Source organism: Electrophorus electricus, chromosome 14, assembly GCF_013358815.1.
Source record: "Electrophorus electricus isolate fEleEle1 chromosome 14, fEleEle1.pri, whole genome shotgun sequence".
Lineage (NCBI taxonomy): Eukaryota > Metazoa > Chordata > Actinopteri > Gymnotiformes > Gymnotidae > Electrophorus > Electrophorus electricus.
Genome location: NC_049548.1, coordinates 6880973 through 7002500, shown reverse-complemented (window position 1 = coordinate 7002500; position 121528 = coordinate 6880973). Strand labels below are relative to the sequence as shown.

Here is a 121528-nt window from a genome sequence, read left to right as displayed (position 1 = left end):
GAGGGGACCGTAAATAAGGTGAGAGAGGAGAAAGCTCTCCATTGAACATAATCAACTAGATCCTTTAGACTCACATCCATCACTCTTGTCTGTACAGGAACAGTGAGGGGTCCAAGGTCAGGTCAAAGTAGTTCCCTTTAACCCTGCTCTAACACAGCCTATGCCTGGCCCACTTTAACAGTGTGCTATTGGGGAGAGTGGGATAAACAGAATAAATTAATAAAATAAAAAGAAATAAATAAACTTCATGCCTGCATCACATAATTGCCTACAGTACTTAGAGATGATGAGTGGTGCTTTAACTATACTTACGAGTGCCAACTGCTTCCCAATGGGCCCCAATGATAAATTAGCATTACGGTAATTTTAACATTATCTATTGGTGCATGTAAACAATATGCATATGTGTCAAATCAAATACAGTTTTGGGTGGTGTCTTTGTAAAGGGAAGGTACAAACAATTAATATTAGCTTACAAGTGCAGTTTAACAAAAGCGTTCTTTAATGTGCAATCTGAAGCCTACATGATCTGATACAGTTCCTTGAGACCTGGTTCCTGCAGTTTTTACTTTGCCCTTACCTTGAATCAGAACTAATCTTCTAGTGATTATGACAATGTGAGCCAGGTTTGGATTCAAGGGCCAAGATTTAATATCAGGGGCCATTTGACACAGGTCTTTAAATGTGAACAGGGTGCTTCAGAATCCAATCAGCAGACTGTTCTCTGTTATGTTCAGCCACACCTGCTGTCAATAAATAATACCAAAGCCAAGGCAACAGAGAAGTTATTAAACAATATCATTTCAATTAAGTAAAAAAAAAAAGAAAATGTGCATGTGGGGGGTTGGCTTCTCCACAAAGTCCTAAAGTAGTTTTAATGGTCAGCAGCTCCAGTACTTAATATTTTCTTTTCATGCCAAAAACTAGCCCAGTTCATTTTACATAAAATTACAAAAATCTTTTTTTTTTCCTCCTGGTTAAACATGACTGCAAGTTACTGAGCTTGATTACTTTAAGGGCACTTGCCATTTTAAACCATGCTCAAATTCTCCTAGCCTATTACAGTCAGAGGCTCTCAAGAGGTCTCTTCTGCTGAGGGATCAGAAAGTGAACAATGAGAATGACTGGCACATTTGTGAATGATTAAATGATGCCTAAATCTGGGCTTATTGGCTCTTCAATTATTCACTCTTTTCCCATTACATTTCATTTCTTACCATCAAAGCATTTCATTACCATTCCGAAACATTATAAACTGTATAAACCTTTTTTTTTTCTTTTTTTTTTCTGTGCGGAAAGAATTACAGGACTTTGACTTTTGATGCAAAAAGGTGCTACATACTTCTAAATTAGCTACAAAAGAACTAGAAAGGGACTTAGATAAAGACCCATTATTTGAATAGCACATTATTATAAAATAAATTATCACAAACTGATAAATATCATCAACTTAAGAGACTATTGTAATACTGTCCACTAATAGGGATGCACAATTAGCAGTATTAATTAGCATCAAAATTTTGGTTAAGCGGAAATCCAGCTAATACCTCCTTTGTAAATGCAATCTGCACCAAAATGCTAAAAGCTACCAACTATGCCCCTAACAAAAAAACTAAAAAACTCTCTTTGCTGTGCTGAAAATATCATCAACTACACTGCTCAGTCTAGATATTTCAGTTCATCATTCTGGAAGTAGGCTTAAGAGGTCTGATTAAACCGCAGACATTTCCACATAGTAAGCTCTGACAGCAAATGGAAATGTCCCTGTTCATCACATCTGACAACCGCAACCACATTATCACCCAATCACAATTAAGACATCCCTTCTTCCCACTGTTAGTAAGTTGCCTCAGACAGACTCTCCTCTTCTGGTAACATTGCTATATTTTTTGCATAGTATGCTTTTGAGGTAAAACACTTTTCTTTGTCATTTTTGACCATTTTCTCCATAACATATGGATGTGTCATGCAGAATTAATGTTTTCTTACAATATATATAAATAATCCTGGGCTATATTATATTTGCCATGTGCATTATAGCTGGATACTGTCATTACATTGAGAAATAGCAATATCTCTAATCAGAGGATTGTAATAACAACATAATACATAATACTCCAAGCAAAAAACAAAACAAAACAAAACAAAACAAAACAAAAGAAAAACAAAAACAAAAACAAAAACAAAAACAGAGGCACATCACTCGGGTAAAATGATGAGGCGTTCACTCTGTGAAAGCGTGCCAGTGTGTAGTATATACAGCAGCCTGCTGCCTTGCTTCATGTTTACTTTGTTTCTACCCATTTATTTTTCATACATCTAAAACTGAGATCTCATGAATGCCACAATAATGTATGGAGTCAATAACATAACACACCTGCAAAAAATCCAGTTCTCTAGACATCACTTAAGCCCAAGCCTTTTATAAATTACACTGTCAGCGGAAATTTTACTGGAAACTTCTGCCTATGATTAGACTTCATCTATAATACTACTTGGCCCTAAGAGTTCCCAGCAATTACACACTACAGCACCAGGCTACTTGGTTTGAGTTTATCAAAATTAAATAAATAAAGTAGCAACAGAGAATAATAACAGGTTTCATATCTCCACTGGCTGTTACTGAATGTAGGCCTATGTACAAAGGACACTTCACAGAGATACATATTAAAACACCCCATACATGTTGGGGAGGACAAGCGTTTCCTCAGATATTTCACTGAAATGTTTTGTTTGTTTGAAAGCATGCAGTTTGGCATCTGTCTTTTGACAGACTGAGGATAGTGTCATGCTCCTGGTTTGTTGTCATGCATGCTTCGGTGCTTCAGTCACAAGCAAGCAGAAAGTGAAGGGGCTCTCTCCATCTCGCTCGCTGCGACTCTTTCTTTCTGTCCGGACACGAGGAGAGGAGCTGAACACATCCCCCTCCTGCTGGGCCAACATTTGCAATCACTGTGGTCCATACACAGGCTGCACATGAGTCTATATACCAGTGTTCTAGCTGCATACTTACGCTGAAGGTATCTTTCTCACAGCGTTGAGTCTAACAGTCATTCTATAGGGAAATGTAACATTTACAAAAACCAAATACGGGAAAAAGCTCTACACCAACTCTTAGAGTAAAAGCCAGAATACACTTTTGCTTTTTCAAGATGAGGCACCTCTAGCCTACTGTAGCCTACTGAGTGCACACAGCTTTTCACACTTGCACTCTAAACTAAAACACAGGGCTAATAAACCTTGAAATGGAGATGTGATTGTGTTCTATTTCAGATTTTCCCTTTCTCTCACAGTGTTCCTCACAGCGTACATGTGGGGAGCTTGGGAACAGAGCTGACAGCATGACAGATAAATGCACTGTTTTAGGGAGAGAAGAGAGCTAGGCATACTTCTGAATCCCAAACAAGAAAAGATATGACAGGGAATCTCCCTACTTCCGAAGCAGGTGACTGCAACTTGGAATTGTTGCATCGTTTGCAAAATCAACTCGTAGCCAGCGGATATTTGTTTCAACAAACATAAATACCATGCTGTCTGCATGAGAGAGAAAGTGATACTTAATCACAGATTTTACATTCAACCTGCTTTTATAGGCATAATAATACATGCAGGAAAAAATGACAATACTTAAAAGAATTTCATAAAAGATTCAAATAAGAAAATAACATTAACATCTCCGTCCTACCGCAACTATGAGTGGTTGTGTATTTGTGTATGACATGAGATGTGTTTGTGCGCACATGCACGTGTGTGTAGAAGATGACAGAGAGAGACTTGTATACTCACAGTTAGAGCTGTCAGGTCACTCAGGTCCGGAGCTGTATCAGGGACTCATCCTCTCACTGCTTATCCCACCGCAGGACACAAAGACAGAGCAAAAGAGAAAGGGGGGAGGGGAGAGAGAGGGAGAGAGGGAGAGAGGGAGAGAGAGACAGAGAGAGAGAGAGAGAGAGAGAGAGAGAGAGAGAGAGACAGAAACAGGAAGAGGGTCTTCCCTCCTCTCCAGCTCCACACGCTTGTACAAGTAAGCCGAAGGGAGAGAGCGCGAGACACAGATAGAAACAGCAGGAGAGAGAGAGTGTGGTGGATCGGAGGGAGAGTGGGATGGGTGTACGATGCAGTCTGCTCGCCGGTCCTGGAAGAAAGCGAACATCAGAATCAGAGCTGCTGCTTCTTTGCCGCGCTGTGCGTGTCTTCACACATAGCTGGGAGCCCAGTGCGGTCAACCACACGCGTCTGCAGTGTGTGTATACACACAGGCACACGCACGCGTGCACATACACATACGCACGCACGCACGCACGCAGGGGGTGGGGGTGTGTAGTGCCTAGGCATTCACTCACTGGCTGTGCCTTACACTGTGAGAAACATCAGAGAGAAGGAGTGTGTGTGTGTGTGTGTGTGTGTGTGTGTGTGTATGTGTGTGTGTGAGTGAGTGGGAGAAGCAGGGAGAGAAGGAGGGACAGAAAAAGCGGGGGAAGGAGGAGGAGGAGAAGACGCGCTGACAGTTTCAGGCGAGCTTCTCGCTTGTTCTGAGCACTAACGCAGGCTGACAGGCACTGAACGACAGAGGCTTCGCTCCCCTAGCCTGCCTTGCCTCTCCCTCTCCCTCAAAATCACACTCACCATAAACATACACACACTCTCTCCTTTAACGTCACACACACATGCGCACGCACACTTAGCAGTCATGTGTTCAGCTGTCTTGGAGTTACATTGAGAGAGATGCCATGTGTGAGAGCACCCGTTGAACACTCTCTGATGCTGCACTCTCTCTAAAGTGTGTGCATTTTCTCCTGAGACAATTTGTAAATCGTGCATTTTTAAGGGGTAGAGAGAAAGAAGCATTTTTGTTTTAATGCTCTGAAGGTATGACATGGATGTGGCTCAGTGATGGTTTAGATTTTAAATGTAAAGTGCTGTAACTCCCATGCCCCCCTGCACATCTGTTTTAAATCGTCACGGCAGACTCCACTCCACTGATTTCCATTAAAAGACAAATTGGCAGCATGAACCCTGATTTTAACAGGGTTATTTCATTTTATCTACACTCTCAGAAAATGTCTCATCACCTGATTAAACATCACCATTACATCTGTATCATCGCTATCACAATAGCATTTACTGTTAATTGTCATTATCATCACGTTAAGTACACATTTCCGTCTGTGATGTACAAAATATGTCCCCATTCCAAAAATACTTTGTGGACTTTTAGCATGTATTTCTGTATCCTGGTCCAGCTCTGAGACTCAGCTGAGAGCAAGAGGAGTCCATCTCAGACTGTGAACAGGCAGTGAAATCCCACAGGACTCGTCTCACTCCCTCCCTAATTAAATTCTACCTCGTTAGCCTGCAGTGGAGGCAGGAAAAGACACAGCACATCTAAATCAAATCACATCAAATCACATCTTTTTTATTCTTTATTTTTGGTCTCAGCACACTTTTTTTTAGTAATACCTTTCTGTTTACAGGAAATAAGAGGCCTTAAAGGCTCCTGAGTGTGGTGTCTTGCAAAACACAACTACACTTTACATTACCAACAGTCAGACCACTCCCCACACACATTAACAGAAAAATGCTCTTTAACCTGGTGCTTTTTAAGCACTTGAATTTTCAGACTCACACACACACACACACACACACACACACACACACACACACACACACACACACACACACACACACATACACACCCACACCCACACAAACACATATCCACACACCCTTCAGCCAGTCAGTTAGCACATCTGCTCTGTGAATCCCTTACAGTGAGCCATCATATCCAGTTAGCAGTGTAGCCCTGAAGTGAGACCCAGAGCAGAAGCTTGTCTGGTGGGCCTGGTGCTCAGGGGTGTGCCTTCCACTGGACCTGCCACTAGCACTGCGGCCCCCTATTAACGGGGCCACGCAGGTGCCCTCGGCCCCTAGCGCACCACTCCACAAAGAATAGCAATAGCTACCATAATAGAGCGAATAATGGCAATAATAGCAGGCTGCAACTCCTCTGTCTGCTAATTGGCTTGTCTGCTCACAGCCTCCACTCTAAGGGTCATGGGATTTTGTGGGTGGCATCTGTAAATAGCTAATCAGCTCCCCAGGCACCTGCTTCACTTCAGAAACTATTTCTCTTGAATTCGTAAATAATGGGTGGGGGTTTGGGGTGTGTGTATGGGGGGGGGGGGGGGGCATAACGGTGGATGGCTACGATAACTGCCAGAGACAACAGAGGCAGAAATAAATAATGAAGCAGTGATTGTTATTCCTGCGCAGCCAACAGAAGCCGTTTGAAGTGCAGACTCGCCTTCATCTTGTCGCGCCTGAAGAAAATAAGTATCGCGAGGCCAGACGCAATAAAGACACTTTTGGAGAATGACTAAGAAGCCAGTGGGCGGGGGCAGGAGAATAGGTATGACAGCTGAGGCTGTCAGGCTGGCCGAGATGCCCATGGCTAGGAGGACCAGGGCAATGAATGCATACTGTGTCCAGCCGGGGCTGAGTGTGATTAGACGCCCTCTCAGCCCTAACTGGTAACCTCTGTGAGCCAGAAGACCAGTTACTTCGCTCAGATGCATCACACCAGAGAACAGTCAGCAACATAGGAGAGAGAAGACAACAAGTGCGCGTCTGATTCATAGGAGCAATCACTTGTGCGTGTGGGGCTGACTGTATATTATATTGGAACAGGATATTGAAGTAGATACTCATAGGACTATCATATGATCTTATTTTTAATTAAAGTACATAATACAGGATGAGTGTCATCTTTCAAGGCTAGTAGTGTCTTCACCAGTCACATGTTGAACCTGATCTCATCGCTGCTCCACCACGCCAAGCTCTCACCATGCTACCACATTATACTGCTCCATCGGCCACCCAATCACAGAGACTCGGACTGAGCAGATCACACCACGCCTCTGAAGCTGATGGAGCCTGACCAGAGAAACCACACTAGTGCTTCAACAGACATTACATCAACTCTCTTATAATCCCTCCCACAGAACACTTACAAAACACCTTCAAATTCAGTGTGGACTGGCACTGTACTGACCACAGATGAAATGCAAAAATCTTTGCAGGGAAAAAACATTTCTCTGTGACCGATATAAATGCAATTTTAAAAAAAGAAGCAAAAGCATTACCACATCTTCACTACACTGCACTATATGGACTACCAAATTAAAATGCTTTGGTCATCGTGTCTTTCTGAACTGGTAGCTGTACTTTGGCACAACAAGCTTTTAGAGTGTTCGTGTGTGTGTGTGTGTCTGCATGTGCATGTCTTTGCATGCCATAGCCTGCTCTTCATGCCTGCGTTTAGCAAGTTCCTCTTCTCCTAATTCAGAGAGAGACTTTGCAGTGAGGAGACCCTGATTGTATCAGGATAACAAGAGCTAATTAAATTTTGCGCGATCTCTGGAGAGGGAATTATTTAGAGAGAGAGGCTAAATTTCCATTAGATTGTGGACATTCAGTTTCATTTCTCCTTTTGTTCAAACTAAACCTGACTCTCATAGTGAAGGGCAGGCTTGTCTTCAGCTTCATTCATATACAACTGTGTTTCTCCTCTCTAACTGTTTGTTAATTACGTACTAGAGTGTATAAATGATCGCCTTATTAACTGTACTAGCAACAGTTTATGTGAGTAAACATTTGTGCAATGTGGGGTAATAATCCACTGAATCAATAAATTCATTTGCATACCAGTCAATACAAGTGCATCAGTCTCCAACTATCAATATCAGCTTGCAGCACATTTGCAATGGTTCTCTGAGAATCACATTTTCTATAATAAATGGTTGAGGATAAACATTTTTTGTTGTTGTTTTGTTTTTGGAAATATCGGCAAAGTGCTCTGAACAAAATAGAATGTGATATCACTGAGCCAAACTAAAGCAGAAATTGCATGCAGTCAACACACGAACACAAGCTGTTTCAGACAGCATGGTCTCATGAGAGGCCGTTACTACTCTTGGCTAAGATAGCAAAAACATACCTCTTTATTCTGAGCACAAGCACGCCAGGAGAGTTGCAGCACTGCCATGAAAACCTCACAGGGCCTTCAAAATGTACAGTGCAAATAAACCAATTAGAGCCTTAAAAATGCTTCTGCACTTTTTCAGGTAATAACTATTGATTATTGCATGCAGAACCCATTCTATGAATTTGGGGGGGGGGGGGGGGGGGGGGGATAGACTTCCAGTGCTTTCCTTTAGTTTTACAGCAAATCAATTTGAGGGTAAAAACTACTGTATAATTAAAGCCAGGCTCACAAAATGTAAAGTATTTAAAGTATATTTAAAGTAAATGGTTAATATAATCAAATTTCGCCTGAATCGCTATTATGATTAACAGCACTAGTACATTTCTATCTGCTGTATATTAGGAAATGGTTCATCATTGGTATTAATGATAATTCTACATTGAAAACTACAGTGCCTTGCAGAAATCTGATCAGATTTGTCACACCTAACCAACAGTACATTTTTAAGGTCATAAATCATTATTTATGAGCAATTTGTTTAAGTATCCAGACCTTCCAGATTATTATTTGGCTAATAGCAGCTTCACACATGTTTAGGAATTGTTTGCCCAATCTTTGATTGATTAGATGACACTTGTCTACCAGAATTTTCAAATAGTGTCATTGATTATCAATTAGATTGCGATCTGGCAATTGTAGAACATTAACCTTTTTGCTGTCCAACCACTCCTGTGTTGCTTTTTCCTTGTGCTTGGATCACCGTCCTGCTAAAAGGTGACATCGTTCCCAAGCTATAGTGTTTTAGACGAATGAAGTAGGTTGTATTGCTGTATCTCCATATATTTTCCACCACCCATCATTTATTTCTCACAGATTCCAAGTTCCTTTTGAAGATAAGCTTCCCCACAACATGAGGCTTCCTCCCCCATGCTTCACTGCTGGTATGGTGTTTGTTGGAGAATAGCTGGTGTTAGGCTTGCAACACACAATATTTTGTCTCACCTGACTACAAAACCTTATCACACATTTTAGCATTCTGGTAAACTTTATGGTGTTTTTTTTTAGTAATGGCTTCTTTCTAGACATTTACATTTTAGGCATTTAGCTGACACTTTTATACAAATCCACTTACAATTATGACTTAATACGACTTGGGCAATCAGGGGGTGGCAAGAGTGGAAATGGGATTTCCTGTTACTAGTCAAGTACCTGAGCCACGGAGCTACCACGGCCCCGCCCATACATGCCAGGTGTATCAGGGGGTTGTGGACTGGTGCACCTTCACTTCAGTCTAAGCCACTGAACTTTGTCGCTCCTTCAGCATGATTATTGGCCTCTCTGTGGCTTCCCTCACAAGTCCTCTTCTTGATCTGGCGCTGGGTTTTGAGGGACAGCCTTGTCCTCACAGGGTCCAGGTGGCATGCTGAAGTTTCCATTCCAATGCTTTTCATCTGTGTGAACTTTCATAAGCACAGGTGTTAAACACTTTTTTTAGTTAAGTAATTTTTGTCAGTTTTTCATTTTGTCCAGAATATTTTTTGGATAAACTAATATCACTTTAATTTAATTTTGAAGGTCAGTTTTTTTGTTTTGTTTTGTTTTGTTTTTTTGTTTTTTTGAAGTGTCAATTGTAATTCAGGCAAATTTAAGGCCTTTTAATGGGTCTGAATAGTTTTGCAACACTGTATGCAATCATTTGTTTAAAAAATGTAAAATAGGTTATCTGTAATACATTAGCAATTGCATTCATACTGCAGTAACGCAGTGAAGCCTCCAACGCTGATGATCAGCCATTATCAGAAAATATTCTTTCATTATTTTGCAAGGTAACATAGCGAATAAGAGTAAGAAAAAGCACATATCAGTTTTATTTGATGATAATTATTTTGGATCACAAAGGCATTTTACCATGCATTTTGACTGGCTATACTCAGTGGTTTACTTTATTTTATTGGTAGATGCAAATAATATCCTTGCCCTAAAGAGTAAGAACATCATTCTGCCAAGGACAATGAAAGCCTTTATTACATCCATAATGCATCCATAATTGTATTCAGTGGATAATCTCCTTGCTGACCTGTGCAGGTTATTGATGAATCAAGGTAATCTAAATCCCTATAAGCACATTTCAGGCACACTGATGAAAACGTTGGCCTTGGTAGCGGTTCAGGAATACCCCTCATTCGCCATAATCTCACAGTATGCACCGCTAATGAATACAAAGTGAACAGCACATGGATTGGGGTAACTGCTGTACTGTTGAGATGAATGAAATCTATTTTACACAAAGGGCCATTGAAATTTTGTGGGGAGGAGGAGTCCTTATTTTAGGAGGTATTAGATGAACACTATTAAACACTAAGTGAAAGTGTTATTATCTTTTTCTCATTCAAACTGCTACAAAGCAAGGACATAGCTCATGTCTAACCCAGTCATTATATTGTACAGTATGTACAAAATTCTTAACAATAATTCCTAACAATTCCTAATAAATTCCTAACAAGGGCAATATGCATGGAGTACATACATATGTTTATGTACTGAAATTCTTTAGACAGTGCTTACATTTTTTTAGGAAAACACAACACTAGACTTAATTCAACTTTGAAAGAGTAGGCCTAAGCTTTTTTACTAAAATAATACAAAGACACTACAGTTACTTTTTGACTAGGTTAAGGCCTTATAATGAATATATATATATATATATATATATATATATATATATATATATGTTTATGTAATACATAAAACATACAATTCAATACAATTCAACAATTCAAAGGCAAGTACCAAAGCTTTGCTCCAAGCAAACTGTCATGACCCATTGCAGCCACAGGAGGGGAATCCTCTACATCCAAATCACAGGACTAGATACTGCCAACAACAGAAAAAAATTAACATTTTTGGTGCAGACCAAAACTGTGATACTATAACTAAACCAATTTATGATGAGTAACACAGTCCTTACCTTTGAAAATGACGTCAAAAATATTAAATGAACAGTAATGTGCTGTCATAAAAACATCTTTTTTATTCCTATAATGGCTAAAAGTAAAAGGTAACGATTAAAGAGAACCCTATCTCTGTGAGGAGCCTGTGCCTGTAATAATTTATCACATGACTGAAGGGACAAGAATCCAGTTTAAGTCTTTTCCTGTATGAGTGTTGCTATCTCAGCATGTTTTCAAATAGCAGGTTTTAATGTCTCTTCTTTGCAGAAACAGCCATTCCATCCCTGCAACCACTTGCTTAATCACATTAATGCCACATATTATTGAGCAAGCTAAAGGCCATGTGGCTGCCTGTGTAATTAAACATGACACAAAATAAAACATGCTTGTTCAATTTATTTGCTCTAAATGTGGGATAAAGGAAGGGGTTATGTGCAGCACGAGCTCACTGTACAAGTGCTTCCTAGTTCAACCTAATCAAGCTGTATTTATTAAGAACAACTTCATATGTCAGATCCTGACATCACACCAGCTAGACAAACTGCTCAGCAGGGCAGAGATATGTCCTTATATTAGCATTCAGGTGGAACTTGATATCAACAGTGCTGGCCATATTCTCAGAGAGGAAAGAAGAAACCTACCACTATGCAATGTATGAACTAGGCCGAGCCCTACTTGGTCAAGTGGCAGCAACATTCTCTGAGCATGCCGATGAGACCTACTGATAAGGCTGTGTCCCTGATACTTTGAGCAGATATGGAGGTAGGCTTCATACTGTGTGCAGTTTAAAGAGATTGCCCTTTGCCCTACCAAACTATTAGACCATGTCAGACCAAAAGGCCCAATTCTATTTATTAATAATAATAATAATAATAATAATAATAATAATGTAAATGTAGAGGGAGAAAAATGACCAAATAATTTAAAAAAAACACAATAACACCACCACTAAAATAACCAGCATGAAAGGATCAATTACAATCATTACCCATTCCTCCTCATGCATTACTGCAGGAGTTTTCCATTGTATCTATTGCAAGAGATGTAATTAGCTGTATAGTGGAGAAACCAAGAGAAGGCTTGCTGATCATTTCACTGAAGACCTTTGGATCATCAGAATTAATGATTTGTTGTTTCCAGGAGCAATGCATTTTAATGGACAATAGACACGGCATTAATGACGTATCTGTTTGTATTGTAGACGGTCTATGGTTTGCATTGTCAGTGGTTGCTATGGCAGCAATGAAGTTAGTAAACTCAAGGTAAAAGAGCCAATCTACACTCTTGGAACTTTAGAACCCCACAGAATTAGAATTAAGACTTAAACATTACAGTTTTGAATAGGGGCACTTTGCCTGCACAGCTTATGAAGTATCTTTATCCAAAATGTCCTATCCAAGAATCTCTAACCAAAATGCCATACTCCCTGTATATACACACACACACACACACACACACACACACACACACACACACACACACACACACACACACACACACACATATACATACACACATAGACATACATATACAAAATAATTTTTGTATTTAAAAAATGTGTTTAAAAATGTGAGTAAAGCTCAAAATCCTTATAATAATTTTTATAACCATGCATTGGGAACACTGCACATTATATTCTAAATCAAAACATGAAGAAAAATGTATCAATTTTTTAATTACTTTACAGAAAATGAAGAAAAATGAATATTGGGCTGTTCAAAAAAATAGCAGTGTCTGCATTTTTCTTCACAAACTCAAATATTTACTGTTTAAACTGAAAAATCTTTAGGATTTAGCATTGCGTTTAATCACTAGACTAATGTTTATTTGTATAACCACTGTTTCTGAGAACTGCTTCACATCTGTGTTGCATGGAGTCGACCAACTTCTGGCACCCGTGAACAGGTATTCCAGCCCAGGATGATTTGACAACTTTCCACAATTCCTCTGCATTTCTTGGTTTTGCCTCAGAAACAGCATTTTTGATGTCCCCCCACAGGTTTTCTATCGGATTAAGGTCCGGGGATTGGGCTGGCCACTCCATAACTTTAATTTTGTTGGTCTGGAACCAAGATGCTGCTCGCTTACTGGTGTGTTTGGGGTCATTGTCTTGTTGAAACACTCATTTCAAGGGCATTTCCTCTTCAGCATAAGGCAACATGACCTCTTCAAGTATTTTAATATATGCAAACTGATCTATGATCCCTGGTATAAGATAAATAGGCCCGACACCATAGTAAGAGAAACATCCCCATATCATGATGCCTGCACCACCATGCTTCACTGTCTTCAGAGTGTACTGCGGCTTGAATTCAGGGGTCGTCTGACAAATGGTTCGTGGCCCTTGGATCCAAAAAGAACAATCTTATTTTCATCAGTCCACAAAATGTTTCTCTATTTCTCTTTAGGCCAGTCCATGTGTTCTTTGGCAAATTGTAACCTCTTCAATCTTTTTTTAACAATGGGACTTTGTGTGGGCTTCTTGCCGATAGATTAGCTTCACACAGGCATCTTCTAATTGTCACAGTACTCACAGGTAACTTCAAACTGTCTTTGATCACCCTGTAGCTGATCATTGGCTGAGTCTTTGTCATTCTGGCCATTCTTTGAATGGTAGTCTTCCGTTTTCTTCCACGTTTTTCTGGTTTTGCTTTCCATTTTAAAGCATTGGAGATCATTTTAGTCGAGCTTCATTTTTTGCACTTCTTTATATGTTTTCCCCTCTCCAATCAATGTTTTAATCAAAGTACGCTGTTCTTCTGGACAGTGTCTGGAACGACCCATTTTTCTCAGGTTTTCAGAGAGAAATACACGTACAACATGTGTTGGCGTCATCCTTAAATAAGGGCCACCTAATTGACATCTGTTTTTTCACAGAATGAATGACCTCACCAATTGAACCCCACACTGCTATTATTTTGAAGACGTCTGTTTCAATTAATTATTCAATTACACAAATCCAGGAGTATGCATATCATGAATGTTGGGTCTGATGGTTTTCTATGACTCTACTACACCTACTGGTAAGTTATTTGCCATGTAGTAATATAATTTATACCAAAAACAGTGATTGATCTGGTTAGTCATGTTGGACTGCTATTATTTTGAACACAACTGTATACACACACACATGGAATCAAATTAAACTGAATCCTTAAACTGTAAACCATTAGCCAGTTATGCTAAGCTTCACACAAGCACGATGGGGTCTTACTGAATCAGTAATACTATGGCTAATGCAAATGACACACAGTGACAAGAAGACCTACGTGCTTCTTTTAAATCTGCTGTGTGGGAAAATTTGATTGAAAATTTGAACAATTGATTGGTGGAAAGGAAAGTGTCAGCATTGTAGGATCTGCATGCCAAAACACATGAACATACAACAGCATCTCCCAGATGTGCCAATCATTTACATTTTACATTTATGCATTTGGCAGACTATCTTATCCAGAGCGACTTACAATTTCAATCATGTTACACAAAGGTAGGCAACTGTTGTGTTAGGAGTCTTGCCTAAGGATTTTTATCCGTATAGTGTGATGCATTTGGCCAGATGAGGGATTGAGCACTTTTAAGAAATACGCTACCAACCAAGCATCTATATTTAAAAGCAGACAGGGCCAAACACATTACCAAAGCAAGTTTCATTTACATTTCATCAGGTTAAGCTTAAGCTTGAAATGTTGAAATATAGCCTAAGTGGAACAAATTGCATTTTCTTAATTATTCTTTTATTCTTTTTTCAAGACAATTTTCAGTGTTATAGGTGACTGTGACCTAATGCTTTTGGGTTTTTTTTATTAGCCTTACATAAAAAATATGACCTATGTGAGAGTGTATGTTCACTGTTAACATTTGTATATTTTACTGTTTAATACACTACAAACTGTACCGATGACCTCAGAGGGAACTACATAACACTAGGTGGAATACATCTCGCAGGACCTGTCCTGGTCCCGCTATACCAACTCCCTGGCAAAGAAGGCTCGTCAGCGTCTTTACCACCTCAGACGGCTAAGAGACTTCAAACTGCCTTCCAAGGTACTGCGGAACTTCTACACCTGCACTATCGAGAGCATCCTCACGGGGAACATCACAGTCTGGTTTGGGAACCTGCAACAAGCAGGACAGACAAACACTCCAAAGGGTGGTGCGTTCAGCAGAGCACATCACTCATACGGAACTTCCTGACCTGCAGACCATCTATTACAAGCGGTGCCAGACCAAGGCCAGGAGGATTGTGAAGGACCCCACCCATCCCAACAATAGGCTCTTCTCTCTGTTGAGGTCAGGGAAGCGCTTTCGCTCTCTGAAGGCCAAGACAGAGAGACTGAAGAGGAGCTTCTTCCCACAGGCCATTCGGGCCCTGAATCAGGGAAACTGCTAAACTGTGGGGACCACCACCACCATGTAACATGTAACTGTAAATATGTTCAATTGCAAGATGGAACTGTACATTGTGTACATACATATATACATATCCATATATCCATTGTACATTGTGTATATAAACATAATATACATATATTGTACATACATTGTTAATATATTTTGTATATATATAGATATATATTTCTCTATTCACCCCTGTTTTTGTTTTTTTTCCTCAGTTTGGACAGAGCACTCTCAAACTATTTCACTGCGAGTTATACTGTGTATGACTATGTATGTGACAAATAAACCAAACTTGAAACTTGAAACTTGAACAAACTGCAACTTGCACTACTGTCTGTTCTAAACAAATGAAAAGAACACTAGCCTTATGCATTTGGGAGTTTTTGTTGCTTTTTTTCTATTGTATCAATCTCTACGGAACCGTGACTTCTGTTACGCAGCTGATGAAGGTATAATATATATATATATATATATATATATAATTTTATTTTATCCACCCCCCCCCCCCCCCCCCCCCCCGAATAATGATAAGGTTCCTTTTAGTACTAAGCTTAGATCCATTAAGAAAGGATGGGGAAACACAAGGGGAATAACACGCATATGCACATCAAAACCTGAAAGCTTGCAGGCACTATAATAGTGCCTTTGACTAATGATCTACTGGTCCAGTTTTTGCTGCGGAACTTTAGCACAAAACAAACAAAAAAAAAGCCAACGAATATGTGAAGCAGATTTGCGTGACATTCTATCATGACATTCTTTGTGTGTGTGTGTGTGTGTGTGTGTGTGTGTGTGTGTGCATGTTTTGTTCTGGCCTAGACACATCCCTGGACTGCCAGAGGCATCCTGCCATAAATACTGATAAGCCTGAACTTTGTATTGCTTTTTTATACTTGCCTGTTCAATATCAGCAAAAGCAATTCATACTAACAAGTCTCCGGAATGCACAGAACTTGCACAGTAATTTTCTAAAACCCCAACTATAATGCTGTTTGCACAAATAAACCACATTAGTGCATTCCCTTACAAAAAAACCCCCAAACTTCAAGAATAGTAAGACAGTGGCTTTGCACAGGTTGCATAAGTTTTATACACAGTTCTTGAGCATATTATAGCATCTGCATGGAAGAAGAACCAAGAAATACCATTTTCTGCTAAAGACTGCTATGCTTTTTAAACATGGCAGTCTTTAGAAAGTCTCCCACACAGAACAAGCCAAAAAGGAAACTGTAAAATGGGGTAAATGGGAGACAGGTCACATAAATACAAGTACAACATAAGAAGGGTGGAACAACACACTAGGTAAACAAAAAAGAATGTAATTAAACTAAACCATACCAAACCATATACACCATTTGACTGATAACAAATGTAAAACTTTAATTTTAAACTAAATAAGCCTGCAGACATGGGCCCTCACCTTACCCTTCTTCACTCTCTCACTGGCCTGATACATTACTTTACGTAGCTGCTCCTTTATGACACAGGGACCCTCCTATGGCAATGAAAGCTTGGGGCAGCATCCCTTCATGCAGCATGGGTTGTATAGCCACACTTGCATCAATGGCCAGAGCAGCTGTCCCTGGTAGCACGAGTTGTATGCTCATTTTTGGCTAGCGCTGGCATCACCCTGGTGATTGATGAGCTGGTGCGCAGCATGGGGATGGTGGGGGAGTTCCTCAGCATAACCCAATCCTCTGACCCTGACGGACAGCTGAACATAAGCTCTGTGGGCGTCCTGAGCTCGTGGCTGAACATCAGAAGATCTGGAGTAAAATGCCAGTGCTTTCAACCTGACTGTGTTCCACCACGGATCCACCAACTGCTTCTGATGCAATGTGTTCAGTCATTTCCTGCATGGTGGAGTGGTATAAAGCCAAAACCAAGGGCAGGTGACCATCCCAGCTGTGCGGGCGTGCTGTAGTGACTATAGCGAGCTAAGTGGAGAGTGTCACCCATGGTTGCAGAATTAAAATTATGTCCTGTCACTGATGATCTCTTCTGGCACCATAAACCTGCAGAAGAACTCCTCAACTACTATCAACTCCAGCGTTGTAAGCACACTTTGGTCTGGGACCATGCATGCCTTGGGCCAGGATGCCGATGGCAACCCTCTCCATTTCTAGAAAAAATGCTGGTAATAAGAAGTCAAACCCAGAAAGCTCCACAGCTGTTATATTGCATGGGCCTCTGGTGCACAGTGTTCACCTTTCCTGGGTCTGTTTCCACTCCAACTCCACTGAAGCAGTGCTAAAGGAGACCACATGCAGATGCAGCAAGAGGTTTGTGGACTTGATAACCTGGAATACCTGCTCTTGCTGATAGTCTGGACTACCTGCTCACTGAGTCATTGATAGTCTACAGAGAAGTGCCAACTGTTATCCTTTTCTTGGCCAGGACCATCAGCACTGCACAGGGGCTGTTTGATGGTTCACTGCTTCCTACTCTGTTGTCTCTTTTTATCCAACTGGAGATAGTGAGGATGAAGCCACATCAGTGCAGCCTCACTGGTGTGGCTGCTGTGCTGTACTAAGTTGGTCTCTACATAGTCATAATGATGTCACTATAATGGCACAGAAGGTTTCTGCTCCCCTGTTAAGCGTGACCTATTCTGCTACAACAGATCACGCACATCCTACAGTGTCATGCAAACCTCCTCTTTACCTGTGGCTGTTACCGTCCATGCTTTCAGCTTTCTCCATCATCTAATTCATTGTTGATGCTGATGATGGTGCTGCTGAGGTGCGCTACACACAGCCTCAAAGATCCATCAACCAGCACTGATGCTGTATGTTCAGCTTTTCCTGCACTGGTGGCTTCACCCATGAAAAGCCGTGGTGCCTTCGAACTGATGCCCCGCCACTGGAGATCAACCAACCAGTTATGAGGCTGCGTGTTCAGCTCCTCCAGAGCCAGCGGCTTCCCCCATGTAAAACAAAGGTCACACTGCCAGGAAACCCTGACTCTTTACCTCTGCTGCTAGCTGCCATTGACAGCTTTACTTGTCTCCTCTTTAAGCCCAGCATTTGCTTATTGAGAACAAGCAGTCACTGGGAGAAAAACCAAACAGAGTAAATATGAATACTGTATAGACACGAGCCAGAACTGTTGCACTTGGATTGGATCCCCCACGATGACCAGAAGCTGCTTTCTTCATCCCTCTCATGTCCAGTGAGTGGCCAGTGAAGGAAGCGATTTGGACATTCATTGCATCCCAGTCATCATGTGTGCCAGACCTCATCAGGAAGCTGCTTGGCACATTGTCTTTTTCTCGATTTCCACCTCTGCATAGTACTGTGTTGTTAGCCCTGGCACCTTCACAACAAGTATGAATTCTGCCCTCTATGCCTCGGCAGCAGCCACTTTTAAGCTTGCTTCCTCAGCTCTGGCAGCAGCATGTCCAGGAAGTCTTCCAGAACCAGCTCTTCCAGCACAGCCTTCTGGAACGTCGGGCATGCCTGCCGAACCATTGTGCATAGTTCTGCTGCCAGCAGACAAATCTGCTCTCCCTTCATTCCCTAGCAATCCAGGATCAGCTGCCTGACTGATAATGCCACTGGCACCTGCCCAAAACATCATTGGAGGGCCATGGTCAACAGATAGATTATTGTGTTGTTGTAGTAGTCCACAAGCATAAGTAATTATTTTCCCCTCCATGTTAAGCATAGGTGTACTATTCTGTTGACCCCCATCCAGTCACAATACCAGACAACCTTTTGCAGTTGTGCTGAGAATGGTTCCCAGGCAACCTCACCAGCACAGCATGGAAGATGGATATGTGCTATCTCCGTCATCGCTGTGCTCCCTGTCAGTACTGAAATCATGCACCTTGCTGACATCATCACTGTCACTTTGCTCCAGCCAGGTTCAGCTACTGAGCCCCATTGTCCTGCTCTCTTCACCATCTTCCCCAGCCTGCCGACTCACTCTCGACAGGGTGAACCTGGCAGGGGGCAAGTGTAATGCTTGGTACCCTGGGGACATCTTCTTTGCCACCTACTTTCAAGTTTGTTGATGCGCCACTCAATTTCTTCCAGCTTGGCAGCAGCATGCAACTTCTGACACATGTGTAGTGCTGCCATGGAAGACAAACCAAGGAATATAATTTTCTGCTATGAAAATGCTCTTTATTCAACACTGTAGTCATCAGACAAACTCACACACACAAAACAAGCAGAGAAGGAAACTGTAGAATGGGGAAATTGGAGCTATAACCAAGTATAACCAAGAGGGTATAACATTTAGAAAATGCTGGTTAAACTAAACCAAACCATATACACCATTTGACTATTTAATAACAAATGTAAAACAATAATTTGAAACTAAATAAGCTTGCACATATGGGCATAGAATTCTGGGTGTCCTCATCTTGCTCTTCTTCACTCTCTCACTGGCTTGATATGCTACTTCACATAGATGCTCCTTCATGACACAGGGACCCTCAAATGGCAACGAAAGCTTGAGGCAGCACCCTTTTGTGCAGCATGGCTTGGATGCTCAGCCATAGGGGTTGTCCCTGGCAACATGGGTTGTATGCTCATTTTTGGCTAGCGCTGGCATCAACATGGTGATTCCTGATGAGCTGGTGCATGGCATGGAGAAGGTGGTATCTATTAGAATACATGGAGACTGGGCTAGCTGTGGCATGAGGTAGCTATGGCATGAGACCAAAACCACTGATGTAAACTGCCTACTCAAACTAAACTTTTCAGCCACAAGTGCAATTAGATAAATAAAGCAAGAGTACACAACAGAAAACCATTACCAAAACCTTTAATCATTGTCACAATCCAAAATTAATTTTAGCAGTCCATTTTAGAATTAGTGGCAAAAATACCTTAGATTTTTTGTAGAGGAAGAAAATGTTAATACTACAACTGAATGTATGTCTGGAAAGCAGGCCTCAAAATAAATGGGTTGTTCATATTACATTACTAATGCAGGAGACCAATTCTATCATTGGTTAGCCTCTGAAAAGATCTCTGTAAAGGAAGTGTCAGGGAGTGTGTAGGGGTGTTAAATATTCATTAATACATAAACCCCAGGCACTACACTGGCTCAAAATTACTTTGAAAATAATGTTTGGTGTGAAGGATAACTTTAGCAAGGTTGAGTCTCTAATTGACAAAAAAGCCTTCATGAGTAAAAAGTCTGTGGGCAATCATCAGACCATTGGTTCTTTAGAGGAAGACATTAAGATTCACCCTCCATTTGCATAATGCCTTTAGGTCCAGTATAGACATTAATTATATTGATAATGCATTAATTTTTCACTTTGCATACTACTCCAGTCGTTAAGCACTCCCCTGTTTTACTCAAAGGTCAGTTTTAATCATTGACTATGCTAAAGCAGATGTTTTATTACAACCCCTCATTATGCTTCACTCAAATTAAAGGAAATGATCACTAAGAACTCATCGAACTCTGCCATGGAAATCCTAGAGCTTGGACCTAATAATTATCTTACCTGTCAACAGAGCTATTTAAGGCTGAACATAGCAATGGAAATCTGACCGGAACATTAGCCTTTTTCTGCATTATTATTTGAATTATTTTATCTATTAATTAGAAAGTTGAATATTATCAGGATTAATATTTCTGGAAATATCAATCACAAATTGTATTAAATTGTTAATATTTTAATGTTGGTGAATCAAAGGTAATATCACAAATAATTACTGATAGCTGTGAGCATTCTGACGATACTTAGATTTTCCAGGGTAATGTTTTGTCATTCATGTAATTCAGCACAAAGAAATTTAGGTCAAAATAATGCAGACCAGTCTTAACCACATTACATCAAGAACACACCAATGCATTTAATACATTACAAGGTAAACCACAATCATTTCACTTAGTAATATAACCAAATATATTGTCAAATGTCTATATTTTGCTATTGTAATAGAATGATACTAAAGTAGTCCTTTTTTTTTTTCAAAAGCAACACAGGTCACAATTTGTGCAATTATTTTGTGATTATAATATTTAGCATCCTTTTGCTTAATTCTATGCATAACTGATTCAAATTACTTTAATGAATATTTCTTATTCCCATTGCAAATCAAACTTTATGAACTGATAGAGTGAAACTGTTAATTCCAACTACTCATTTACCTTCTCTAACCACTTCAAAAGTACAGCACTCAGTTGGGGACTTCGTATAATGGCCATTCCACATGAGAATGTCGTGACAGAAAAAGCCGGCCCCAAATTTCACCACCAGTCATTTTCATTAACAACCACGTTTTAATTAAACATTGATTACCTGCTAATTAGTCTAATGATTGTCCCCAGATGAGGGGGACCAGGTACAGAAAGTGACAGAGGAGAAAAATGAAGGATCTGAGGCAAATGGAAATTGCGTTTGAGATCCCTGAGGGCTGACTGTTTTGTGATTATTTTTGCTTTTATAAATGAGGCCTTCACCATGCATTTCTCTAATTTATGTTTGTCTGATGGCTCCCATATGACTGATGCATAAAAGATTGAGTATGTGCACATTTTCATCAAATTTGGGCAATTTTCTGCCACTGGAAAGCAATAAATACATTTTAAAAAATTGAGACAGCAACTGGGACACAAATTAATCTCCATTGTGATAATAAAAAAAATGCAGTTGTTGATGCAAAGCTACTTCACAGTCAGTAACAGCACTGCTTACAAAATCCTTTAGCAAAAAAAAAGAGGGCAGACTGGTGCAGTTAGCCATCACAGGATCCCCCATTTCAACATTCCTTATTCATTTGAATTTCCAAACTATATACAACAGAAAAATAATATGAATCTATGAAAGAAACCCAAATAACACCCAAATTTTGTCAGTCAAATAACACAAAAAAAGAACTGTTTTAATGCTTATAATTAGACCTTGTGATTCAATCTCTCTAAACAATAAATGAGTAAATCGAAAAATAAATGTATCGCAAAATCCTCATCATGAATAATGAATGTGTCATTCCCTGCTCCATTATTCTTGTTTGCTTTGATTCAGGCATTCTTGTTTCTCAGTCACAGGAATATTTCATCCACATCAAATACCCCTCCAGCACTCACTGTCAGCATCAATACACAAGTGTGTGTTTTAATTTTTTTCCCCACCCTGCCTTTGTTCTTCACTATGGTTTGGTTTCATTAAAAGGCTTACTATTGACAGAATATGAAAGAGAACTCAAACAAAACACATATAGCCCCACTAACTGGTGGACATAGCACATTAATTTGTCTTAGTCACAGTGAATTAATATACAGTGCTCACCAGTAACTTATTTGTTGCAACATACTGCAACAGACATGAATAGAACTCTTTTTAGTATTTCATGCTGCATGCTATATTTTTCTACCCACCCTCAACTGCTTTCAGTGGCTATTAAATTCAATTCCTGAAAATGAATTGGTAGTATGCACTACTGAAAGGCCAATAATCTGTGAATGCACATTTAGCTAGTATTATATGAAAGTGGCAGCATGAGTGATGGAGAGGGACACATCCTACCACGATGTGGGAAAAGCTTTCTGTCTGGACCAGTGCCTTGGCTTGATCAGAGATGATGATGAGTTCAGTGGTGCGAAAAGCAGTATCAAGATGGCCAAAAGAAAGATCGATTTCTTTTTTAATGGAGTTAATTCAATATGGACTATTTAAGATGGCAGAATGGGGAAAGGAATAGGATTGTATTAGCTAGTTATGGAGTTTTGCCATGTAAAATCTGTGGGTACCCAAGGGATAGTTAATTCTTGACTTCACACATATAATTCTATTCATTGTAAATGACAATCAGACAATGTTTTCAAAGATCAGGTTGCTTTCATGCCAGTAAAAAGTCTTAACCTGTTACTTTTGCTACATGGGGGCAAAGGGACATATCACAGTCATGTTACTACTACAGCTTGTGAGCGTAATACAGCTTCACATGATATCTATAAATACATTTGATAAATTGAACAATAAAGAATATCAAAACAAGAATATTGGGAATTATGGTAAGGATTCACAGGCCACACAAACAGAACATTTATGAACACCAGGCACAGATAATGAAGTTAATGTCCTTTGTGATGGTTCAATGGTGCTGGTTTTAATTAGAATCTGTCATATCTTCATACATTCCATGCTGCTAGATGACCAATTCTCTCCATCATTTAACTTGCTCTGCTTTTTAATGCAAGGAGTATGGAATAAGCAAAATGTCTAGAACGAGAGGGCCAGAGTCCATTGGCAGTTTCATTATTCTAATACCTGTAAACCAGGTAAATAACTGAGTCTAGTCCAGTTTGGAGTTCTCCTTGCCTATTAGATTTTCAGAAGCAATGAGAACTAGACTCAGTCCCACTCAATTATATAAAATTATTTTTTTAAATCATTAGAATACAAGTACTTGCTACACATACAGGCACAACGGGTTATGATCAGGTTATGATTTCTTTATAAATTGGAAATCACCAAATTACTTCCTTCATTCCTAATGTAAAACAATAAGTTAAAAATGTTCCTTTCACAGGACAAACAGGGCAGAAAGGTACAGCAGTCATCTTGATACCATCAGGCAAAGTCTCATCCATTTGTATTCATATTATGCAGATTAGTGCTCTGTAGTCCTTCAACTACTGCCAAGGAAAAGAATCACTTACCAAAGATTCTTAACCTTACATGCTTGTCTCTGACCCAAACAATTCAATTGGCTGCATATTCCAAATATGAACAGTCACTTAGCCCAGCAGCGAATGCTCGGTCACTTTATGAAGGTGCTTTGATTCATGACCATTTGTCTTATTGAGAGCTGCTGCTTTTCAAACAGAGCTCTGTGAAGCCTGATAGTCAAGCACATGCAGCACATCTGTCATTGTCACAATGACAGGGATCTGTATTGAGCAGCACCATAGTGCAACAAAGGAGAGAGAACTCAACACTACTGGCAGGCCACAGGCTGGCCAATCCCAGACTGGCACAACCAATCCTTCAATCCAGAGGAGACAATCCTGAGCCACGTTTCCAGAATATGTGACATTGGCTGTGGTAATGTGTCCCTCCATTATAGGGTGATGTCATGCTCTTCCATTAACTAATTGCCTTTCTCCGGAAGCAAATGTTCCAGCACCAGGTGACAAACACCGGAAGGCCTCTTCTGGCACTTTGCCACAGTCATGCAAAATGGCATATACATTTCTCTTACCATTTATAAATGAGAGAGGGAAATATTTTTTGGCATTTCTTGGTAGCTCCTTGCAGAACATGCCCCAGTATTGTGATATAAAATAACCTACCCATGTGTTGCTGCTAATAGCTGTAACACAGCATGATTGAAAGGTGGACACAAATGTGGAGAAAAGCAAGAGTTATTAATGGCAAATCCAAAATCATGGTCAATAGAGTGGTCCAGGGTCAGACAACCAAAATGAACAATCGGAATTACATGATGAACAAACAGAAAGCAAAACACAATAACGGGCTACAAAGAAACACAAAAAATACAGAAACCGAAACAATAAATGAACAGAACAAAGACAGAGGCTAAATACAAACTGAGGCTAAATAAAAATGAAAAGGCTGTGTGAACAAATGGAAGCTAGAATAAACAGAATCTATGCGAATATGACATGTGCTAGGGCAAATGACCAACAACTTACTGAGGAAAACATAGGGTTCAAATACACAAGCTAACAAGGAAGAAAGAAGAAACAGTTGAAACGAATAAATGTAGAAGACCAAATGAGGGGGTGAATCAGAAAAAAAACAAACAAAGCACACAGAAACAAAAAACAGGAAATAAAGCAAAACAAAGACATGAGGGGAGGAGCAGGAACAGGAGCAGAAACTGAGGTAGACCAAACAGAACCAAATAGAACTGAAGCAAATGGACCAAGATAAGAGCCAAAATATGAGGCAGGACACAGAACAGGACCAGGTAAAACATGAACAGGAACAGGAAGCGACACAGGAGTAGAACCAGTAGCAGAACATGGGGAGAGATATGGATCCGGTACAGGAACAGAAGATGAGGCAGAACCAGTGGCAAAAAGAGGAGAGGAAAAGGAACAGACACCAAACGAGGAACAGAAATGGGCACAAAAAGTGAAACAGGAACAGAACAAGAAGTGGACACAGGAACCGGGGCAACAACAGGAGAACGAACAGACAGAGCAAGCACAGAAGCAGACGCTGTAGCAGGAACAGGAGAAACACAAATGGACCAAGGACAAAAAACAGACAGGGAGAACAAGGAGACAACAGGAAACAATGCTGAATGAGGGACAACAGGGCAGAGGAACAGAAACAGAAGCAGTCATGGCAACAAAGACAGGCAGAGGCAAAAACAACAGGGCATGCAAAACAGGAGACACCAGCCACTCACAGGGACCACCAGACACAGATGGGGGTGGGATTAGCAGGAACCACTAGGTGGCAACAGGAGGTTAGTCTGAAGGTGCGAAGACCACTGGAGCCACAGGCTTGCTGCAGGGCATGGCCACAGGAACAGACTTATGGGCTGGAGAGACCAGTGGATCTGAAGGCAGGGTTGCTGCTGGCAGTGGGCCCCATGGGTCTGAAGGCACAAGGCGCCGGAACAGGCTGGCTGGCGTCCACAACACCGAGGACAGGAACAGGCTGGCTGTTGTCCACATTGCTGTGGATGGGAACAGGCTGGGAAGCCAGCAGGATAGCCATGAAAATGGGTGACTAGAAGAACACACAGAAACAGAACCATCACTGCAGCTCTCAAGGCTCACCATAGAGTGCCATAGAATGGGTTTTTGGTACATTCTTCTGACTGTCCACGTCATGCGCTACAGGTTGCACCTCCCTGTAGCGTTGATGAAGGCAGGAAGGCCCATAGTGCTCACCTGGGGTCTTGTCACAAAAACCAGCTGAAACAGTAACTTTCTGCGAACTTTTAGGAGAATGACAATGTGCCCTCATACCCGCAGTACCAGGGGATTTGCTGTCTCTGGCTTGGTAGCGTTGGAATGTAGCTAACTCAGACTGCTTAGAAACAGTCAGAGTTTCATTCCAACAGAACAAACACATACCAGAGCCTCGCTCTCTCGCTGCGTCCTTGGTAGGCTGGTCATTATGTAAAGATTGTAGCAATTATGAGGCAGACACAAATGCCTAGAAGAGCAAGATTTATTAATGGCAAATCCAAAATTGAGGTCAATAGAACTGTCCCGGGTCAGACAATCAACACAAACAGATCCAAAATACATGAAGAACAAACAGAAAGCAAAACACGATAACAGGCTACAAGGAAACGAACAAAATATGAAAACAGAGACAATAAATGAACAAGACACAGACAAAATACAAAAGGCTAAATACAAATGACAAGGCTAGCTGAACAAACAGAGTCTGCATGAACATGACAGGCTATGACAAATGACCAATGACATACTGAGGAAAACACAGGGATTAAATACATGAGCTAACAAGGAAGAAAAAAGAAACAGCTGAAACAAGTAAATGTAGAAGACCGAATGAGAGGGTGGATCAGAAAAACCAAAACAAAGCACACAGAAACGAAAACCAAGAAGTAAAGCAAAACAAAGATACGAGACAGGGCTGCTAGGGAGATTGCAATGCTAGCAGCGGGGAATCATGACAATAGCAACTTAGTATTTGGATGCTTGCACATGATTTGGATAATTCCTTGTTTTCTAAAGTGGCTCAAGTGACCTCAATTGTGGCTCAATTTGACTTATGATGTCTTAATGAAAGCAACATGCTAGTTATCTAATCGCTAATATATGATGGGTAATATATGGTAAACAATCATGGGTGGTTCCATTATTGTTTTCCATACTGAACATATGTTACATGTATTGATTACTGATTCTTAAATAAAGAGGTGATTTAGATTTCTACATACTTGCAGCAAATGTAGCGGTAAATATAAGCATCATAAGCAGAAGACTAATAAACCTCAAATAGCTCCCTCTTTTTATGCTCCAAAATGCACACCTACACAATACCCATTTTAATTAATAGATAATATTTATATTGTGTACTTAAAAGATATGTATTATTAATAGATAATATAAATAAAACTTGTTTTATTGTTTTATAGTATGTTTAAGCTTACTCATTTCTTTTACATTTAGAAACCTATCTTGTGTTAAGAAAATTTCTGTACATACACAACACAAAAAAAAAAAAATCAGAACCGAATGCCAACTACTCATTAGGAATCTGATGAGTCATTCAGCAAATCAGTTACAATGAAACAGTGAGGTGTAGGCCACACTCCTTTTATGGTTATGGAAGCTGAAACATACACTGCAATTTCTAACTGCAGAAAGCCTTGACGAAACCTGAAGACAATATTCAGCAGGACACAAAGATCACTGCTGTCTTGCGAATCTGCTCCTTGCATTCGGCCAGGAGAAAAAGCTATCAGCTTTGCTTCAAAGCCATACAAAAGAAAATCAATCACAGGTGCCAGGAGCGCTTCAACTTGAGCTGAACAAATGTCTCTTGAGTGTATACATGAAGGATGCATAATGCCCCAAACTGAAGCTCATTTATTTGAAGGCCAGACGTTTGGAAAACAGAAACAGCATGATAGCTGTCAGTTTCTATTGACTGAGCCATTTTATCAGGAGTAAAAAAATAAAGAAAAAAGAATGGCCCTAAGCAAGTTTATTAGGACTGTAATAAAAATAAATACATAAAACTACATCAATAAAATATCTGGTAAGGTGTTGTTCTTTTGTAAAAATTCTAGGAAACATCAGAAACACAGTGCCAAGTACAAAAAAACATTTAAAAGCTATCTAAATTTTAGACCTTGATGTAAGCTTGTTCTGTTGAGCACTACATAAATGCACTGTAACAGACATGTAAGCAAAGTCGGTTGTCAGAAAGGCCCTTCTCCCCAACTGAATCCAATCAATCAATAGTTTGGATGGAAAATGTTAGAAAAGGCAAATTAATGTCCCATCCTATCGAAAAATGAGTGACCCTGGAAGGTCACAGGACAACCATGAATGAGACAAAGCAGGGACTCCCACTGGAGGTTTCCGAAGGCTTTTCAAATTGGAGCCCAGCACAGCTTTGACATGCTGCTTCATCCCAATGACGCCCAGAGTGTCCATTATTGGTGGCCTGGCCGCTAAATGAGCAGGGGGTGGATGACCTCTGTGATCTAATGAGCTGGTGTCACCGTTAAAAAGTCTAGTGTGGCCCTGTTCAGGGCCAGACACCTCCCTGAAGGACAGTTACACAGTAATTTGATGCATCGTCTGCCTCTCTGCCTGGTCAATAAGACACAGACTGGGGCTGCAGCCTGAACCTTGTGGAGGATTGAAAGAAAAAAAAATAAAAAGAGGGATTTCTTGCAACCTGACACTAGTAAGCTTTAAAAGTGTTTTCTTTGTCCAATCAAACTGGTAAAATGATACCTTTAAAAAGATGTTGTGTAGGAAGAATAACTTTAAAGTACCATATCCCATTTATCAGCAGGCTTTTTCACCATACTTCTTGAAACAAGCATTATACAGAGACAATATACTCAGTTTCATGAAAAAATAAGAGTTTATTACTTATTTGTGTATCCACAAACAACAAAAATAGCCTACAAGTGAAATCATATTAATTTCAAGGCCCCTAAGAATGCACATAGGATACAAGACAATATCAATGTTATGTAATAGTGTCAGGTAACTGCTCCTTGCTAGTATTTGACCAGAATTTATATTGTCAGAGCTTAAGTAATTTGTTGTGCATGGATTATGTAAACATTATGGCAGCAAAGCAGTGTTCATACTATTCATACAGCAGTGTTAGCATGTCTTCTCATGGCCTTTACTACACAACAACAAAACAAGTCCCAGGAAGCCCACTCCAACAGACTGACTCCCAAATTTTTGCTTACACCAAGCTTCACAGAATGGAGTCACAGAACCATACTAAAGCAAAAGTTTTTGAACTAATGCACTTACACAGCAATGGCTTTTGGTGTCTTGCCTATGAGTGTGGCAAAAGGTGCCAATATCTTACAGTATAGCACAACCTCGAGTGGATTATTATAATTGCAATACAGTTTTATTATTGATATTTGTTATTAGCTTTTGCAACAAGGGTGACAGAATATAATAATAATAACAATAATAATAAGTTATTTATATAGCGCCTTTCACATACCCAAGATCACGTTACAATTTCAAAGAAATACAAAGACTACAAAAAACTGATTAACAAGAAAGTTCACTTTTGTTCTGCAAAGAAAATAGCCCCATTAAACAGTCTGTGCTAGTATTGCTGCTAAGCAACACTATTTAATCAAAAGAATAGGCTTCACTACATTTAGGATGGACTGGCTATCTTAACTGTACAGTATATGGTAATAGTGAGGATCTGCCACATTGGAAGAGATGTACCCTAAGGTCTTAGCATTTGTAATGCCCTCAACCTCAACTAGAGTACAGAGGACACACTCCAACACTATGTTCTCTAAGGATGACATTTTTTGGCAGTTTTGATATAGACATAACTGCCTACCCCCAGTGTCCAACACCAAAGTACCAAACAAATAATATTTATACTCTTTACACAATCTATATATATGTATAATATACACAGCTACCAAAGCAGAAGTGGTGAAGCCAAAGACGAAGTCCAAAAATGGGGAAAAACAAGAACATGCACAAAACGTCATACAAATTTTCAATCACAGCCAAACAAACTCCAAACTAACAAGCAGTCTCCTCTCTCTCTCTCTCTCTCTCTCTCTCTCTCTCTCTCTCTCTCTCTCTCTCTCTCTCTCTCTCTCTCTCTCTCTCTCTCTCTCTCTCTCTCTCTCTCTCTCTCTCTCTCTCTCTCTCTCTTCTTGGAGGAGCCTTAAATAGCCCACACAGTTGGCTTGAAAACCCGGCGAGGAATGGGGCGGAGTCTCAAGCTGGGTGGAGATCCTGGCAGTGGACCTGAACACATACACCAAATGAACACAGCACATAACAATGGGAACAATTTCTTCTGCTTGGAGAAGTTTGGTTACTATAGCCCCAATGAGTGCTGCACTTAGCTCAAGTTGAAGCATTGGCATCTGTGTTACTCTGAATCATGCCAGCACAAAATAAATAAATACTTGTTAGTATTCATCTATGGTCCACATAATCAGCACATAATTTGACAGACCTTTGGCCCTGTGGACCTTCTCAGGAATGTGAACACCTGCAACTCCAAAGAAAGCAGAGATATGCATTGGGCAAACATACACAATCTGAACACAGCTAGAGACACAAAACAGCCAAGTATTGAAATTGGAACACTTGAGGCAGATGTTAATACCATGAACATGAACAGGTTCTTAATGACATATGAGACACCAGTTTATACAATCTAAAGTCTGAGAGGCAACAAAACACAAATATATAACAGAAATCTGAACCTTAAGATAAGGGACTGTGTTTTCTGTAGACATTTGTTTTGTATAACTATCCAGTGTATAACTGGACAGATGTTCAAGAACAATATTGCCATTTGTTAAATTATCAATTAAAAAAAAATACAACTCTCAAAAAGCAAAAGTAAACTATTCACTCCAATATGAGCCACATGAAGGTGTAGAATGGGTTCCTCCCCAAAAGACGTCAATGCTAGCTATATCTCTACACATGCAATACACCACTACCTATAAGCCCATCTTCAAAATCTGTCACGTTGCACCACAGCAATATCATGAAATTTGTATCACTGTGAGGCCAAAGGTTTGTATTCTTACTATTCAGAAACAATACCTCACTGTATCTTCAGTTTCCAACTATACATACATTTCAATTATATAAGATAAGAACACAGTCAAATGCCAAGGATGTTCTGCAGCAGAAACTTTTCAATAACTTTCTTTTAATGAAAAACACAATGACAAGCTCAAGGAGAAGCAGTTACTGAAAAACAATTTATGACTCAAAAAGTACAAAAAAAAACAGTGGTGGAAAATCAAAGAGAGAAAACATGAGAAAATGTTGCAAAGGACATTGACAGGACCTAAAAATCACTTGAAATGGTTGGTGATGGACGTGTTTGTGGCAGCTCTCACCTTGGAGAGGCCTCATATAGATTGTGTAGAGATGTAAGGCTCAGAGTCACATATTTTACTCAACCATCCCATTCCATGACCACTCAGGGAGGTTTTAACCCTGAGATTATGTTTCAGTTTAGCCGAGTCACCATTAATACTGGCCGCTTTAACACCATAACCTTTGCAGTGCCCATCTCAAGGGTGTTTTTAAAAAGAAAAAAAAACAAAACTCAGCTTTGGAACAATTGCTTGGGGCGATTTCAAAGTGACCTCCAGCCAAAGTCTGGGGGGGGGGGGGGTTTATTCATTTTTTTTATCTTCTTTTTCTCTGGTACTCTGCCATTCACTCTTACTTCCATTATCCCTACTATCATATTTTTTTGCTGCCATATACAACAGAGTGAAACATCACAGAGCTGTTTAAAATGAAGGGAAAAGCTGAAGAGCAATAATTATTGTATAAAACTCCCTCATTTATGTACTTACTTACTATATTAGGATTGCTACATGACTCCAATTATTCACATAAAGACACTGGCAGGAGTTTCTGCTAGCAAATTTTACAGTATAAGATATATGTAAAATCTGTACCTACCACTCTGCAATCAAAGTGAAATGTCATGGAAAAGATGAAAAGAATTTACTCTGAGACATTACCAATAAAATAAAATAAAATAGATCTCTTTGTTGGCCAGACCAGATAATATTCCTAAGAAGCATATGCTATGATGAAAAATGACAAACTCAGAAATATGAGGTTATCTGGTATGTTTAAGTATTTTTGTAAAAAAAACAAAAACAATCTCAGACTGTAGTCATGACAAAGGTATTCACACTACCGAGAAACAATTATCTTTAATAATTCCCAGCTAAGAACACCTTTAAATGCCAAATATGTCCTTATATTTATAGTGCTGCATTTTATGTGCAGTGTGCCATGTGACACAGCCAAGCCCAAGAATTAGTAGTCATGTCCTAGTACATTTCAAGAAGAGACTTCCAGTGGGTCCTGAAATATAGATTAGTACCTATGGCTATGTCTTTTCAATTCATCATAGTGAAAGGAAAGTGATATCAATTATGTTACACCTGTCAGTGTACCAAGGTCAGAAAATCATATATTCAGCTGCTCAAGGCTCTCCTCTCAGATGCCAATCAATAGCATTCATACACAGGGTGCATCTGAATTGTACTGAAACCCTAGGCAAAACCAATTACAAAGATTTGCTAATGGTAGTAAAGAACTCTTCAAATGCATCTTTGGGTCCCTTCAAGAACATAAACTCTTTTCATTGTGGCTACTGATGGCATTTAAGATAAAACACTAAGCTTAGCCTTATGGCCTTCCAGACCTCCATCCAAGCTTTAGTGAGCCTGCCCTGAGAAGTAGATCCTGCTGTTGGCAGCCATCTGGGCCATAGTTCCATATCAGCTGTCACTGAGAATCAGGAAAGAGACACATGAAAGACCTCACTATCCATTTTAATATTCCAAACACAGTGAAAACCAGACAGAAAATCAATAGCTTCATTTTTTCCTTCTATATTACAGAATGAGGGGAAGGGGACAATGCTTCAATCGTTCATAAAATTTGAGATTGGCTTTAAAGCCATTTGCCATTTCATCTGAGATGGAGCTGGAGACAACCCTCTGAGTCAGTTGTACTTCATTAAATGCTATTTGTTTCCCTTCATGACAGCATAAAATTTCTGGAACAAACAGACATTTCACTTGACGCACTATATGTTCACATAATTACTGGAATATTGTATTGTATAAAGTCATGCTCTGTGTTCATTCTATGCTTCAATATCTCAAAAAGAATCATTATTATGCACCTGTGCAGCACCAATGTGAATTAAGAGAATGTGTGCAAGACCATGAACCACCCTTTAATGGCAACGGCATGTCATTTTCATTGTACTTCTGAGATTTTGTTTCTATTCAAGAGTTTGGAATAGCAAGGCAACTTTCAGTCAGGTCCATAACTGTTCGCACAGCCTTGAAGGCAATCTGGAGAGAAAGGCAATATATTTGAGGATAACTGTTTACTCCAACTTCTAAGATGTCCCTGAAGCCTCCCTGAACTCTAAGAATAGACTTGACATACTTGCACTCAATGGGGTGGGTGCTCTCATTCCTATTCTTGATCCATGAAATTTTTATCATGGGCAACTTTTATGCCGCTGTTATGAAAGTCGAAACGGAGAGCCAAAGCTGAGGGTAAACATAACCCGAGCTCCACCTGTCCGTGCCTGGCATCACTATCATGACTCTCACAGAGACGGCATGTTTGTTTTTCAGACATGAGATGCAGAAGGCAACCTAAAGATCTACAAAACTGCAAAACTGAAAAGCAAATCTCTACAGAACGGATAGAGGTTACTGAGTGAGCACAATCATCACTAGAGAGATTTTTGTTTTTCTTAACACTGGCAGGGTTACATCTCAGGTGAAGTTGCTTGTCAAAGTGACACTCAACCAAGAAACTTGATCTGGACACAAAGCCTTGACAACCAGCTTTAGAAAGGATTTGTAATTTGAACAACAGGTCTTTACAAAAAGCAAAAGTGCAGTGATTCACAGCAATCCGAAGGGCTTCCAGCATTCTTTTGGACATGCTCTCAAGAATGCAAAAATGATACATTAACAAATGGCAGCCTGTGACAGACTTTACAATCAAGTATTAAGGGCTTGATGTATGCTTGAGTAGCAGATATTTTTCACTACCAACATCTCTCACAGTAAGACATGACAGGCTGTCTGTTAAACAGTATGGTTTGTTTTACAATAAGTGGATATCAGGTTATATGTGATGCAATCGCACTCTTCCAAATCTGCCTGCTCACTAGTGTACTCTTGTCCAAGCTGTCTGTATTCTGCTCAGTATGACCAGACTAGATCCCGCATTTATTTCTCTCTCTCTCTCTCTCTCTCTCTCTCTCTCTCTCTCTCTCTCTCTCATTCTAGTCCTCCCCTTCTTCTACTCTCTATTTCTGTCATTGGTTCTGACTTCATGTTCTGTTGTCGCCTGCCTTGCTTAACATCTCAAGTACATTATTTGCCATTCATGCCATGTACTCTCCTAAACAGGGCTGACCTGTTGGTATGCAACATCACAGCTCAGTCCTACATGGGGGCCAGGGTTAGTATTTCTCCCCTTCCTTCTCTTACCCCCCCCGCCACCCAACTTAATGAAAACCAAGATTTTGTCAAGCATGCCAGATCTCCAGAAATCAATAGGAGAAGGTTGTTGGTGAGCACTGCTGGTACTATGCAGCACACCAACTATTGTTTGCCATTTTCCAGATGGCAGGTCACAATTTCTCAGACACCATCCATTTTAAATGCAAAGGGATGGTGCTAAGGGGTGGTGGAGGGGGTGAGTGCAAGGGGCACATGCAGGATGGCAGAATGGGCAGTGGTATGGCAGACCAGCTTGACCCCAATACCCCAAAAACTCTGAGATGAACACAGGCCTACCTACCTGGAATATAAACTTTCTCTCAACTTTAGAGGTAGCAACCAGGACATCTCTGATGTTTTTAAGCAAGTAGAAAGATCACAACTACCATGACAGGTAAATGTTCTGAATATAGCATGACAAGTCAGCACAAAAAGAGCCTCCTTGGTGCTGACAAAAAAAAAAAAAAAAAAGGCATGATGCGTGTTTATTCATTAATGCATGTCTGTTAATGCATGTCATTAGCTGAACTGACAGTGAACTAAAACATTTCCGTTATTGGTCAATCGAAATTCGCATCAAACTTTTATATGCATGTCCTTTATTCAATATGCAAACACAGCTGTCTCTGTGGTGCCACCAGTGGTCATCTACTGTCTCTCCAGGGCATTCTGTTCCACTTCACATGATTAGAGAACAAAGTCAGGTGAGCCTGCAAGTGGCTTGACATCTGCCATCTAAAAAGATTTTAAAAACTCACTCAATCCATGAAAATCCATAAAGAAGCACGGTGGCAATTCAAAAATGGACACTGGATTTCAAAGGGAAAGCATTTTATATACGCAAGGTTATTTTTCCATTATTCAGATTCATATCCATATGCATGCTACTTAAGTGGTGCATTCAGATATTAAGTTCAGGAAAAAAGTGTTGTATTCTGCTTTCCTGTAGAATACTACACAACATGGATGGCCACACGCACACACTCACGTGTGAACACAACACCACACACACACACACACACACACACACACACACACACACACACACATACATGCAGCTCCACTCCTCAAGCAGGAGGACTGAGCATCCTGCTGGCTCTCCAGCCTGACTACAGAACAGGCCATAAAGCCTGCCAGTCTACAGAGTGTAAAATAATAATGGCAGTGTTGCAAAAACCAAGCTGTGATAATAACAAGCTCTAATGGGGCACTCTTATCGACATCGATTTCCAATAATGGAGATCATATAAAAAGTAGGTAATTACACTGTGCAAGTAGAGGGCGTCCTTAGCAAATATCATTATTATCAAATTAGAGTCGAAGGCTGGAGCAGATCATGCACACATTAGGATGGAGGGCCCTGGGGGATGTGAAGGGTGGAGGAAACAGAAAGTGTAGAGTCCCACCCATAACCCCCCAGCTGTTGTTTGCTCTGCAGCCATTCACACTATACCCAGGGTCAAAGCCACATCATTGACTAAAGCTTCAACAGAGGCCTAGTAATACTTCCAGTAACAACCCCTCCAATTACAATGACAAATGAAAACAGCACTAGTAATCAAAAAACGTAGCTGAACGGAGTGTATAATCTGTTATCAACTGGGAATTGCTCCTCCTTTTATACAGCCAGTACAATCAAAGACAAAGCATGCATTGATTTTCTTGCTATTGTATGACCTTTTCTTCACCACTCTGATTACACAGTTGGCAAAAAACTTTGAGCACCACTGATCTATTAGCAGATCATTGAAGATCACTCACCCACTGATGCTGCCATTCATTCTACTTACAGCAAATTTTAAATAATTGCTTATATATTTCCTGGCACAAAGCAGAATTCTAAGCATATACCTGGGAAAAATTTCATCGCAACCCCATTAATTCACTTATAGTTACATTGTAAACTGCTGTACATGCCAGTCCTTTTTTTGTTTTTCTGCTTTTTACAAAAGCCAGACAAAATACCAATGCTGACCCATGTACACATGCAATAATGATATATTTCATTGATTTTCCAATGATTGCATTTACATTTTATTTGGCACTTGATGTGTTCTCTTTCCTTTTTAATGCATTAAAAGCTTAAAGTCTATAAGATAACCAATTCATGTCATGTATCACTGCAGGCCATAAACATGCACCAAAGAGGACATGACCTCAGATGCAGGTGCAAAGACCAGGCCCTGCAACTTTTTTGCATAGTTGATCAATGCTGTCTTCACTAGCATTCAATCAAAGTCATCATGCCATTATTCATTACAAGTATTTGTTTTATGAAATCTCAACCCAGGGCTGTGCTGTTTGTCCCTTTGGCACATGTACACACACACACACACACACACCTTCCCACCTCCAGTAAAATTGTGCTTGTAAATGAAATCAGACTTAACCATGCGTTGGCTTTTCATCAATCTTTGTGTGATGGCTGCTCGCCCTTGATTCATGGCTCCCACCCTCTTCAGCTCCTCCCTGTGTGTGCAGATATGAGTAATGACCCTCCATACCCAACTCCCTGCTGAGCTGTCGACCTGAGGGACAACCACAGGAAGCAAGGATCACCCCCATCCATTACCACCCCCTAAACACATTCATAATCACATGCATACTGCTGGGTGCTGCAGTGGACTCGCATATACATACACGTGTACAAACGCACACACACACACACACACACACACACACACACACACACACACACACACACACACACAGTTGAGGAATGCCAGAAAGCTCTAAGGCTTTTCCTTAAGAACATTTCCAAAAACTACCAATCGGCTGGGACTGCATTCATTCCCAAACAGCAAGCACAGGGAGGCTGACTGCATGGTTGCTCTCAGCAGTGTTCCATCCACTGGGTGCTGCCACGGCTGCTCGCCTCTCACGGCATGCAGACCCTGGAGGGTGCGTGTGCGTGGGCGAACCCAGTCCTGCTGGACACTCACGACATCTCTATCTGCCCAGGCGTGACGCTCCATTAGCATAAACAAGCGGCCGTGGCTGCGTCTACCTGTCAGGGCCCTGTCAGCTGGCAGCTGCAGCGGCACATTAACCCGGCCAACTTATCTCCCCCACGCTGTCCACAGAGGAGGGGATTACGGCGCGGGCAATGCTTTCAGGGACCCTGTCACTCCTGGCTGATTAGAAGGCCGACTGCTCTTCCATCACACGGGAGACCACAGGGAATCCTGCCTGTTTGCATGTCTTCGTCCTACCCCCACCCCCTCGCCAGCGGCCGGCCCCGCTGTGCCGCGTCCGCCACGCTAATTGGCCACTGTCATTATTCTAAATCCAGATAACTGGACGCAACTCGTTAGGAGCTGGCACCTCTACCTCTTCATTACTAAACAGCAGCACCCTCTGCCTCAAAGCCCAAGAAACGTGATCCGTGTTCGGTGGGATCCATGAGCACAGCAGCCACGCTATTAGCACTGCATGGCTAATCTGTGATGAGAAGTTTGAGGTCACATCAAACCAGCTTCAAAGAAGCATTTCTGCATCCCTATCTTAATTAAGCCAGGAACATAACGCTGATGGTTAGGGGCTTTTCATTTTCAATCTATATATATATATATCAAAGAAGCTGAAGTAAACCTTTAAATTAGTCTTTAATTAAGTTGATGTAATGGGAGGCATTTGCAGCAATATATGTAAGAGGTGATACGTTTCTGCTGTGTTCTATCCCCAACAAAGAATAATTAAGTGAAACCTATCTAGCATTTTCCAAAGTCAATCATTTTCTAATAATCAAAAAGATCTGTCAGCTGAATCTATAGTGTATGATGCTGTAAGAAAAAGCACATTATATTTCAAGGTCAACTGAACTCAGTTCCCTGTTCAGTTGCTTTCTGTAGGCATGTGTTATGAACATCCTGCTTCCTGAATACGACAGCCTAATATTCACTTTCAGGATTCACAGTCTCTCAGAAACTAAGGCTTGTGCTACTTGTTTGTAGCAATCTGGGCATCTCCCACCTGACTACAGGGTGACATGCTCTTCGTCTTACCTTGATTCTCATCACCGTCAACACAGCACGAGATCCAACAAACATGCCATTTTTATAATTCCCTGATGTCTCATAAATGCCATTCAACCCACCCCTGTTGCTTATCTAGTTATGATAGGAACCTGTGGCAACCCAGAAGGTTCATATAGAGGCAAGGTATTCCCTGATGAAAACCATGCCCTCTGACCAGGAGTACCATCCCCGTTATCGTCCCCCACAAAATAAATAAATAAATAAATAAATAAAACAGCATTACAGAGACTGGCCTTCTACTGCCAGTAAAACATGAAGGAACATTTCTGTGGAGGAACAGCAGAATGAGTATGAAGCAAAAATACATGGACTGTAACTAAAATCAATTCTGGGACTGAATTTGATGAAAGTTGGTATTGTAACTAAGTTTGATTTCTTTTCTCCTAGTTTCAAGAGCTTTCCACCTCTCATTCTTACATGACTTTAACGTACTGGTACGATCATACACATTTCACATTCTTTGTTAAGGGGCAATCCGGATGCTATGTGGGTTGTTTGGAACATAGGAGGGATGCAGCCAATTTAATGCACACCTGATTTGCCTTGATCTGTAAAGTAAATTTAAATTAGTTTTTTTTCCCTAACTGCGGGGGAATAGGTTGCGGATGGATGGCCCCTCAGCAGCCAGCTGCTTTGAAAAGAACGACTTTTTAAATTACCCATAAATCACTGTCAGTACACAAGAGGCCCCTGTTCCGGTGGCCAGCCAGCAGTCAGAGGAGGGCGCTAAGGTGGCAGAGCAATCTCAGACCTTATGGCATGCATCACTGCACCACTGCAGGTACACGCCCATACATATAAATATACATGCACATGAATATACACTTACATGCAACTCATACTTCTAATACAAACAACATTACACTACAGGTAAACATTCAGATATGAATACACAAACAGACAAGACATAGCCTATATTGCATGACGCACACAGACAAAAAAAAAAAGGTTAAAGGAACAAATGTTGCATTAGTTGATCTGCAGATGCTGATGTCACAAAGGTCTCCATCACTGTAGATGTGCAAAGACCATTCTCTGCAGCATGACCACATACTGGTGGCTCTGTGACCTTGGAACACAGCATTTAGGCAGTCTGTGCTGTACACACTTTGCATTTGCAAGGTGGGAGGATTGGTGCAACAAAATGGGAATGTCATGTAAATGAGGTAGCATGAGGTAAGGAGACCAAAACAAACTGTGAACTAAAAATGCACAAAATTACAGTGGAACAATAATGTCCTTACTAATGTATGTTGTTGTAAGCCAGTAGATGGATATGATTACACAACTACCATCCTCTATGAAATACCTTTGCAAGCTTCTTAGTTGTAGGCCACATGCATCTGTAACTAGCTTCATCTTTACATACAAGGTCTTGTTTAGAGAGGTGTATACCTGATGCTCAAATCTCATGCTCCATGAAATATTGTAAGATACGCAGGGGTGTTTTTTGTATGTGCCATGGTGCTTAGCACAGCTGTTTAAAATTAAGATGAACAATATTATTGGCTGAAAAGATACAACCAATTAAACACTACACCCCCCTATTTACATCTCCCTTGACCCCTTTGCACACTGCATGTTTGGATGTGCTGGAATTTATATGACTTGAATTTCAAGTGTCTTTTGGACAGTATTACATGTCATAAGTAAAAACACGATCCTGGACAAATAATACCACAAAAATTGGGTAGCTAGATTTATAACACAAATGGCTAGCCAGTTAATATATTGTGAATCTACCTGATGTCCTTTCTGGAGGCAAGCAATCCATCTCTTGAGGAAGGCAGACACTAAATGGGGGAGGTTTCTCACTGCAGACACACTGAAATTGTCTTCTTTACATAATCATATGGGAGTATGCTCCATAGTCATGTGGTAGACCTGGGCTTTGTAACCATAGAAATTGTTCCTGTATGACAGCAATTACAACATAACACTCTATGGCCGCCATCTTTAATTTACAAGCATAAATTGCCAAGGTACTGGCGGTTTAATTCCTCTAATATAATGACATGTTCAATACTAACCAGCACCGAACATCTTCAGTGCTGTACATCATATGTTCACGAAGCAAGGACCAACTAGCAAACAAGGCCAGACATGCATACACATTTCCAGCTCAGTCTTTGCAAGCTGAATATGTTTAGAGACAGTTCAACCTTAATGACAGGTAATTAGTCAGCTGCAGCTTTGGTAGAGTTTGAAAAGCTGATGACAGCATATGTCCCAGTGATAAACAGCACAGTGTGAGAGGGACTCAGCGAAGGAAGCCAACCATACTGCATTCATCTGTTACACTCACAATTAACGTACTTAATTAATGGAAGAGATATCAGTATTAGATCCATATGTGACTGCTGCTGTGTAACAACATTTGCCGTTTAAAGAAATTAAGCAATAACCATTGATTACAAAGTGGGACAGCACAGAATGTGATTCTAACAAATGACTACAAAGCATAACCAGGATATTACTATACTGAGAAGTAAATTCTTTAGGGTCCAGGATAAATAAATCAACAGCATATAAAAAATATACTACACACCAGGAGCCATCTGTAAACTTAATGGAATAAAATATACAGTAAAACAACTTTTACAAGACAGCACAAGGTAATATTCAAGGCACAATCTCAAGTCATCTTCTGAATGACTAGAAGGTACACTGAACCTCTAAGTGTTTGTTGTACATGATAAAGGTGATGCCTAACCATAGAACAACAGACTGTACAACAAAGACACTGAATCTCAAATAAAGATATACAGCATAAATGTAATAATGAATGAAGATGAAAATGTCATTTTTGTTTCACAAGCCGCCATTAAAAGTAAATATGAGTAAAATTAATTAAATATGACTAAAATGAATGACTGAAACATGTATGTATCTGGGTTGCACGAATGTGGATACCTTTAAATTTTTTTAATCAGGTGGGATTAAAAAAAACATTTAATCAAGTCAAGATGAAAAAGGTCAACATAAAGACCAGAGACACATTTCTTCACAAATGTTTGCATGTTAATAAAGCCCTATGCATTACAGTTCTCCATTACGCCATCGGGTGTAGGCTCCTACTACTTAATGCATTGCAGACTCTTTCAGTATGCCTCACACAAATATGTTGAAGATGCTATGCTTAAATGAATGTGATAGAACTTAGTCAACATTAACTTAGAAAGATAAACCAAGGCTATCTTTCACAACACAATGCAATTACTTTCCAATACTCTACAACATCTGGCATTTTACTGTCACCAAGCTCGACCTTCAAACACTCCATCCTATTCAATGAAGACCTCTTTATCCACAAACCTATAACCTGGTTAATGTGTAGCCCTGCCTTACTGGAGGCCTTCTATATGTGCTATAAAGTGCCTTTCAAACCCGTGTCATAATAAATGGGAATGGGAACGCCTGCCAAAGGCTTCAACACAGTATACAAGGGCTTGGTAAGAGTTGTTTGAAGTGTCCAACACAGGCTTAAGTGCAGTCCTGAGCAGAGATTTATTTGAGCTTAGTTCTAACCCTGCTTGCACAGCACAACTCAGCCAACCTTCTGGACAGCTTTCATTTAAACCATTCATGCAAACTTTCAGATTACTCCTGTTTAGCAAACAGGATGTATATGCATCTTGCTATACTAAAACCACATGCAGATGGTAGTAACACCTGAAGTATTGTGACTGTGTGGGTGTGTTAATGCACAGATTCACTCGAACAAACAAAGCACTAAAACAAACATGTTGACTACTTAGTCTTCACACTCTGTTGATCCAAAGTTCTGCAAGCTTTAACTCTGGCAGTCTTATTAAATCAAAACATGGTTTTAACAAGGCCAGAAGGCTGATCTCAATCCCTTTATCTCTGTGTGACATTTCTTTCTTACACACACACACACACACACACATGCATGTATGCGCACACACCTACCCTGCTGTTCCTTATCCATGTGGATGAATATGAATGAGTGAAATAAGTGCTGATTAATAGGATGTCTTAAACTCACAAAGATTAGACGTTCACCTTGAACCTTTCTTAAGGCCAAAAACAAACCAGGTCTGAAGCTGTCAGGAGGATTTAATCGACTTCAGTGAAGCTCTATCATTAAACACTTTTGACCACCCTCTTGTGAGAAGTGTTCCCTGAGCGACACAAGAATATAATCTAGTTCATCTACTCTGTTTTAGAACATAAAAAGTATCAAGTAAAAGGTGCCAAGCTCTTTCTTGAATATTGAGCACTGTGGAAACTATCAATTAGTTATTTTCAAATGTGCCGTTTCAATGTACTACCGCGTTTATAACAGCGGTACCTATATAACAGCGGTACCTATATAATAGCGGTGTCCTGTCGATCTTTTTCTTGAAATTGTAAGTTCTTCGACAGTGTCCATTACATCAAAAACACCCTGTTTTATTATTAACTTGCTTAATGAAAAGCAGCCATGTTTGTATACTTCACCCATCTATGGATCTCTCAATCAACGTCGACGCATGCTCTGTGTTTAATTGATAATTAACTGACTTGAGATCAACTAATAGATTATTTTAGTTAACTGACCATCATAAATTCAGCATGAATTTCAACTACTTTGAAGATGATCAAAAAATGACTCCTGTTCATTGTGGCACGTTTGTAGAAAGAAACTACGACGCCATTAAAAAATAGCCAATTAGCCTAGCTAGTGCTCTGTCATAGATTTTTGTTGTTGTTGTTGCTGTTGGTTGGTTGCTTTCATTGTGAAGGGGGTGGCTCGTATACAAAGAAACTATTTGAATTACATAATTTAACTCCAGACATTACTGACGTAATTTTGTTTACAGATAAATTATAATTGCAGATTATAGTTTATTTCTGTGCGATGCTTAAGCTTTGAAGTTGTTTTATTCAAATATAACATCTCTTAAACAGATTCCCTCTCCTCAGTAACAATTAATCCTCTTAAAAGCATTATTTCAAAACACTTGTTTTGCACTGCATGTATTATAAACAAAATTAACTAAATTTGTCAGAAACTAATTCCAAACAGCCTGCTCAAAGAAAACTTGAGACGCATTATCATCATGCTGGATTTGTCTATACAGGCTATTATATACTAAACCAATATACTTGCAGATGAAGTAGTGATACAACTAACAGAAATATCAAGATGTCCCTGTGTATTTACAAAGTAGATGGGTAGGGGCAGTAGATGCATTATAAACTCTATTACTCTATGAAATTAGATTATCTCTAGAGTCATGAAGGTGTGCCCCACAGAGAATATAACAAGAGCACATGAAACTGAGTTATCTAAAGAACCAAGTCTATGAATTAATTTATAGTGGTTACAGAAAGTAGCATAACAGGACCAAATTATGCTCCCCAGCAGGTCCTGCAGATTTTATGGCTTTGGGAGCATAAAGGTTCACATTTAAATTAGTGTTTTTTTTACCAGAAGCATCACCCTTACAACAAAACAACATACAGACATCTGTGGCTCCCTAACAAAATACAGATACCTGCCAATTTAATATTCTATACTGCAAGGCTTATGACCTCTTTATGCATAGAGTATGATTAGATAGTGTTTTATGTTTATCTAATCTTATCAAATGTCTCTTAAAATTATGAAACATCACATTCTCCTAAGAACACTAAGGGCATTTGCTTTCACAGTGACATGGGTCTTAAGAGGAGGTTAAAGCATGTGCTTAAGAAAAGCGAGAGATGAAGTGTAGCTTGTTTCTTTCAGTTGAACTGTAGTGAATATCGCCCTCTGTTGGAATTTCAGCTGTGTCAATAATCTTCAGACCCTTAAAGACCCCCAGCCACAACCACGCTCATAAGCACAATATTCTCGGAAGAGGACTAAGGGAATTTGGCTTCATTCTGCCATGTGTCTTAAGAGTTTTATTTTACACCTAAGACTGGTGCATAAGTTTCTAGTCCAGTCCTAATCTTAATTACAAGATAAACAAACACCATTCAACTGGATAACAGTGAAATTTCACCAGTCCTACACAAGGTTCCACAAACATTTGCAGGTTGTATCATGTGTGCTGACCCAATAACCTGCTAGTTCAGACACTTCTGACTGACACTGCAAAAGATTTGATAAACAAAAATTAAACTTGAAAGGAATAACTGACACATCTGAATTAATAAAGCTTTGTGTGATTAATAGCGCATATTATCAGAATCAACTGAGACTTGCATAAACTTCTCTGCTGGTGCTCTCAACCAATCAAATAAGGAGAGATGACTACCTTTTATCTTTAAATTATTTATCAAAATAAGTATATTCTATTTGTTTCTCTCAACAACCCTATCAGTTTAGTTTAACAATTCAGGTTATAATCACCTAGTTCTTTCTAGGGATAGACATTCTCATGTCTTTCACGCCACTCCATTAAGGTCCAAGAAATTGGAAAGTTTGGCATTAACAATCTAACCACTTGTGTCATTGCTCAAATACAGCAGAATATTTATAACAGAATATAACGTATAACAGAATATTATCTTCTTATTAAATTAAGCAAATCACACCTTTAGCTAGATATGATACCGTTGCACTCACCTATGATGAAATATTTTCATACACTTTGTGGTATTACAAGTCTGCCAGTGCAGAATGTTTTAAATTCCACACAGAATTTGGTGTGGCTCCTCTACAGCGATGCACACACTGCTTGAGTTCACTAATAATAATGGCCTATGCTCATTACAAGTCACAATTGTTTCTCTCTACACTCACTCATATATATAATTGTTTGTATATTTTCAACTCTGCTTTATAATAAATGCCAGATAGCTCATTCTGAATGAATGCTCCCTTAAAGAAATCCTTGGAACAATGGTTTTCAGTATAGGTTTATGACCTGATCCATTATGTCATAATAGTAGTTCTGGAACAGGGAACATAACTTTGTGTGACATCATATTTTAGCAATGATGTCCAGTTTATTTCATTGAATTCCTAGCCATCTTTATTCTTTCTTTACTTTCTTTTTTTTTTCATGTTCTTTTACATTATTTTGTTGCCAATAACCTTCAATTGCTTCTTTTGCCAGACTATGACAGATTTCAAAAAGCAACGATCTAGCAAGACCATCAAGGGAAAAAATACTGATAATGTTTTTTTATAAATAACAATGAAATAATTGATTTTTATTTGATCCTGACATCATGAAGATGTCTGTCCATAATAGGCACACATTATCATCATTATACAAATAAACAGGCTTAAATATTACAACATTACTGTTTAAGATCCAAGTTTTACAGCTGGTGAAAAGTGCGGAGTAAGCACTTTCATAACCCCAGGTAAAGCCTGTCTTGATAAGATAAAATGAACAAATCTGCTCATAAAACTTAAGATAAGTTCAAATAGCATGAAGTGCAGATCAAAGTTAATAGAGTAGAGAAAGGGGTCCTTGATCCATGAGCATGCAATGCGACTCTGTGTGTCTGAGTCTTGCAGAATTCTTCTTGTCATGTTGTGGGTACTGAGTCTTTGGCTATTTGCCATTCCTTCAGCTCTCTCTGCTCCAGTCCAACAGCTCTGTCCTGGGCAGAGGCACAAACTGCTGCTAGTCTCCTTTGATGGGTTCAGGTGGGACTATGACCGGGATGTGGACACCCCAAATCTGGACAAGATGGCTGAGGAAGGAGTAAAAGCTACATACGTCACCCCACCATATCTAACCATCACCAGCCCCACTCACTTTACTCTACTCACAGGTAAGTGGACACAGACGAGCAGTAAAGCCTGAATAGGTAGTGAATTGGCAGATCTGTTATTTAAGGGAATAACAGTGAGTAACAATATTATTACTTTATCACTGAGATAAACCAAAGATTGCAAATGCATGCAACAAAGTATTTTGTCTTTAGTCACCATTATGTGACTAAATGGAATAGCATTTAAGAACGTAAAGTACCACTAGCAAGGTCTATATTAGTTTTAGATGGTTTCATATATTGAACCATATCTGTCCAGGGCGGTACATTGAGAATCATGGAGTGATCCACAACATGTGGTTCAACACCACTACTCAAGAAAGGAAGCAATATTACATGGCCCAGTTTGTTGATGACTACTGGGACAATGGCAGTTTACCTATATGGATAACAGCTCAAAGACAGGTAAAGCCTGCTTGCATTACTCTCCCAAAACAAAAGATGCAAACAGAACCACTGGAATACTTCAGTCAAAAAATGTACAGCTTGGAGACATGCCATATTTCAGAGCCCAGTGACAGAATACATTGTATGTGCAAGATTACTGGAATCTATGTGACATTTCACTACCCAGTGATTACGGATTTGAGGCCATGTACTTTTACCACACTTTCCAGAATCCTTAAGCTTTATGATTAGAATTGCAGTTTCCACTGTTCCTCAGGCTCCCTGATCTTGAAATATATTGTATCCGATCAGACACTGAACTTCTTGTTACTTGACACTCTTTCAGGGGCTGAAAACAGGCTCCTTGCACTTTCCAGGCACTGCGGCAACCTATCAGAAAGAAAGGGTGCAAGTGAGCATGGTGGAACCTCCATTCTATAACTACTCCAATGAGACAGACTGGAGACAGAATGTGGACAAGGTCATGGGCGCTTGGTTTAAAGCACAGGACCTTGACTTTGTCTCACTCTATTTTGGTGAGCCCGATGCAACAGGACATAAGTACGGTCCTGACTCCCCAGAGCGGCGCAATGCAGTCCAAATGGTGGACCGCACTGTTGGCTTTATACGCGAGGCTGCTAAGAGGTACGACCTTGCCGACCACCTGAACATCATCATCACTGCTGATCACGGTATGGCCACTGTGTTGAAAGGGCCTGGGGTGAAGCAAATTATCTTGTCCAAAATCCCAGGGTTCTCCTTCAAGGACATTAAGTTCATTTTGGTGGACTATGGCCCTACTGCGCTGCTATTGCCCAAAGAGGGCATGCTGGAGAAGGTGTACAACACACTAAAAGGTGCCCATCCTAACCTGCATGTCTATAAGAAAGAAGACATGCCTGCTCGTCTCCATTATTCAAATCATCCACGCATTTTACCCATCATTCTGTACGCTGACTCTGGATATTTAATCAATGGGGTAAGCATTCAAAAATCAACAATTCCTTGCAAAATATAAATGTGCAATATGTTTCTATGAGATAGGTGTGTGTGTGTGTGTGTGTGTGTGTGTGTGCGCATAACATGGATGGGAAAATTGAGTTGCGTAGGTGAAATACATCTGTTCAAGAATGCAAATGCAACAAACTGCTTCATTTTCATTTCCTAGCTATTGCCAGTTCAGAACAATAAAGGAGAACATGGCTTTGATAACCAGGCTTTGGAAATGAAGCCTTTCTTCAGGGCAGTGGGGCCAGACTTCCAAAAGAACCTGTTGGTGGGACCTTTTGAGACTGTCAATGTGTACCCCTTAATGTGTCACCTACTTGGAATTAAGCCTGAGATCAATGATGGATCCCTGGACATCACTAGACACCTATTAGTCACCAGTGGGAATTTGTGTAATCCCAAAGGTGAGTTCATACCAAGGTGACTAGGAATAAAATTTTATTTGATTTCCCAAACTTCTTAATGTTTACATTCTATCAGCATTTTGCAACTTACATACACTATCATCATTTTTTGTTTGCTTGTTTTAATCAGAATCATATGACATGAGTCTCGTCATTGGCCTAGCTACAGTAGGGGTTCTGGTAGCTGTCTTCGTGACTGTTTCAACCTGTCACATCTATAGGCGTCACAAAGCAAAACCAAGGTAAAGGTGGCTACGTATTCACATTTATCATACTAAAAAGGACAGTGAGCATAAAGAATAAAGAGAAAAAATAACTTCTTTTTCATGTTTTTCTAGGTCTAAACAGTGAACGTTGTAATGAATGTGTATGTTCATTTACACACACACAAGGACATTTGATTAATGTTCATTATTAATGTGACATTTGAATAATTTCCTGCATAAATTATAAAATTAAGTTTTAACAACCAATGATTTTGCAGTAGCTGTTCACAGTGAATGAATTTAACTTATTGTTCAGTTTGCTCAGCACTTTCCTCATCCCTTTTGTTAATAGCTGAATGTAACTTTGACATATTACATTGTAATTGATAATTGTGTCTCAGAGCTATATTGATTTATAATAGCTGATTTAGATAAACAAAAATACAGCCATATTGTCACAGAGTATCAAGATGCCCATTTAATATTAATCAAAGTTCAAAAGGCCTTACATTCTTTCTTACATTTCATTTAACATTACTTCAATTCTGTCTTCATTGCCTTAATAAAATCTCATGTGAAAGGGAATGGGGTTTGTGTTTTGGCTCTCTATTGCCATCTAGTGTAGACAGTTTGTGTAGCATACCGTCAGGCCAACAGCAGCCAAATTTAGAAAATTTAAATGGAGAAAATGCAACAATGGAAATAAAAGCAGAAATTAAATTAATGCGTGATAGATTCAGAAACCTCAGAACTAAGCCCACCCAAGCCCAGGCGCTTGCACTCTTACACATAAGCTGTCGTTGTGTCACTGAGACTTGGCAAAAAAGGACGACACCTCAGGAAGACTAAATGACTGACAGAAGTTATCATTACACAAAGCTGCAAATTCAGTGATTTATGATGAAATCCTGTCCAGTCATGTGGAATTTTCCTAAAATAAGTTTATGTAAACAGCTCATGACAAAGAGGCACTCAGAGCAGGCTGGTATGCATAAACAGTTTGAACAGTGTGCTGCAGTGTAACCCCCTTTGCACACACACATGTGCACACACGCACATATGCGCACACATACACCCACCCACCCACACACATATATATATATATATATATATATATATATATATATATATATATATATATATATATATATATATATATATATATATATATATATATAACACACACACACACACACACACACACACATACATACAGTTACTAGCCAGAGTAGAACAGAGCCAGTCTGGAAATGTGGAGTCTCCCCCCTGGCACATGCTCCAGACTCCAATCCATCTTCCAGGGCAATAACATCTCCCTCTCTGTCTCTCTCTGTCTCTCTATTTTTTTGCCTGTTTGTCTCTCTCTATCTCTCTGTCTGTCTGTCTGTCTCTCTCTCTCTCTCTCTCTCTCTCTGTGTCTCTTCCTGTGTGTGTGTGTGTCTCTCTCTCTCTCTTTCTCTCTCTCTCTCTCTTTCTCTGCTGTGGACACTGTCTGCTCATCCCTTAGCGTCTGTTGATAAGACATTCTCTCATTTAAACCACCTAAAGAGTTCCTTGCACATCATTGTTCAGCTCACTTCAAAAACTCACAGGATCCTTCTAGCTTTTAATTACCTGTAATTAAACTCAGCTGCTAGACCATTCCCGAACTTTTAGCTGCAGTCCACTACTGTTTATACTGAATAAGTCGGGGACCTCTCCTGTATTACTTTACTCTCAGCTGCCTTGGAAGTGTATGCATCACTCGGTATCCACCTCGTGTTAACTGTCTTTGTAAAGCTGTTATGGCTGTGAAGTCTGCCACTGAGCACAGTGGTGTAAACACAAGTGAATTTCACTCTGGAATCCTGGATGGAGGAGCAGCACTTTTACACTATGGCAACAATCTAGCAGCGGTCCGGGCCATGCTAATACTCTCCCTAGTAATCCATCAACCAAGAGGTAAGATGTCAAACATTCCCATTGTGCCGCTATCTCTGTCTTTAACTTTCCTATTCTTCTCTTTTTCTCTTTCTGTACGTCTGTGACATACAGACAGGGTACAGTTCAACATTAAGGTCAGGATAAGAGAGTACAGTGTATTGTATCACACAAAGGCAAGGCAGCCAGGAAACTGCAGCATGCTCTTTATTAATAATAAAGATGCTCTCCTCAATTTAGCCAATTTAGCATAACTCTGCATGTCTCTTAGAGTAAATGAGGTTCAAAACCATCCTAACTATTTCACAGGAACTGGCCGGGCTGCCGTAGTGGTCTCGATCAAACGACCTGTCTGCCAGCGGCCTTGTCCTACGGGGCGCCGACAAGAACTGTGTCGCCTTGCACTCGGGTGAGACCTCGGAGGAGTTCGCGACGACGGATTTACTGAGACGCACGGGCCGCCGCCTTGGCACTGGCACACCGCGACATACCTGTCAGGGAGGTGTCAGCGTACGGCCGGCCTGCAGGCCTTTCTTCCAAAGTGAGAGCCATGGAAAAACTGAGTCGACACCTCCCCATCCGAAGCCTGCGAGCCCCGTCCCGCCCTTGCTAGCCCGCCACGGCCGTTATGGCGAGGCATTCCTTTGAGCTGAAACAAGGCGTTAATCCATGATAACTTTTCCCCACGCCAACATGTGGGTGCAGGTCTCTCCCCTTGCCAGGCTGAATACCTCTAGCATAGCTGCAAGATTTAGGAGATGTCTAACTGTGTGTGTGTTGGGGGAAGGGTATAGTGTCAGTACAGGTTATAAATCTGCTATTTTCTATTATGATAGACACACAGTTTAAAATACTTTATATCAGAAATTCTTTGAAAAGACTTTAAAGTACTCGTATGGAATATACTGTATAATTGAGATACAATTATCCCACTAGCATGTGACTGCTATGGAGAGGTTACATTTTTAAAAGTCTTTGAAATTCAAAGGTAATGTTATTATATATACTGATATGAACAAGATTATAAGAAACACATTTTCAAACTCAAAACATTTCCAAATAATCAATCAGAGAAACTAATTTCATTACCTATGGATCTGGCACATCAGTAGCTGTAATCTGAGACTTCAAGTTCATTAGTAGACATTTACAGTTCATTTTATTTCAGTTTCATCTTGATTTTACTTTTTGCATTAAATTGTTACATACTTACTTTCAAACCCATTTGGTTTTAAATAATCCCTCTTCAAACAATGTTTTAAAACAGAGGTTGTAGCAGTTATGTGCTATATTTGTGATTTGGCCATGCAACAGTGCTAGTAGAAGAGATTGTAGAAGTCAGAGATGATTTTTAAATGTTGTTGAATTTTAGCCTCAAGAATAATGTGCCTAGATCAACAATGAGAGGAAAATGTCCTGTTAACAATAAACTTACAACATTATACCAATGCTCTTTGTCTACACACTTGTGTACAAGCTCTCATCCAGCAAGTTTCAAGTGATTTGTTTTAAAGAAATAAGTTATATCAGGTGGATAGATAAGGTTTATTTAACTGAATAAAATTGGTAATACTAGTGGTGGTATACTGAAATCCTTCATGCAGTCTGTGCACTGATGAACCACTAGGGGGCACATTGCCCCTGGCATAGAAGTACACAATACAGTACATTCTAAAGCCTACAACAGTTCACAAAGTGTATTGTACACTGAAGCTTATATCTTAAAGGGTAGTGGATGTCATATCCACATAATTAATTAACAAGTTTATGTTTTTGTTGTTTGCTTGCTTTTGTTATTTGCTTATCATTATATATATATAAAAGCTTGTTTATGATTATAAAAGAGTAAATATAATAGCATGACTTCATTGGTATGCATGTCTTTCATCAATGTGGGATTGTAATTCCATTTTGACGAGTTTAGACCATTTGCACAAAGGTAATGCTGAGACATGTCAGGGATGTCAGAAGGTTTTGAAAGACAGGATCACTCCAGTAAAAGCTGATCTAGCAACTAGATAGAGATACACAGAACTTAGTTGTCTAATTGGTTTTGTTGTATGTGATGGACTTGGGGATTTTAAAAAAAAGGGATTACAAAAGATATATTTAAAAATAATAATGGATAAGTATTTCTTATACTATCCATCAAACACATGACACATGTTTATTTTGGAAAGCACACAATACAGACTCCAGATGCCAGGATTCTTTATGGCTGTTGAGATCTTCCACTACTCCTCTCTGCACACTAGAAAAGAACACTCTCCCAGAAGTATAATCATAAGTCTGCATATTTTTATAAGGGTTTTTATAAAAAAAATAGGTCTATCATTCGCAGACAGACACATGAACTTGCACGCACCCACACAGTTACGTATAGTAGCGTTACATATAGTACAGACAGATGCACACATCCATGCAGGCACACATAAACAAGACTGGCGCCACAGTCTGCTCGGTGCGTTTATTATGGATCAGCTTTGCCAATACTTTCACCAGCAGTCCAAGCTCCCTGAAACTGCTACAGGCTGATAGGTGATGGATCTCACTCCTCCACAGACAATCGATGCACGACAGACAGTTCCCATGTCTCCTCTGCCAACCATGCAGTCCAAAAAGCCTCTTAATCCAATTCCTAAATCATCTCAATGATGAATCTGGACAGGTAATATACCAAACCAAGATTTAGACCTTTCAACTAACACAGACCTTCTGTTCACTAGAGATTTCCCTCCTGACATGCTTGATAAACATTTCATAAAGCTAATTAGCTTGAAGATAAACAAAACACCATTTCCATGTGAAATGAAGGTGATCTGTTCCACTTTGTTGCAAATTAGGCTCATATCCTCCCATCATTTGTGCAGTAAATCCTTGCTAAAGTAGCCATACATGGGCAGCAGAAACTGGACCTGGGGCTCCATCTGTAGCTGGTGCTCAAGCCTTTCTCTGACAAAAACATCAGAGATGAGTGTCAAAGTGACAGATGCAAGATAAGATTTGTGTTTCAATGCTATTTTATGAACTAAAAAATAATTATTTGCCAGTATTATAGAAATGATCCTACTGGGAATACAAAGCACTACGGGAACAATGGCACACAGCCTACACAGGCCTGGACACTGGGAAAAAATTACAGGGAGATGCTGCCAATTTCTGCTGCCATAGACCAGGCAGGATAAAGGGAAATGAAGCCTGTGGTTCAATGAAGCCACAAATGACTCAGGCATTTAAAGGCTTTTAGATTTGCATACTATTTTATATGCAAACAAATGGAGAAGAATTATAGAGCTCGGGATTAAAGAAAGTGTAGATTTTACATACATTCCTGCCTATGACACACGTGGTGACTATGCCCACACTGTCAATCTGATATGCAAAGACCTTTCAGGTTTTTTTTCCTTCTATACAATATAGAAATATAACTGGCTATTTATTATATAAGTTCTTAAAGTGCTCAGAGCTTCCTAATAGGTATACTCTGCTAAAGTAAGTGTGTTCCAAGTTATAACTCTAGTATTCACTATATATAATGAATTTTGCATGTTGTACATCCAGTTATCAGCACAGGTTTTAGAAACTCTTAAGTTAATTATTAAGCAGTAGCTGGTATGAGCTCTGCATTCATGCCTGGAGAAAATGATTTTTACTGTCAGTGCACATATGCAGTTCATTACATAAAAATACAACCTTGATAAATGGCAACCTTGTGCCTGACCTCTCACAAAAAGGAGCATTCATGCCACTGGGGTCACATGGTGTGCAAATCTAGTGAGGATTAAATCTAGTGAAGATTAAATTTAGTGTAGATCCTTGTCATACATTTCTAACTGACTACCATCTTAAATGCAGCAAGCCCACTGTCTTCTCACACAGAACTACACACCATATCAACCAGCCATGGGAACCTTTCACTCTCTTCAATTGCATGATTAAATAAACAAAACATACCCTGGAACACAAAAAGATTCTATTAAACTGATTTTTTTTTTTTTAAGCAGCAGCAGCATGCAGCAGTAGGGGGCAGTACTGAGAATTCCAGGGCTGGAGATAAAGGCAGACATAACAAGGTATATTCCTGGGGTCGGAAACCTCTGACACATAAAAATGTAACTTTGATACAGTGCATAATAACCGTTATATAATGGCCCACTAAAAATGATAATCTACCACTATGTTGCAAATCAATCCAAATGTTTACGCAGAAGTAAACCAGTTATACTAATTCACAATGATGAAGGACCTCTCTGTTAAACAAGAGGCACATTCATTTATATTCTCTACATCTGCTGAGCTTTACCACCCATTTAACTTTATGTACTGACAGAATAATGTCATGAAAAATACAAACTATTCTGTGTATAGACCATGGAATTTCTGTGAGACCGACAAACTGCTTAATGTTGGCTTACAACTTATGTTGATTCATGTCTTTTCCCGACAATATCATATCTTTACTCTAAATCTAGGCTATAATTAAGATTTTCCCCACATGATGTTCTAATAATACATTCTATTCTCATAAAATAACAATGGTAAACAATCAAAAGGCTACAATATTATATGAGTTCAGCTTAACTGTCAGTTTTGAAAACATAATTCCTTATTTCCTCAGTGGTACCATCTTTCATTGGTGAATGCAGATTTTGCAGTGGAGCTGCATCTTTTCTATTCTTCTAATTAAAAACAAAAAGTCTGATTAATGCTATTTCTTTGCTAATGTTTAAGGCATTATAACGTCTTTATTCTTTGTCATGTTTTTTTTTTTTTTAACTAACATTTGTACATGAAACATATACAGAAACCCCTCTCTGGTGCCAGAGATTTGGCTGTGGGAGTTAGGTAATACAAATGCCTGAAAATCAATATCTTCAAAGTTATGCTCACCACAACAGCAAATGCCACATCTCATTCCATAGTTTTTTCAGAACATTAGTTTCAGTGCAATTTAGTGAAAAGAAAAAAACTGTAAAGCATGTGTGAACAGTTGATAAAGTGGCTTCGATAACTAAAATACAACATGAGTCATACTCCCCTCTTTCCCCATTTTGAGCACCAACTTATCTCACAGGCATACAAGTGGTTCTCACATTCCTGTAGGAGAGATATTTGGACTAGTCCCCAAGTAACAAACACCAGCAATAAGAATTTTGTTGCTAGTGCATGGCTGGATTAAGACAATTTGAAAGTTTAAAAACAATGATTATTACCACTCTGGCATGGTGAGAGAGAAACTGTGGGTGGCCAAGCAAGCCTCCTTGTAGCTGGGTTGCTGTGACACCTGATTGTTAGCCATTCTGCACAGATTCCAGTGCTTGGGTGGCATTCTGTGGTGTAATGATACAGAGCTTTCTCTTTTCTCCAGGAAGAAGATGGCCTGAGAGATGAAGAAGACCGAGTTCCTGAACATCTGTCAGCATACAGCTTAAGGCGGGAAGAATAAATGGCACCTTTGTTCAAAGGGATCCTTAAGGCATCATGCCTTGTAATCCTAGTAATGTGTCACAATGTATATTATAAATGATGAATCAATAATGATACACTGAGGGTCAGTGCGTGACTGTGGTGGGAAAAGGTTGTCAAGCAGCAGACTGAAGGTCCATGAGCTTACTGGGTGGCCAAAAAGGAAAGGAACTGCTCTTTTAAGCAGTAGTCAATAGTTTCAACAAGTCTTGCAGCAAAAACTACCTTAATGGTCTCACCCTGCACAAAACAAATTAACTCAAGAAAATATTCTTTTGGACATAATATGAATGAAAAATATTTGTAAGTAATAATTTATGGTTCTAGAGCCACCCAAAAATATTTTGTAACCCATGTGACTAAAGCGCATTAACCATCATTTTTGTTTGTCATCACATACACAAAGAGAGTCAGTGTTTCTCAGTCTGCATGGGGGAAATTTAAAGTCTGTTTTGAAAACTGCCAAACACTCATACCGCATGGTCTACGTCACTTGGTACCAAGCATGTTATGACTGCCCTCTCAGACTACTATCAATGTGTCAGACATACAACAAATCAGTCAGCAGCAGAGTTTCATCACTTTTCAATCTATAAGCAACGAAAATTAGGCTTATCTTAGGGTTAATATTAGTTTTAGTCTTCTGTGCTGTCATAAAAATAAAGTTCATCTGTAAAGCTACCTCAGGGTCTTCATTCTTCACAGAGGTCAGGCTGTTATTTTCATATCAATAGACTTTAGGCATCAGAGTGAGCGAGAATGTTTTTACATGTGATCCAGTATGTTTCAGGCACCACCAAGATTAAATGAAGGAATCTGAAAATGAAGGTCTTTAACTCTTAATCCTTTTACAAAGACACTTCAGACTGTTGAAGGACTGATGGTGTCTGAGAAAAAAAAACAAAACACAACTACTGATCCACTCCCTCTTAGACACTGAAATGATCTGTAACTGTAGCTGTAAATTAATTAATAAATAAAATTTAGACAGCCTGAAAACTAAGCATGTGTCATTTGCTCAGTAATTCTGGATACAATTGTTATTAAGCATTAAAAATAAATTCTCACTGAAATATCAGTGGAAGTGTCACGAGAAAGATAGTATGACGTAAATTTGACTGCCGTTTCGATAGAAACAGTTTGTATCGTGAAATGAATGAAAGGTTATTTTGTCTTGCGAGGCATGACGTCTGGATTCCAAATAACCCATTCACTTCTAAACTATTGATCACCATCAGTGCTTATATTTGAATACACAAGAATAACAGCGACGTAAAACAAACGAAAAACAATAATACCGTTTTAGTGGTTTTATTTAAACGTTTGACTACATGGAAATAAAGAATAAATAGACGTTTCTCTTAATTTACATGATTACTCGTGACTGCTCCGTTGCCCTTTTTATTCACAGCACACCAAGCTGCAAAATTACACTGTAATCTATTTTATTTGAGGTCTATATAAAGCATTTTTTTCCGAATAATGGAAAAAGCTTGGGATTCCTTCAATAAACGTAGTTTAATTTTTCGCAGTGCGAAATGTTCTCAACATAAATACATTACAACCAAAGTATGCTCATCAAATACAGTAGACGCTGGTTATAGGTAATACTGACCTTTTTACAACTTATAAAATGACACCACATATACATAAAATATACATTCCTACACTCAACAGTGCACGTGAAAATGACTATGTAGCTTATTTCATTTCGGGCAGGAGCATTTGCACTCTGATATAAAGGGGTACTGAACGGGTATCCAAGTGCATTTTAGCACTCCCCTTCGCGTCAGGCACCTCCATCTCAAAATCGTAAAATGGGCCGATCTGGCAGGTTTGCAAACCATCCCTTCGGGAATCGAACAAGACCTTTTATTGTAGCAGCTTCCCACCTTCACATAGCGGGGCCAGAATCTGTTCCCGAGGTCCTGCCATGTATAAACAACTGGGCAGAACATATAGTTCCACAGCCACAACTGAAACTTTCGCCGGAGCTTTTTACCGAGTTTTTTGCCATGGATCTCAAACTCCATTGCTTTGATTTCTTTAGGCATTGTGCCAGTGGGACGTTGTCTCATCTCCGAATCGTTTAGATCGTCGCTTACTGCGTATTTGTCTTCCGGGGAAGTGACTGACATGAAATGGGGGTCAAAGTGACTGCCGAGTATGCTTCTTAGTTCTGTTTCATTTAGATCCCTCTCTTTAGGGTCCAATACGGGATCTGGGTCCTCCTTTAGTTCCACAATAGGCAGACTGTCGCTGGGTATGGGGCGAAGGAGGTAGTAATGTTGGCACATCCCTTCTTCGATCCTGCATCCAAGAGAGAAAAATAGTACATATATTGCCAGAATGTGTGGTACGTTATCCATTTTCTTCAGCCGCGCAATAATATCGCTCGTGGCCAGATAAATCCTTGCCGTCCGTCGTAAACGTCCACTCGGGTCTTTTGGGGGATCGCGATAGGTGAACTCCTAGAAGCAAATTGCCTCCTCACAACTGGTCATTAAGTTCAGTTGCCACAATGCACTGTGACACTCCGACGATAATTCTTTAGAGGAGAAGTAAGGGGACATCCAAGAAGTTATTTACATGAAGGTCATGACAGACGCTTCTGAAGTCCTAAGCAAGACAAGTTAACAACAGCGAAGGAGCGCATGACAGCATCAAACGCTCAGACAGCCGCGGTCTCCAGTTTGAGCTCTCACATGGGTGATCACACTCAGTTCTTCACTTCGGCATCTACACGGATCCTGACGTCCGAGTATCCACATGGTTTCTCGTATTCTGTTGCGGGACTCCAAACTGAGAATCACCTGGTTCGTCCGATTTATCCTTGCTGGTTGTGATGTAACCCAAACACCCATTCTTAATTTTGGGTCTTTTGCCAGTGCTCCCCGACACCTCCTTCTCTTGGGGGCGGGGTGTTTGCCATGGAGTGACCCTGGACTAGGGGCTTAAAGCGCGCAGTACAGTTGTTCGCCCTCTGCCGGCTTGCGGAATCTCAAAATATAACATTCATGGAGAGAGCTTAGAGACTACCTCATTAAGACTCGCTCCCTTGACAATGGTATTCATGATGTACAAACACGCATCTCATTCATTCATTTATTCATTCACAATTATGAATAAATAAGTGGACATGTAAACTTATTTTACGACTGATGTACAGACTGATGTATTTAGTTTACAATAACGCTTGTTTACCTAATTTCTGTTGACCGAAATGGCACCAAGCTGTCTTGGGGTTTAACTGCATGACCGGTCTTGGACAGTTTCAGCAAAGCCTGAAACAACCGGGAGAGCACACATGGCTAAAATGCCCCTGTGTTTGGATTTACACAGAATGTTGTTTCCGATATTCCTGTATTCCTCTTTAAAGTTTAAATTGACCTTGGAGTCATTTTCTGGGCTAATGCTGTGACAGTATGTGTCCGGCGCCAGTAGGATGTGTGTTCTTACTCGAGACATAGGAAATGGGGTGAAATGATGGTTTCAAGATAAGAGTGCCAACCGACTGTGGTGACAGGGGGAGCAGTGAAAATGACCATCCCTAGGGTAAACCAGCAAATTATTCTGCACTGGAGAAACATGCTCCTCCATGAACAAATATTCTTTTCGTCCTATTAACAAATTATACAATGCCAAAAGTAGGGAGCAGTCTAACGTGTCTTAAAATGAGTAAGTATGCTATGTGGCCCCACCTAGATCTGGTAATGGTGGATTCGATGGGGGAAAAAAAGTTTTTAAATTGTAGTGTTACTTTGAACAGTTACAGAATCCACAATCCTCGATAGCTGAAGGGGCAGGCAGGATGCTGTCCATTTTTAGTGAGGATCAAACACTGCGTCACTCGATTCTTGATCCATAGACCACTCTTTGATAGTTGGCAAGGTTTACACCCTTATGTATACACACTCTGCTTTTTCCATTCTCTCAGAGTGAGATCCATATGTTCTGAATCATCTCATCAGTGGGCCTATTTGTCCTTTGATTTTAATGGAAATAACTGAGGACAGGCTGGTTAAAACACAGTCACAATGACCATCAATGTCTCACACACTCAGTGCAATGTGCTCTTAATCTTAATGATGGATCAAAAGCCCTCCCAGGTTGAGACACAAATATTCCTGATTCTTTCATGACCAAGCTAGATAAAAATGTAATTTGTTTTTGTTTAATTTCTTGTGAAGACCTTTGATGATCTAACAGGAGAGCAATTTGAACGCTCAATTTAAAAGCCATGGTTTCACTGTAGCTCGCTTAGGGTCAGTTCTGTCTTAAATACAAACATGCACACAGACTTTTGACCTCCTTCTCTTCCTCATTTTTTTTGGACACTCCGTATTCTTTTCATTTAATATGAAGGTCATCATTGCCAGTTTTGTAGCATGTGCATGATATAATATTTAAATAATATCAATGTGTACATGTAATACACTTTCCAAAAAGTATTTGTTAAAGACTGTAAAGACTGACCCTTTTTAATTATAAACAAATGCATATACAGATGTAGACATTCACAAATGTACTGAAAATAGTATAAAAAATATTTTAAAAAGCACTTTCATAAGCTATTTACTAAGTGTGATAAATCATACAAAACATTTTATGACATATCTCCACTGGAATGTTTATTTAAGTTGATACACATCTGTCACAACGTCAGATTTATTTGCATTGTAAAAGCTAACAGGTAACAATAGAAACCGCCATGACATGGGACAAGGACTGTCAAAAATACGATACTGAAATATATTATTTGGATCCATAAATGCATAATGCAAAAATATACAGATAGGATGCTCTTCAATTGTTTTGGCTTGCTGTGTTCACAGTATAAAGGTATCATGAGAAACAGTTAATAATTTAACAATAATACCTTATGTGGAACACTAGCTGGTCAGAGTATGGTGATTCCACTAGAATATCTCATTTAAATGCCCCACTCATAAAGGAATAAGCAGAACAAGTACTATAAAAGCTGGGGACTGAACCCAATCACACAGAAATAATAAAATAGTGCATTTTTTCCTGAGCTCCATTTTAATATGAGCTCTAGCTGACATCACTGTACAGAAGTGGGAAGATGAAATATTTCAATTATCTTATAAAGAACAGAAGTCCAGTACAAACATATCTCGAGGAATTAAATGAACAGTTGTGCAAAATCATTTGAACACACTGCAACACCAACAAGTCATAACATTGTAACAGACAAATTCACAATGTTGCTCATGTAAGCTGCCTTTGTTGCCTCTGACTCCAAAGAACGTAGTGGTCAGCATCCAGTTTCACACACACACACACACACACACACACACACACACACACACACACACACACACACACACACACACACACACACACACACACACACAGTTTTATAAACCTCTGTGGAATAACCATCATGAGCTAAATGCATGCCGTACTTACAAAGAGCAAAACCCTGGCTCAATACATACAGAGCCTCTCTCAGTGCAGTACTTAAACCTCCTTACTATATTTCTTTATATTTGTCTATACAGTAAAAATCTCTATGGCTTATGACACCAAATGTCAGAGTACGATAATTTATTATTTATTTTAGTTGCAATATACCCAAATACTCAAATACCTTTCAAATAAAGTGGTGTACACCCTTCATATAGAGGTACAAATTTGCAGTACCAAAAAAGAAACAAGGTGGCATCACTCTTTATAAGGGCAAAAGGCTAGTAAATATATGAATTTCTGCTGCATTCATCATGCATAGGATGCAAACAGCTCTCTAAAGCACACTTTCTACCTGTCTTTTCATACAAGACGAGACATTTTCATTTATTTTAAGGCTAATAGGCTAGCCAGCATCACAAAGAATGAGGACAAATGGATCACACCACTAATACTTCAGAGAAGAACTGCACACCACAAATCCTCCTAAACAAAGAAAAAGTATACACCTCAAGGCATTTGCTAAGACAGTCGCAACCTGTTCACTGAACTCTGAAAATAATGTGTGCGCTCCCTATGACTACAATTAAAAAGTCCTAAAAACCGCTTTGCATGTTTGTAGAGGATTAGCTTTCACTCACACATTGCCTTCATCTGGAGTGAACCCTTTTACAATGTCCTGTTTAATACTCAGAACCCAAGTCTAGCCTCAAGCGAATCTAAACAGACACCATTTTCAGATACTGAAGTGTCTTATATCTTCTGCATAAAGAGATTAGGACTTCTTATTACACAAATTGTACTTAACATCTGCGTAACTTATCAGACTGTTGCATCTTTTAGGGGAGAATCATTAGGAGCAACCCCAGTCTAATTTTTTTTCTGTGCCAGTAGACAAAATAATTTCCCTGGACATCCAAATTATGCCTGATTAACCAAGATGCTTTTGAGGGCAAAACACAAATATTTCATAACATGTGGCTATATCTGAAAGCCATAATCAGAGATGGAGTAAAAGTACTACTTTTCACTTTTTACCTATGATACCAGTCTATGCATAAGCAGTTTCAAGTTCAAAGGTAAAAGCAGCACTTTATTTCATGTTGCATTAAGATTCAGCATTTTAACAGTCAGAGCCACGGATTATGAGTCCTACAGAGTTGACCAGCAACTTTCAATATTATTTTTCTACATTTTACCAAGAGGTTGCAATAATTAGTTAGGGTAAAATTCCATCTTTTACAACATTGAGTCTACATGCTTAAAAATGAAGTTATTGTGGAGTTTAGAGGCAATTTGGTGGCAATATGACAAGACACACCAACATGATACAGTGATGCAAGAGGGTTCATTCTAAAGTGTGCTGCTGAGTATTTCAGAAACTTGATCATTTGTTTGGTCATCTGAATCCACATCCTGAGCTTCCGAGTCAACACCGAACATGGACAACGTCTCCCTCACAGTGGCCCCTGGGTCTTCTTCCTCTCTCTCCTCCAGCCAGTCAGCACCAGCTCTGGTGGGGGATGTCGTACTGCAGGACTCCACAAAGATCCTGCGCACGTTTGGCTTGCTGTCTCTAGAAGCAGCCTTCCTCTCATCCAAGCGGTAGGAGGCAGACGGGGAGTGTGGTAAAGACAGAGGGAGCTCCAGGGGCAGGTCCAGGTCACTCTGCCGGGTGTACACTCCCTCAGAGAGCGAGGATGCCTGGCTCTCACTCTGCACACGTAGCCAGCGGTGGGGCCCACCAAAATAGCTCCTCTGGGGATGGCTCTTGGAGAGCAGCTTCCGCTTGGGTGGCGGGTCAATTAGAAACTTGCAGCGAGATGCCCTGTCCGAGGACTTGGTGGAATAGGCAGACAGGGAGAGCTCCTCCATGTCCTTAGTGCAGGACTCAGTGTCCAGACTGACCTTGGAGATGGCACTGTATTTGAGGTCATGCATCTGTAGGACATCTGGAGCACTGCCGCTCAGGGCATGCACAGCCTGATGGGACAGATCCTGAGCAGAGGAGTAGACCAGGTCTAGATCCCGTGGACTCAGGGCATCACTTGAGTCATAGTCGCTGTCTGTGGGGAGGAAGACCTCGGAGCAGCCCTCTTCATCCGAGCCTGGTTGGGAGTCTGAGATGAAGAACAAAAATAACCACCAGCTTAATTCCACTGCTCACAACAGCAAAGCATTGTGTGTGGTAATGTAAAATATTTTTATGTCAATTCTCAATTCCATCTACACACAAATAACATGTAACATGTTTATTATTATTATTATTATTATTATTAATAATAATAATAATAATAATAATAATAATAATAAGTTTAATTTGTGTCAGATACTTCTCATACTTGAGAATCAACACACACATTGTACAAAAATACACAAACAAAAAAAAAACAGAAGTCAGGAGAAGTAAGGTATACGAGGAAGGTTTTGAGAAAGATGCTTAAGGAGGAGATTGTCAAGCAGAGATTCAGGGACTGTGGGTAAGTGTTTAGGGGCCACACCACCCCAATAACCAATCAGACATTTGGGACAGGTACAATCTCAGAAAACAAGAGAGAACAGCTCAGGAAGTAGGGATGAAGAAACTCAAGTATGTAGGGTGTTAGACCACATACATCTTTATATTTAGTAATTCTAATGAAGAGTTTGATTCTTCTAACGGATGAAGAGTTTGAAATTGCACAGTATAAGAAAGGATCAGAATGTTTGTAACTTTCATTTTTAGCACAAGGTGAAGTCATAAAATATGACCAAGAAGAAAATGTTTGGGCTCAATCCATTTTCAACATCTCAGTCACTGATAATAAGATTTGGAATGGACAGGAAGTTGCAGTTTTGGTACTCACATAAATCTGTGCATGATCAGTGTAACAATAAAAAAAAGGACAGTGGCATTGAATGAGCTGACCAAGAGGCAACATGTAGATGATGAAAAAGAGAGAACACCTTGTGTAAGGGCACTGATGAGTGAGTTGTACTTACCAAAGACAACATAATATCTATCAATAATACAGGATTTAAACCAGACAAGAGGGGTTTTTGTAATACCTGTAGCAGACAAGCAGGAGATGAGTGTCATCTCCTGCTTGGGCAGTTCTAAGGGCAGTTCTAAGATTCACAATGAAACAAAACAGGTTTGGAAAGCAGAGTAGTTTTAAATTACTGCATCTCTGATTATTGTAATAGCACTGATGGTCTCCTGGGATTCTACATGTGAAGTCATTTAAAATGTTACCATAGTTACATCCTTCATTTAGCAAAAAAAAAAAAAAAAAAAAAAAAAGGCTTTGAAGACCACCGTATCAAACTTTTCAAAGACCATCTCTGTTCATATGACGACAGCTTCAAAAGCTACTAAAATAAAATCAACAAAGATGCCAAACTGGTTGCAGCAGATCTCAGGTCGTGAATCTTATATGTCAACTGACCTTTAGACATTTCACTGAAATATGTGCAGTTAAATGGTACCTTGAACAAAACTCATGGATCATGAATAAAGTGTTTTACCACTTGTAGCTTTTCTTCTCCTCATCTCAGGGGAGGGAGAGGGAGTTGGCAGGTAGTCAGTGTTTGAGGAAGTGGAGTCATTCTTCTGTGTTACAGGCTCTGCACTGGCATTCACCAGCCAGGTGATTGGCATTCCACCCAGAGGCTGCTTATAACGGGCATACTGCAGGGCATCAGTGATCCACCGTATATCCCGCCACATTTCATCCATTTGCTATTGAAACAATACAGAACACCGGGATGATGTCCATGATTATTCCACTTGAAAGGTCAACTGCAGCAGAATCACTGACTCCAAGAAAAACAGAATGTTTTGTAAGAGCAGAGGTAAAATTCCGAGGAAAACTACATTTTTAACACTTTTTATAATTGCGGCAGTCAAAATGCTCATGACGGTTAAAAGGACTAAGACTTGCTGTATGGTATTCAAGTGTTGAAATATGAATGCCATGTAACATCACAATGACTAATATTGCATTTCATATCCTGTCAGTTATCTTGTTGAATGTAAAATGTAAGTGGTTCAGAATTGTTCTTTTGGATCTACAAACTTCAGTAGAACTCCCAGTTTGTGCTGAAAAAAAAAGAGAAGTAAAATGTGTTTTCAATCAGTGCTGTTGACTTCCACATCGTGATTCTTCTCAATTCCCATTTTCATATTTTCCATTCTTGAAAGTTACTATGCAATTGTATTTACAAGGATTCATTTCAAAATGGAGGGGAAAGTGCAGAAAGAAAAAAGGCAGGGTGGGAGGGAAAAAAAGCTGCAATTTGAGCTCCTTCTAGCAAATGCCATGTGAGATCCAACTTATGGGAATGAGGTTTGACACCAAAGGATGACTACTTTGGAAAATATGCTGGGGCTCTAATGACAAAGGAGGGACTAGAGTATGACATGTAAAATAATAAGGGCTTGCTTTCACTCACAAGAGAGGCCAATTCAACACATCAGTGTTCATTTTGATGAAGGTATGGCAACAAATTGGGGAAAAATACTCAGATGGTGTACTCCACAAGATCAGCTTCATAAAAATTAGTCGTCACTTGACGAAATATATATATATATATATATATATATATATATATATATATATATATATATATATATATATATATATATATATATATATTCCAGAGAAACAGAGAAATTGAGAAATGTTTCATCAACTGTGGGAAGTTCGAGGGTTCTAGGAACTGCAGAGGTTTGTGTTCAAAATTGCAGACATTTAAGTCTGGACATTAATTTCATGGGACTCTAACATTCTGTGATATATTCATATATTCATTTTCCTCACTTCATTGCCACCATAGCAACAACTGCCAATACTACAGAAACATCATTAATACAGTGTTTATTAGTATTAAAGAAACAAATACTTAATTGCGGTCGAAAGGTGTTCCACTAAGCCATCAGGAAGCCTTCTCTTGGTTTCTCTGGTATACAACTGATAGCATATATTGCAAGAGATACAATTGACCACTCCTGCAGAGTTGCAGGAGACTGAATGGCTGATCCTTTACATATTTCCAAACTTTTCTGCAGGAAGGGTTTATTCTCATTGCACATGCATGTATGTGAGGAATGGAGTTCTTGCATGCCACGGGATGTGAAGAGTATGGTCCCTTTTTAGTACCCATACTAACTCATCTAAATTGTGTGTAACACTTGGGGTCAAATCTGAAGCAGTTTAGACTTAACACAAATTCCAAGAGAATATCTGTGAGTGAGAAGGTTCTTCTCAGGTCATCAAGAACTCGCTTTAAACACCTCAAACTACTTTGTTAGGGATGACCATGTATAAACTTGTAATGTCCTCTGTAAAAAGGAGAGTGGTTGGGAGGCAATATATATTTAATATCACACCTGTATCCTTTATCCTTTATGTGTGGTGGGTGGGGAGGGGGGCAATTAAATTCCTAACGTTGAGATAGTTTAATAGCTTTTTTAAAAAAATGGGTTTTTTTTTAAATCAAACTGAATTGGATAAACAACAATTTGACATGTGTTTGGTTGAGACTGGAAATAATTTGGAGATTAAAGTCTTATGCAAAATGCAGTGAAAAATCAATGACTAGACTAGATGATGAATTTAATCTAGATAGCGTACTGTACATGTAAACTCACCAATTTCAAGAACTACGTTTCCCACTTAAAAGTGAGCATAAATGTATCTCGGGAGCTTCATGTGAATGACACTATTTGCTGCTCATATTTGAAGTGCATGTTTTGCGGTCTGTCTGCCTTAGTTCCTTGACAGGACCTCACAGTAGAAATCACTGCCTCTCACACAAGAGCAGCCCCTTTAGCACTTTTAACCTATGAGCCATTTTGACAGACATCACCCCTTTTCAGCTTACACTCCTGAGTGGAACATTAACATTTTCACACTAATTGATACCACATTGCATAGCTGCACACAGCCACGCAGTCACTCGCATTGATTGGTATTCTTGTTCCCCCCTCATCGCTCTCAGGCAGTGTGTAATCTGTGGTTAGCGTGCCACTTTTTCCACAGCCTCTTGGATCTGACATCATACAAACACTCTTGTGGTTTTGTGGTCAATCTCAATTAATAGTCCAGACCATGGTGGCGAAGAGGGATTATTTCAGCCATGCACGCTAAACAGACATCTCTCTTTCATGTCCCGTTGTAAGAGTTTGCTAAGCTGGTACTGAAATTTCAACACAAGAAAAACAGACCGTTTTACAGTTTATGTGTCTAGTAGTTATACTTTACAACATCAATAAACTATTCTAATTGGATTATTATCTTAAGTTATTTTTGTAGTTTGACGTTTGACTCATTTCAGAGTGTCTGGGAATATACATAATAGCCATTCTAACTGTGTAACACATCATCAAATGTTTCCCTCAGCCTCACGGTAGGCCTTGGTATTAGGCATTACAGAATAATGCCAACAAAGTACCAACACCTGAATATATTCCAGCCTGCAATACTAATACCTGAATATATCAGAGTCTAGTCTGCAATACTAATACCCAAATATACCAGTGTCCAGTCTGCAGTACTAATATCAGATTATACTCCAGTCTGTAATAATAATATCTCAAAATACTCCAGTCTGCAATACTGATATCTGAATATACTGGTCTACAATACTAATACCTGAATGTAGTCCAGTATATGCTGGTGTCTCTGTTTAGCAGTGGAGAGTTCAGAGTCAGTAATGGCTTCTCTGAGTGCCTGCTGGGTTATCAAGGCGTCCAGGTCGAGAACCAAGGACAGACGGCAATACAGACTGATAAACCTCTCCTTATACGCACAGAAGTGAACTGCGAACAGCAAAGAAACAAAAGAAGGAGGAAAAGTTATTCAGTGCAACACTGTAGCTAAAAGGCATAGTGGTGGGCTTCACGAGACATATCAGTGTTTATTTGGTTGGTTTTATCCTGTGTAAAACCATGATCATTATCATTTATATATAGAATGCTCAAGTACCTTGAAAGCCTATCATTATTTCCCCCAAGAACACTGAAAAGGCTGTTAAAAGTGTTGCCCCAATGGAAATTTGTGGGTAGTTTATGTCTGCTGTTTAGACAGAAACAATTCCACAGTGACACATTTCAAATTTCAATTTTCGAAAAAACATCAGCCTATCAGTCATTCAGTCATTTAGTGTTTTAAATTGCAAACAATGCTGTGCATATCAATAAGATTTGCTTTTACGAACCAAAGCACAGCCTACAACAAGGGGAGAAAAACGAATCGATCTGCCATTGTTTACACATATTTAGTTCAATTATGATATCGATTACTTGCTTAACCTTTCCTCATTTCCCAGTCTGCGGTGTGGGGGTGCGGGGGAAGGGGGACGGTGGTGTTTGGCCCGGCGCAGAGCACACTGCTCCCCTGCTGGGTTGTGCATGTGTGGGTCTGCATGATTTACTGAAGCTCCGCTAAGAGCATGATTGGAGGCAATGGAGAAGGGGGTGGGTGGGTGAGGTGGGGATGGAGGAATCTGTGCATTTTATAAGGCCAACTGAGCTAATATTGTAAGGGTTGAAACAGAAGCCAGTGTACCGAGCTCAAACATTTGAAGAGGGAGGTTAAGGAAGCCTGAGTGGGGCGTGTAGTGATTGGCCTGGCCTGGCGCTGTGCACACGTCGTCTGAGGCAGGCAGCAGCAAAAGAAAGGACACATTGTGACCCAGCTCTAGCACCTCCTGTGTGTACAGACGAAAGTGCTTGGCCTGTGCAGGGGACAGACACACACACACACGCATGTGCAGATGCACATGTACACACACATTTTAGCCAAAGTGAAACAATGGCACACCATATTAGCAAGAAAAAATTAAGACATTTAAATATAAAAAACTTTGTTTTTCAGTAAACGTGTGGCAAAATAAAGATAAGCATCATTAAAATAACCAGTATGAACTAAAGATTGTAAAGAGTAATTCAACAATACAGAACTACTATTATATATTATTAAAGTGTTTATGTACATATTCTTTATATAATTTGTATGTGTATATGTTATCTTTATGTGTAATTCTACATCCATGTGTCCAGTACCTGGTGCAGAGGTAGATTGATCTGGCGGAGCAGACTCTTAATGGCTGTCTGGAGCTCTGGAAGGAGCAGGGGAGCATGGCACTCTGCCTCCTGATCTGCTCTTTCCACCTCTACTGGGCCAGACAGAGTCTGCAGCCATTCCCACTCATCTCTGTGAGGAGAGGGACAGTAAACACACACACACACGCACACAGAGTGAGAAACATACTACTGACTAACTTCTGCTGATGTGTTCGGTCTAGGTTGTACCACTCCAGACCCCCGTTAAGAGATGGTGGAGTTTCCAGGACCAGGTGGGCAGCCAGGGAAGCCACACAAGTTCCTGATACAGGGAGCCGAGGCCCCGAGATGGAGGAAAACGCTTTATTTTCAGCCTGAACGTCTAGTCCTGAGACAAAATGCGGTGAAGTTCCCTCTATTTTAAAACTTGTGGCTGATAAGGCCATACAAAGACAGTGGTGGAGTCAGTGGCTGAGAAGCCACAGATGGCGTAATAAGGAGATATTTGATGCAGCTCCTGAGGATACAGAGGAATCTAGGGGGCCAATACTAGTGGAAAAAAGGTACATTTCTTTGCTCCAGAGATTTTCCTCGAGCCGTGAGTGGGCATCATCCTGTGTGAGCCTCCCGCTGACTTCCACACTCCGGCCCCCGTAGTAAATTTAGTTTTACTACCACACTAAGCGGCAGGATAATGCTCTCCCTGTCTGGACTTGCCTACTGGGGTCAACATCGTGACCTGAGATGAAAATAAATAAATAGCTCCTTTACTGAACAAAAACAAACAGGAGTTTTGTTTTGCTCATAAAAAATGGCCGTGTCAAAAAAGTATGTATGCCTGCGGTGAGGGGGAGCATTCCATGACAGCCCAGACTGTGGACATATTTCAATATTTCATCTTTACAGGAACACGCACCCTTCATTCATTCACGGGCCCAATGAGAAATGTCCGTTTGTCTGCTTATACATTATACAAGGTGTTTAACTGTGCTTATTTATCAGAGATAGGTGCCTGACATACATTCTGAATTCTATATGTAAACTATATACATAATTGGCATAATAGTTGTATGTGCAGGATGTTTTGCTGCTTAGATTAAACTCGGCAAGTTAGAGTTTAATTTCTAAATCATGGTCAGAAAGCATAAAGGTATGTGAAGGAGAGAGGCATTACACATGACAGGGTTATTCATTCGTTTGATCACTAACCAAAGACTAATGTACTGCTCTGGTTTCAAAACTAATGAGATTTCCAACTTCAATGCTGCTCAAATATTAACCTCAACACTAAGACATTAGCTAAAGGCTTAAAAGAAACATCAAAATTGCTCATGATCATTACAATGAATCTAATGATGCATCTCGTCCCATTAAAAATGATTTTAACTTTCTTTGTACTCTAACCATTAGAGTGCTATAAAGTGTGCTCAACTGAAGAAAGATGATGATAAAACCAAGAGGAAGAGTATGCAGATTTCCATATGGCGCTAACCTCGAGACGTTCCAGTTGTCCCGTATTCTGGCATGGCAGAGCATGTTGGGGGTTCGCTGTGGGACCAGCACCTTGATCTGGTCCACAGAGCTGCTGAGCTTCAGGTAGCCGAGGTAAAGCCCTGGAGACAGTCGGTGCTGGCTGCGCCGCTGGTACGCTAGGGTGTCCTGAGAAGAACAGCAGCAGCACAACTCCCTCACAGTACAACCAACACAAACACAGGGGCTCTCTGGACCCTTATTTGACTTGTGTGTTTGCCTTCACATTATTAAAGCTTGTCTAAAGAAAACAAATGACAGACATGAAGATGAAATCTTTTCCCATGAGAGCAGCATTGGTCCAGCAGTAATTCAAAATAAATCTGATATCAACCTTTAGGCCAACAGCGGCAGAGCTCAGTGCAGCCGTACCTGTATGGTGATGAGCAGAATGTCCAGGGCATATGGCTCCTCGGGCGTGGACAGAGACTTCCTCTGGCTCTGCAATTTGGATACCTGCATCCACTTCCCATTAAAGAAGGAATACAGGCTCTCCATCTCTCTTACGGTCACCAGCAGCACGTTGCCATGGCGATCCTTAATTGGCTCGTAGTGGACCCGGCCCAGGTTGTGGGTGCCCAGAAGGTTCTGTGTGCACAGAAAGATGCATAGCTGTGATTAAGAAAGGCTGTTCTCTGGATTAGTGAAATACTGATTGAACAGTACCACTATGTGTTCTATAGCACAGGCAAAATATGAAGCGAAGACAACAGTGCAGTAAGACAACAGTTGCATTTGTAAAACAAATAGCTCAAGCTGTTGGGCTTCAGAACACATAATTGGCCAGGATTATTCACTCTGAAATCAAGTGCATAAAAACTGCACAGCCTCCCACCTATAATGCACACGGAACCAGAAATAATACACACGCAACCAGAAATAATACACACGCAACCAGAAATAATACACACGCAACCAGAAATGTTCCAAATTTCTCACTGTGGATTACTGGATTCAATTCAATTTGTGTGCTGCGAATCACATTAGACTAATAAGGCACTAGAGAGTTTAATGAGGATCTGGAAGACCTGGAGCTGACCAGCCGCCACCAGCATCTTCTGCCTGGACTGCAATGTGGAGGAGGAGGATGTGGAAATAGCCATGCTCTGCCTTAGCCATCGGACATCCTCCCACATACAGGACAGCTGCAAAACACACACACACACACACACACACACACACACACAAACACACATAAAAACACACAAAAAACACATGCAAGAATGCACACACACACACACACACACACACACACACACACACACACACAAACACACAAGCATGCACATGCACACATATGAATCACACACAGATACAAATATTTACTTACATGTTGGGTCAATGCAAAGATTACTACAGCACCAGTGAGGTTCAGCTCTGTTTTGTCAGATTTAGTGTAGGAACCACGGTGCCATATAAAATATAATTATGATAAATAACATAAAATGGAACAGCATGTATTAAATTGGGATAACATGATGGTTATAAGATAGAATAAACCATAGGAAAATATTTGGACAGATGTCTCTGTCATTTCACAATAATCTATGGTTTAAAATACATCTCCAAACATGCTGTTACTTAACTAGAGTCGTTTTGCTCCCTCCATTACCCGGGCAGAGCGGTCAGGCCAAGTGTTTGTCATACCTTGGTAAACCACAGAAAGTCCTGCATGAGGGAGCTGCTGTAGGAGTCCTCCGCCTCCACGATGGGGATCTGGTCCTCATTAGTCACCAGCAGACTGTCCTTGTGATAAAACACTGCGGCTATGTAGATCCCTCTGGAGCCCGGGCGAGAGGACAAGCTTGGTGCGTGAGAGATTACCCCAGATGACAGAAGGCGGCAAGACATGCCATCATGAGAGCCGGGTTAAGTATATAATGTACACTGACCTTTTAAGACTTTTAACAAATTTAGTGGAGGAATGAAAGAGATGTTTCAGGCTTCTCGAGACCGACTGCTTCCGGCTGGAGTTCTGCAGCTTCAACATGTCTGAAAGATACAGGGGAGCAGGGCTTATTCACAAGAAGACTGAACTGAAAATAGACACACACACACATTTTCAGACACACACACACATTCTCAGACACATATACACAAACGCACATGCACGCACACACACACACACATACACACACAAAGACACAGAAACACAATATCCTTCTGAAAGCAAAAACAACTGAACAATAACTTGTGTGCAGTAATAGCTGGTAGCAGGGACGACCATGAAGGTAGCAGATTATGACAATGTGCATCACCAGGATGCTGCCGCCATGCAGAAAGAGAAAAACCTAAGAATGTTTTAAGAAGCCCAGGACAAAAGTGTGGCATTTTGTTATGCATTTAAAATGTCTGGAGAACAAAGAGACTGCAGGAGCAAAACACTAGAGCAGAAGGCCTGGCCGCATTTAGCCAGTTAACAGAGAGGCGCGGGCAGACAGAACAGTGTGAGTGTGTGTGCCTCAGGGCCTGTGAAGCGAGAGGGTCACAGGGGTCACACCACCGTCAGAAGAGTTATCTGCAGCGTTTCAGCCGCGTATCTCCCGTTTCTAATGTGGCCATATCAGCACGCCGTTCAGCGATGCCTATCTTCAGACGTCCCTGTTTTCATGAAATGAAGCGTCACGTTAATTGCCCCCCATGTAAACAGCGGGGCAGACGGAGCAGTCCATGCCGCTGAGAAGCTGTTTACAGCGCGTGAGTGGCGATCAGCAAGATGTAGCCACCACGAAAGCAATCACGCTAGTTCTAGCCTCTCTGTCTCCATGGGAGGGAGCGTGTGAGGGGGAACTTGCCAGTTAAAATCCCCCATCACCTCCTCCCCCCACCCCACCCCCTTGTGGACCACTGGTCTTACGAGCCCCAGAAGAGCCCTGTCCTTTTAACAGCTACTAGCAGTATCCACTAAACAGTATGTGCCCACTGACAAGGGGAAAAACTCGGGTGAAAGGTTCACTGTCTAAGTTCCACATATCTGTGCACTATGATCTTTCAATGATAAAATAACCAAAGCAGAACTAATGTATCTGTAAGCGGGCTAATGGTCTATTCCGCACTTCTTAAAACTTCAGATAACACTGATGTCTCATAATGGGAACTGTGTGCATCATCAAAGTCCTACTGCATGCAGTTCGTTGGGGGCAGAACACAGGATATTTCACTGAAACTCCACTTTGTTAATCAGATAGGAAATTAATGCCCATCTGCCCCTGCGCGGCGCTGCGCAGCATGAAGCCTCCTGTGCATGAGAGTGCATGGGAAGCTCCAGCAGCCATGGCTGCTGTTCAGGAGCGTGCTGATAACTCCCCCGGATTTGGACTTACTTCTTGCTCTGGAGGTTAACTGACTTTGACATGTGGATTATACGACATGAGTGCGCTGGCCTCCTGCGCCGCCAAACTGTCACCCCAAATAAATAAAGAAATGCCTTTTCATTTATGAAAATAAAAAATGGATCACCTTTGATTAATGACTTGGCAATCCATCTGTCTACCATGTGCACTGACTGTGACCATGAAAGGAGGTGAGTGAGAGAGAGAGTGGGAGTGTGCAGGAGAGATGCAGGGAGGAGTGATGGTAGCATTCTCCATTTTCTAAGTAATTTAGTGAAGGTCAACAGAGCCTTTTCAACATATGTGAAACTAGCAAGCTCATCTATAATGGTCATAGCAAGACTTTCCAGGGCCCCACTCACAGAAGCAGCTTACATAACTGGGCATAGAGTGGAGCTGAGGATGTGTGTGTGTGCTTGCGTGTGTGTGTGTGTGTGTGTGTGTGTGTGCGTGCGCGTGCACGCGCACGCACGTGTGAGTGTCTGTCACTGTGTCTCGTGCTGGAACACAGAGAGCTGTGTGTAGCACACACACACCCCTTGGTCTGTGAGAACCCTCTCAGCTCCACATATACACATCATAAATTAAGATAACCTCCCCTTAAATGAGCACTTTTTTGCCATGGTTTTTATAGTGGTGGCATTGTACCAGTGCTGATTAATTTTGCAGATTTATTTTCGAACACCGTCTCTCCAAAAATAAACTAGGTAAACACATCGCCCCTGCCAGCATGTGTGCTTGTGCGCACAGTACACACCAGCACACAGACACACTCAGTGAGAAACAAACACACTTGAGAGAGTACTATGTCTCAAGCACTCAAAATCAGCGAGGCCTAAAAGCTTAATTCTTCTTGAAACATGAACGCAGAGGGGTTTTCTGTCAGACATTGTGGGAGGCAATTTTATGTTTTTCTACTTTTCAGTGCAAATTCTTAAACATCACGAATCACACGGTGGTGGTGGTGGGGGGGGCGGGGGGGACGAACCGTAAACAGCTCTCAAATAGACTTTTTCTTCTAGAATCAATTATCCAGTATAATGTCGCCTGCGTCTCTGGCTGACGCCCCCCTGACATCATTGACTCATGTGTTGACTCATAAACAGATGAGTGATGCAGGCTTTTCTGCTTCTCCCTCCCTCTCCTCCCCGCCAGTGGCGACGCGCATAGCTGCCTAATGAAGCTGGTGTTTGTGAGTGCTGAGCTACTGTCAGCACGGTGAACAACACTCCTCTATGCCCCTCCAGCCGGCTTCAGGATTAGTGTGTGGGCCGTGGGCCAAGGCTGGCGCGCCGTGCTCTCTGCATACAGACCGAGCGCCGCGCTGAAGCCTCCCCGATCCGGAGAGGTGTTTGCGCTCAGGCCCTGGGCTTTACAAAGCTGCAGTATACGGGCGACACCACAGGCCCATAAATGCGTGGAATCCAAAATGGATAAATGCATTAAAAGATTATTTATGTACACAATTCCCAGCGCCATGCTCCTGTCTCCTGGCAGGTACGGAGGAGGCGTGAGGGAGGCTGAGAGAGTGCATTCACACTGCTCTGGGTGCGCATAATGGAGGCAAAACATTTTTACCATGCTTCATTTCGGTACTTCAAGACAGAGTTAATCTACTGAAAGATGGGTGAGCTTATAGGAAGATGAGAGTAACATGAGAGGACAGAAAACAGTTGACACAGGGTGAAAGAAAGAGCGACAGAGCGAAAGACTGACGCAAAAGACTTCTCTATGTCTGGTTAAAAAAACAGATGATGGGCATGAGATCATTTCTGCATTCTGCATGCCCCCTTACATCTGCTGTTTGAAGGTTATAGGCTTGCTTTGCATTTATGACACCACTCTGACATTCTTTGAACAGGCTGAGAGGGCAGGGATGCTAGAGGAAAGTACACTCATCACTACACCAGGTACTGTCGCTACTCGTAGATATATCTTCTCTGCATTGTTTAAACGGGCCCCATCACATACACTGCAGATCAAAATTAGAGAACACCACACAATTTCCTAAATGTCAAAGTCACTGTGTAGTCCTATGTGAATTTATCCTAACAGGAGTAAAAGAGCAGTATTTTAAGCTTATTACATGAGTTGTATATTTTCTAAAGCAGAGTATAAAAAACTCAAATAACATAATTGAAAAAGAACACTGATCAAATTTAGAGACCACTTTCAAATACCTGCAAGTTATTGGTGTTAATCTGGCACCTGGTGCTAATTTCCTTAATTATATGACAAACCCTATTTAAGTGGCAGCCTAACTTTCCAGTTTCTACTGACTTTGCAAGATGGTGAGCCGTTCCAAAGTGAATGAAACCCTCTGGCAGCAGGTTGTCCAGATGAAGGCCAAAGGGGTGATGCTATCAGCCATAGCAAAAGAAGTTGGTCGTTCCAAGTCTGTCATTTCTAGAATATTGCATCTTTACAAAATCACAAACTCATTCAAGTCCCCCAAGAAGGCTGGTTGCCCATGAAAGACAAATGCAAGAGAGCACAGGATAATGCGGAGAATGTCCATGGGTACTTGGTTCAACACTGCAGCTGGAATTGCTTGCCGGTTCAGCACTGAACAGGGTAAGGATCTGTCTCATCACACAGTGTCTCAACGTTTAAGAGCATTTGGAATGAAAGCCCACTCTGCAGTGACCAAACCTCTAACTGGCAGAAAGAATCAAAAGGCTAGATTAACCTTTTGCTGAGGAGCATGTTGTATGGACAGAGGAGGAATGGTCCAGAGTTCACTTTATTGATGAAAGCAAGTTTAATTTATTTGGGTCTGATGGGAAACACCATGTTTGTCGACAAACTGGGGAAAGACTGAACCCAAAGTGTGTAAAGAAGTCACTGAGAGGTGGAGGAGGAAGTGTCATGGTTTGGGGAATGTTTTCAGCAGCAGTAGTTGGACCTCTCATACAGCTACATGGCAGAGTGAACGCAAGTGTGTATGAGAACTTTCATCAACAACACGTCATTCCTTCCTTGTGTTCATCACTCAATCAGCCAGCAATTTTAATGCAGGACAATGCCCCCTGTCACACAGCAAAACAGGTAAAGCAGTTCCTTGAAACTGACAACATTGATGCATTGAAATGGCCAGTCCAGAGTCCTGATCCAAACCCAAAATAAAACCTCTGGAAAATCCTTGTTGACAAAGTTATGGCCAAGAAATCCACAAGTCACCGAACTGTGGAAGAGACTGCAAGAAGAATGTACCAAAATCACACCAGAGCAGTGTGAGAGACTAGTGATGTCCTATGGCTGCAGATGTGCTGAAGTCATTAAAAGCAACAGCCTGTACACTTCCTACCGATTGGTGACTGTTGTAACCTTCAGAAAATTTAGTTATAATCTTTCTCTGTGCTACATTCATTGCTATTCTCTAATTTTGATCATTAAGTTTTTACCAAAATAAAGATTTTATGTTGAAATGCCTTGGTTACTTTGTGAAACACTGTTCTAGTGGCATGGTATACTCCTAACAAAAAGATCCTTCAAATGTTGACCAATGAAGATTACATTATTTCTGAAAAAATCAAGTGTTCATAATTTGTTCTCTAATTTTGCTCTCCAGTGTATATAACGTAATATTAAGATTGAAGTATGTTATAATAAAATATAGTTCCACCTAATTTAAAGGTGCCCAGTTGGAAATTCAGCTGTATTCTAACAGAAGGTCCAGCCACTCAAGACATTCAAAACCTCAGTATGCCTGACCATGGCTGGAAATAAACACTTCAGGTCAAATGTAAAGGGCCATCAACGTGTTATAAGCTAAACAAACAAATAATTAAATACTTCATGTACAAAATAAAATATAGTTCTAAGACAATGACCACTCACTGAGAGTAACTCCAAGCTCAGACCAAGCTAGACAACTACACAAGCTAAAACAAACAACACCGGCAGTCAAGGCAAAAAAGAAAAAGCCGCTTATCCACTACAGCAAGGGCCTGTGTTCAAAAGAAACAGAGGGGGAGTGACAAAGAGGCATGATTCTCATACATGCTTTAAATAAGAGTGCTTGGTAGAGTGTGTATCTGCGTGTGTGTTTGGGTGTTTGTACCTCTACAGCTGTGATGTTGTGTAGGGCGTGTGCATTTGTATCTCCACAGCTATAGTGTTGTGTTGAGTGTGTGTTTGTTTCTACTTCCATAGCTGTAGTGTTGTGTTGAGTGTGTGTGTGGGTTTGTATTTGTTCATCCACAGGTGTGTTGTGTAAGTGTTGTGGAACGTGTATTTGTGTACCTCCACAGCTGTAGTGTTGTGTAGTGTGTGTGTGTTTGTGTACTTTCACAGCTATTGTACTGTAGTGTATGTGTTTGTGGGTTTGTACCTCCAGACCTGTAGTATTGTGCGGTTGGCGTGTGTGGGTCTGTGTGTGTGTGCGTGTGCATTTGTACTTCCACAGCACTAGTATAGCTTATGGTGTGTGTGTGTGTGTTTGTACCTCCACAGCTGTAGTGTTGGTGTGTGGCGCGGACCTGCTGGAGCAGCCTCTCCATGGCCTCAACATGCCCTCTCCGACGGGACTCTCGTCCATCACACTCCTTCCAGTCTGACACACACACACACACACACACACACACACACACACACACACACACAAACAGTTCATATTACACCTCTGAGATTTTGTTATACTGCTCTCTGAATAACCATCTGTACTTAGTATAAACAGTTTTTTTAACCTTACAGAGATACTAAAACACCATCTCAAAACCCTGTTCAAAAAATCTGAATCAGTTTAGTTTGTGTGTAAACATATTGGTAATAAAAATAAGGAAGTACAGTAAACTATAAACTGTTAACATAGTCAATGAACACCACCATGTGCATATATGAAGCACCTAGAAAAAAGGCTTCTTCCCTTGGTTACACACTTTAACACCTTTACTTAGTAGGTGAAATCATATTAAAAAAACATCTGGACATCTAATATACCGTTACATATTGCATATTGCAAGGTTGGATGTGAGGAGAGATTTAAACTTCAAAACCCTCCATTCTGAGCCCATCACTGCATTGTACAGTTTATTTCTCTGTATGCTGTACATGGAGGACAACCTTTATTTGCTCTGACTATATGAGACTGATTAGGCTGCCTCTAAGCCTAAGGCTTCACCACAAATTAATGGGAGCATATAACTTCAGACGACCAAATCAGATTTGCCAAGCCGCGTTTAAACCTCAATGAGCCACTTGAGATTAGCAACCCGCAGCTTCAAAAACAGCACTTTAGGAGACAAATGACTACATGCATGTGCAATGCAAACAGCATTAAACACGTTCTTGTCTGCGAGAGTCTAGGTTCATATTTTCTTGCAAAGTTTACAATGAAAACTGTAGTATTACAAAACGCCCCATTTTGCGCAGCTAAATCTCAGCCCCGTGACTGAGTGTAGTTTCTATTTATGTATTGAGCAGCCATTTGATGTATAGTGAGCCAATACTTGTAACACTGGGGTTTGTAACATTGCTTTCATTTGCACTCCCAGTAGCACTTCTAAAGAGGCACCTCGAGGTCAGCCACAGAGAACAGCGGCGGCACGACATGCCAAGTAAGTCGTGACAGTCAAATAATGGCAGATGTTCAGCACTCAGGGACATGCAGCACCCCATCTACAAACATCCCCATGTTCAACTAGCCTTTCATTTGACAGAATTATAAATATGAGACATCTTGATTCAAGAATGTTTTAGCTGTAGGGAACATTTGGTCTCTGGTAGACCTACAACATACTGAGTTCATTATTACTATACACAATGATGTCTGCAGAGAACTGTTAAGGTGTACAATGACATCTGCTGAGAACTGTTACTGGGTACTGTGATGTCTCAGACAACTGTTACAGCATATGATGATGTCAGCAGATAACAATTACTACATGTTGGCAGAGAGCATGCAGTGATGTTGGCAGAGAACCGTTACTGCATACAGTGATGTCAGCAGAGAACTGCTGCTGCATACAGTGATGTCAGCAGAGAAGTTACTACAAATGGTGATGACAGTAGAGAATCTTTACTGCATCCGGTGATGACAGCAGAGAACTGTTACTCTATACAGTGATGACAGCAGAGAACCATTACTTCATACGGTGATGACAACAGAGACATGGCAGTGAATATATGTTAACCTACTGGAGGGAACAGCACAAGGGGGCTGAGAGGGCTGCGCTCGTCCCCAGCCCTTCATGTTGTATGCAGATACCCGGACATAGTACTGTCTTCCCTGAGAGAGAGACGCACGCACGCACGCACACACACACGCACCCCCCCCCCCACACACACACACACACGCGCACACACACACGCACACACACAAGAAGTATAACATTATTACTGCAGTTGTCTTAGATATGATGGGATGTTTTCCATATTGTAAAACCTCATTATATATATATATATATATATATATATATATATATATATATATATATATGTATGTATTATGTATGTATGTATTTGTGTGTGTGTGTGTGTGTAAATAATTAACAAACAATTCTTAATAACTAATAACACATTGATATATAATGCACACCTTTTTTATTTGTGTAACTATTTGTCTAAACAACTGTAACAACACAAACGCTGAGAAGAACAACGTTTATTGAACCCAGAATTGTAGGGAAGGTCCAGGGCCAAAAAGCAAGAGGAATGAGTTACAGAAACAAGACAAGAATAGATAACAACAGAACACCGAAGCTAACCTTAAAAAAAGGAGGCTAACTAGATAAACGAGGGATACAAAACACAGGGTAACCATTATGTAGAAACCGTAAAACAGAGCAGTACATCTAACATGAAATATATAACATCAAACAATGACCAGTAACAAGACAGGGAAAAAACCCAGGGCTTAAAGACACAAGGTACTAACAGCAGACACCTGGGGCTGATTACACAGGGGAAGAATAACAAAACAGACACAGGTGGGAGGTGTGGCTAAGGTGGGGCACAGAACCAAAACAAACAGAAAGCACATGGCTAGATAAGAAACTGAAACAAAGAACACATGATGGAGCATAGCCATGGGAACCGCGATGCCAGAGGAGGGGTAACCGTGACAATAACCATAAACTGAATTGCAAGACCATATTTCTTCACAATTATAATGTATTGAGCTAGGTTTGGGATCCAGAGTGTAGGTGTTAAACTATGAATTTGAATCTTGCAACAAATTAATCAGGCAAGCCAAGCACCTACAGGGTTTTAAGGCACACATTTCTAAAATTCCATCTTGTAATTGTCTTTGAAGGTTCTCTAAAGAGTACAGTGCATGTATGATTAACCATAAGACCGGAAAACTAGAAAAGTAAACCATCGTTCAAAGAGAGTTTTGTTGGCTCTCCATGCTTACCGTAGTAAGACCTGTTATTGTGCACCTGAGAGACTGGAGATTCTCTAGGATCATCTCTCCCACTAATAAAGAGAAGTCCTTTAGACAGCTCCAATCCACTGCCAGAAACAGCCCACAGCACAGAGCAGAGAAAAGGACAGAGCAGATTAACTTGAGACTTAGTCAACGTAGGAACAATATCAAACAACAGAGTAATGCACAAGGACACAAGGCCTATAAAGAGACTTTTACACTAGAAGTTCCTTTAATTGGATTCTCTGAACAAATTTTATCCTAACAAACATATTTTAACTCAAAGATGACAAATTTATTGGAAAAGGGGGATGAGAAAAACCTATTGTCAGTGACTTCTAAAGTAGAGGAGTGAGACACAGTAACTCGTGTGTTTTTCAATAAACTGGGGTGCTGAGGTGGGAGGGCTCACCTTTATATTTGGTGACCACAGCTGAGTTCATGCTTACTGGTTCCTGGAAGGTGACAGTCAGAGACGTACTGCTGCTCACAGTCAAGCGCACAGCCGCCGGAGCCTCTGGAGCCTCTGCCATGCAAGGTCAAAGGTCAGACATGAAATGAGATCTAAGGCCTGCTATTAAAAGACAAGGTGGAGAAAGTATCATTATATTCTTTGACTAGGATTCTATAAATTTGACATGTAATATCCACAAGGTCATTTAGCATATTGTTCCATGGGGTGTACCTTCTGCCACCAATCGCAGAGCATCTTGCTGAGAGGCACAGACGGTTAACCACTTAATATTGCTGGTGTTAAAAGATGAGACATGGCTGGTCTGATCTCATAAGAATTCCTTACAACCAGGACAAATTAGTATGCAGGTATACCTCTGTCTAATTAGATGACTCGTTTATTGCAGGTCTGTAAATTATTTGACATGATTTGGGAACTATTTTGGCTAACTCAGGAAAGTGTGTAAAACAGAATTTGTCTGTACACACAGTTTTTAAATGTGGATGGAAACCTGTTTTCTGCTGGTTATTTTCTTGTCATTTAAAAGTGAGACCAAAAAGGGACATCAAATATAAGCACAATGTGGCAACAATCAATCTGTAGCTAAATATGCGCCTGCTTCAAAAATGACAAAAGCCTGCTACAGCAAGCAACTAGAAAACACTAACATTGCCATACAGATGATGGAGTGGCAGAATTAATTCTCAACAATTCTTATACTCATAAGTGCCACCAAGTGTCATCATTACTGAATTGCTCTTTATTACTTTGTCACTTTATAATGTGAACCCTATTTTGAAGGAGATGACCATAAAGACTGGACAGAAATTTCCACTCGGCTAATTTCAATACCAAATGAAAACCTGTTTGCTATTTATATACTGACCTGCCAAGTTTCATTTGGAAAAAGGGCTCTCAACTATAGCAGAAAAAAACACTTCTCCCATGCATTGTTCTTTCAAGAGCTTTAATCCAGTACAGTGAAATGTGAATGCAGTGTAACTTCACCGTTTGATCACCCAAATGATCACCTATTGATTCTGACTGCAGAAAGAACCGTGGTACTGAGAGCATTAGAGGCTCCTGTCTCCTGTCTCAGCACCTTAATCCCTAATCTGCTTTCCTCCTAGTTGCGTTCATTGGGCTATTTGTAACACAGGGCACACCGCACCACTAAAAGCACCATTCTGGAACACTTTTAAAGTCTCCTGTGAGAATTGGAAAATCTTTCAGCAATTTGATCTTTGACAGTGTCTGTGGCAGAGCATTGCTGATTTGTAATGGTGACCTTGGGAGACATTTACACCAAGAATCCCACAAAACTTGGTATAACAAGCAGTCAGTTTTCATGAGGGTGTTCCATCCATCAAAACTCAAGGGTCATTTCAGGGGAGTTGGATTGTTTCTGATTACACAGTGAATCTGATATCAATACTTGGAGCACGCTGGTTATACCCACACAGCCAATTGCTACCGAACAACAGCATACAAATAAAAGTGTGACAACATGAGTGGAGTAGATTTTAGGTCTGTGATAAGCAATAATGTGATGAGCTGAACTGCCACAGAAACACACTAGACAAAGTTAGTCACTAAGTTGCAGAGAATCAGCGAATGTGTGTGTCCGTATATGTGCATGCATTTGTGCAGGTGTATATGAACTCTCTTAAATACGAACTCTCCAGTGCATGGCGCTGCATGAAATTCTTATTCCAACATTTTCAACCTGACAGTTGTTAAGCCATAGCCAACAAATTTCCAGCGTCTGGCCTTGAATATGAGCATTGGGAACAAAGAGCGGGCCTTATAACGTGAGATAATCGAAGCGATGTGGCGTCTGGGACTATCATCTACCTAGTCTGACAACTACATGTTCCTTGACATTGACCAATTGGATGACAGAGTACTCTCTAGTGCACACAGGTAAACATGGCTTAGAAAGTGAGGGATGCTGCTATAGCAGCAGTGGGGTAGAACAGTGAAATGGAGGAAAGCTTCTAGCTTCATGGACAAACTGTCTCTCTTTCCATATTGTCCTTTTCACGACACCCAGACACAAGTCCACAGTTATTGTTTTTTTCTTTCTTTTCTTTTTCCTTTTGGAACACAAATCCACCAGCATCACACATCGTGCTTCTGTAGTCATGACTTGCAGTTTCTTTATCCTCCTCTCTGTTGACCTATGAACTCATGTAAGAATGTGAACAATGTCTGGCTGGCATCAAACATGTAGTCCCTTAACCCTGCCTTGGTCCCCTAACGAAGATGCCGCAAACATTTATGGCACTGTAAATGCCTAGTCTGTCATAGTGACTATCGTGAAAGACAAAAATGTAGTCTGACCCCATCATTATAGGAGACAGAGAGAACCCAACTCACGTGCGTGCTCAAAGCCGGTGCGCATGCGTTTGTAGAGCTTGCATCTCCACTCCCAGGCCTTGAGCTGCTTCTCCTTGTCAGACGGCTCCAGACTCAGGTTCTCCCTCATCACCTGCGTGGACAGCTCACTGGCTCTCCTCTGAGCCTCCTGCACCAACGCTGAGAGATGGGCCTCCCGGCGCTCCTGGCTCACAACTGAAACATGAAACACTGCCGCTCAACCAGTGCACACTCCTGGGACTCTCAGAGACAATTTCAGTCAACATCCAGTACACTACATCTTCATTTGTTTTACCTCAGCATTTCTGCTGTTACCTTCTCCTTATGAAAATTTCCAGTTATAGCCTCCACAGTTTAAGTCACAATCAGCAATTGTTGAAACAGCAGCATGGCTGCTATAAAACTATAAGTCACAAGTTCACAAGCAGAGAGCCTGTACTTACTGCATTTTAGTGGGTGAACTGATAACACCCTGCATCTTGATGGGTGTTCTAATATAAGGGATTTGCCATCTACCATTTAAACTACAGAAAGGGAAAAATGTGTGGAAAGTTGTGCTTGTTAATTTTCTTAAAATAAAGACAGGCACAGAAGAGTCTAGGGCAGGTATAGAGCTGAGAATGAAGGAAGGTAATTGATGTCAACCATCAAAATGGGACCAGAAAATGTCAGACTGACTGTGTTGGGCAAGACAGTTATGGAGCTATAACATGGCAACCTAGAAGTGATACCACATATAGCACCCAGAACAGCAAATACTGAGACTCTTTCTTTTCTCAACAATGGATCTGTCAGGACTTTAGATCGGCTTCAAGAAAAATTACCTTGAACTCCCTGTGGATTGGGATCTAATACCAAAAACTGAAAGCTTTGAAGCCAATATCAGTTGAGTAGCTGGGTTTTGTACAGTTAGCTATCAGTTATCAGACCCAAGTTTAAATTTTATTCCATGATGAATTGAGATTGTTGATAAATATGTAAGCCAAAAGCATCCCATGTTTAAGTTTGTAATTTTTACTGACTGCCAAGTAGATAACAGAGTATTTTGCTTTTATATGAGATCTGAATTTCCAAGTCTTCAAAAGGGGTTCCTCACAGCCCACACTTTGCCACCCCACTTTAATTCTATTTCAGGCATCCAGAGATTTGATCTCCTGCGTTGCTCATTGACCAAAATGTGCCCCTGCCATCATCCTGGGGCAGCTGTTTCACTTGGAACACAAATCCAAGTTGCAAACTTTCCATTCATTTTCATAAGATTAACTTCAACAATATGATCTGAACAGCTACTGGGGAAACCAGTTATCTCATTACAATCTTCCAGATAGTTACACTTTAGACATATTTTGGAAGTGTTTCCTTCCAGATTCCACTGCAAAAGAGGATCACGTTAAAGCACTGCCATCAAAATACACACCACTTTGGAGCTAATGTTGTCATGAAGAAATATCTCAAAAAAACATGTGAAACTGCAAACTGAGCCAAGTAAAACACACTAAGATAGGACCAGATGATTAATAGTTACTGAGACTAAATATGCAGGACATATGCTTAAATTATTAAAAATGTCCTGCAAATTATTAAAGTGAATGATGCTTCTTGCAAAACATTGTTACAATCATCGTCTTTTTAAACCAAATTAAGCGATAAAATCCTAATTGACACAGCAGCAATGCAATTACATCTCCATTAAGTCTGAAGGTATAATGTTGCTGCTTGTCAATGCCAGTGTGTGTGTGACTGCACAGCATACAGGGCTAGAAAATGAACGTGCTCGGCAGCAAGCTGGAACACACTGCACTGTGTTCGGCCATATAGATTTGTCATGGTAAAATGAAAGCTGCCTGGCCAATCCTCCTTGTGGGCTGTGAATACCACTGCATGTTCTTTCAGAGCCTTAGTCATAGACCATGACAGCAAAATAAACAAATAAATACATAGCTGAAGAAACCCTCTTTCACTGGGGCTGTTCTGCTTGGCCCAAGCCCCTGGAGACGAGAGCTCTCCAGAAGAAATGATAAAGTGTTGTCGTATCTGAAAAAAGGCGGCAATAAAACTAGTCAGCCTTGCTTGGGGGTCTGCGGTGCAGTGGAAAAGGCAGCAATATTAGCAGCCTTGAGGTGCAATTTCCTGTGCTGTGAAGATTGACATCTGGCCACTACGTGTGGTTAATTGAAAAAACTATAAATTAATGGGCAAGTCTGCCGATAGTGTCCCGACATACACAGTTGGCAGTGTGGGGACGTGGTGACTGTTCTAAATATAGACATTATGGGGACCCAGTCCAGCCCATAAACATGCGTTAACCTCAACCTAAGGCTGGACGTTCAACCTGTCAGGCGTCTTGTTGATTGATTTACTTGGCACTTCTGGCCTGACATAAATATAATGCAGAAAGCCCAAGAGGGGAAAATACGACAATGTTTATTTTCTGTTTGTTTACAAGGATCGGATTGTGCTGTGGTGAAATGTTTTGAAATTTAACTGCAGCCTGGGTACAATAAATCACTTAGTATAATTGCCCTACGTTACATGCATCATTGGAAAAGTTAAACCATTAAACGACAAACCTTGTTAAGATTTTTCAGGGGGGGGGCAGGAGGGGAGGTGGATGCCGTGTAATGCCCCCCCTCGTCCTAACTGCCAGACTGTAGTACAGAGCTCTCTGTTTCCTTACAGACAACATTCGGCTTTTTCAGGCACGCGCTGATTCAAGCTCTCAATTCTCGTGGGGCTTTTTCCCCCATGTTGGTGTAGGAAGTAAGAAACACCTGTTCCACAGTTGCCAACTGATTTCAAAGCTTAATATCCTATTGATTAGTTCAAGGGTATTGCATGCATAACAGATCCGCAAGTGCTGTCTGTACCGTACATTGTTTACTGCGTCTCGCAATTTCTCCACAACTTCATGACCCTGAAGACCTGAAATATCTCACAAATGTGGCATCAGCAAACGCTTTCAATATAATGCAGTATGCCTTTGCTAGATTAAAACCCTCTTGTTCATAAACTGATTAAACATTGATATTTAAGATATTTAAGATTTTGTGTGCTGTCTTTGTTTTTGAATAACTTCTGTGCAATGCAGCAGAACATTTACAGTGTTTGTGTTTCAATAAACATAGAAGGGAAGGAATGCTGCATGATTAACATGATATTTTTATATTTCGCTGATACATGTTAACTGAAACCATGGACTTCCAAAAATGTGACATGCCAAGTTTTCTACTGTTATAAGAAATCAAACAACGAGGCAGACAGTTAAAATTCCATCTGCGTCCATCAGTCTGTTCTGAAAACCAATAAAATATTGTGGTTAACAGAGCACTGTAGTCATAAACCAAATGGTTATGACAGGTGTCATTTTATGTTTATGACACAACTGTGAGTGCTAATGACAGCTGTCATGGAAAGGTTTGCTTATTCCTGCAGTTGCTTAATGCACAGTCCACTAAAGCAAAGTATAAAAAAACAACCTCCTTTTGCAAATACCAGTTTCTACTGCAAGCAACTTGTCAAATTAGTGATGGACTGTTTTTTAGTCCAGACAGTCAAAATCAAATGCTGGACAATCTTCTCTTGATGATGAATTACTGTAATATAACTTCAAAGACTGAACATTCCATTGGTAAACGGCAGCAAAACTACCAAAACAGTCACCCTCAACCAAGGGTGAAAGGGTAAACACCTACATACACCAAAAGTGTGCAATAAGTTGTCTGCCGTCTTTAATGTAACAATGTAGTTATTAAATACATTTCATGTAGTAAAATATACTATCAATGTGCAAATGTTTAGAGTTTATTATTCACAAAAAGGACTGTATTCCATAGGAGCATACTTAACAGTATCATGCTGTAGCTGTTTAGAATAATATGATACTACTTTGTCCAAGTTTTCCAAGATTTTCTGTGTGTTCTATTCTATATAAAACTGTACATATACAAATGCACATCCACATACAAATACATATTCAAAACCACATCAAAAATAATCACCACTGAATTAAACTACAAACCCACCTAAAACAACTGATCTACCTGTGTGAAAAGTCCCTAATATAACTGTCCACCTCTCAAGCAGTCCATGTTGGGTCCAATGAAACCTACACGCTGATGATCTGAAGCGTCTACAGGCTGGGCCTGCAGGTTTACTCACAATGTGGGCTTTCCTTGGCACCTGCTTTGAGCAGCAGTTTGGCAATGGGCACATTGTTGGTCATGATGGAGATGTCGAGTGGGGTCAGGCCCTCGCTGTTGGGTGTGTTGAGGTCTAGCTCGTCAGCCGTGTACTGGTACAGCAGGATCTGTACGCCATCCAGGTCCTGCTGCTCCACCACCTCGAAAAGAGCCTCGCTGCTGTGCACATTCTACAGCAGGGAAGTAGAGAGCAAGAGTCGCATGACCGATCTGGAGACAGATGGAGTTGCTAAGACTATGCATGTAGGAGGGTGATGCCAAAGAGAGCAAGCTGAAAGGGCCTCCTTCATTAGTTATGAATTAATGTAGAAAACCAATGCAGCCGTATCATCTTCATGAAAGGCCACAGTAACATGAATGAATGTTAAGTGAACATAGTCGCTCTGTGAACAGCTTATTAAGGAGGCAGGAAAGCATTTGTTTTAACGGTGCTTTCCTATTATGGGAAATGGCATTTCTGAAGGAAGCAATAAATGATCAGTGACATTTGTGGAAGAACCAAGACATGGCAAAACTACGATATATATAAAAAACCCAAATTAACTAAACATTTCTGAGTAAGAAATGATGCAACATACTACTTTGTAACATCAAATTTGAACATTGCCAGCCAGTGTCATAAGAAGCGATTTGGTCAATTCCTAAGTGGAGATGCAAATTCAAAACAACCCCCCCAAACAAACAAACAAGGTCAAGGTAAGTCAAGTCAAGGTAAGATTAATTAAATCCATACTGGTCGCTCACCGAGGCTTTGCGGACGCGATCTGAGCGGCCAAAGAAGTAGACGTCCTCAAAAGAGGAATGGCTGCCTTTCAGCTTCTCAGACAGGTTGCGGTACAGGCGCTTGGCCGCACTCGGGGAGGCGGGGCCTGCCCCCTTCTTGCTTTGGGTTAGCTGCAGGTTCTGCATCTGCTGGGTCATGCTAACAGAGAAGGTCCTGAGGAGGGTAAGGGCACAGCACCGGAACAGTGACACGAGTGCACCACAGGAATTCAGAACGACTCCTGGACATGAGATTATTGCCTGTTTTTTTTTCTGACTAATTTCTGACTCATTAGTGTCTGACAGATGGATAAAGTACAGTGATTAATGCAATAGAAATAGCTGCTTCAACAGGCCTTTAACCTTTCAGGACTCCAAGTTACTTCACACATTTTTCAACATCTGAGTGTTTTGTGCATGTTTGACAGGCAGAAACAGCTATGACATTTGGCTTCATTCTTATTCGTAATCTACAGCAATCATTTTGACATACTCTATTGATTGCAAAACTTGTTCCTTGATCCACAAAATAATCCAATACCATGTTTGCTAAATAAGACGGCAATGACAAAAGCAGACGTCGTTGCATTAAAAAGACATGTCAAAGTCAATGTCCAAAAAACAAGCCCTAAACAAATTATGACATCCAGTTTGCTTAAATATGACAGAGAGTGGTTCAACTGTTCACATTATTTGAACGCCAAGGGTATCTTTAAAGACTGAGCTCAGAAACAGACACTGAAACGCCTACTCATATTAAAAAGAACTTCCGTCATAACAAGCGAAAAAACTGAAAAGGCATGAAACAAATGCAAAAAAGTGACTTAACAAATAGTAATGTTATTTCTGTACCGTCACAGAGCAATATGGTATGTAACCGTAACAGCCGAAACTGAAAACAATTTCACAGTTTTTAGACATGACTGAAGAAAGACTGAAGCATTCGGCATGGTTGGACTGCGTGTACACTGTTCTACGATGCAGCATGTGGGTCCATGGAAAACTGCACCCTACAGAAGCATGAAAAAATAATTATTTGAAAGAAAAAAAGAAAATCTTTAATTGTCCTCAGCTGACATTGATGGTTTCACTTGAGAACCACAGGGATCCGTGTGATATTTCTCACCCCAGCGGTTATGATCCAGTCAGACATGACATTACAGCACTGCTTGTTTTTTGCTGCTTGCACCAAGTTTCTGCACAAACACCCACACAGCCCTCCACTGTGGAGGAGCACAGCTTCTGACACCAGCCACCAATTTAGCCCATAAGTTTATGCCTTCTCTCAGCACCCTCTGAGGCAAGGCTTATGCCCACAACCAATTACAACAATCAAAAACACAAGGCAGGCAGAAGAGGGGAAGAACACCTCGGTGGCAAATGGTGCAGAGGAAAAGTACAGGTCGTACCTCTGCCATCTGAGGTTAGGCAATTAGAGCTATGTCGTGGGAAAGGGGAGGGGGAGCGAAAGGGTACTCACCTGTCAAGGCTCTGCGAGCTCCCTGGAGAACCGCTGAAGAAGAGAAGTGGTCGAAAGTCCCTGATCAGCGCTGCATTGCTCTGCCTTTGGTTGAGTTTCTGAGCCAGGCGGGAGATCTTGCTCTCAGATCTGCTGAGACAAGCAGGAGACAAGCCTGGGTCAGACCCTCTGGAGAGGCTGAGCAATGGGAAGGGTGGCTAGCTCAGGGCTTGATCACAGGCGACACGCTCTGAAGCCCCAAACGGATACCCTTACTCTGGGTAGGCGACCGGGAGCACCAGGTGATCACCAGAGCTCTCCTATTTATGCGCATCTCGCCACTGAGCTGGGCTTGCTAATGCGCAAGGAAGAGGGTGCAGAGAGGAGATGGAGGGTGGAGAGAGAGTTGAGTGAGAGAGAGAGAAAAGAGAGAAAGAGAGACAGAGAGCAAAAGAGGGGAAGGGGAGGCGAGGGGCATTCTGTCAGTACTAGGATGAGCAGCACAGAGACAACAAAAGCACCCAGGCATTTAAAGCAAGGACCTACTGAGCATGCTCACAGCAGACAGAGGAGGGGGGAGGGAGAGAAGAACCTGTTGTTCCTCCTCTATCATCACTCCTGCTCACTCCTGCATTGCTTATCTGCAAAAACAGGCATCTAATCCCTCAACACAAAAATCAGCACTATGACTGTCAACAAGATACAACAGTGGCCAGCAGGGCGCTGAACCCTAGTGCGCACACTGATATGCATACACCCACACACACACACACACACACACACACACACACAAACACAAACACAAACGCACACACACACACACACACACACACAGGCAAAATGTTGCTCGTTCTTCAATATATGACATCTGCACGGTTTGAACAGCCAATCTGATGAGCACTCAGTGTTCTAGAAATCAAGAGCCGAATATCACCACAGCTGTATCCAAAAGGGATATCACTCAGGGATGCAAAAACAATACTACAGGCAAATCTCTAAGTCAGTTTGACAGTGTATGTATTTGCATTGAAAATCCAGCCAGCAGTAGAAGCTTTCCAGGCTCAGTTTTCCACTGGAAATAAAAAGGACATAGGTTTTGGGTATTATGCAAACACAGTCTTATGCTTTCACGAAGGACATCACATTTAGAATTCTCCATCTCTTAATGTAATGCTTTTAATGCATTATTACCAAGTGGATAAAATTGGTCTAGTGCAAGTTTGGGTACCTAGTGCTCCTGTGCATAAGGTTTAGACCACTGTTCACTGGAAAATTACAGTGCCATCAATCCCAGATAATAATTTCTAATAAGACAAAAGTGCTAAAATCTAAATATAGAACATGATAATAAAGTTGAAAAACAAACAAAAAAACAAACCAAATCAAACCAAACAAAAACAACTTAAGCATATACTGCAAGTCATGACTTTTCTAAATGGGCCTCTGAAGAATAGTAAATTACACTCATTTTGTTCATTACCACAGCACTCAATGGCATATTCCAGCATGGCCTAATTTCATGTTTCTCAAACAGTACTCCTATCTAATTGCCCTGCAATATTACCATGTTGGACAGAGTGGTGGTAATTAATGATGGTTGTAGGCTACTGAGTAGTTAATCATCTCCGAGTGTTTAGAGTCAACATTCCTAATAAAGGCCAGCAGAGCAGTAATCTCTTGGGTCAGGCCGCAAAGACACGTTTCTTAATACCTGCACATGATGCAGAGGACAGGAGAACTAGTGTGCATGTTAACGAACTGACTGACTTATTTTCTCACGCATTTATCTCACCAATCAAGTGTCATCATATTTACATTCTAAGCAAAGAGCTCCCAGAGAAAGAAGACCAAAGAAGAAAAAACAAAGATATTACCAAGCTTCCAAGAGTGTTACAGTTTATGTGAGGAGATCTTTCACAACACTGGTGGAAGATGGAACTAATCACACTGCAAAGCTGGGTGTACAGAAAAGACGTTCTGTATGAATGTGATGCAATCTGAAAATGATCATATAAGATTATGTAAAATGAGTATATGAGTAACAAATGTTAGGGTTTCTTACAACTTGTTACAGTAGAACTGACACTGACCTGCTGCCATTTCCAGGGCGCTTACAGAATGTCAACGAGCACAGTGGAAAGTAGTCTGGGGCTGAGGGTGCTACTGTACTTATGCCACATTTAAAGCCCGCGAATAAACAAATGATGCATGTTTATGTAAGAGTGTGAAGTGAGAGTAGACCCATGATTTACAGTCCTACTTATACAAGCGGCCGTTTGATCCAAGCACAAGTGGCCCCAGTATATCCGTTCCTTATCTAGAATAAAGCGCATTAGTTGCCACTCCAAAACAGCAGCACATTTTGTTCTTTTTAACAGTCATTTCATAACAGCCTTATCTTCAAGAGGCCTAGCAAGCCATTGACATATGGCTTGTCAATGGGTATTAAAAGCATCATGCAGTTTGGTGTTAATGTAATTTGCGTGAGTTAGTAATTATAATGCTTACAGTCCCCATTTTCAGAATGAGACAGTTATGCTGTTCAGACTGAATTAAAATCTCCAATCTCCTTTACTCAGTGGAAACTGAAGATATGCTTCAACTAAAACAAAAAAGACTACTTATAATAAAAATCTATAAAAACAGATATAAAATTACAATGGTACAAAACTTTATATGAAAGCAAACTAATCACACCAGAATATTACACCAGTGGTGTGTTATACCAGTGCACAGTCAAAAGGAAGAGCCCTGAGGGCAAGAAGGGATAACCTACACACTCAGATACAATACACAAAATCTTCAACAACATTGTCCATGAGAAGAGAACAAAGCTGTTTCCATAGCTGCAACTTAAAAGCAAAGCTCTCATCATCTTGCATGTGAATACTCACAAGCCACAAGCCTAATGAACTGTGACACTAATGATACTGCAAGAAGGCCATATCACCAGGGTGTATATTCACATCTGCCCTGTCAATGGACATGCTTGGCAGGCAATCAAAAAGGAAAAGAATGCACAAAAACAGGTCATTTCCAAGCAAAAGTAACCCGTAATGCAGCAAATATGGCGCAGCCAGTCTCAGAAATGGTGAATTTGATCAATGCATTGTAGCTGTTAGATGTCAGTTTAATGACGGTGGAATATCACATCTCTTTGTAAAGTTTATCAAGAAATATCTACTGAAATAAATTTACTAGAAGAAGAAAAATTACCATATCAAAGTGCAAAGTTCGCCTCAGCCAATTAACTAACAGATAATAATTTTATTGATAATTAATGAGAGACAGACAAAGTGAGACTGCATCAAAACAACAGTCAGCTGAGTCTGAAACATGGCTGCAAATTACAAATACTATACATGATAAACTACAATAATTGAAATTGTTGGTGAAGTTGTGTTCATACCACAAAGCCAGCCCTATCATTCTGAATACATTAACCTGATTCACTGTGCTTCTCTCCAGCCTCCCACCTTAAAGATACTTCCTGAACCATCAAGAGACAAGCGTACAGCAAGCCAGAAGAAGGAGAGCTATGATATGAGTCACTGTGTCCAATCAGGAGATGCCAAATCAAGTCACGACAGTGTAAAAAGGCAGCTCTGTGCTCACAGCAGGCCTTTGTGTTCAGCTCGTGTTCCGCTCAAGGCTAAACACTCCATTTGCATGGGAAGCGCAGCAGAGCATATGAGCAGCCTTGAGAGACACATGTCATCACTGAAGAATACACTGCTAAGCTTGTTTTCTACTAGCATTAAAGGCCAAAATGCACAGGTTAGTTTGTTTTCAAACAGCACATTCAGCTACAAAAAAAATGGATAACATATAGGGTATGTGAGAAAAGAAAGCTATAGCTATGGATTAGGTAAAGCAAAAACCGAGTTTACCATGGAGGAGATGCTGAGGGGTGTCCCTTAAACACAAAACTTATGAACTTATGAACTGATTACTGATGGTCTTTCTTATGGTCTTTTTAATCTAGAGATGCTGCAAGCAGATATCCTACAAACACTCAGACACAATATATCGAAGTGAAAGTTAATGTAAATTTTACAGAACCCTTTATATAAGCCTAACTAAATATATGTGGGCTGATTCCTGTGTTCTGAGCCGATGTGAATTAAATTCTTATAAACCAGTACTGCTGAATTGAAATCATGATTTTGAAAGACACAAAGAGCTGCGATTATACATTGCTAACAACATAATGATTCTTAAGAATAGTTTACAAGATTGTTTTTTTTTTAAATTTACCTATATATTTTTGTCCAGACTATTTAGTGGGCCAGCCTAGTAGGGGCACTTCTGCTCACTGACTGAGTGACGTGCATCTGTGCAGTAGCTAGCTAAGTTAGTCACATACACAAAGTAGTTATGAGTGAAGACAACAACAATCACCGTGTTTCCTATAATAGAGATTGTTGTTCTGGCATTAATTAGCTAAGGAGTTAAATGGATGGATTATATCCAATAATTATTATTTTCAATAATGTTAACCAGTGGCTTTGTTGGACAAAGCTAAGAACAAACATGAGCCACTATTAGAAAGCCAACAGGCATATTTAGAATAACTAATATTTTAATCAATATTATTTTTTATAATATTTTAATATAGATCATTCATATAATAATCAATTATTTCTTGTGCACTTCAGTTTTAATTATATTATTTCCTTTTTTATGATCCATTAGAGTTCCAAGGGACTTAATTTTTTCAAAACTTTTGTTAGTTTTGTCTATGACTAACAATTGCAATGTATAAAGTGAGCTAATCTTTTGGCACTCTACACAGCAGATTATCTTGAAGGCCAGCAAGCCTCTAGGAACAGATGTATTTTTGTTAGCAGTAAGACACAGATGTTGCACACACGTGTGAAAAATACAGCGCAGTGGATGATGGTCTAGATAAGCTAGGCTTGCCAAATTGGCTTGTTCCTACCATGACAACAGTTGTAAAAGTTTTATAATAGTGATGTTTAAAAATATTTTAGAAAACTGCATCAATTCTTCTAATTGATTTCATTAGGATCATATTAATGCAATATATGACTTGTAATTTTGCTTGGAAGTTTAAGAAAAATGACAGTATATGGACCACGTACGCACACCTGGAGCTTGGAAACTTATCTGTTATCCAGATATAAATCTTTAGTAAAATTCACGTGTTTATTAAACCATATATTAATGTATTCATGTCAAATTTGTCTCTTTACATTATTTTTTTTTATATACAGTCAAAGGTTTGGACACACCTGACTGTTTTTAATAGTACTAAAGTAATAAATCTAATGGATTATGCTTAAGTTTGTTTCTAAGATGAATATAATTTGGAAAGATGTTATCCTATATATGAATTTATTTGTAAAACACACACAATTTTAAATGCAAATAATTTTCTTTCAGAACTTTAGTTCCTCACCCCACAAGTGCTTTGCATATGTGAGAATGGCTTTATATATATATATATATATATATATATATATATATATATATATATATATATATATATATATATATATATATATATATGGCTTTATATATATGAAGCTGGTTAAGAGAACACCAAAAGCAGGTAAAGATATCAAACTAAAGAACAGTTACTTCCAAGAATCTAAAATCTAAATTTATCACAGCATAATTTTATATATGTTATTTCTTTGGTTTGATACCTACTATGTTTACTTTTAAATGTAGAAAATAGTAAAAATAAACAAATAATAGGTGTGTCCAAACTTCTGATACTGTACTTTTGGTACTGTACACACATATATATACACATATATACATATATATACATATATACATATATATACACACACATATATACATATATATACACACATTATTTATATATATACATATATATACACACATTATTTATATATATATATATATATATATATATATATATATATATATATATAAAAATATATATATATATATATATATATATATATATGTCTTAGGTGTAAGCTTCAGACATTGAAGCCACTGTTACCTTGCTTATAAATGTATATCAATATCAATTTGAAGCCTCATCTCTTTAAGAGAAACCATGAAACTATAGATACGTCACCTTTCTTTAGTTTTTTTTTTTTTTTTAATTGTGACTGTCAGAGTCATATGCAAGAGTGGAGTCAAATACAGATTCAAAGAAGGAAGGGGTTTTAATAGGAAACACTGGCAGACAAAACAAAGTCCATAAACCAACAACTGAAACGTGAGACAGGCAAAGGCAGCAACCAGGAGGCTAAACAGGGCAAAGAAAGATACCAGGACTAGGCCATGCAGGACAATGACAAGCAGGCTGATGGAAGGCAAAACCAAGCAGGCTGATCAAAAGGCTTGGAAACATGAGAGTAAATCCTGGCAAGACTTTGCAAAGAGACACAAACAGGGGTGTTAAATACATGGCAGAATAAGAGACAATGAGGACCGGTTGCATATTGAGTTGTTTATTGAACAGTCAATAAACTGAGGAGCCTGATCTGATAAAGTCGATGGGGGATCATGGGAACTTGAGTTCTTGGTGACTGTGACAGGTGCATTGGGAGAAGCAGACAGGGCAGAAGCAAATCCAGTACATGTTTATTATTATGGCTTTAAAGATCATTAGGAAATCAGCAGTTTTTCTACTTACACTGAAGAATAATACTAATTCATAAGTTTCTTGAAGTTAATTTTAAATGTTATATATAATTATAAAATATATATATATATATATATATATATATATATATATATATATATATATATATATATATATATATATATAATCTATTGCAGCTGGGAGATTTATGTTATGATTAGGGCCCTACAAAATTCATGGCCATGAAAATCATGTGAGATCAGACTGTGAAATCAGACTGTGAGATCAGACTGTGAAATCCCAGGAGATATCCGACTTTCCATGAAATGCAGGAAAAATGGAAAAAATTACCATGTATGAGACTTAACTGGACAGGGCAGAGTTAAAAACCAGAGCTCATAGCTTTTTTCTGTTGCTATGGAGACCAATCAAACGAGAACATCACATAGAGGATTTCCTAAAGGTAGCTAGCTAGTTACTATGCTAGTGCTCGCTATGTAGTCGAGTGATATTCATTAAATCTGTTATTTTTGAGAAACTTGGTGAAATTAACCATTTTTTCCCATGAATTTAGTAAGGCCATAGTTTAAGACAAATCATCATGGAGCTAAATAATGATAATGATCTAATAAAGTTAGCATATTACTTGTTATAAACAAACATAAAGGATAATAATTGTATTAAATGATGAAAACGGAACCAATTTCATGGGAGAGCCTGGACAATAAAAAAAATCTCTATACACCACATTGACAGAACAACAAAAACAGTTTATACTACACAGTAAGATTTTTTTTTCCTTGGAGCCCAAACATCAGTCATCTATTCGGTTCTTTGAAGTGTAATCTGAACGTCTTTGACGCATCGTCTCAGCATGTGATCAATTTAAACAAATAAAGCATCAAAAACTGAAAGCACAATCTGGTAGAGAAGAAAAGCTGAAGCTGAAGCTCTAAATTTTGCATTGGAGCTGAATGATTCGCCCCACCACCGCACCTTTTGTTGCTCACGCACTGCGCAGGAATGGGAGCCGGGGAACTTGATTATGTCTTCCTGAGACTTAAATGCAGCTTTCACCGAGTTGATCTCCATGGCAACAACACTAGTGTCATATTTCTTAAAGGCTACTCTCGGCTTGTGAGGCTGCTGGAGCTGCTGTCTGTCACCACGGGGTAAAGTGTTCAAAGCTGCTTGCCTCTGCAGTGGCATTAAAACTGCATCAGAAAACAGGCTTTCACCAAAACAAACACACACAGAGATAGACCAGCTCTTTGAAGATGACTCAAAAGGACATGACACAATTATGTATTCACTGACCCACAACTAAAGGTTCAGAAGTAGCCTTATGTATGATAGATGCGATTTCATGAGAATTCTTTTTTCTTTTTCTTTTTTACATTAAAACAAAGTTTACATTAAGACAAAACTTGACTAATTTTGTATTATCTTTTCTTTAACAATAGTATTTCATACATCAAATGAATTCCTTTATAACAATCCTGTTCAGATTTTGCCTTTCATCAGTCTAGAATTTCTCAGATGTTCATCTGACAAGCAACATGGTGTTAGTTGGGTTTTTTCAATCTAACTTAAAAAAAATTTAAATAATTAGTCCATATAATTCGAACCATGATGTAAGAAAAGAAGAAAGGTCCCACAGAGGTCATGTAATAAAGCTTAATGCATTTTCAGCAACTGAGTAGTGTTTGTAAAAAAAAAATAAAAAATAAATTAAAAAATAAATAAAGAAAGAAAAAAAATAAAAAATAAAACAGCATCACACTCATGTGGCTGTGAATGTAGCAGAAACGTAGGGCTAAAAACTACCAATGATTCAGCTACATAAGGACCATACAACCAGTCCACATCATCATAAATAATCTTCATCAAAACACCAAATAATAACCTCAGAATAGAACAATGTGGCCAGTTCAGCAATGTCAGGTACTTTCCAGTACATTTCCGGGGATTTGTTCCAAACTATGCCACATGAGATGCTATTATGGTAACTTATTGACAGTGAAGTGTCTCAGTTGTTGGTCATTTTTATTCAGTATATCTCTGGTGTTCTTCTGTTGTGTCTATAACATGTAAAGATTCACAGAAACCCTATAGTCAGTAACATTCACAGTGTGTAATCATACTGCCTTGTCCACGTTTTCAGCGAGTTAAGCATCTAAAATTGCAGTAAACTCTGTGAACTAATTTAGCGTCAATACAGACTTCAGTGTCTCACTCCAAATATTGCAACCAAATTCTCTGTAGGAAAACATCATTCTTAACAAAATAAAAAACAGTATGTATGATGAATATCTACATGTCTATGCGATCTACATGTCTAGTGGTAAGGAGACGCGTTATGTTAGGGACATATGTCTGTGAAAGTCTGTATTCTCCTAGAGAGAAATGATCAGAAGCTTTGAAGTACAGCTCAATGTGGTGAATGCATAAGCAAATCTGAGCGCACCATACAGAATGCCATGCAAGTCAGTCTAATTAAAGGCTCATCAAGGTTTCTGGGGCCATTTTTCTTCAACTTCAAATGTTAAGTACATATTAGAACTATACAGAAAATCTAATTCAGTTTTAAGTTCAATTAGATTCAAGGACAAGGGCTCTGTTCAGGACACAAACACCAGACTATGGTTAAGTCAAAGCATTTTTATTTTTAAAGTTGCATATTGTCTCATTTATATGAAATCCAAGCATGCTGGCTGTAACAGTTTATACTGAGCATACTGTCTGAGTACTGGAAAAGCAAGACTTAGCACAGAAGTCATTTTTAATAGCATGGATGAAAGTAATATTTTCTGATCTACTGTAAGGGCTTTTAGTGTGATGTTTAAGAGAGACCTGATTTTGCTAGGTATTGCAGGACCTTTGCTTTGCTTCTTTTTGTTTCTTCTTTTCTTTATAGAAAAGTCACATTTGTTTCCTGATTTCTCAAGCATTTAGCCACTGAAACCTCTCCTAAAAACCTCAGTTGAGAGACAGGACTGCTTCTTATGAATGGGCTATTGTTTGTCCGTGCATTAACTGGTAGAGGGAGTCACCAGAGACACACTGTATCATGCTGATTAGCCTGCCAGTCTCAGTGATGTTCAAACCGAAGGCATTGTTATGGCTCAGTGGCAGGGGCAGATTAAAGACTAGCTGGTAGTTTATGTTCATGTAGGTTACATCAGCTGTGGCCTAGACATAAAGTCTGTTTTTGTTTGCAGAAATAATTAAGTGGTCTCGGTGGTTGAGACAAAGCGGAGGATTTGCAAATTTACATGAAGAAACTTAACTAAACCCCAAACAGTCTAGATGGCTTAAAGCGTAAGAAGCTGTGCAAAACAATATGACGGCGTGAGGGGGAGGCAGTTATTCTGTTAGGTAGGCAGATATCCTGACTTTTCTGTTTATACCAGTCTTTACATAATCTTTTCTAATGACTGAAATTCAATACAGCCAATGTTTAATATACTGTACACTTGTGTAAAAAGCAAACAAACAAACAAACAAACAAAAAAACCCCAGATACCATGTACATTTTTGCTTGCTCAATATTCATTTAGAAATGCTTTTGTTTAGAGCAGTTTCCCTTGTGCTTTACAGGATACCAAGGTCCTACTTTCCGGAAGATCAATATAAGGAGATGGCCAGGCAATAAGTCTCTCTGTCTGGGCTGTGCCTCACCTCACTGACTGTGCCATTGACTGCTAAAGATTGACCTCCCTGTCTGTGCTATTCCAAGATAATAGCTAACAGAGGCTCATTGACAGAAAAGAATGAACCACTTGTGGACTAAATTCTGGTCACTAGTCCCTCAGTGCACATAGGTTGGATGACAATTGTTAGTTTAACCTTATTCATAAGATAAACATTAGAACTATTCCCTGTGGACACTCTCTAAATGGCTCTGTTAATCAACTTAGACATCCTGCTCGGTGGTGGCCATGGTTCCATTATGACTCTAGTCCTGTGTTGGCTTTTTACTTGAGACACACTAGACAGAGCAGCAAAGAATATGTCAGGACTGAAAGGTACTCTGTCAGGCATATGACAAGCATATTTGTTTTCTAAGGCCATACACTGGCCACCAGAGAGTCCCAGAGGCATTCTGAGACAGGTAGCGTTAACATTCTCGCTGCTAAAAACCTGCTAGTAAGGATTTATCATGTACTCGAGCTTTATTTTCATGCATGCCATATGCCATGCCATATCACAGACAAACAGGATTCCCAACCCAGCTAATCTTGCTGTGCAGATATTGCACACTAAAATGTCATATACTGTACCTCAAAAGCATTCCCTTGAGATGGTCTTGTAGAGAAAAAATAGAACAGTTGATTTTAACAAAAGTCTTTTAATGTTGCATCTGGTTATTTTCCCAGTCTTCCTCAGGGATTTTAGGAAGATTTGGAGAATAAATGAACACTTACTTTGCACGGGTTTCATATCTCCCAGTTGCCCCAAGACTCTGCAAAGTAAAGAGAAAATAATAAGATCAAGACATGCAGTAACATACCTAAAACACTACCAAAAAAGAAAGAACCCATATTATACAGTGCATAAATATTCTATTGGTTAAAGACAGATGAAAGAATATATTATAATTGAATGAGAGGGAGCCAATATTGCTCAATAGACAGCTAAACGAACCAGTGAAACCAGCGAGAACAATAATGACGTCCCACAGCTGTGCTAAGAGGTTAACAGGTAGCCCACAATCCACTTACAGGCTGCCACACATTAACCCTATTTTTCTAATTACAGAGTAAGCAACGCAGTGCTCAAGCAGTGCTTCGTTATAAAATGGACACTTACACCAGGCCTTCCAAGAATCTGTCTCTCCTTCAGAGCACTCAGGAATGACAGGCACACTGTTGTTATAGCAACCTTAGAGAACTGTTTGGAAAATTACCTTCCTTCTGGATCAGTATTCCTCCTTCTTCACGTGTAAAGCCATCAGTACATATTGTACCCAGTGCATCAGTGACACCAGTACATTGTGTCTGCCACATCAGGCACGTTCAAATATTCATAAACTATGTAATAATATGTCATTTCAACAGAGAATATAAACATGTAGGTCTTCAGGTTACTGGAGTGTGGCTTTTAGTGGGGACACAGGGATATGAGTCTTTGTTAGCAATGGTAAAAAATCCATACCCACAGGTGAATTTGTGCATTTAAAAACACTGCATGATTTTTGCATCAAAAAAAATCAATGGTATGTGAACAGTGATAAGATTATATACTGAACCAGTTCATTCAACACAGCACATGAAAGAAACAGATCAACTATTTCCAGATTCACTCAGATGACACACAATAGCAGTTAAAAATATCAGCACACATTCAAAAACAGAAACAAGCATAAAGGATTCACTTACTGATAACTTGGACAGACACACACACAAACAAACTTGAACCTAGTAAAATGGTACCCCGGTCTGCTGAAATCCCACATTTTATCTTGCCAAACAGGAACAGGATCTCTCTCAGATGATGCAAATATTTCTCAGATTATGTGAATCCCTCTCTCAGATGCTGCCATTATGCACAGTGCTGCTCAAAACATGCCATAATTAATTTCCTCTGAAGACGTCACACCCTACCACGAGAGTGAACGTCTTACCAGAGAGGTTTGGCTCCCTTTGAATTCTGCTTTTCTATTCTCACTAAGGAACTCGATGAGATCAGCTGGAGATGAAAGTGGAGCAACATTAGGAGAGTAATTACGTGGAAGCAAATGAACACCATGAGACAGATAGTCATGCTCATGTTGAAAGGGGTGATATTTTGCACTATTTTGTAGTAACCTACAGAGTATGCCAATTTCATTGTAATATTTATTTGTAATACCATGCAGTATGCTAATTCCTGTCAAGTACCTTATAAATAAACTCATTTAGGACTCATATAAATGATGTAAGTTAATATAAAAACTAGAAATCCAAAGAAGAACAGAATGAAAATGCAAGTTTCAACTGTGTAGCATAAATCTGACCACAAAAATGACTGTTGAGCACCGGAGTAGCACTTTATGTGGCTTTGAAACGTCTAATGGATAGAAGTGCTGTCAGCAGCTTGTTGACTTTGGTTAAATGTCACACACAGGCAGCTGGGTCTGGAACATAGCACAGAGTTACCCTTACCCTCGTCTGCCCCTGTTCTTTAATGTCAGAGGTCCACTTTGCCTAACACAGCACTCGTAGGGAGACAGTTGTCTGTGCCCACAGGTACACTATCAAAAAGTCTGCAATTGCTTTAGACAGGGAGAGCTCCCCTAGTCAGGAAGTATACTCCTTCTGTCATTAATATGACTGAACATCTAAAGGAGCAGTGTTGAGCAGCTATGCCTATACTGGGTTTACAGCAAAAACTGTCTACAGATGATAGCACTCCTGTGCGGTTGATAAGAAGCTGCTTGCATGCAGTCATAGAAGAAATCTTGGAAAGATCAATGCATTTATCTCATACCTCAATAATGTTAAATCATTCTTCAATTAGTTACCAAGTATAAACCAAGTATAAATGAATGGATGAATGAAGAAAGGAATATATAAATAAATTAATAAGTTTGTTAGTGATCTACTCAGATCTAGGCTTCCTAAATCAACAAGTATTTTAACACTCATCCAACAGCAGTATATCAGGCGTAGTCACAGCTGTGCAAGCTGTGGCCTGATGATAAACAATAACAGACAACACTCTCACCCTGGAGCGTCAAACACAGCCTGGGAGAAACTGAAAACATTTACCAGTCCTAAAATATCTGTTCTTTAGGACACTCAACTCAGGAAAGCACAGTGAAGAAGCAATGATATGTGGTTCTTACCTTTTCCACTAATAAACATGTCACATAAAATTCTCAGCATTTCTCCCACTCACAGTGTAGCCAAGAGGATTCCAAAGCTACACTTACTGAGCCTGTCTAACCCAATGCTTAGTATCTCATAGTAGGATTGCTTTCAGGCTGTGCTGAAAGTCCTCTAACAAGATGGCTAGCTCATTTATGAGTGTCAATTCTGATCTCAGTCAGTGGCACAATACAGTCAAACTAAACTATTTTGGTGATCCAGATGGTGTCATATTTGCTGTCCATTTAAAATATTTCCCACAATGCTCTGGAAGAACAAAGTAATTGGACTTCAATAGATGACTAATTGCATAAATTAGAGGACAAAGAATTACTTAGCATAAAAAAAACTGTGGCCCTTGAGGACAGTGGAGGACATTGACCTCTGAACAACTGGAGTCATTAATGCAGTCTCTGGTTTGGATATATACGCACCATGAATGGGTGGGATTTAGAAACAGAAAAATGAATGCTAATGGATTTGTTCCAGAGAATCTACAATTGCCTGCCTAATCTAATCAGTCCTCAGGACTACATGAAGAGACTAGTGCCTCTTAACCCTGCTTTTAAGAGCTTAATTGATCATACGCTGAAACTGAAGTTAGCTCGTGCCAGAAATCAAAGGGCAGCCTGAACTAAACTGAACTGAAATAACCTCTTCCTGCAGATTAGGCCAGGCCAGTTTCAGGCCGACAGCCGAGACAGTCCGGGGCTTCGAGAACTTCTCACTTCACTGTGCTAATTTGAACAAGGCTTTTATTTTTCTATTTGTCAGCCGGCTAAACTGTAGCATGGTTGTTAAACCTCTCCCAGGCCTAATTAGGAGAGCAATGCTAGCATTCATAGCTGAGCTCACGCTGCTGGACCTGGGGTGAAGAGGGGGGCCGTGGTGATGCTTCTGGCAGCCCAGGCCGCCAGGACCCAGCCCTTGTGCCTGCAATATTAAGTGACTGCTGAAATTCATGGCCTGCACAGCCATTTCATAAGTCTAGGTGGCAACCTGCTTTCATACCAGTGGAGGCCCTTTGCGACACATTAGCAAATTGCGTTGCTTCATTCTCCACGAGGCTGCTGTCATATCAAGGGCACCCGTGCTTTGTTGGAGAAACAGTGGAGCTCCTTTTTTTTTCTAAAGTGTCATTGCTGTGTAGCTTGTGACATGGATGAGTTCATGGATGAACACCACAAACTGCTAACATCAAGATCACATCTTCTAAATTTTCAGAAGGTGTGAAATCATTTTCTGAAAGAGAATAGTACTGGGGGAATAAATTTAAACTCCCACTGGGAAAGCCAATAAAGAGCACTATGCATAAGCAGGCTGTGTGGGATGAGATGCTCAAACACTGTCTATACGTCTGCTATAAAGGGCAATGTTTAAAAATGAATGGTGTACACAAGATGGGAAAAAAATGTGCAGGCTAAATACTGTGCCTTATCTCTGCCTTAAGAAATACCTAAGGTGGTTTCAAGCTTATAGCTTTTAGCTTTCTAATTAAAAGCTCAATAAGAGCTTTCTGGCAGAGGCTTCAAAGTGAACACCCCCACCCTCACCCCCACCCCCTGGACAAGATAATTGTGTCTGAAAGGAAAAACAGTCATTGTCTCATTCTCATTACTCTGACTGTTAAGACACATCGATGCAACGTGGCTCTGCAACTCTTCTCTCCTCTCATCACCTCGGGTCAAGCAACAGGTCCAGCTAGTGAGCAGCAAGAGGGCAAGCTTGCCCCCTTATGGTGTCTTCAGAAAGTAAAGCTTTATGCATGGTGCATGAAGCCTCACAAATTAAACTATCCCAAGTTCTCCAAGTGAAGAAAAAAATTTAAACCATTCCTCATAGTTCGACAGCAAGCAGGTTTTCACATGGCAGCAACTGTCATAGTGGGCCAGGCTCTGTAGAGAGTCTGTCTACTTGGTTAGATAGACATTTAACAGGTCCTTCCAGTGCAAGGGGGTGGAGAGTGAAGAGGGGGGGGGGGGGGGAAGATGAAGTTGAAAAGCTCTGGCAGACATACAGAGCTTGTGTTGGCAGGGGGAACAGGGGCAGCGGTTGGGGGGTAGCAGACAGGGAGTAGCGCCTGCTAGCGAGCTAACATATAGCACACTTTCCCTAACAAATGACAAAGTTGTAAGAATAAGAGTGAGGGGGGGAAGAAAAAAATAAATAAATAATTTTTTTAAAAAAGAAGAAGTGGAGTAGATTCAGGTGAAATGATAATTGCACCTCAGAGAGAGTAAAGTTTCCCAGCAGATTGTATTTTCTACATCATTCAGTAATCTCATCTCCACTTAAAAAAAATGGAGTGATGATAGGTCTTGAGATACTGTTATATGAATTTCCCTGTCAAGGTTTCAACAAGGTTTCTTTTTGCGAGCATTTTTTTAGTCGCTGACAAAAGGTCTCATGTTATATTTCACGTATGAAAAATCCCACTTACCCTTGCTTGGATGGCACAGTGGTATCTCTCATACTGATGACTAATTAAAAAAACTCTCTTTAAACATTCACTTTCCAAGTAAATAAAGCTGCACTTTCTAAAGTTCTATTTTCAAACAAATATGCTTGTAATGCCCAAAGCATAGGTGGACGTTTCTCTGAACTAGACTGGAAAGACTGGTTTTCACGCTCACCAACTTACAACAGCCCAGTCTTTTCCTAGAGAACCTCTAAAAGCCTTAAGCTTTAAACCAGCATGAAGCAAGCACCATGGCATCAAGGTAAATCACTGCTACATCGCACTAATGCACCCAGCATCACCTCTCTGTTTATATAGTGTCATTTATTTTATGAGTTCACTTTTCTTCAAATGAGACATGACACTGATGTGAAGGTATCAAAAGCACCCCATGAACATGGCCTGGACGCAGGAAAAAAAAAAAATAATAAATAAATAAATAAATAAATAGTCCCCAACGTGTATCCTCGCTTTAAAGTAAAAAAGTTGAATACGGCCCACTAACCTCATACTCTAGAAGAGTCCTGCGCTGTGTGAGGTGGATCATCACTGTGAAATTGAATTCTGAGGACAGAATGGCTTTTATTTTTCCTCCTAAACACTGGGGTCATAAGCCCTCGCTAGTCCACAGCAGGTGGGAGATGGACATGGCTGTAATATTACGATGGCTCCGAAAGTCTCAAAATAAATAATAAATGAACCGATATTCACACGCCATGAAAGCCTTGCCAAAATGACAGTTTCGGGGATTTCATTGCCTTTATTGTTCACCATGGTGTTCAGCATAACAAAAGAGCGCTCCCCTGCCATTTTATATTCACTCCTGCCTGAGGTGTGGAGGTGAAAAAATGCTGGAATACCTGTATCAGTGTGTTGTCTCTTGCCTTGCAGGTATAAAGGCTGCCAACTCATCCAGAATTGCATTAAAAGAATAACAAAACGGAGGTATTGGACACACAAGATCTAGCTAGCTTTCCTTTGTTCATCTAGATCAATTCTCAGAAATGCTGAGGTTTGGCAGGAGGCCAGGAACCTGAAGAACCACTTCACTATGGCACACCTCATGATGTAAAGAAGGAAAGTGAAGGAAAAACAACAAGTGCAATGGATGACCAAAACTCACGACAGCCAAATCCAAAATTACCAAGAATAGTATATTTTTGGCTGCTCAACAATTTTCTGTTCCGCTGTTAATAAGCAATAGGAAAAAATCAAGAATTGACTTACAATAAAATAATTTTCCAGACTAGGAAATCATCTCCAGCTGGTCTGTAAATTCCTGTACAACCTCCCCGAATCTATGCATCTCAAACCAGTCAGCCTTGAGTGTTATGATTTTATTGAACTGTCTCAAGGGACTTCCTGCTCTCTTGAGACATGTGCTGAAAGCAAATGTCCCATTTTGAGAGACAACATTCCTAGAAAGTGAAAAGGTGGAAACCTCCTGCACCCACTGACTTATTTCACATGGGTAAGAGACATCTTTTGATAGATATTACCCCAGAGCTAATTCAAAAAAGGATCTTCCCTAAAATTCAAAAGAACTTGGCAGCCCTGTTTTACCTCATTTACAGCTATGCCGGAATTACTTTTTCCCTAAGGACACTGAACCCTGATCAAGCGCATGGCCCGTGCAGTAGAAAGTGCCATGTACTAGGTCTTTCCACTACTCACTCCAACAATGCCATACATGACACACTGTATATTGTTTGATTGTTTATTAATTGTTATTTATTTCACTAATCTAGTCATTTTGTTTTCTTATTAACTGTATAAGTTGGACTTATCAATTTATGTATTTATTTGTTTACATATTGGAGGGTGAAACTTGGGTTATGGAATTCACACAGGAACCATATGATATGCTTCTCCCTTTGTTATGACAATGTTAAAGCAAAACACAAAAAAGTGAAAGGTATATATCTAAAGTTCACTAATGTATATAGAGCACTTGGCAACAAAATGAATATTTATGTATTTGCTGAATATTTCAAAATAAGTCTGGTTGGATAATTGGTAATAGCCAAATCCCTTTTCCTTCATTCAGACATTATATCACAGATGTCTGAGTTATTAAATACCATCACGAAAATTAGCAAAAACCATCAGTCTTTTGGTCACTTTGCTTAATTAAAAAGAGCAAGAAAACAAAAACAACCTTCAGCCCAGTATTTTATGGGTGTAAAAGTACATCATGAAGCAGCTCATTTTCGAGCATTTTTACACATCTCGTCCTACATGCACAAACTTCAGGGCACGTAATGAAGGGAGATATGAAGATAAAGACATACAGTAGGACAAAGGGGTTGTATTGTGAATTGCTGAACTGTTTGAAATTATGATATAATTTGCAAATTTCAACAGGCAGTGGAATGTTACAAACTGACAACCTTGAAAAGATCCAAAATAATATTACCTTATATAATATCATCTTATAAAAAACCCTAAATAATGTCATCCGAGTCTGACATGTACAGTAAGAACCACAAGCCTGCTAGTGATGCCTTAGGTTACAGTGACTGGGAAAAGCTATTTATAAAACCTATAAAAATCTATCAGCATCTCTTCTCTTTGCTCAGAATTTAATGGAGATACTTCTCAAAAGAAGGCAAATGTACTCAGGTAGGACTCCTCTTCTCTGAATGTCCCAAACATGAAGGCCATTTTGAAGTCCTCAGGCAGAAGCCCTTTACAGCACTGCCTCACTACTGCAGGATTCAGTCTAGAGAACATGATCAAACTACAATACGTGTTACATTTCAAAATAACTTTTTTCTCCTGCCAATATTATTACACAACATTTCTATAGTGGAACAATGGGACAACAGCATTCAAACAGTGTCAGAAACACCCCAGGTAAAGAAATTAATATCCACTTACAAAGGGAAATGAGTTTAGAGCTGTTCTGACACAAAGGTTTCTGTTCCTACAAGATCTGCCCTCTAGCCATTCTCAGCCGGAGCCATTTTATTGACTTGAAATATCTTCTCAACGCTGGGCTGACTGACCTGAGTAACAGCAAGCATTATAGCTTACGTGAGTTCAGATTTCCTTTTGGTCTTTGACACCTAGGAAACAGTGCACATACATTCCCATTTTTCTCATAATGAAGTGACAATCTCACCCCGCCCACTTTCTCTCTCTTACTACCATATACACAAGCACACGTTCACACAAATGCACAGACATTCACACAAAAGCATACACAAGTGCACACAAATGCACACACAAGCATCTCTGCCTCTCTGCCCCGCTGATGTGCTGACTGCAGTCATTGCTACTCACATGGATGTTTCTGAGTTTCTTCTTTCCTCTCTCCAGCCGGCTAAGCAGTCTGCGGTGCAGCTCTCTGGGTGACGGCTGCAGAAGTCTGTCGTCCACTGACACAGTCTTCCTCAGGGCTACTCGATCCCCCCAGAGATCGGCATGGGCAGTGGTGGTCGATCTCACTTGGGCAGCGGGCTTAAGGCTGCGCTTCACCTGCCTCGCACAGGCTGTCTCTCCTCTGTCATAGTCACGCAGCACTGACCCTGAGAGAGGAAAACAGACACCTCAGGTGACAACTGACACCAAGAGAGGAGGGAGGAGGATATACCATGGAACAGCTAGACTGAGGACAGGAAACATCTCCTCACAGACACACAACCATTGTTCCTTCCTTAGTCTCTAAATGAATAAGCCTATGATTGATTTAAGAAAGAGGTGAGTATTACTCAACCTTAAAAGTGACCATTAACTCATTTGCCATCTGTCCTTTTCATTCCTAAGCCTCCTGCTAATGATTCCAATTTAAACTGCCTCCCACTACTGCCTTAAGAAAGTTGTGCTTGACAATTCTACTCTACTGGGAATTGTACTAATACACATACATATTATAGCACACATGTATTAGAGCTATACATTATGTTTGTTAACTGCTATTGCAATGCGGACCTTTGCAATAAGAATTTAAGACATCACTACATTTTTTATTATGTTCATGGAGCATTTTAACCAAGGTCATACATTCCAGATGAGTGTTATGTGGGTGTTTTTATTGATCTTGGCATTAATGTTATTCAGAATAAAACCCAGCACAAGATCATGAGTACAAACCCCAACAAAGCCACATCTGTCTGTGGCTGGAGTCCAAGCAAATATAACTGGTCCTGCTTTTGGAGTAGGAAGGCCTTGTTCCCCTCTCCCTCCACCACTCCATGCAACACTAATGCTAATGTATGCAGGTCAGATAGCCCTGAATGAGTGGCAGCTCAGAGCAAGGGAACATTAGCCCTAATTTTCCCAGCACAGTAGCTATCACATAATGAGGGAGACTCAGCTAGACCTGGTGGGACCTGGTAAGCACTAAATACAGAGATACCTACAGTTGCTGTTATATAACCATGTCACATTAGCAATGTCTTCACACAGTAATAAAGTATACTACAGTTTCAATATACAACAATAATAATCTTAAAATAGTATTTTTGTCCAGATTGTGCAGCCCTTACTCACTCACTCTCTCTCTCTCTCTCTTTCTCTCACTCACACACACACACACACACACACACGCACACGCACACGCACACACACACACACACGCACACACACACGCGCACTGTACACCTTCAGGTGAGGCAGTGTCTCATTGCCATGCATTCGGTCAGGCCAGCTGTCAGCTACAGTAGATCAGGTTTATCCCTGTTACTAACTACTGAGTCACTAAGTCAGTGGTAGCAGCAACATAATCAATTTTGCAATTAAAACTTCATGAGGACCTGGCATCTGTTACGTTCCTGAAACAAGCTGTTATAGTAACCAAACTGACCCCTAAGATAGCACTAAGAGTAAGACAATGTACTGATCTAATGTACTGAGGGTAGCATAGCAAGACATACTGTCCAAAGTAGTTAAATCAATCCATAAGACAATGAAACTTAAATGTGGTGTTACTATCAACACATCAGGGTTGTAATGTTTTGATAGTAACACCAGTTGGCTTTTTATCAGACATGATTAAAGATAAGTGATAGTGAATTATTAAAAAACTTCCAAAATAATGGCACTGTACAGAACAATAAGTGGACAAGGATTTTTGCCCATTACATTGCCAACGAAGTGTAGGCTTTTGCAAACACTCTTTTCTTTTCCACTGTGACCCTGTACCACCGGTCAGTGCTGTGGAGAGCGCCATGCTTTAAGCCCCTCGTATCACCCACACACACTCTGAAGAACTCCTTTCTGGCGCTATGGTTACGGTGGTGACAGTAGCAGGGGATGCTGTGCATGCATATCGGGTGTCCCATTGTGCCAGGATCAAGTTGCTTGGCTGGACACTAAGGGCTGAGATTCCTGCAGAGCGCCCGGGTGTGAGCTGGCTCATTATTTTCTCCTTTATGAGCGTACACTTGTCACACCATCTGGTCTGGATTGTCACCACAAGCACCTCTGTATTTATCCTTAATACAACATTTTGGTTAAATCCTAATCAACCAAATACTGTAGATCCAGGTTTCTGTTACTTTACTGACTTACTTTCTTTTACTTTGTGTATTTTCTGTATTTTATGCTTATTCTTTGTATCTTTGGACTAGGTGCAAGGCATAGTCTACTAAAACAGCATGCAGGCCATCCTGTCCTTTTGTTTATCTGGTATGAACATAAAGTGGAATTAACACATGTTGGTCAATAATGCATTGCTGCATTAGCATTACACCAGAGTTTCTAAAACAGGAAGGTAATGCATACACCATCTCCAACTCCATAAACAAGCATTTTACCAAAAAAAAAAAAAAAAAACAACCCAACAACAACAACAATTTTTAAACAACTCTCAATGAAGAATAAAATATATTTTTGAGGTTTAAGATCAGTGTATTAACTTCAACATGAAATCTAAAATGTCCCAATAACCCCGCAAAATATTTTAGTGACTTACAATCTGGTGACTCGCTGTGCTTTAGTTGTTGAATGTTGAACCTGGTGACCTCTTTTGTCCTCAGACAGCTGTGCTGCAGTGTTTGAAGGCCATGCTCCAGTGAAATGCTGAGAGCAAATCATTATGCACTGATACAGATCAGCCAAGTCTTACCAACACTTAATCAGCTAATAACCTCCCAATACATAAGTAAATTATTGTGCTTAAATACTGGTCCCAATCCTAAAGTTTCATAGCTGCACCTCAATGTCATTTTCTTCAGGTTAAATGTCAATCATATACAGCACTGACTGAACCACATAACAGCTCACACAATGTGAGAAAATTATTCAGTATCCTACTGCACTTTACATAAAAATTACTACAAATTTGCTGGACTGCAAATAGGTAGCCATCTGTCAAGAAAAAAACAATAATACAATAGAAGCTCGTATGCTTCCAAGATGGAATTCAGACAGTAGCTCCTTTGTTGTTTAAACGCCATTATGAAAATATCAATTCATAAATTAAAACAATCTGTACATGGGAGCAGAAAAGTACATGCAACCACATAACCTTTCTCATGTTTATGCTGCCTCTAGCCACCAAGCACTTGAGTGAAATAAGAGCGAATTAACCACAAGCCAAATTAAATTCATGAATCAAAGGAAGTTCCAGCAAAACACATCTAATATGTATGAGATGTGGGCCCACTTCCATAGTATCACTTAGGCTTTGTCCCTGTGATCTTCATCATCACAATGAGGGCATGAAACAAAGTGTTTTAAGGGGTACTGCCTGCTCACACAGCACACATGTACCAGGAGTGATATAACATCCCATAACATCCTCCCACTGAGTGAACCATTAAGAATGCGCTTCTCATTCTCACCGCAGGGCTAATATGAAAACGCAGACAGTGCACTCAAGGAGCAGGCAGCCTGCAGGCTACCTCATCATGCACACGCTACTGGGAGAGTCAGAAGAACTATTAGCACTTCCTCTGTCTGAACACCACAGACACAGAGGAAACAGTAGCACAGGTGCAAATGGATGGCAGTATTCAAAAAATGTTTATGACTGTCTGACACATTTCCCAGAGCGGGCAGCGATATTAACTAATAGGCTTGATTATTCTGTGTGAAGAGACCAGTTTATATGCTGAGAGAGACCAAACACTGAACACCACCACTTCCTGTCATAAGATGACAGGCAAAAAATGCATTCTGGCAACTCTAAACTATTAGATGGTTTTGTCAATTTTCCTTTAATTTCTTACATTACCCAAGGTGCACTGGTACAAGCAAAAAGAAAAAAACACACACTAATGGCCCCTTCTTATTCTGCTGCCTCTATAATTGCTATCGATTGTCTGTCAAACTGCACTAAATCACAGGAGATTAAATGCGAGGAGTCAGCTGCAGTCCCAGGCTATGCCGGAATGAGGGTGCATGATTAATCATAGCCGCCTAGCGTGAATGATCATAGACATTTTTATAGAGCAGTGTAGGCCAGAGAAAGGAACAGCCGGCCATCTAATGCCCTGTAGCACTTCCTGTGCAGACACGATTAAATAGAACTCAGGAGATTTGGGAGAGAAGAAATTGAATAGTTCAGTCTCTAACTCCTCTACCATCTCTTCAGGAATGTTAACACCACATCCACCCTTTCCTGTGTGCGAGCACAAATGCAACAGTGCCCTCTACAGGATAAATACAGAATATACATAAAAATACAAATTAAATCAGACGCAAAACCCTTTAAAAAATTCTAATTAAAGCTCATCATTTCACTGTCAAAATCAATTAAGTGAAATTTCTACCAAAACATAAAACTAATCTCCTTTGTCATGCTTTGAACTAAACTTAAAAGTACATCAATACATTCAAGACCTTGAAGCTTGTCAGTTTCAATTACTCCTTACTACAGCAACCTGTCACCATGATGTGTAATCACCACTGAGGTTTGATGCAGTTTCAAATATACTGTGATCCCTGGAATGAGCATAGCTACAAGGAACCAGCTGAGCTAAAATGCACACACAGCGAAACGGTTTGATGATCAGCTGCTACTCTTCACCATCACCTATGTTTAAATCAGTGCCGAAAACAGAAAGACATTTTTTTAAGTCAAACATATTTATCATTCAAATTAAAAATCAGACACAAGGCCAAGTACACACACTGCTGGATAAATGAGTCAATAAAAGAACAATGGTTCTATGTAGGGGTTACCCCACAATCACTATTACTTAAAGCCTTACCACTGACCCACAGACCTAAAGTTAATAAGCAGAATGTAGCAGCTCAACTGCCAACTACTGCACTACACAATAGAGCACAGTAGCAGAACAAACACACAATCCCCACAGGCCTGCTTGATAAAATATTGATTGCGACACTGATGCTGACTTCAGTATGTGTAAAGCGCACGAAAGCCTTCCAGATAGCCAACATTAACCCCACGTTCTATCTCTCGATTAAACTCAGCCAAAACAGCCTTAGGCAGTAAGTACGGCAAACAGTCTCCTGTGTTATAAAAAATTACACTACAGCAACGCATCTTATGCATAACAGAAAGCACCTTTTTGCATTAAAAAAAGCCCCCAGTCTTTAGGTTTTGTTATACAGCAGCACTGCCTTGCTTTGCTAAACATATCAATATTTGCATACGATCACATACACTGAGCACAGGCTTTCAAGCAGGTGGTATACATGCATTCAGATCTTCCCAAGCCTCCATAGCAGGCGTGTGCCTGCCACAGGCACTGTCAGCCCTGTTTATGGAAAGGAGCTTCCTGCTCCTCTGCACCACCCATAATGAAACTGATAATAGCTCTCTCTTCTGAAGGGGGTGGGAGAGCAGTGGAGGGGGCCTATTTGCTCCAAATCCCCTAGCAGTTGTTGTTTTAGCTGACAGCTTCTTGACAAATGAACTGCTCGTTAGGCCATCCATAAGCTTTGACACAGCAATTTTTGCAGCACTAATGAACAATGCCTGCAGGTGGCTGCCACGAGTGCAGCCTACAATTAGGAGTCATTTCCATGTCTAACAAAGGCACTAATGGCAGGGTCACCTCTACTGATTGGGAGTGCAACAGCAAGAATTCTGGTACTGGTTTCCATCATGCTATAATAAAGATGGTGGTAGACGCGACAGGAGGCCAATAGTAAAAAGGCCAAAATGCACATCGTTTTATGGTCTTCATGGAAAAAACGTACAGGTCATCAGGCCTTTATTGCTACTGCCATGTATGGAATTATGAGGCTTGACCATGTGCATTTTTGTATGGTGTTTTGTATGGAAGCACACTATTAATTTCACATTCCTCTGTGTTTACATATGTAACACTGTGGAATTATACAAATAATGTGCAGAGACTGCCTTGCGATTACAGTCTTAAAGTCAATATATTAGTATGGCTTGAGTCATTTTTGCATACACCCACACTTCATCCCACGTACATGCCCTACATTAAACACTCAAAACTGTTTCTTATTTTAATGAATGAACAACAACAGTAAAAATAATACTGATAACAACTGGTATTACATTAATATCCATCTAAAAATGTAATTCAGGTTGGGAGATGTATATGGCTGTATGAAGATATGCCCGGTTTGTGACCTGCATACCTGAGGCACTCCAGTGCAGACCTCCAGGGCTGGCAGCCAGGCGTCGCCGCTTCTTGTAACTCACACCCCCCGGACAGGCGGCTATGCTGGACTTGAGAACCGGTGTAGAGGTGGTCCGCAGAGCCACAGGGGCCTCGGGGGGCATGGAAACAGACAGCATGGGGGAAGGTGGTCGTAGGCGGTTCTCCGTCTGCTGGCCATGGTTCAGGTAGATGGAGTCCCTCTGTAGGGGCTTACTGATAGAAAAAAAAAAGAATCCTTAGGTGATTTTGATCATTTTGCTATGACTTCATACAGTGATTATGACCTGTATTATATGATCGCTAAAACCATATTGCATAACATATTGTCATGCATATGTCACTAATAGTGTAGGCTGGTAGAATAAAATGCATTGATTGCCTGAGCCTTGATAAGAAATAAGTATATGAATTTCAACATATATTGCTATGACAACATCATTGTTAGGGATTTGCTTCGATGTTCTCAAACAGGAAACACATACAATAATTAAAAAAAGATATAAAAGAGTACATAAAATAGTAAAACCATATAACAACTTAAAACTTCATTTTAATACATATTACAATAAGTATAAAATACAGTAGTCAGTGTCTTCAGTGATCAACTACTCTGACCATTAATCCTGCTTAAGATGCTGATGTGTGAGAAACCATTCAGCAGTTCCAAAGTACCACAAATAAGCACTGTTCAAAACTCAAAGTTCTCCTAAGTCTTTTGCCTGATGGTAAGAGGACTAGGAGAGAGATAGCAAGGTCCTCAGTATCCTGAATGATCTTAGGTCCTTGGCATTCAATCCAGGTTTCATAAATCAAAAGACTGAGCAGTTCAGAACCTATTATCTCAGATGCAATCCACACAATTCTCTGCAATTGTTTAAGTACATTATTACAGCAATGTTACAAATGAGGTTTTCTAACAGTTTAATTCGCCTAAAGCATCCAAACTGTCATGTCTTCCACAAGGAAGCAACATTCTATGGACTACAATACCATTAACTTCTTGTTTGTTCTCAGTCCTCTGATTATTAGTAACACCTGTGTCTCGTTTTCCCTTGTGTGTTCCCCCATGCAAGCCCATATCTTTCATTCAGTCATTGTGAAGTCCCGTTTGCTTAGCCATCCGATTCCAAGCCATTGCCTTAGTTATTTCTACTCCTGTATTGGTTATTGTATCTTTGACTACTGCTATTTGGATTGTGAACTCTGCTCATTGTGTGACTACGTCTTTGGATAACCCCTGTACAATTAAACCAAGCCTATTTTCCTGCAATCAACTCCATCTCTGTGCCATGAAACCTGACACAAACATGCACACCATTAAAGCTGCTCTAAAACCATCACAATACAATGTTTTATAGTTTAGTAACTCCTCAAATTCCACTCAAAAAAATTGAAATAAACTCAATGGGTTGTCAGTTTGTTACATTTTCTAAACTATGTGGAAGCCACAACAATTATTTTGCACATTACTAAGGTGTAACAAAGTTCTCATTGACTAATACATTAATTTTTTGCCTAAAAGATCATTTTCACTTACTTTCTATATTATTTACTGCACTGCCCTGTGTAATGTACCTGGTTCCTAGAAGTGTGTAACTTTGGCTTTTCCATGATCCTCTCTTGTAGGACTTTGTTTTTCTTCTCCTGAATAAAAACTCTGTGAGACGCTCCACTGTAAACATAGCTCCTATGTAGCTATTGCTCTCTCCTTTATCTCGTAATGAAATGGCATTTATAGCAACGTGTAACTTAGATTAAACCCCATACATCTTCTGTATGTGGAATCAGGGTGTTTGCCCAGGGCTCCAATTCACAGTCACACTGGGTGGTAAAGAGACCCCTGGTAAAAGGTAGCAGTAGACCTTGCTAGTGTTCAATGTTAATCATAAATATTGAATTTCACCTGCAGCTAAATTGTTCCAATGGAGAACACAAAAGCCACAACAGTCAATCAAGAGTCAAGTGGTTCACTTATCTGATGGGGAGCAACTTGACTCTTAAAGTGATGAAGCAAGATATAAGATGTTTCCAGTGTATGCTTTTGTTTCCATTAAGATATGTAATACCACTTACAGGGTTACTTCATTGGAATCAGCTAGAATTTTGAATGGGAAAACCTTTCACTTCTTTCCATTATTCCAGAGGTCGAAAATATGTTCAGTATTACAACAGTATAACTGAGTATTTCTGTGCATTTAAATGACTGAAAAATACCTACTATACTTTATAACAGGCACTGACAAAACAGCAAGAGTTCCTATGCTCTACTACACTGTGTTGTGAAAATACTAAGATCTTACCAATGGCTCCTCAAGTTCCAGCTACTTAGAGTTCTGTAATTATCAAAATTGTATTTATAAAAGGGCACATTCTCTTCTAGTGACAATAAAATGAACATGTTTGGCATTTTAAAAAGAAAGGATTTGGAGAGACACAATTGTAATTTTTGGGAAACCCAATAGCATGGTGTTCATAAGAAAACAAGCTTCATGACTGAGGGGTCATAAGGTTAAGCTCATATACAGGCACTTACAAGCAAAGTATATATTAATCAAAATATGTGAAGGTAGCAATGCTTAACCAATATCCCACAGTGCACATTATTTTATTTTACTAAATATATATATATCACAAAGTTTGCTTCTGTTCACAGTAAAATGCCTGAGAATATCATTGAGGGCGAATGTTACGAAGCTACCAAAGTGAAAATGTCTGTGCTGTGCAGAAATAGAATGCTCTTTTTCTTGTCTATTATCACAGTAGATAAATATAATTTCCAGTCTGTCCCAGTCTGTCACTAGTGACATATGTGCAGCTTACTAGAACTGCCCATTATGTCAGATTCCCTTTTCTTCCTTAGTCATCATAATGGAGGAATCCATGCAGTAAGAAAAATAATTCATGTTTATGTTACTGATTTAGAATCTAATAAAAGTGTATTGACCATGAAACTGCTCTGAAATCCCCTGCACAATGACATCTAGTGGACATTTACATTACCTCTGCTAAAAAAAAAAAAACATCATTCATTAAAGAATTCATAGATTTTTGTATAAATTACAGTCTGCTTGGACTTTCTTTAAATTCAAGGAAAACTCAGGAAAAAATGGATACATCTTTCAGCAAACAATTCTGCACATAATTAGATAAAACAACTGCAAAACTGTATATAACTGTATATAACATTCTCCCATTCCATAAAATGCCTTACCTGCTATCTGTGTCTCCAGAGTCACTATCGCAGGACAATGGTGAGGCAGAGAGAGTGGATTCCACACTCCTGGGTAGCATCGTTGATGGCATACACAGCCATGTCTCCAGGTCCATGAACTTCGAGTAGCTCAACATCTCTAAAACACTGTAACGCGCATAGTAATGTGAGACACAATAACACCTCTGGTCAACAGGCAGAAGAGGACATGGCATGTGTTATAGTGACTGCTTCAGCATGTACTACTAAGACACAATAGTGTTGCATTGTTAATTCAGTCAATGTAAACTCTAAGTCAAAAGACACTCTCATGCATGCTGACGTGTTAGTTAGGCCTTAGGGCTATTCCGTATCTATGCAAGCATACACAAGTTATAACATTTCCTTATGACGCTGTAAGCATTTGCAAAAATCTGTTAAAACTGACTGAGCTGGTTTACAAATAACATGACCATAAATCATCACCAGTCCATGCCTTTTCATCAACCGGTACAACTGACACAATAAACATTATTGTGTAACACAAAAGGGAAAGCCTACCTGTCCTCTCCCATGTCTGGGATTTCATCTTTCTCATCAGCTGTGTGGAACACACATGATGCTCGAGTTTCCTGAGGAATCAAGAGGCATGTCTTCTCTGTGTCATATGACATCCTGAGCCATCTCTGAAGGTGCATAAAAGACCAATATGTCTGATTTAACTATGGAACACTTTGTTGTAAACTACTGATCATGCAAGAGGCTTTATGGCATGTACTGTAGCCTAGCTTTTGTAAATCAGCTTAGACACAAACGTTTTGTTATAACCTATAAAGTAAGTGTTTAAAATGAAATGCAGGCTATTCCCCATGTGGCCAGTGTTTAGGCGTTTAGGTAATCTATCTGTCCATTAATAGAGGAACAAAACCATAATCGAGTGTTTTCACCACACCCTGCAACTGTAACCCGGTTTGCTAAAGAATATATGCAACACACCACGGACTTAAACACCTCAAAAACTTTCGAAGTGAGCAGGAAATCAAAGAAGCGTTCCCTAGACGGTTCTCTTTGTCTGTTTCTTTCAAGATACCACTTTCCTCATTCATCCATATTTAATTACCGCTCTTCCTTCCACATTAGCTTCGTGCTTCCCGCGGGCAAGCGCCCAATATTTTAAAGACCACGACTACTACATGAAACTTTAGTATCTTGTCGAATCTATTTAGCGGGTATTTAAAAATTCTTTAAAAAACTCCGTCAGAAACATGTATAGCTTGTTAAGCTAAACAACACTTTGTTCCTTGGTTCTGGTTTGAAGAAATTCTGCTAAGTGGCGGAACAAAAACGTCTGCCTTTTTTTCTCAGTGTTCCCAGACTGAACGAGCCTTAGGCTAAGATCATCATTCTAAGGAAGCGCAGAAAAGAACAGCTCCAAAGGTAGCGGGTCTAAGTTAAAGTTAAAAGACAGCTTTTGATTTTACAGAACTCACCAAGTATGATCCCTGTTCGGCATCAGGAAGTGATTCAGCCTCTGCAGCCTCTGTCATCTGGCAATTATTCTTTGTTCCGAAAATAAAAACTCGCCATGCCTATTGAACCATTTCGTACGCAATGAACAAGGGCATTTCTGGGCATTTCTAAGTAAATTAAGAGACGCTTTGAGAGCTGTATAGAAATGTCGATTTCATTTGAAAATGTCTTTGTCCAAACTTCAAAGAGGATGTCAGAGGGAAGATAACTTTAGTCAGGAAATATTTGTGTAGTTAGACTGGAAAATTGCGGGACTGCAATTAACCAACGAAGTTGCATAAACAGTGCATCTTGTTGATGTTACAGAACTGAACGCATGACAGAAGCACAGCGGCATTACTAGTTTTGTGCCTACCGTTTTGCAGCCACTAGATTGTACGATATTAACCTGTGCCATGGTTTAAAAAAATAAAAAGAAGAAGAATATTTTGGTAACCCGTTTCCGATACTTGTTAAAAACATAGATTTAAATAACCATATTTAATATATACGGCTCCGTCTACTTTATCATACACTACTGAATAATTAGGATCGAATTTGATATTATAGGCTATAATATATCGATGTTAGTGAAAAGAGTTTTTTCAGTGAAAATAGGGAAATTACTCATTAACCTACAAGAAATGTTCTATATCAATTTGTCAAGTTCACAAAATGTATTAGAGATGTGAACCCAATATCATAAATCATACAACATGTCAAAA

At 40.0% G+C, this 121528-nt stretch overlaps 4 protein-coding genes across 8 annotated transcripts in view; 1 reads left to right on the top strand and 3 right to left on the bottom strand.

Annotated features, from left to right (window-relative positions):
• The window catches only part of rbfox3a (RNA binding fox-1 homolog 3a), a 292617-nt gene extending 288384 nt beyond the window's left edge, over positions 1 to 4233 (bottom strand). For 2 of the 5 annotated variants that reach the window (XM_035533347.1, XM_035533348.1), the window contains exon 1: positions 3787 to 4230. The gene's annotated coding sequence lies outside the window, so the exon portion shown is untranslated. Of the gene's footprint in view, positions 1 to 3786 lie in introns of all 5 variants that reach the window. The other 3 variants (XM_035533351.1, XM_035533349.1, XM_035533352.1) reach the window with 2 other exon arrangements.
• A 41817-nt stretch (positions 4234 to 46050) lies between these two features.
• Positions 46051 to 50870, top strand: LOC113579409 (ectonucleotide pyrophosphatase/phosphodiesterase family member 7-like). Its single transcript, XM_035533546.1, has 8 exons — positions 46051 to 46297; positions 46557 to 46702; positions 47031 to 47663; positions 47853 to 48096; positions 48227 to 48338; positions 50023 to 50243; positions 50337 to 50359; positions 50553 to 50870. The coding sequence occupies exons 1-8, from the start codon at positions 46051 to 46053 to the stop codon at positions 50868 to 50870; spliced, it is 1944 nt and encodes a 647-aa protein (XP_035389439.1).
• Positions 50871 to 56983: 6113 nt separating this feature from the next.
• nog3 (noggin 3) lies at positions 56984 to 58587 on the bottom strand. The gene has a single exon (XM_027013369.2). The coding sequence runs from the start codon at positions 58055 to 58057 to the stop codon at positions 57395 to 57397; it is 663 nt and encodes a 220-aa protein (XP_026869170.1). The 5' UTR covers positions 58058 to 58587; the 3' UTR covers positions 56984 to 57394.
• Positions 58588 to 61072: 2485 nt separating this feature from the next.
• ankfn1 (ankyrin repeat and fibronectin type III domain containing 1) lies at positions 61073 to 120808 on the bottom strand. Its single transcript, XM_027013329.2, has 24 exons — positions 120785 to 120808; positions 119856 to 119980; positions 119316 to 119462; positions 116082 to 116317; positions 109836 to 110080; positions 101669 to 101706; positions 90671 to 90799; positions 89173 to 89365; positions 88388 to 88598; positions 84230 to 84424; positions 81809 to 81922; positions 81385 to 81482; positions 80166 to 80256; positions 78475 to 78582; positions 72588 to 72687; positions 72343 to 72475; positions 71724 to 71840; positions 71068 to 71283; positions 70658 to 70824; positions 69166 to 69316; positions 68669 to 68837; positions 67754 to 67920; positions 64626 to 64839; positions 61073 to 63238 (listed from the first exon to the last, which is right to left on the bottom strand). Exons 2-24 carry the CDS (start codon positions 119966 to 119968, stop codon positions 62472 to 62474), a joined length of 4119 nt encoding a protein of 1372 aa, XP_026869130.2. The 5' UTR covers positions 119969 to 119980; positions 120785 to 120808; the 3' UTR covers positions 61073 to 62471.
• Between the last annotated feature and the right edge of the window lie 720 nt (positions 120809 to 121528).

Excerpts from the sequence above, each read along its gene's own strand:
- LOC113579409 (XM_035533546.1), top strand. The coding sequence starts at position 46,051 with ATGTTGTGGGTACTGAGTCTTTGGCTATTTGCCATTCCTTCAGCTCTC. Across the intron at positions 46,298-46,556 it reads TCACTTTACTCTACTCACAG|GGCGGTACATTGAGAATCAT; the intron begins GTAAGTGGACAC and ends ATATCTGTCCAG. Across the intron at positions 47,664-47,852 it reads CTGGATATTTAATCAATGGG|CTATTGCCAGTTCAGAACAA; the intron begins GTAAGCATTCAA and ends TTCATTTCCTAG.
- nog3 (XM_027013369.2), bottom strand. The coding sequence starts at position 58,057 with ATGGATAACGTACCACACATTCTGGCAATATATGTACTATTTTTCTCT.
- ankfn1 (XM_027013329.2), bottom strand. The coding sequence starts at position 119,968 with ATGTCATATGACACAGAGAAGACATGCCTCTTGATTCCTCAGGAAACT. Across the intron at positions 84,425-88,387 it reads TGCCAAGGAAAGCCCACATT|TTGTGAGCCAGGAGCGCCGG; the intron begins GTGAGTAAACCT and ends TTCATGTTTCAG. Across the intron at positions 63,239-64,625 it reads GAGAAGAAAAGCTACAAGTG|ACTCCCAACCAGGCTCGGAT; the intron begins GTAAAACACTTT and ends TCTTCATCTCAG.